The 141,930-nt window shown below is 53.8% G+C and overlaps 1 protein-coding gene, 1 long non-coding RNA gene and 1 pseudogene across 2 annotated transcripts; 2 read left to right on the top strand and 1 right to left on the bottom strand.

The window, feature by feature from the left end:
* Window positions 1-27,027: 27,027 nt before the first annotated feature.
* On the top strand, window positions 27,028-81,160 carry TMEM132E (transmembrane protein 132E). The gene is made up of 9 exons (XM_047708927.1): window positions 27,028-28,760; window positions 68,295-69,225; window positions 70,646-70,792; window positions 71,068-71,260; window positions 72,376-72,519; window positions 74,741-74,946; window positions 76,725-77,013; window positions 77,911-78,102; window positions 79,024-81,160. Exons 1-9 carry the CDS (start codon window positions 28,694-28,696, stop codon window positions 80,074-80,076), a joined length of 3,222 nt encoding a protein of 1,073 aa, XP_047564883.1. The 5' UTR covers window positions 27,028-28,693; the 3' UTR covers window positions 80,077-81,160.
* Window positions 81,161-100,004: 18,844 nt separating this feature from the next.
* On the bottom strand, window positions 100,005-129,867 carry LOC125088015 (uncharacterized). Its single transcript, XR_007123554.1, has 3 exons — window positions 129,779-129,867; window positions 121,660-121,779; window positions 100,005-100,230 (listed from the first exon to the last, which is right to left on the bottom strand). It is a non-coding gene; the product is annotated as an uncharacterized LOC125088015 (long non-coding RNA).
* Window positions 127,418-127,540, top strand: LOC125088242 (uncharacterized; annotated as a pseudogene).
* Window positions 129,868-141,930: the final 12,063 nt, after the last annotated feature.

Here is a 141,930-nt window from a genome sequence, read left to right as displayed (position 1 = left end):
TAGCCTCATTTTGCTGACGAGGAAGTTGAGACTCAGAGAGGTTGTGTGATGCGTCCCAGGGCACACAGCCGGGGCGGAAGTGGTAGCGTTGCAAATATAAACACAAATGTAAGTCTGGGCTCCGAGCACTGTAGACGCGCCCCCCTCGTCCTTGAGCACGCACAGAATCTCGCCTTGGATCCGAAGACTTGAAGGGTGCAAACCCAGGGGCCTGGTTTAGGGCCCACTCTTCAGGTTCGGATATAAAATGTATTGTTTTGAGGCCATTACCTAGCATCTCTCAGTTTATGGGCCTCTTTTATATTTACAAGTCCTACGAATGTGCAATTGAAATAGACCAAAAAATGTGTCTCTAGAATCTTACGTGCTCGGAAATCGAAAGCAGGACACGTGGGTAAAGGGAGAAGTTGTTTCCAAAGCTGAAGTCTAAATTATGGGAATCAAGACGAAATCTCGGTTCTGGGAGAAAAGTTCAAAACACAGAGAACCAGACAAGATAACAAGTATCACTGCCAAGAGAAGGGAATGGAACTTCAGCAGGAGAAAAACAAACCCAATAGAGTTCTCCCTCTGAGAAGTGAAGGACTGAGATTTTCCACGCCGGCCTCTTGAGGACAGCGGCCCCACATAGAGCCACGAAGATTGCAAACAACCCCAGGGGGTGCCCTTTGCATGTCCAGTAGTATGAATGGCGCCCCCTTGAGTTGTGCGGTGTGGCAGCTCTCTCTGCCCGCCCCACCCCCCCGCCCGGGGTTGGGAGGATTTCTAAAGATAAGTACACGTGGTGGGGATTCAAGGAAGACCATGAACAAAGTCATGGGAAATGTCCTGACTTTCTTAGGACTCGGAGACCAGATTTTGGAAGGTGACAGGACTACTATCAGGCTCAGTTTCTCCCCATTTCATCACAGGTAATCCTCAGCATCTCCCATTTTAAAGAGAAGGAAAGAGGCTTAGAGAGGTTCTGTGACCTCCCACAGTCACACGGCTAGGGAGCAGGGCTGGAAGACGGCACCTGGCTGGACGTGGATTCATCTCGGCCAGACCAGGCTGAAAGAGACACTGGGAACAGAGGCGAAAAGGAAATCAAGCCACAGAAAGTCATCTTGAAGGGTTTGGGGATAAACAGGGTGGGGGAAGAGACCCAGTTCTGCTAAGGCTTCAGGACCAGGGTGGGGGGGGGGCGGGGGGAGGATGAGTGTGGAGGGGTGATTGTTTTTTAGCATCAGTGAAACCCAGCAGCAGAGGGGGCTGTCTCATTCTGCTCCCACTTCCCAGAGTCTCTGCCCTTCCAGCTTTCGCTGACAGAGAGCCAAGCTGTCCCCTGGGTTCTTGTACATCATGGACACAGCTCTGCTGGGTCAGGGATGAACGGAAATGCAAAGCTTTGAATGGGGAGCAGAAAGCCTGTCTCGGGCGCTTGGGTCCAGAGGTAGCCTCTGAGCTCTGAGCTCCACACTGCCCGGGGACACAGGGGTCTGAAATCCAGCCCTGCTGTGGTCACCTGGGGCCTGACTTTTGGCATGTACCACCCTTCTCTGAGACTTTCCTTACCTCCTTACAGGACAGGGAGGTTGACTTAGATGGTATTTCTAAGTGGTTTCTATCTCTAATAGCCTTCAGTTCTAGAAGTTACCTCTGCTTCAGTCAGAAGGGCCAGCAGGAAACCTTCTCGAGGGAGGCGGCCTTGTTTCGTAGGCTCTCTTGGTCTGGGTGGCTCAGTGGTGTCCCGCCCTTCTCTGCCAGCCCCGTGCTCCCGGGCTGAGGCCTCATTAGCCGACCAGCGTGGGGAGAAGGATGGGAGGGGAGCCAGAAGCATCTCGCCTCCCTTGGTCCCAACACCTCCCTACCTTTCTGAATTTTTAAAAGTGCCTTTACTCAGAATTCATCAAAGATTCATCAGGCTGGGGATTGGCCCAAGCATTTGCCTGAGGAACCAAGTAGAGGTGGAATGGGGGAGGGAGGCAGGAGACCCGCAGCCTATGCGGGCATGTGGGTATCCCTAGCGACACGGGGCTCCACCCACCCCTGCTCGGTGGAGAGGCTGGAGACAAAGGAGTCAGAAGATTTGATCCCAGCTCTGGGAGACCACCCACTTCAGCCGTCTGGGCCTCACCTTCTCCCAAGTGGGAGTATAGCCTGTCTGCCCTCCCCATTTAATGGGAGGTGGAGAGGGTCAAGGGGGCATGCTGGGAAGCAGACTGAGGGGCATCCCAGCTGACTTTAAAGTAAGGCATTGAGAGCTGGTGGGGTAGACCCACTTTCCAGACTGCGCAGACACAGGGGCCAAAGGAGAAATCGGTGGGCCAGGTTCTTGGCTCTGGGCTTCCAAGCAGCTGCTTCCCACCTCTGCCTTGTATCTTTGGCTATTACAGGAAATACTCCTTGGGGAAAGAAAAAAAAAAAAAAAAAAAAACAAGAAAACAATGAAAAACAACCACTATTAATTTTTTTAAGTTTGCAAATTATTGACCTGTCTACTACCTCTTCATTTTACAGAAGAAGAAACTGAGGGCCTAAGTGGACATATGACTGGCATAAAGCCATTCAGTTGGTTGGTGGCAGAGCTGGAACTAGAACCCAGGGTCGTGGTTCCCAAGCCAGGAGACTTCTCTTTTCTCCACCGGCCTCACCTTGCCAATGCCACTGTCTGGCTGTGTCCCTTGGTCCCCCAAACCAGAGGTGAATTTGCCAAGAGCAGCCAGCTTGCCTGACCTCAGGAGGATGTTCTAGGGTCAACATAACTAGCTTGAGTGGATCTCACCCAACATCCATGATGGAATGTTCTGGAGGCTTGGTAAGTGTTTCCTGCTTGAGCCTTCCTTTGGAGCACAGAGAAGGCTCTCTAGCCCCAGGAGACACTTGAACTTCAGCCCTTGGAGCACTTGGTCATTTGGCCCTGCTCTCCAGTTTGCAGAAGAAGAAACTGAGTCCCAAAGGAGTCATGGGGTGAGCTGGCCCGAGGCCTCCCTGGTACCGGGTTAGGGCTCTCCCTGCCACATCACTGCACCTCCGCAAGGCCTCTGTCCTCCTTTAGAAATGTCCCTCCACCCCCATGGCCACCTCCACCCCAGTGAGGTGTGACAAAGCCAGGAAGGAGGGCAGATCCTTTCTGGGGGTCTTCACCCCTCAGCATCAGGGAGGCCTGACCAGCTCCCAGCACAAGAACACCCACCGAGGACCTAGCAAGACAATAAACCATGATAATCATGTTTTTAATAATCGCCTGGAGTTTGTTTAACATACAATCACGGCTGGCAATAAATCCAAATTAAAAGCCCAACCGGGAGGCCTAAGTTAAGCTGCCTGGTTGGAAACGGAGTAGCGGAGGGAGAGGAGGGGGAGGAAGAAGAGGGTAGGGCCCGGAGAAGGGGAGCAATCCTCCTTCAAGGCGAGGACAGGACGTCCTCAGGAGAGGGAGAGAGGAAGCAGGCAGAGCCAGGCCTGGCCCCAGCCTCCACCCAGTCTGAGCACCTGTCTTGCTTTCTTAACTCAAAAGGATTTCTTCAGCGGTCCAGGCAGAGGAAACATCTAAGTTCCCAGGCCTCTGAGATGTAAGAGAGACAAATTCCCTACCTGCAGACACGAAAGTTCCATGTAAGGCAGGGGCCGTGCTTGTCAGACTCGGTATTGGATCCCCAGCCCCTACATCTAATAGGTAATCAGCAAATATTTGTTTAATGAATGAATGAATATAAACGGACTCTTCCATAACCATTCATTCATTAATTCAGGGCATCCCCCACTTCAAATATCTATTGAGCACACACAGTACCTGGGGGCACAGAGCTGAACGGGATCCCTACCTATGAGTTCACAGGCCAGGGGAGAGATGATTGCAGTCTGTACGATGTGGGCCTCCAAGGGGGCTTGGCCAGGCTGGGGGTGAAGGGTGGGATTGACAGGGGCTTCCAGGAGGAGGTTTCCTGAAGCAGAGTCCTGAAGGGCAATGAAATGTGCAGGGCAGGAGCAGGGGTCGGGTCAAAAGCCATACTGACCCGAGAAGAGTGTTCCACCAAGAGGGTCGGTGTGTGCGAAGGAGGGGAGGAGAGAGAGGGGATGGACGTGGCATGTTCAGAGAGGTAAGAAAAGCTTAGTGGGAGCAGAATTCCGGCTGGAAGGGGAGGAAGGAGGCAGAGAGGGATGGTGGGAGGTGGATGCTGGCAGCGGCCAGGCCACAAAGCGTTCTGTGAGCATGCTAAAGAGTTTGGACTCTGTCCTGAGGGCAAAGGGAAGTTATTGAAGGGTTTTAAGCCGGGGGATGACATGACCAGAATTGCAGTTTGGAAAGATGGCTCTGGCTGCGGTGTGGAGAACGGATTAGAGGTGAGGGGGCCTGGGGCCAGGCGGAGTGGTAAGGAGGCTGCTGGCCTGGCCCAGGCGGGAGTGGGAAGATGGAGCTGCCAGTACCCCCTGGGAAGAGTCGGGGACAGCCAGCAAAAGGCCATGGAGGCAGTGGAATGTGGGAGGGAGGCAGAGGGGCGACTCTGGCCATCTTGGCTGGGTGGGCAGACAGCGGCGTCTCTGAGGACAGAAGCAGGGGCATCCTGGCCTGGCAGAGACACTGGGTCTGGAGCAAAAACCTCTCATGGAGGAAGGGGCCACTTGTCCACATGCCTGCAGCCCCTCGAGGAGGACGTCCGCCTGAAGTCCAGCCTCTGCAGTGACTTGCCCTCATGCATCCTCCCAGAGGCACAGCTGTGATAGTCCAAGCTAGAGTGGGTCTTTGAGAAACATCTAGATCAACCTCTCATTTGACAGTCTTGGAAACGGAGGACCAGGGAGGGTGTTCACTTGCCCAAGGTCACCCAGTGAGTAGGTAGCAGAGCTAGGAAGAGTCCAGGTGTCCTGACTCAGAGCAGAGACATTGCACAGTGATGGTTCGTGTCACTGTGGAACCTCCTGACCCTCTCAGGGCCTCAGTTTCCCCAACTGTAAAAAGAGAACCAGAGGGGGTAGAGGTGTGGATTAAATAAGAACATATGTGCGAAAGGCGTTTTGAACTGGAAAGCACCGCAGATAGATAATGGCTTCATATTTTCATCCTTACTCCTTTACCAGATATCTCGCCCGTGCCTGCTCTGCTCCAGATAAGCCTCTAGGCACCATGGGACATGCAAACGTAACACAGGAGCCGCTGTGGGAACTGCCTCCTCACCACCGGCTCTAGGCATCAGAGGCTGGTGCATTTCAGCAGTTGGGTCCTTCCTGCCCAGGCCCCCCTTGCTGCCTCAGGCCTTACCCACAGTCCCTCCAGGACCCTGAGAGCTCCCCTAGACTACCGTCCCAGGCAGGGGCTGCTGGAAGCCCACTGATTACATTCGACAATCCCATACTATATATGCCAGGCACTGTGCTGAGGGCCTGGCTCTCTGCACTCAGAGAATTTATGGTCTATTAGGCCTAGGGACATGGGGGTCCCATTTGTAAACAGATGATGTTTCTCATCACACAGGATAAAAAGCCCAAACCTTCCCTTGTCTCGGGGCCCTTTTGGCCACACTGATACCATGTGCCAGCACCACCCTTTACTCCTGTCAACTCCAGCCACACGCACCCCACCTTTTTTTCAAACAGACCAGGAATGGTCCCACTGCCAGGTCTTTGCCCTTCCATGCCCTCTGCCTGGAACGCTCCTTCCCAAATCTCCACGTGGGTCCCTCCCTCCCTTCCTTCACATCTCTGCACAAATGTCCCCTCCTCAGAGAGGGCTTCCCTGATCACCCTCGTTAAAGAACAATCCCTGGGGCGCCTGGGTGGCTCAGTCACTTGAGCATCTGCCTTCAGCTCCGGTCATGATCCTGGGGTCCTGGGATCGAGCCCCGCACAGGGCTCCCTGCTCAGTGGGAGCCTTCTTCTCCCTCTCCCTCTACCTCTCCTCCCAGCTTGCTCTCTCCCTCTCTCTCTCTCAAATAAATAAATAAAATCTAAAAAAAAAAAAAAAAGAACAATCCCCGATCCCTCTCCATCCTCCTACCCTGCTTTAGGTTTCTCAAAGCTCTTACTGTTACCTTCCTTTTAAATTATTTACATTAGATTTTTATCTGTTTGTTTATGACTTGTTTTGCCCAATGGAACATAAGCCACATGAAGTTAGAGACTTGGTTTTGTTCACGGCTCCATCTTGGTGCCTAGAACTGAGCTCTGTAAATACTGATTGAATGAAAGAACGGATGGAAGGATGAATGAAAGAAATCAGTCCTTGAAGCCCTTGTACCACAAGAGAAGCATTGACTGCATTTCCCTGTTTCTAAAAGGCACTTCTCAAAAACATTTGCACATTACTGAAATGCAGATACGTACATTTAAAGCAAGGTTTCTTTTCTCCCTAAAGCTATTATTAAATCGATGGTGCATCTCACAATTGATAGCATTGTACAATTGAGGAAATGCAGAGGAACCCAGAGAAGCAGGGATTCATCCTCCCCAAGGAGACTCAGTAGAAACATCCCTAAGCAGATCCTATTTAGCAGAACTTTAAGGAATGAGTGAGCATTTTCCACAATGAGATTGTAGAAAGAGCCCTCCAGGTAGGGGAAACAGCACATGCAAAGGCCCAGAGGCCTGGAACAGTACTCCCTCTGGCATCCTAGGTCCAGTCCTCTGCTCACCCAGGATGGCCTTCTGGCCTCAGACAGTTAGATTTCCATCCTGCTCTGGAAAGGAAGAGCTAGCCTTCCCCAACTGGGAGAAGGCGGGGTCTAGGCTGCCTGCTTCCTAAAGGCACACTGTGCCAGGCACATCATGTCCATACCTTCTTTCCTTGCGAGGAAGTCACATTATGATCTCTATTTCACAGATGAGGAAATGGAGGCTGCTGTTCCAGTGCCTGCTAATGCCTGGCCCATAATGGATACTTAATAAACACTTCATTTCCCCACAAACATTAATTGAGCACCAACTGTATGCAAGGCCCTCTACCAGGTCCTACTCCTAAAGCAGCTCTACACATGTCAGGCTCGTGCTGATCTCCTGACACAGAGTCCTTCACCCCCTGAAAAACACAGATGCTGCACGATGCTACTCAGATGCCCCTTCTGTACCTCCCCAAGTGGGACCTGTCACTCTCTCCTCTGCTTCCCTCTCCCTCTGCAAGACCCTCTGCACAGCGTGAGAGGTTCACCTCTCAGTGTGTCCTTCTTTCAGGGCAGGGACTGGACCTAACACACCATCTGGCACACAGTAGGTCTTCAAAACACTGACTAAATGTGTGAATGGATAAACCACCAAGCGATCCAAAAAAAAAAGGAGGGGGGGGCTTCCTGCCCTAATGGAGAGCAGAATCAAAGGTGGGAAATCTGCAGAGTTGAACCGTAAGTCAGGGAAGGTCAGCTTCCACCTCATTCAGCCAAGACTTGGGGTGCTCGGAGCAAGGATGGAGGCAGCTCCCTCCAACCAGGGCAGAAGGACGAGGAGACTTCACCAAGGAGGTAGCCGAGAAGGGCTTCAAACAGGAGCACGAAACACTTTCATCAGAAAAGAAGGGGGTAGGGACACTTGGTGGGCTTGTCCTGACAGCAGCCACCCCTGGGGAGGCAGGGGGTTGGGGTGCACATTTAACAAATGGAGCCGGCATTCCATAGCCCTTCCCCAGCAGAACAGAAGTAATCTTTGGGTTTGCAGTTAATTTGTTCTTTTAATGGATCCATCTTGTTATCAGCTATTAAAATGGGCTTTCCCCATTAGCTGCTGGAGCCCAGGCAGTCAGCTAGCTTTCCACCCATCTGCCTTAACAAGGAGCAAATGCACTGGCACATATGTGTTCAGGCGCTGGGGGGTGCAGGGGGCCTGTCAACGTGCCAATACACACTAGCTCGGGGGGCACTGGAATCCTGCACACACGCACAGTGACACTTACATGGGATATCTTGGACATAGAATATCGTGAGTCCCACCGATGTCCACACATGTGGATGGAAAGCTCTGTGACTCCTATAGGCATTCAAAGGCAAAGCTGAAGAGGGCCCTAGAGACCACTGAGCTTAGAGCCCTTCTTTTGATAAGTAAAGAGAAAAGCCCAGAGAAGGAAAGCAAATTTCCTGAGGCTGCACAGCACCTGGATGCCAGAACCAGGCCCGGAACCCAGATCTCTAGGTGCCCAGTTTTAGTGGTCTCCTAAACTATGAGCTGCAAAGCCTAGCCCAGATCCCTCAGAGCTGGGGTCCCCAACACTCCCCTAGGACTCCCCTTGTTCATTTTCCACTCTGCCAACCTATTGCCTAAGCATAAACCTAATTAGAGCATCGCAGCTCAGCTCCCAGTAGTGGTAACAGTTACACTCCCTAGTATGTGTACAGCGCTTTACAGTTTACAAACTGCGTACCTCATTAACTCTCCATCTCCGAAGGTAGGCAAAGCTGGTATTATTTTAATCCCCATTTTTCAGATAAGGAAGCCAAGGCTCAGAGACGGTAAGGGATTTGTCCAAGCTTGCAGCTTGGGAAGATAAGGCCAGGACTCAAAGCCAGGCCTTCCAAATCCAAATCCCAGTCCCCCCCCCAACCCCCAGGGCTGCTCTGATTGCTGCGCACGGGAAACAAGGTTTCTCCTCCGAAAGCCACGCTCAGAAACCATGTGGGAACACACATGGGACCATCATCCCAACACATGCACCCAAACAAACGAGCAAGGCTGGAATGTGTTTGCAGACAGACGGCCTCCCCCCTGCTCCCATAGTCCTCCCCATAGCCAAGGCTGGCCCAAATCTGCCGACACTCCCGGGCACTTAATAAGCAAAAACATCAAGTCACTCAATCAATAAGCTCAGCTGTTGACAACAGGCGAGAGCTGAGCGCTCCTAAGAGCTAATAATGCTTTGAGCTATAAACACAGCCATTAGCCGGGCTTCCGCCCTGCCATGCGGGCTCTGCTGCTATGGGCAGGGGCACCCGCACCTACAGCCAGAGGCCGTGGCATTTCGAGGTTGGCTGAGTGCACTCAGCCTCTGCCCACCCTGGGCTGCTGCCGCCACCCCCCTCCCCTGACTTCCTCAGGTGCTCCCAAGGGGCCCCAGCTGGATCCCACCAGAACACATGGACACCCCAGGTCCTCTCCAGGACTCCTAACCTTGAAACCCAAGCTGTCTCACAACCATGCAGGGTCACCCTTGTAGAGCCGCCAGCAGAAGACGTTACACCCCTAACCTCCAAGAAAACCCTATTCACAGAGGATGTTGGACTCCGAGCGGCGCCACTTACCAGCTGTGGGACCTCAGGCAAGTGACTTAACCTCTCTGTGTGTCTCAGCTGCCTCATCGGTCTACTAGGAATAACCACCACCTACCAATGTAATTGGGAGGCTTAAATGTGCTCACTGTGGCTAGCAGAGTGCCCAGCACGGAAAAAATGCCTGACAGTCAAGGCAGGAGGAAAGTGACTCTGGGGGAGTCGCCTGCAACAGTGGGAGAAGCCAGGTTGATTGGAAGTAGGGGAGGGATGTCAAATATGGTCAGGCAGCGAGCAGAGAGCCTGCCTGTTTCGAGCTGTTTCCTCCAGATGATGTCTGACCTTAAAAATCCTAACCAGCCAGGGCAGGTGGGGGAAGTGAGGGATTAGTCTACCTGGGTGGCCGGGGAAGACAGGGCCCTGACAGGACGCCAGCCCTGGATTAAGGAGGGCATTGGGGCCCTATCGTGGATCCTACGTCTGAGTACAAGATCACACCACCTCCCCTTTTAAATGAATCCCAGCCCTGGCGAGGAATTACAACATCTGAGGGATGCCATTAATTAGTTGTTGTTCCAGCAGATAGAATCAGGGGGCATGTACTCCCCCAACTTCCCAGAAGAAAATAATGTGACTTCTTAGTAAGGAGGATGATTTTGAAAGTGGTGTCAAAACAAAAGGCATTTTTCCCCTCTCTGGAAATCTCTCGGCATTTCTGACTTTCCAGTGGCTTCTCTTATCTGTCTGCCTGTGTGTGTGTTCCTCTGTTTCTGTGTCCTTTTCTGTCTCTCTCCCTCTTTGTCTCCCTTTCTCTCTCTGTCTTTTTATCTCTCAGTGTTCGTGCGCATATGCATGAGTATGCAATCTTTTTTCTCCTACTACTGACTCTTTCAGAATCCCGGAACACCTTTACATAAGAGTTCCCACTGCTGTCCCAAGATTGAGGGGTAAAATGCCTTGGACCTATGATGGTTCAGAAGAACCATGGACAGAGTTTTGCCTTGGCCACGCTATGTTCTCCCAGCTCTGATGAAGCAGGTGCCTGCCCATGAGCTCCCCACTCTGGAGAGCAGGGTGGGAGGAGGCTGAGCAGTATGGGGAGAAGCTTCCAGAACCAGAGAGGGTGGAAAAGGTGGAGTCTGAATCTACAGGCAGGGGCAGGGCTGAGAGCAGCGTGAGAGTGATGGGCAGGCACATGAACGGAGGTAGGAGTGGGTGTCAAGGCTGAGGTCATGCGTTCAGGAGTACATGAGCACAACAGTGAGGTCAACAGAGATGGGATGTCCATGAGCGTGTAAGAGTATGCCTGTTCTTTTGAGTGGATGTGGTGGCAGGTATGAGAGACGCACGAACGAGTGGACTAGAGCTGGGCTGCTCTCAGACTTCCAGCTCCCCTTCTCATTGCTCCTAGGAGGCAGCAGGGACCTGGGCTAAGCCCCAGGAGGGCCAAGGGCGGAGTGGCAGGAGAGCTGAGCTCACACTTAGGGCTCTGCTTGCAGGGGGAAGGCAGAGAAGGGAAGCAGGCCATTCTACCAGGCTGGCGGGTAAATATTTAGAGGGCTGTTTCCACATGTATAAAAACTCAGCCCGTCTGCTAGGCAGTGTTTGCAGAGGCTGCGAAGGGAGTGCTGGACCTCGGCCAGCCAGGAAGCCTGTTCAAACCCCTCTAACTCACAGCTTCCCCAGCCCACGTAGCACCGGCCTTCTGGCTCTCAGAGACACACACAGGGCACTCAGCCCACTGGTGCACAAGCTAATACACCCCAGCACCTTGCAGACGGGCCAGAATTGCCCCCCCACACACACACGCGCGCGCACACACACATGCAGAGCCTATTGGTTCCCACATGGATGCACATGTGAACACACACTCATGGCACCCAGAAACACATCGCACACTCACAACCAGAGTGTGTGCCAGCTCTCACACACACGCACACACACAATGCTCTATCACATACGCAACCAGACCACGTAACTCACATATCATCACAAATACATCCCCAGTGGCCCGTACAGCCCACACAGGAACACCTACACACACTCAATTCACAAGGCATCACACCCCCAAGTGTACTGGACCAACACATACACAGAACATACACAGGATCTGTCCCAGGGACACACACACAAGTACATGGGCACACACATGCCTTTAACGCTCACAGGCTCAACACCGCTCACACATCATTACACATACAGTTTACCTATCAGGGGCCCTAGACCCATCCAACGGCATCCCACGCTGACTTGCACAAGCAACCTGCTACCCCCTGGGGGGCTTTGTACTGTAGGTGTAAAGCCTGTAAGGGAGTAGTTAACAGACTCCCTTGGACTCAGGTTGTCTGGGTTAGAACCCTGTTCTACTTACCAGCTGATGTTGGAGGAGGCAAGAGAAGATTAATTGAGGTTGTGAACTTAGAAAGGGTACCCAGCACATGGGGGAACACGCAGTAAACTCTGTAATTATCACAGGGCTTGGGCATACCTCCTGCCCCCATTTCGTAAGTAAGGAAGCTGAGGCCAGAGGGCGGAAATGACTTATCCAAGGTCATAAGAATGACGGTGGTTGGGGGTGGGGTAGGAGATGATGATGACGCAAGAACAGATGCTCATTTTTCACATATGAGAGCCGGCTACTGTTGTGTTGTCATCACGTATTACATATTATCTCATTTAATCCTCATAATAGCCGTAGGAGAGCTCCAGTTCATGGGTGAAGAAAATGAGGCATGGTTGAAGAAAAGGAGTTATGGAGTAAGGGCAAAGCAGGGGGCAGATCCAGAGTTCCTGCCAACTCAGCCTGCTTACCCCCCAGCGTGAATTCCAAGCTCTTGGGGTTTTCCCCTTTGACTCCTACTCTCCCCATTGGCAGGAGATTTTCTTACTGGCTATGAAGACCTTGTCTCTGGTTTGCCTTCTTTCCTAGGAACCTAGGCTTTACTCTTTGTCCACGGTATGGGAAACCCAGGGGGAATGGAACCAAGAATCTGAATTCTAATTCCTGGTCTCTCAACTCAAATGGTCCACATCCTCCCAGAAAGTCACACTAGAAAGATGCTTCTCAGGACTAGACCCGCTTGCCCCAGAGGCTGGATCCACCCCAGGAGTGGTGGCCTGGCTAAGTTTCTTATGCCCTCTGGGTTCCTGTCAGCCCATCTGAGAAACGGGAGTGGTTGTGTCTCCTTCGGAAAAATTGGGCGTATACAGGAACGTGAGCAGTCTTGGTAAGCTCCGAGCTATCTGCGGCCATGGATGGCAGCATCCGAGAGCTGGGAGGCTCCCAGAAATCCTGGCTCTCGGATTCCATACTCAGGGCAGCATCAGGATCCCAATCTAACGTTGGTGGGAACATGCACACATGCCGCGGTCCTTCTGAAGAAGCACTCAGGGAGCAAAGGTCCAAGGCCAGCAGGGGCAGAGCCTTGAAAGCTTACCTGCCTCTTCACAGTAATGAGGAGAAAGTACATCTGGGTCAGAATCGACCCCACCACCCCACAGTAACAAATAACCCCCGAATCTCAGTGTCTGAAAGCCACATTGTTTCTTGCTCACAATGATATCCATCACCCCAGTCAACAGGGGACTCTGATCCCAGACATTGTTGGGCCCCAGACTGATGGAGCAGCTAACATCTCTCCTGTCGGTAGATGTACCATGGAGGGTCTCACTCTGGCAATCGTGCTTGGCCTGGAAGTGACAGGTGTCAATTCTGCGTACAAGGCGGGAGTCAGAACTAACCCAGAGCCCCACTCGAGGTCACCAGGCAGTGCAATCCTCTTGTGTAGGAAAATGGGGGGGGGGGGAGGGCAGCTGGCAGTAACTTCGTAGAAGTACTAATGATGACCCCAAAGAGGAACCAGGACAGCAGGCACACTCGGTCCCAAGGCCCCAACTCCTGGGGTGGATCTAGCCTCTGGGGAAAGCGTGGCTGGTCCTGTGAAACATTCCTTCCCAGTGTGACTTTCCAGAAGGATATGGACTACAAAGTCCCAGAGGCCTGAAATTGAACACAGGGTCTGCACCTTCCTGCTGTGGGACTACGTATGTGACTCCTAGCCTCTCTGAGCCTGTTTCCTCATCTATAAAATGGCAAGCTCCCTGCCAGAAAGGATGTCGGAGAGATGGCCCTTCACTGTGCCCGCCACCATGCCTGGCTCGTAGTGGGTACTACAGATGTGGTGGCCGTTTCTCCCAAGGGCTAAGGCACTGAGGAGACCTGTCCTCTTCCCTGGTCCCAGCCTCCGAGCCTGGCCTTGCCCTCCCCTGTCTGTCCCCCCTCCCCCGCCACCCCCGCCGCTGTCACCAGGGTTTTGCTGTCCCATCATGCCGTGTAAGGGAGGCTGACCCGTCCCTCGCTGGTAGGGCCCGCCCATGGAAGGAGAGAGGGGGATCCTGTCTTCCCAGTAGAGAGTGAGCCAAAGAAAATCTCAGTGGCCTGTCTGCATATGCTCATTAATGAGGAAAATTGTCTTCCACTACAACCTAGGGACTGGAGGGAGGGATATAGCTGCTCAGAGCAGCAGAGAGCTCCTCAACCTGAGCACCTCCCTCCTCCACAATACGTAGCTGGCTGCTTCTGGCCCCAAAAGGACGGATGGGTGGCCCCCAGCTCAGGGAGCTGGAGAAAGGGGGAAGTCTGTCCTCCTCCAACCCATCGTTGCTCAGGGGCCTTAACTCCTCTCTCTATGCTTTGTCCCTGACCATGAGCATGCACCCTATTGCTCCAGCCACCACCCATAAATGTGCAGTTCCCACATCGCTCCCCAGTCCAGACCTGCTCTCCAATTCCAGACCCAAATGCCCCTTTCGTCCTGTCACCTCCACGTCCAAATCCAGAGACAGCCCAAAGTCAGCCTGCCAAACCTCACTCACCTTCTGTCCCCAGCCCACCCCAACCTGTTCTTCCTCCCACACTCCCTCTGTCAGTGCAGGAACTTTTGAAGCCATTCATTTGTCCAACACAACTTCAATGCCGCCTGCATGCCAGGCCCTGTGCCAGCAGCTGGGGATGCTGAGATGAAAGCCATGGTCCCAGCGCTTGGCAAGTTCTCAATCTAATGGGGAAGACAGAGACCGGGCCCTGAGGGGCAACTGCAGGGGCCTATGGGGCAGAGGAGGGAGCGATCAGCCTTGCAGGCGAGGCAGGGGGTGGTCAGGAAAACTTCATCGAGGAGGCAGTCTGAGGGCTGAGCGTCCTGGGCCCAGCTGGGAAGGAGCATTCCAGGCAAAAGACACAGCGTGTCTGAAACAGCTAAACAGCATGATGTGTTCAGAGAACATGGTCCTCTGCAGCTGACACATACGGCGGGAAACCAGAGGAAAGGAGTGAGTGGGGGAACCGAGGGTGCAGAGCAAGCAGGGAGTACATTTCTGTGTTGCTTTGCTGAGACCCTCCCTCTGCCACTGGGGGTGTTCCTGGTGGGACACCTAGGGACTGGAGACTGCTAAAACTCCCCAGCAGAGCCCAGGAACAACCGAGCCTCCTGCCTAGAGTGCTTGCTTCCTCCTAGCTTCGTGCCCCCTCCCTGCTTGTGCTCACTCGTCAAGATGCCTATTCTTCCTGGACTTTTGTGTGCACTCCAGATCCCAGCAGCCTTGGGTTGCCTGTCCTGGAGTGAGCCCCCACCCCCCCAGGTCCAGCCAGCTGAAACCCAGAGGGGGCCCTGCGGCTGTCCTTGCCGTGAGGGCCCTGCAGTAGAGGAGACTGGCCTGAGCAGGGGTGAGGTGGGAGCACCTCCAGGTCTGGCGCTGCAGCAGTTCCCAGGGGCCCTTGATGGAAACACTTGGCTTCTGCTCTGAGCGCCATGAGAAGTCAGAGAAAGGTCCCAAACGGAGGACGTGATAATTCTGGATTTGTGAATTAAACAGATGATGGAAGATGCGAGTGACAGCCCCACCAAGTGCTTGGCCATGTGGGGCCCGCTGGAACGCTCAGCGGGGAGGCAGCGCTGGCCTGTCTTCCCATAAAACAGGGGTCTGGGAGCCTGGAGCACACTGGTGGGAGCTAGTTGCTCAAGAAGAGCCTTGCCCATGCTGGCAGGAGGTGGTGCTCCTCCCTCCCCTCCCCACCTCTCCAAGTCCCTAAGAGCAAGAGTCTTGCTCAAGGGGTGCCTCGGTGGCTCAGTGGGTTAAGCCTCTGCCTTCGGCTCAGGTCATGGTCTCAGGGTCCTGGGAATGAGCCCCGCATCGGGCTGTCTGCTAAGCGCGGAGCCTGCTTCCCCCTCTCTCTCTGCCTGCCTCTCTGCTTGCTTGTGATCTCTGTCAAATAAATAAATAAAATCTTAAAAAAAAAAAAAAGAGTCTTGCTCAAGATCACTGTGTGAGTTAGTGCCCTGAACTTGAGTCCAGTGCTGCGGAGGCTCTGTAGCTGTAAGCTATAATCTGACAAGGGAGCCTTGCAAGAAGGACAAAGCCATCCCCAGCTCTGTGTAAGAGAGTGGGGAACCCCACGGCCCCCACCCCAGCTCCCTTATGGACGTGGCCTACACCCAGAGCCCTACTTCCCATTTTTCAGGACTTCCTGCGACAAGGCCAGAGGTAGTTAATCAGCAACCTCATGGCCATGGGGGCAGGGCTAAGAGGCGGCAGAATGTGAGAGGAGTCCCAGCATCCTTCCTGGGATCCAGACGGAAGAATTCCAAAGCTGCAACTCCACACACAGAGACACATGCAGACGCGGAGCGGCGGGAGTTGTGGACACAGCCACAGCCCTTCCGAAGCATCTGGAACTGCCTTGGCTATCCCTTCTTTAGGCAGCTCTTGCTCGGCAATCGGGCAGGGGCCCAGCAGAGACAGAGCCACACAGAGTGGTAGCTGCTTCATTGGGCTTTTTTTCCTGAGCTCTGAATCTCCTCTGATGGGTTCTCAGTGCCCATCCTGCTTCCCATCTCTGTCCCTATTCCCATGTCTTCCTGGACCTTACTCCACCTTCCAGCTATGACTTCCTAGGTGTCTTGATCTGTGTCTGTCTATCTCTCCGTGTCGCTGTCTTTTTCTATCTTTTCTCTTTCTCTATGACATTTTCTGTGCCATCGCGGACCAACAGGAAGAGAGAGGATTTAGACTTCATCAGACCCCAAATGTACTTGTGGAAATGAGAGAATGGGGGCCCAACAAGGGGAAGGGGCCTGCCCCTGAGTAGACACCAAAGCTTGTACTACTGTGGCAAAAGCCTCTCTTATTTGATCAAAGCCAGAGTCTTCATTGCCAGTTCATGCTGATGCTGATTGGGAGCAGGGTATGCAGGAGAGAGGGGAGCAGTGGTGACACCACAGCAGCAAGGTGGAGTAAGAAGCACATTGGGCCAGTGGACGAGAACTCAGTTCTAGTAACAGCTGGTCCATGAGCATGGACGCTGCTCATGTTGCTTACCATCACAGCCTCAGTCTCCTGTGCTAGGAAATGGAGATGATCAGAGCAACCCCACCTGCTTCACGAGCCTCTGGTTAATTTTTCATTACAGCAAGGATATGGAAGTGCTCAGGAATAAATTGTAAGGCATCAGGCAGTGATGGAAGGCAGGACAAAGATGATGGTTGAGGATCAGTGACAATGATAACCCTGGTGATGGTGATGGTGGCCGTGATGATGGCAGTGGTAATGATGGTGGTAGTGGAGATGATGACGGTGATGGTGGTGGTGGTAGTGATGACAGTGATGGCAGTGATCATGGTGATGGTGATGATGGTGATGGTTATAAATCGTGGAGCTGGTGATGGTGATGATAGTGATGATGGCAGTAATGGTGGAGATAGATGATGGTGGTAGAATGACAGGGACAATGGTGATGGTGGTCACAAGAGCTGTGATAAAGGTGACCGTCATGATCTGTGATGGTGACCATGGTGATCATGTTCACAGTAACACAGGATAATGCCCTGATCCAGCCTTCTGAGCCTGAGATGTAAGAGAGCAGGCATGCTTCGGAGCCAGCAGCCCCCCTCCACCCCACACCCAGGGACCTCGTTCCACCTTCTGTGAGCCCAGACCTCCAATCCCAACTTCCCCTTCAAATTACCCCAAACTGCAGATCCAGGCTCCAGACCTTCAGCTTTCTCATCTCCTCCAGCCCCTCCTTTGCAGATGTCACTCTATCCAGAGCCCAAGTATCCCCTCTCTCACTGTAGCCTCAGCTCCCCTTCCCTGGCCACCTCAGCCACCGGTTCCTTCCCTAGACTCACAGCTGCATGGGCAGGGAGGGTGAGCACACTCACCATGGCTCTTCATACCCAGAACACCTCGAGTTTGCCCAGCCCTGGCCTCCTTCCAACCAGCACTGCTCTGCAATCGGCTTTCTAAGACGGTAGACAGGATGGACAGGGCTGCCCGCTCCCTACCCGAGGGTCTTCCAAGGTTCCTGGGACAGGACCACTGTGGGATGTAAGAAGGCTGCCCCTGGGGTGGCCCCAAGCCCAGCCTTCTGCTTCCATTCCTGGCACACGGGAGGGACGACTCAGTCTCTGGAGACTACGAGAGAGTTTCCTGCCGGTGCAAATGAGGGTCAACGGCTTCCAAACTCCATTGCCACCTGCCAGTCCTCGGCAGGCTGGAGCCAGAGGGGTGAGGGGAGGCGGTAGCATAGGCCAGGTCCTGTCCGCGTCCTGGGACAACCACGCCCTCTTCCAGGGCCTTCGTCTTGGCACAGGGAGGGGTCAGGACCCAAACCAGGAAGGACTGAGAGCAGAAGGGAGACAGAGCTGTCAGCCAGAATTGAAGGCTGAGGTTTGGAGCTCCAGTGTTCTCATCCATTAATGCTTCTCGTTATGCCGCCATCTCGCCTGTGCCTCAGTTTCCCCTTTGCAGGAGGCAGAACCACTGACAAATGCGGAGGCGCACTGGTTGCCCTCACTGCAGAGTGGACAGCGGCTGGCAGCTTCCCACCACCATGGCCTCCCCAGGGTCACTCACACACCGCCTGCCCCTCTCTTTGCCACGGCTGCGCCTCTGACGAGCACCGCCAGGGAATCAATCACCTTGGCAGAGCCAGGCCCCGGCCCCTGACATTCCAATTAAACACTTCACTCTGACCTTGGTTGCATCATCTCGGCTTGGAATAACGTCATCTATCTTCCCCAGACGGACGGAGCCTGCAGGCCAGGCAGGGGGGACCCGCGGCCCCCATGCCCAGAGCCGGCCTCGTCACCACAGGGACACATTTCAATCAAGAGGACTGCAGCACTCTGAGGAAGAAAAGCCGTCAGCCTTCCCAGGGACAAGCATCCATCTCCCTGGGAGGAGAAAAACAGTCGTGGGCCCCGCCAAGGGGAGCCCCGTGTTCGTGCCTCTGCCCTTCTCATTAGTTGGGCTGTCACCGGCCAGCCAGGAACTCTGAGGTTTGGAAAAGGAGAGGGTCTGAAGGGACTTGGTTTGAGGAGTGTGGGGCCCCTGGTAGGGGAGCCCTTGCCTCATGGGGCAGCTTTAGCCCTTTCCTGAGGCAGCCCTCAATCTGAGAGACCCCTGCCCCCAGGCTTCTTCCAGGATGACAAGAGATGGTCTTGTTTGGGGCAAGTGCCAGGCTGAGTGGCGAGTCCTGCCTTGGGGAATCCTCTTCCTGGGAAGGGAGACCTAGCTCTACCTTGTGAGAAGCACTGTCTGAGAGACACAGACCCTGCCAAGGGGACGCCCCAGGCCTAAAAGGGGAACACAGCCCCTTCCTGATGGCGGAAACAAAGCCCCTGCCTTGGGAAACTCCATCTGAATGTCAGACATGGTTTCTGCCACATCTTGGGCACCCCCTGTACCCCACCCTGTGTGGGCCCCGGAGAGGAAGAGCCCCTCAATTCAGGGCTTCCTAAAGAAGCGTTTCTCATCTTTGGCATTTGGCAGACCTGCCTGAGTTCAAATTCTAACTCTGTGCTTTCCTTCCTGTGTGTCCTTGAACCAGTGACTTGGCCTCTCTGAGCCTCTTTCTTTACCTGGAAAATGGGATCTGCTTTGAGGAGGAAGCAGTGAGTCTCTGTGGCACAGGGAGACCCTTAGGGGTGGGCAGCAGCCTCTGGGTCAGACCAGCTCACAGGATGGGACAGAGAAGCCGTCCAGCCAGCTCAGGGATCCTGGCCCTCGAGGGAAGAGGGAGGCCAGGTCCCACAAGGGAGTAACCAAGCCAGCAGTGGGACCAGAAGCAGGACCCCAATGTGCCACAGTCCTCCTTAGGTCACTCAAAGACGGCAGGAGGCCAGAGGCCCAGGGGCCATCCCGAAGATGACCTAGGGGTCTGGACTGTGTGGGGCCAGGGAGATAGGGCCGACTTCCCAAAGCAATTCCAGATTTAAGAATTCGACTTTATTACTCCAGAAGCAACAGAACAGTTCCTTGGATACCCCCCACCTCCAAAGAACTGCTTCTGAGCTGGCATTGCTTCCTTTGGGGTTATTTTTAGCTTGTTTTCCCGGTAATGATTCTTTTGGGTGGATTTCAGGGTTGTAGCTGCATGCTCTCTGGGAGACGGGAGTGGTATCCATACAAGAAAAAAAAAAAAAAAGAGGGTTGTTATTCATAGTAATTTGACTGGATTTGTAAAGTTATTATTAAGCATTTGTCACCACAAAAGTCACTTTGATTTGGCTTTTCCTTGGAGCTCTTCTCCCTGCCCAATTTTGCTTCCTTATCTCACATGGGAGGCCTTGAGAGTTTAGAGGGCTGGTCAAGAACACACAGGGAAACTCGGAAGCCACTCTTCTCAGACAGAGAAGGGAGAAGGCAAGCCCTCTGGGCCTTGCATCCCAGAGGAGAAACATGATGTGGATAGTAATGATAGCAAATTCACACGTGATTTACCATGAACCAATCACTGCTCCAAAGTGCTTCGTAACCCTGTAAGGTAGGTACAATCAACATCCTCATTTAGAGATGGGCAACTGGGCACAGAGAGTTTCAATAAGTTGCCCAAGGTCACACAGCTAGTAGACAGCAGCTCTGGGATTTGAACTCAGGCAGTCCGGCCCCAGGGATTACATTCCAAACCACGCCCTAGACGGCCCCTGGAAGCTGCCGGTGAGGATCTGAATGACCAGTGCTGAGCTGGAAACGAGGATGCCCTCACTTAGCCCGAGGAGAGAGCAGGGGTCAGTCTCCCTAGGCTCTCTTCGAGTGTCCCCTGCTGACAGATTTTGATGTAAGCACGAGCAGTCCTGGGGAGAGGAGCCTCAGAGGACATGCTCCAAACAGGTGAGAAGAATACAAGCGTTGGAGGGAGACAGACTTGGACTCGAACCCCGGCCCCTCCACTTCCTAAGCTGTGTAACCAAGCAGGTTGCTTTGCCTCTCTGGGCCTCGGCTTCCTCATCTTCCAGTGGGGAGGATATGTATGTACCACTCGGAATCACAGTGAAGTTTCAAAGGCGTGATGGAGAGGAAGTACCCTGGGCCACTGCCCCTCTGCCCGTCGTTCATTTATGCACGAAACATTTACTGAACATTTAACGCATAGACGGGACTATGCTCGGTGTCGTGGGAGACTTAAAGAGGAATAAGATATCATCATTGTCCTTAAGGATTTTGTAAGTGAATGGGGGGAACCTAGGAGAACGGGTGAACCCTAACTACAAGGCAGACAGTGATGGATTCCATCTGGAGTGAGGAATAAGGCTTTGCAGAAAAGGCTCCATGAGGATATGGGAAGGAGGAGCAAGTATTCCAAGACAGAGAAGAGAAAGGGCCCAAGGCAGAGAAAGATACAGCTCACGTTAGAGGGAGAGTGGCTAAAAGGTGAGGCACAGGTGTGTGTGTCGAGCATTAGATGCAAATCTGGGAAATTGGAATTAACCCTGCAGGCAGTGGGACATGGGGAGCTGGGCTTCTAACAAGAGGGAGACATAAGGAAGCTGAGAATCAGATTTGGGGGTGGGGTGGGAAACTAAAACAAGGGTTCCCCTCCCAAGGGACCAGGAAGAAGAATCTCAGTGTGGATCCCAACTCTGAATGAGCTCCCCGTGCGAGGTCGGGTGCGTTGCTCACGGCTCCAGGTCTCCTGTCCCCACTTGTTACACGCACGGACCTCCCAGGTGACCCAGAATGGCCAACACAAGCCTAAGGGGTCAGGGCCTCCTCGCCAGTCCTCAGCACACTTGGCTCCCCTCTCAGCTTCCCCAGCAGCGCAGCCTGGCATCCTCCACCCAAAGCAGGAGCCCTGGGCACTGCCAACCCCAGGAGCCTGGCAGAACTAGCTCGATACCTCTGTGGCATCACCGTGGATTGAGAAGGGGCTGTGGAGAAGCTGGACCCCCGGCTCTCCCTCTTCCACCTGCACCTGGCAGCCAAGCTGGCTGACGAAAGAGAAACTGAGTGAGTTGTAGGAAAAGCAAGAGTTTGCTGCCATTTAGCTGCTGGGCCGTGGCAAAGACAGTGTGCTTGCTCCCTCTGTATTTCTCTCTCTCTCTCTCTTTCGCTCTCTCTCTCTCTCTCTTTCGCTCTCTCTCTCTGGTTCTGGCTCTCTGTTTCTCTGCTTCACATTTGATCAGAGCTTTGCCCTGGAATTAAGTGAAGCCGTGTGGGGGCTGGGGAGGAAAAGATGGGAGAGCAGAGCCCAGCCCACATGGCTGGAGTCCAAATCCTCTCTTGGCCAGGTGCCCAGGGGTGGTCCCAGCTTACTGTCAGTGTGTGCCCAGGGGAGGAAGGGAAGGGGGATGGCTAGAGTTAAGGCCAGCAGAGGGTGGGGGTTGGAGGAGTGTGCTGCCTGACCAGGAAGCAAAGGTAGAGTGCTCTAGGGAAATGAAACTAGAAAGATCTTAAACAAATGGTTCAGGGAGCAACTCATTTTGCAGAGAGTTGGGGGGAAGGGCGTGTGTGTGCATGCGTGTGGGGCTTGCACACTCACGCACTGTTAAGATGCTTTATAAGCATCTCAGTGTCTTTGCTCGTGCGTGTGTGTGAAGTTGTGTGTAACTGAATAGAATAACGTGAGAGTGCACGTCATCACAGGCATAGACCTTTTGTGTGTCCGCTTGCCTCTCCAGCCTCCCTCTCCAGCGCCACTCCAGCTCTCCATGCCCCAGCCCTGTTGTTTCCTGATCATACTCTATTTGCCCCACCCCACCCCACCCCCAGCTCCAGGCCCTTAGGAAAGCTGCACCCTCTTCCAGCAGCAGTCTCTTCTCCTGTTTCTTATCCCCGCCACACACTTTCTTGGCATACCCTAGCTTGTCTTTCTTCAGCTCAAAGCTCACCTCCTCCAGAAAGCCCTCCCTTTTCTTGCAATACCCAAGACCTAGGCTGAGCTAGACGTCCTTCATCCCAGCCCCCACAGCCCCTGTGTCTCCCTCTCTGGAAGCATGCCCAGCTAGCCTGCCTCACAATCCCTGTGTCTGCCCACTTACCTTCTCCAACAATGGTGAGCTCTCTGAGGGCAGAGACAATTCTATTCAGCTAGCTTAGCTCCAGACACAGAGTCGGTGGTCAATAATTCCTTTATTCAATAGCCACTAACTGAGCACCCAACAGATGCCTCTCCAGGGGCATACAATGGGGCAAGAGATATGTGATGCCTGCCTTCCTGGGTCTCCCCCTTATAGAGGACAGAAGACACATCGACACAATGCCCTGCATGCTTAGATTCCAGAAACAAGGCCCGCTAGGGGGCATGGAGTAAGGCTGGGTACGGGCAGCGCTGGGGAAGGCTTCAGAGGGGAACAGGAGTCTCAGGGGAGATGGAACGACTGAATGGGTATGTAAACGCAGTTACAAAACGAATCCAAGTTCTGAGCTGAACCGAATCAGGGCTGAACCCCCAAAATAATGATCTGGGGACCTTCATTCCCTCCATCAATGAGAAGATTGGTTCCCAAGGCCACAGCAGGACTGAGACAGGTGGTTAGACTTTGGGGATGACCACACAGTAGGGCTGGAAGCCAGGCCTATCTATATGTGAGCTTCCTATCTGTCAATAACTGGCTGTGTGACCTTGGGCCTGTCACTAGCCCTCTCTGGGCCTTGGATTTCTTATCGACAAAACAGGAAGGGAGTGGATTCTGATCATAATCCTTATTGAGAACATGACCCCCATCCCTGGGGGGGCGGGGAATTAACTGTGTATAATGACTGGGTGCTCAGGACAGAGAGAAACTGAGCACAGGGTAATGAAATCAGGATTTGGACCCTGGTTCATTCTGTGTGTTCCTTTTTCTCATGAAGCCACATAACCCTATCACACTGAATCTGGGGAGACTTCATATTGGAGGACCCTGAGCGGGGACATGTGAAGATGGGCAGGATTTTAGCTGGGGAAGAAGAGTAACGAAGCAGGGGCACAGCGTGAGACAAGATGTGGGGAGAAGAATGAGCCTGCGTGCGGACGGCCGTGCCTGGTGATGGTGCTGGCTGGCCTGGCCTGATTGGGACAGAGCATTCACACTGGGGAATGAGTCAGAGCATGGCGCTGCTCTCGCCATGAGGGTACCCCCCCCCCTCAGAATCCCTGAGCTGGCCTCCGCAGCAGTGAATGGCCTGTTGGTGCACAGTGCCCCCACTGACGGTGATCTTCTCCAGCCAGAGGCTATAGCTTTGTCAAATGGAAGCGTGGGGACTTACAACTCACCAGTTAAAGTGGTTACGCAGGTTACTCGGGTTTCTAGCTGTGTGAGCCTAGGCAAGACACTTAACTTCTCTGAGCCTCACTCAGAGTCTTTCTCTGGAAAATAGCAGTATGAACAGTGTCTACTGAAAGGGGTTGTGGGGAGCACGCAGATAATGCCTGGAAAATGCCCAGCACAATGCCTGGCATGGCAAAAACGCTCAGTAAATAGTAGCTATTAATGTGACCAGCCACTCAATACGGGTCTGTAGAACTAAGCTCTTGAACCTCTCTGTCTGGCTCTTGTCTCTCTCATCCAACCCCTGTGTTCCCAGACCTACTAGCACAGTGCTTCACACAGAATTAGAGCTCAACAAAAAAAAAGTCAAGGTAATTAATAAAATGACAATTAATGAATTAATTTAAGAAAATGAATGAATGGAAGGACCTCTTGTTTTTGCAGCTGGAAAATGAGAGGCTTAGCTTAGGATATCACCAAGCCCCTTGTCAGTAGGGCCAGACTAGGATTCTAGGGGAATCCCAGGAACTCCCCACAAATGGTGAGTTCTTGTTGGTGATGTCCCACATTGGCCTGTCCTATCCTCCCCTGTTGGCAGGCATCCTGAAACATATAGGCCCATGGCGACAGGCCTAGCAGCAGGGGAAGTGGGTGCCAGGTTCAGCCTCAGTCCATCAGAGACACCCATGCAGGGCACAGGGGCCTGACACAGAGCCCAGCTTGCTCTCTGGCTGCCTGGCAGAGAGTGGGGCTGTTACAAGCACCAACCAAGAGCTGGGGATCTAGGAAACGCCCAACCATTGCCAGTCCTCTGGCTGGAAAGATACTTGGCCCCAAACAAAATGGGAACAGCAGAAAGGAGATGTCACCACCTGGATGAAAAAGGTTTGGGGCAGAAGAGTACACAGATGCCAGGCCCTTTCTCCAGCCTGGGGTCCCCCTGGGTTTGCTCCTCTGACCTCCTACCTGGGTTCCAGTTGGGCTCCACGGGGCTCACAGGTGAGGCCACAGCAGTCTGCAGGGATGGTAGAAAAGACCTGAAGGAAGGTATGAGCCTCCTTTCCAGGTAAACGACACATGGGATTGGAATAGTTGGGGACAGCTGGCTGTGTTAACCTCATTGCCGACCACTTTCTCTCTGAGTCCTAGAACTGGCATTGCCAAGAGTAACAGGCCCATAGGGGTACTGGGGTTGGAGTATTTGGGGGCATTTTACTCCCCAGGTGGGCTGTCCACAGCTCTTTGCTTCCCTAGGGCAGGGAGGACGCATTGCCATTTGGAGCAACAGAGGGTAATCAGACCCACTGCCTGCCAGGAGGCTCCCGGACCATGAAGTGTAGATCCACAGAGAGGGTACCAGAAGAACCTGGGTCTGAAATGACATAGCAGGCCGCCCCCACCTTCCTGACCCTGGGCCTCAGTCTCCATCATAAGGGGAGAAAAATGCATGCTGACCTATAACTTATCACAGAGGTGATCAGTCGTAAGCCTAATGTCTGTCTTGTCCTCTAGAATGTAAGTTGCATGAGGCCCGGCTAGGTCTACCTTGCTCTCTGTTGTGAGCAGGGCCCATGGTCCTGTGATGGATCATGAAGTTCACCAAAGTGTGGTGAAAGGAGGGGGGCAGATGGGGGTGGAGAAGGGAGGGTTATCTTCCCTCACCTAATATCTGGGTGGGGGGGGTGGCAGTTAGAGAGAAGAACTAGAACTCTGTGCTCAGTTTCCAGAGAAGGCCAGGAGAATGGGCTAAAACAGCTGACTCATGTCAGCCGCAAACACCTGTTGAGGACAAGCTTGGACCCCATCACTGGGGGCCGTGGGTCCTCAGCTCAGAAAAGCAATCTGTGTCTCTCCCTAAGACTTACTCTTTACAGGCCCGGTGCCCCTTCCAGCTGCTGGAAAGGGATGGAAGATCTCCCTGCTTTCTTCCTCTTTTTCCTGGAGCCCTCCTATCTGAGAAAGTGGCTTCTTTCCCCCTTTCTCCCACACATTGAGCCTGATTGCCGGCTTGCCTCTCAGTGAGATGGTTAATAAGCCCTTGGGTGACATTAATTGCTATCAGGCATTAGGGGCTTAATGAGAATCATCTTCCTTGACGACCAGCACCTTCCATCCCGAGGGCCTCCCAGAGCCCCGCCAGCCCTCCCTAGCTGCACCTCAGAGCTCCAGACAGATGTGGGGGTGGGGGAGGGGCGCGAGCGGTTCTCCACAGGCCCCAGTTCTAAGCTGAGGCAGCAACAGCCAGCAGCCAGGGAGGAGGGAGGCTTCCAGGAACGGTCCAAGCCTATTTTCCAAAAAGAAAATGTCACTTTCCTGGATGAAAAGGAAACTCACAGGGCCAATAAGTCTGGGGCAGAGTCAGGTACAAGGGGGGGGGCAGAGACAGAGCACCCCAGCTGGCCTTGCTCCGACCTACCTCACCCCACACTCTCAGACTGGTTGAGAGAGTGACCCTCAAGATCCATGGCCACCGCCCCCTTCCCCCATAAGAGCGATGTCTATAGGATTGAAGACCCTGTCCGTCCGGAGTTGAGTGGGATTGAGATGCGGCCCCTGGGGTTTGGGGCACGATACCCAAGGATGCTATAAAATCATTGCCATTGATCGAAAGCCTGGCTGACGGTTGACGGTTGACTTGTCGGGTCTGATCTGGGTTGCGCTCTAATGGAACCGGCCTGACGGTGGGAAAGAACGCCACCCCAGCCACCCCTCCCCCTCGTCAGCAGGCGCCTGGGGGAGTGTGCAGGAGGGGCAGTACCCCCCCCCCCGCCATATCCCTTTAAAGGCTTGCAAAACAACCTGTAGGAAGGCGCATCCCTCCCTCTCCGCCCCCCACCCCCAGCAACGGACGGGTTTTTCTCCAGCTGCGCCCCGGATCCATCCCAAAAGAAGCCGAGCCGGCAAGCTCCCGCGCGGCGGAAGGGCTGGGCGCGACAGCTCAGTGGATTCCCAGCCAGTACCCCCAGAGAGCCTCTGGGGGTGGGGGTAGGGTGCCCCCTACCCGCGCCTCTGGCAGAGCGGCTGTAAAGCACCGCCGGCGCCTGGCGAGGAGCATGCTTCCTTTGAAAAGGGACGGTGGCTGCGGTGGCGTCTACCCCGGGGGAAATGCAGCCACCGCAGCCGGCCGGCCCTACTCGGGCCCCAGCGCTAGCCTACAATGGGGAAGAAAAATAAAACATAAAAGAGAGGCGAACAGAATCGCGAGGTCTGCCGCGGCCCGAGTCTCATTAAGGAGCCGCGCGCGCCCCCAGGCTGGGAATGCGGAATGGACACGTGGACCGGGGAGGGGGGAATGGCGTGGGAGGGGGGGGGGGGGGTCTCCGAAGCGCGCGAGTCGTGGGCCGCGCGCTCCGGGCCCACGTGACCACGGGGACTCTGGGAGGGGAGGGGAGGGGAGGGGAAGGGAGCGAGCGCGCCCGGCTCGGCGCCCGCTACTGCCGGGGTGGGCGCTGAATCCCGGACGGGGGAGGAGGGCAGGCGGGCGCGAGTGTGTGTGTCTCTCTCGAGTCATTTACCGCGTAGCAGCCGGCGCGAGCGCCGAGGAGGCAGCGGCGGCGGCTTCGTGCAACTGTGGCTCCCTCCACCTCCTCTCGCTTTTTGCTCCTTGATTCTTCGCCCCCCACACACGTCCATGGGGAGCCGGCCCCCCTGCCGGCACCTCCTCTCGGCTCGGCCCCCTAGGCACCAGCTGCCGCCTCCCTGGCCGCGGGCTGCGCGGGCGCCCGGTGCCCCGGCCCCTGGCGTGGCGCCCGGGTCTCGCCGCCCGCAGCCCGGGCTGGCGCGGCGCTCCGTTCGCCCAAACTGACTCCGAGAGAGAGGAAACCGATGCCCAGCTGCACCAAGACAGCGGGCGAGCGAGCGTCCGGGGGCAGGGCGGGGGCGGCAGGGAGACGGAGACGTCGGAGACTCTGAACCCCGCAAAAGTTCAAGGTTTGTGCAGGTTCCCCCCGGGGGAGGCGAGGAGCGAGGTGGAGCTGCGCGCCCCTCTGCTGAGACAGCGAGACCTGGGAGGAGAGGGGGACGGCCCGGAGCCGCCGCGGGCTGGCCGAGCCCCTTGCCATCCTACTACGGCTGACAGCCGGGAGGCTGGAGTCGGCGCCCCGGGCAGGGAGGGCGCGGGTCCGGCGCATTAGCCGGCTGTCCCGCTCCCCCGCTTCTCCAGGCCGGGTCTCCATGGGGCAGCCGGTTCCGGCCGCACCACCTGCGCCCCAGCCGCGGAGCCGCTGCCCGAGCTGGCGGCTCTGAGCCAGCTTGTGTGGAGCCCGGGCCCTGGTCGAGACTGGAGAGCGCGCTGGAGCCGTGCAGCGAGCTCTGTGAGGGGACGAGCCGCGGGCCGCCCGCCTTGGGCATTTTGTCCCGGCGTCGCCTGGGGTGGCGGCGACCCGCGTCGCCAGTCTCATCACTGCACGGAAACTTTTCCTGCTCCAGATGGATTAAAGTTGCCTGGATTTTCTCTTTTTTTGTGAAAGAAAGCATTCATTTGCTCCTAACCTGGGATTTTTATGCTGGGGCTGCTGCAGGGCGCTTGGAGGAAGGAAGCCGCGCTATCTATGTGGGGTTACTACCGACACCGAAGAAGCTGGGGCTTGCGCCGGAAATCTGCACCCTCGGGCGAGTTCAGATTGGAGCTGGGCCTCGGGACTGGGGGATCCAGCACTTGGCTCTAGGCAGTCTCCGAGACGCCGGTGGCCACTGGGCTCCGGGACCGCACGTGCGGCTCCCCCCTCGCCGCACAGATCCTGCAGGGGGCACCAGCCCGGGGAGGTGGAGGCTCCTCCCGCCCGGAGCTGCGCCCCTACCAGCTCCGAGGGTGTAGCCGGCGGCGCCTGGGACGCCCCCTCCCCTCAAAGTGTCCCCGAATTGCACTCCCTGGTCCCCAGAGCTACAGCAGAGACATTCGGACGCCACGACCACCCTGAGTTGGATGTGACCGAACCCAGCCTGGGGCCAAGTCATCGACGACTATTGCCCCTTCGGCCCCTTCCCGTTCCCGCCTCGGTCATGGCCCCAAGGATGTTGGGCCGAGGCGGCGCCGCCCTGCTCTGCCTCTCGGCGCTGCTCGCCCACGGTAAGTGTCGCGGCGCGGACTCGGAAGTGGAGATGCGGCGGGCGCCTCTGGAGGGGGCACAGGGGAGACTAGAGAAAGGCGGGCCCCTACCCCGGACTCGCAGCCGCTGCTCCCAGCCTGGCATCTCGGGCTGCAGCTCGAGTTACCTCCAGCTTCCCCAGCCCTTTGGCGGGAGCGGAGGCTGCGAGCCCCGCCCTGGGGACCGAGCCCGGCCCCGGAAAAGGGCGGGGGGGGGCACACTCCAGTGTTTTGCCGGTTAGGAAGAAGGGTCCAAACCCAAGAGTCTGGGGGCGTGTCCGCCCACGGAAATCTGCGGGGATCCAAGGGATCCGCTAGATCGCGTCCGGGCCGCCCCTCCTTGCACTCCCACTCCCGCAGCCTGCGGGGCTGGGGGCCGTTTGGGTCCGCGGGGATCTTCTCCACGCCTGGTGCGCAGGCCGGTACGGGGCCGCGCCGCCCGCCGCCTCGCTTCCTGTGGCGGTCCTCGGGAAGGGAAGTGGACTGACTGGGGCCCGGGGAGCCGCGGTGGCTCGCCGCTCGCCGCCCGTCGTCCTGTGAGCTGCATCTAAATGGCCGGCTTAGCCGAGCCCGGAGGGCGGGGGTCTGGGCCACGGGGCGGCGGGTAGCGCGCGGAGGGAGCGGGCTCCGCGCTCTCGCGTTCTGCAATCTGTTGCGTCTGCTCCCTGGGCTCGCCCGGGGCTCCGCGGGAAAGGGGGTGGGAGAGGAGGGCCCGGGGTTGGCGCGCTCTGGCAGTGGGACAGCAAGGAAACGGGTAGGGGGCAGAGGGTCTCTGAACAGCCCCCCACGGTGGAACTCCGATCCGACGGGAGGAGGCTGCCGCGGGCCTTCTGCAAGCTGGAGGCGCTCCAGGAGGCGAGGGTGCTGACCGATTGGGGAGGGCGAGAGCTGGGGCGGAGGAGGAGAATGGAGAAGAGAGGCCCTCTGCCCCCTCCCAACCTGAAGCCGGCAGACCTGGGACACATTTCCCTAACGGTCGTCGGCAAAGGAAGCTTTGTTAACCGCGTGTTGTTGGGGTGAGCCTGGACAGGCTGGAGAGGGACTTAGATGGAGAGAGCAGTAGGCTCTGCGCATTGATGGAGGACCCTGGATAGGTCGCCCTCAGCTTTTGCCCACATCTGCCTAGTCCTGAGGAGCCTGCCCACACCCTCTAACCAGCTGCCCCTCACCCTGACCAAGGCGCTTTCTCAAGGTGGAGGAATAAAGAAAGGAATCGGCTCCCCGAATCTAAGATCCTGGGGCTAGCAGTGGGTGGGGAGCAGGCTGACCTCCCTCTAGGGTGGATTGGTTCTTCCCGGCTGGGGGTGACCCTGGAATGGGAGCGGTTTTGAGTTCAGTTCACCAGACCCAGCCAAGCTCAGTTCTTTATCAGAAGAATGGGCAGGGCAGCAGGAGGGGGTGGGAGCAGGGCGAATGCAGCTAGGAACCAGAAATCTTGGCTCTGTGTGTAAGACTTAGGGCGGGGAGGGAGTGGGGTTGTGGGCTCCGCACTTATGCGCCTTGGAGCTGCAGGGGCTGCGCCTGGGACCGGGCCCTGGTAAGCAGGGCGTCTTGGTGCCTAGCTGGAGGGAACTGAGCTCCCTCGTGGGGCTAGGCATGGTTCTGCCCCCCTCCCAGTCTTGTGCCTTGTTGCCCACTTTCTGTTCTAAACCCCAGCCATGGACCCACTTGGGGGGCAGCTCAGGGGCTCCTATTAGGTTCCCACTGCCCAGCTTCCCCACCCCTCAAGCCTGGCATTAAAGATCCTTTCTCTTCCCTCCTGTGCCAGAATCCTGCCTGCTTCCTAAGATCCAACCCCAGTAGGGCCTGGCTGTCCTTGCGCTTGCTTTTCTGGAGTGTTAGCAGTCTGCTTCGTTTTCTCCTGAGATGTCTATGTCTTCCCTGTGCGGGGTTAGTCCCAGAGTGGTGGAGGCAGACCCGTGGGCTTATTCTCCACTGCCCTCCACGCAAACAGCTCTTAGCACGGTGCTGTTACCCACAGGACCCAGGGCTGGTCTGGCTCCCCTTCGGAGCTCCTTCCCTGAGTCCCCATCCCATGCCTCAATCTCCCCTTCCTCAAGGAAGGGTACCAGCAGATACTCAAAGCTTAGGGGATGCTCCCCCACAGAGATGGATAAGGCCAGAATCACAGAAGTTCTTCCCCTCACCCCCCAATAAAACCCATATTCCCTGGACCTTCCACCTTCAAGGCTGCCTGACACCCACCCACCCAAACCATTCCTCTGTGAAGAAAAGGATTTTGCCACACTTCAAGCTAGCTTTTGGTTGGGATCTCTGGGCTCTTCAAAGAAGCTGGGGTTGAGGAGGGAGGAGTTGCAGGGTTTGGTTCTCCGGCAAAGCTACTGAGCCCACAGGCTTCTGACCACACAGCCAGACTGAGCCAAATAGCCTGGGTTGCTGTCTGATGGACTCTGGGCAGGGTGACCTTGGTCTGTCTCCCTCATGTCCCCCAACTTCCACAAGCCGTGTGGCCCCCCTCCCTCCCCTTTCTCACTTTCTGCTGGGACTACTGGGCAGGTACCATATGTGAACAGAGCCCTGCTACCTTTCAGGGCCCAGCTCAGCCTGTGGGGTGGGAGCCCAGACTCCCCTCTCGGTCTCCAGGCTTCTACCAGAGAACATCTGAGAAGGCCACTTTCCTGCATCTGGTCTTTGGGAAGGCTTTCTGCTCCATTTTTAGTGTGAATGGGAGTGTAGGGGGGCAGGGTGCTGGTGAAGTCTGTGGTTGAGCCGGTAATGTCAGCCTCCTACTCGGTAACCTTCACTGGCTCTCTGCTGCCTATAGAATCAAGGATCCGTCTTTGGCCCGGAGCATCAAAGGCTCTATACAATCTCATCTGGATCTGCCCTCGGGGGCGGGCACTGCCTACCCGGCACCATCCATACATCTTACGAGGTATCCCTCTCCTCACCTTCCTGCTTCTCTGCTTTTGCACCCAGCAACCCCCACCCCACCCCAGAACACCAGCCTCCAGTTCTTACCCAGCCATCAAAACCCAATTCCAACCTCATTCCCCCCAGGGAGTCTGACTCTCTTCCCCCTTGGCTTCCCACCAGCGGCCCCCCACCCTGTAACAGAAGCAAGTGCTCTTTGTGTCTTCTTCCCAGCACCCCCCCCCCGCCCCCGCCGGGGCCACAGTGTGTGCGCACACACGCGTGCAGGGTGTACATGGGGATATTCATGTGTGCACCCCCCTGGTGTCCACATCCTTGCATTGAGAGCAGGCACCATGCGTTCTTCATTCTTGCCCCATTCTGCAGTCTGTGACACATGGTAGGCGCTCCGAAGAAATGAATGGCGGTGGGACGACAGCTCCGTATGGGGAGGCCCTCCCTGTGGCAATTGAAAAGGGAGTTCTGGGACATGGGGCAGAACTTGGGACAGGGAGGAGCTAGGGAGAGACACTGGGAAAGAGCAAAGGAATGGGGCAGAGCCATGCCACACCCTCTTGAGAGAAACATACAGGAGACACACATCTGGAGTGACATGAGTAACATCGCTCCCCAGGCGAATGTAGGGTCCCACGGCATGCTGACTACATGACCTTGGATGCATGTGTCCCTACAGGCAACCTGGCAACCTCGAGTTTCCCTGGTGGCTTGGGTCCATGCTCTCCCCACCCCACTGACGACCCAAACTCTGGGATCCTTTGGAGAGGCAGAAGGGACCACAGCAGTACAGAGTCAGCACTGTCCCTTGGGACGTCCCCTCACTGCTGGGAGTGAGGAGAAACGCCCCCCCCCCCCCGCCGCCGCCCCTGCAAGCACACACACCCATCTTCTCGCTGGCCACACGGAGCCCTACACCACAACACAGCCCGGTTACATTTAAGACCAGTAGGTGGGGATGTGTTATAAACTTGGTGGCAGAAGCTTTATTAGATCCTGAGGATAACTCAGTGCTTGGCTATACGGGGTAAGGCCACATTAGAACACGAGTGGAGGACGTGGCCATCTCCTAGACCCTCACTGGGGGCCAGTCTAGAACTGATGGCCCCCAGACCTGAGATGGGCAGTGAGTACCCATGAGGCTGCAGAAATACAGAACCTTAGAGGCACCAACTCCCACCACCAGGGTCTGCACGCCCACCTGGGGTGGGAACGTGGGGGGCTTACGTGGCAGGGGTAGAGGAAGGGCTGGCTTTGCTGCCCTGCATATGGTGATGTCCATCCACAATCGGAAGCTGAAAGACGCACACAGAGCCCCACCTCAACCTTCATGCAAATGAGGGCGTGGAGCTGGGAGAGGGGAGGGGACTGGCCAAGGTCACCCTGCCAGTGTGTTCTGGAATCAGAACCAGCACCAGAGCCCAGGGGAAGTCCTGGATTAGTGGTCGGCTCCAGGCCACTCCACAGACACCCCTGCCACCTCTGCTATCCCATCTCCCGAGGGCTTTGTGCAAAGATGCACTTCTGGCCTCAAGCCAGCCTCAAGTCCCAACCAGTCAGGATAGGCAACGACCAAGGGTGGTAATAGGCCTTGGTAAGCACTACAGGGGAGTGTGGTGGGGCTCTGGACTTGGTCTTCAGCTCTCTTTCATGAGCTCGGAGGCCAGAAAAAAGCCCAGGTTCTGAAATTCAAGGCAGTTTGAAATTGGAGTCCCTAGGAGACAGAAGACAGGGGCTCAAGTCCTAACCTTGTCATCCACTTGCTGTGCAACTACAGTAAAGCCATCTTCCTCTCTGAGTTCTTTCCTCCTCTGCCAAGGAGGAGACGGTGTGCCCGGCACGCCCCCTTCCACATCTCTTGTGATGGACAAGCCTGCTGTTTCGTGCCTTATGTGTCTCCACCCGACTCGGGGCCTCCCTCCACGGATGCCCACAGCAGGTGCTAACAAGGAAAGCCGTTTCTTTCTCCCCATTCCCTCCCCAGGGTCCTCCTTACTTCTTCCTTGCCAGCACTTAGCACAGAATTTTAATAAGAGATTAATGAGCCAGTTGTGGGGCATTGTGTGTGTGTGTGTGTGTGTGTGTGTGTGTGTGTGTGTGTGTTTAAGACGAATTTATTTTTCTAGATCCCTTTTCTGTCTTTTGACATGAAAAGTGGGCCCCTGACCATCAGTTCAGCCAGCTCTGCCATACTCCATCTGTCCCCAAGGATGGGGCAGTGTGTCAGGGAGCGCCAGCATGGGGCTAGCTACTACACTGGTCTCTGGGAGACAAACAGCCCGCCCTGGGGAAGGAGGCACCGGGCCAAGGAGGCCAGCACAGTAACAGACAGGGGACAAATGCTCTGAGGACACAGGTGGAGAGGCCAGAAGTCATGTTCTCTTTTCTTCAGTCATGTCTGCCCCTTTCAGCCTCACCTCTCCTGGTCCCCCATGCCCACACGTCCACCCCCGTGGGCTGGATGGAGTGGGAGACAGACGTGCCTGCCTGGTACTCAGGGCTTGGTGCAGGAAGGAGTGAATGCGAGAATAAGGAACTCAGGGCAGAAAAAGGTTAAAAAAAAAAAAGTAATTGAAGAAAATCACTTTTTGCCTAAATTATCTAGAGGATTACCTGCTCTTGGAAAGTTCTGCTTTTTATCAGCCCTTGAATCACTCCTGCATTCTCTTCCCACATTCTTACCCACACCTTTTCGGCCTGAGAGGATGGACAACGGGTTGCTCTCTTCTCTTGAGGGACTCCTCCTGTTCTATCCACACCGGACCGGACGCAGGAAGCAGGATGTGGGCGTGCTGGTGGATTCTGCAGCTTGTGTCCATGTCCTAGGCCCGTACCTCAGGGCCGCAGAGCCGGCAGACCGGTGTGCCCAGGCTTACCTGGATAAGCGGGATGACAGTCACGATAGTCGAGGCTTCCGGAGGCATCTCCATCCAAGAATCCAGGTCCGCTGCGTCAGACCTCACACAGCAGGCCCCTGGCAGCCAGGGCCCCCTGAACCCTGAAGCCCTGCCCAGAGGCACAGCCCCAGAGGGGGCCAGCCCTCACACCGAATGAGCCACAGCCACACTGAGTGCCAACCTCCCTGTTTTTCTGAGGGAGAAACAGAGAGAAGGGAAAATGGTTTCTGCCCGCCAGGAGTGCTCAGTATGACAAGGGGGACACAGTCTCATGCCAGAGAGGCCCCAGTCTGATGGGAGAGGCACAGCCCCAGCCCTCAGAGGTGGCCTCTGTCCCCTTGCATGGTGACAGTCTGACAGTGAGAGACGAGAGGGCCCCCTCTGCCCAGAAGCGTAGGGCCCCACCTTGCAGGCCTCATCCTCCACTCCCCACCGCCCCCAGGGCTGTTGGAGAGCATGGCGCTGGGCCAGGAGTGAGTATATTTTTGGTGGCTTGGTAGGGATGATACAGCAGACTTGTCACGGCAGGAGAGCAATGTCGCTGGGAGCTTGCCGCACAGGCACACACTTGCATGCACACCCACACACTCATGGGCACAGCCGGACACACTTGAAAGCTCAAACGGCTCCTTGGAGTTCAGATCCACCTTTTCTCTGGATCTCCACAGCAGGTCCCCATTTTACAGAGAGCAAAACCGAGGCTCCACAGAGTCCTCGCCACACCAACTCTTGAAGTCACATTTTCGGACCCTGATTACGGAAGTCTTGCCGTTTACCTCCCTGTCTCACACGTACAGAGGATAAGCACAGACATGGACAGACAGACACGTGGACCCATACACCCGAGTAGTCCCTCCTCTCGAGCCTCTCTCCCCCTTGCTCTCTAGGTTTCTTTCAGTCCCTTGAATGAATGGTGCCCCTCTGTGCATGGTGTGGCCTCTCACCAGAACACCGTCCCATACCTGTCTCCTAGTCAGCCTTCAGGTCTGAATGTAACCACACCTCCTCTTGGAAGCCCACCCTGATTCTCAGGTGGGCAAAGACCCACTACCTTCTACAACTCATTGCCGATTTGCCCTGTGTGTAACTGTGTTGCATGACCTCCCTGCGGGCCACTAGCCTGAGTGGACCTGGACGGTGTGTGGCCTCCTCCCTGCTGCTGTACTCCCAGGGTCACTGGGACATCCGAAATAAAATAGACATCCAGTGATGTGTCAGATGGGTCAATGAGTGTACCCTTGTGCACCTACTTGCACACGGAGACACCTTCCCTGTCACTCCATGAGTATTCAGTCGGTGGTTACTGTGGATCAGGCACTGTTCCAGGCACTTCCCGTCTTCAGGGAATATAGCACATTCTCTGCATTCAGGAGCCTGTATTCTGGTGGAAGACGTGGCAGAAGGCAGACAGCAAGTAATACATACATTCAATAGGTGAATTATATGTTAGAAGGCAAAGGAGGCTAAGGAAAATATAAACGGTAGGGTAAGGGACATTGGGGATGCCTGTGTGTTGGGAGGGGTTCTGCAGTACAGAATGAATGCTCTCACCTGGTAAGTGTCATTAAGCACACTCGCAGGGGTGGGGAGGACACCAAGTATGCAAATATTGCCGATGGCAGCCTAGGGCAGGAGTGGGCTTGACCATTCTGACACAGCGAGGACCACCGGAGGGACAGAGGCCAGAGGAACTGGGTGGGGGAGAGGGAGGCTCTTGTGAGAACATTGCCTTGTAGGCTCAGTGAAAGGGGGGGCCATAGCAGGGCTTAGAGCAGGGGGGACCTGAGCTGACCCACTGTTGCAAGCTTGCAGAGCTTCAGAAACTGCAGGGTCAGGAACTGCCCCCACCCCCCAACCCAGGGCCACAGGAAAGGGCCTCTGTCTGCTCCCTTTAGCCCACTGACCCTCACCGTCCTGGCAGTGGCCTCCTTTCCTGATGCCCCATGGCCATCCCATGGTAGTGGGAAAGGAGCAGGACATACCAGGGCCCGGCTGCAGCAGAGACCACCCAAGGAGAGGCCAAGCTGATGTCCAGCCCCGCCCAGCCAGCCGTGTGGCTGTCCAGGCCTCTTCCAATGGGCGTGGACCGCTTGTCTATAAAACGGGGCTACAGCCCTGGGTGCTTCCTCGGCCTCTTCTTGCCCAGACCCCCACCATCGCCTCCATGGTGGGAGCCAGACACCAGTGTCTTCTTCTCAGCTGGGGGATTTGGGATGCTAAGCTAGCTTTGGCTTATTTCACAGATTCTGATTTTTTTTTTTTAACTAATTATCTCCTTTTGCAAAAAAATTCTCTTCAGGAGCAAGGGGGGTTATAGGTACTTGTTTGGACAGCGATCTTACACCACTGATTTGGGAAGGATGACAGCCAGGATGTGTGCAGGGAAAGCGAAACCCCATTTCCCTGGATCCCTGAGCGCCCTGCAGTGACTCCAGATTACCTGTTGCTTTGACCTCTCTGCCTGTCCCTGTTTTATGTCTGCAAGTGCTCGGTCGGGGGCCCCCTCCTTCCACCACAAGCCCCCTGCCACTGCAGGATCAGTGCAGCCCACGCCTCTTAGGCAGGGAGGTGACCTGAGCCAGGGGGGCGGGGGGGGGATGTGGAACCACACCCTCCCCAGCCCTGTCCGTCTCTGGGGAGAGCTAGATGGTATGGGGCCTTTGTCCAATGGGAAGGAACTCTTGGATTGAAAATGGGAAAAATTACCATTTTCTCAGCTGCCAACACAGCAGAGAAATGATCTCAATTTTCTGTGGCTGTTCTCGGCAGGAGAAAAACGGCCAGCCACCTGCCCCATGCATGAGAGGTCTGAAACACAGGAGAGGGGAGGCTGGAGCTGGGGGAGGTGGTGGGGTGAGCAGTGGGGGCACTGGCGTCATGCAGGAGACTGGCCTCCCCACTTGGGCCCTGCAGCCCTCCTCCAGCCCAGCCCCCACTGACCACAAGCCTGTGTCAGGGCACCTATGGAATTACCTGATTACCTCACTTCTGTTAACTGAGCACCTGCTATGCACCACCCCCTATGCTGGACATCAGGAATCTTTCCCATGGAGCCAGGAGTAGATTTTGTTCTGTTTTGTTTTAGTCTTGATATTCATAGCTCTCCTCCTCTACCCTCATTCGTCCCTGCTCAGGACTCTATAACCACCTTGTCTGGCTTTGTCCCTTCCTGTGTGACTCTGTGCCTTGGTTTACTAATCTGCAAATGATTATGAAAGTACCCAACTTCCAGAGTTGTAATCATAATTATATAAATGAGTCCGTGTTTCATGTCAGATACTGAGAATAGTGCCTGGCACATACTAAGTACCCCAGAGCGATGACTGTCAATGCTACTGTTATTAATATTCCTAGTATATGCCAGGCACTGCATTAAATGTAAAAATGAAGAAAATATGGTGCCTGTCCCTGGAGGGGCTTTTAAGGGGGCGCCCCAGGCAGATGAGCTGTGTCTGCACAGACTGTGATACAATGCAGTCATAGGTGCATCAGGAGGGATGAAGAGGGTCCTGGAGGGAGAAATCTCATAACTATTCAAGAAATCAGGGCAGGCTTCACAGAGGAGGTATCACTTCAGGAGGCCTTAACAAGGTTTGAGTTCTGCCCCTGAAGACTAATCAGTCAACATCTACTATGTGTCTGTTACCCTGGGAAGGACAGAAATGCAGGGCAAAAATGGCTCTTGGCCTACAAATTCAGTCCAGCGAGGGAGAGCCAAGGCTGCCTGGGAAGGAGTAGCAGGACAGGGGCTAAATGCAGGGTATATGGTTGGTAATTCTTTACCTAGATGCTCTTTTGAGACCCCTCATAACTTTGATCCAATGTCCATGGAGCACTAGGGAGCTACTGGGTGTTCTGGAGTGAGGGAGTGATGTGATCAAAGCAGGGTTCTCTGCAATGACTCGGTTGGGGGCAATTTACAGGTTGGAGCAATGCTGAAGGACACCATCGAGTGAGGACACTGGGGATGGGAAGTAACCACTAGCCATCATAAGAGTACCACTGTATGGCAAAGAGTCCACCCTTAGAACCAGAGAGACAGAGCTAAGGGCTGGTTCTGCCACTCGCCCGTGGCCTGACTTCTTTCTACTCCTTGGTTGCCGCCTCTGTTGAGATCTGACAGCAGATGTGAGGTCCAAAGCCTGCAGCCTAAGCCTCAGTGTTTGGAGCTACCTTGATTGTCCTGGCAGCTAAGGCCCAGGGAGCCAGAGGGACTCACCTAAGACCCACAGCCATTTCTGACCTCCTGGGGGTCCGAGTGTCAGGAGTCCTGAGGAACATGGCCTGGTAGGAAAAGTGAGAGAGACAAGATCTCCCTCAGTATTTTCAACAAACACCCAGCCTCCCTCCTCATTCCCCAGCCCAACTGGCAGCCAGAAGCCAAGGGATCAGATCCCAGGGGTCACTGCCAGCCCTTGGGCTCCGGGAAAACCTCAGAAGAAGCCACATCAGCTCAGAGAACAGTGGTAGGTTTTTCAGGTCCCGCAAATGTAGGTTGGACTCTCAGCCCTGCGGCCGTACAGCTGGGTGACCCAGAAGCTTTTGCTGGCCTATCACCCTGAGCCTCAGCTTCTCCATCTGCAGAATGAACGTAATACTATCACCTTTCCGGGGTGGGGCTACTCCAAGGGTTCAAGCATGGAAGCGCCCAGAACAAAAGCTGTGGGCCTGCCACGGAGACCTCGGTAAATGTGGTAGACTTGGTTTGTGTCCTTCCTTTCTTGCCTGAAGCCAGGCCTCGCTGCTGGGAAGCACGGGTTAAGACGGTGCCAAAGGCTTCCCGGAGCTCTGCTTCCCGGTGGTTGGGTTTGTTTTGTTTTGTTTTGTTTTGTTTTGTTTTGTTTGGGGTCTTATTTTTCTTACCCTGGATGCTGCCTGTTTTGAACACAGCAGTGGCCAGCAGCCAGCCCCTCTCCTGCCCTCCCTCATTTCTCTTCGTGTCCTTAACCAGGAAAGCAGCCACAGACCTTGGGGGGGCCCCCATTCCCACCCCGGGGCACGGGAGGCATCCCTGGGTCCCGCAACTGACCCCACTGCAGTGCCTGGGTCGTACTGGCTTGTGGCTGCATGCATTGCTTGCACGGTAGTTCTGAGCCGTGGCCAAAAATCAGGTCTTGGGTTATAGATGCGGAGCCCGGGGCGTTCCCAAAACACTTACTCTGATGCATCCTGCTGCCCAAAGCATCTGCAGACCCTCGTCCCAGAGCTGCCTCGTCTCCCTCTTGGGTCTCATGATTCTTCTTCTGCAGACTGGAGAGGAAAAAAACAAACCCACGGTGTAGGGGAGTTGAGAGCGGGGTCCCTGAGCTCCTTCATCCTGCCGGCAGAGTTGGGATTTGGTACAGGTCACTGTGACCGTTTCTTCTTCATCATGAGCCCCTAGCGGTCACCTCAAATTACCCAAACCAGCCACGGGGCCCCTGTCTCCCCAGCCTCGTGCCGTGTCCCTCTCCTCTGCCTCTGGGCTCTTTCCGCCAGCCACCCGCCTCGGACAGAGCCTTCCTCCCGCTGGAGTTCAATGCCCAGGTCTCTGAAACCAGGGCTTCTGTACTGGATCAGGGCTGCCCCATGGAAATAGACGCCCAAGACACCTGTGTAAGTTACATTTTCCTAGTTCTCACACGAGAAGAAGTAGAAAGAAACAGGTGACATTGATTTTAATGTATTTTAACCAATATATACAAAAGGTTATCATTCCAATATATTCCAAAATATATTTTAACCAATATATACAAAAGGTTATCATTCCATTTAATCAGCATAAAAATTAGGAGCTATTTTACGTTGTTTCTTTTGACTTCTGTATTAAATCTTCAAAATCCCTTATGGTTGACTCCTGTAGGAGCACATGGCAATCCCAGCACGCCCCATTTCAGTTGCTTGGTAGTGGAGCGGAGAGTGAGCGTGTTTGGCTGGCATCCTGGACAGGCCGGGGCTAGGTGCTCCCCAAGGATGCTACCAAAATCCCCCCTGGGAGCTTCCTCTGGGGGCCCTGGGGCTGGTGGGCTGGGCCACTGGCCTTTCAAATGCAGTCCTAGGAGATTCCCTGCCCACTAGGAGCCCACCCAGCTCCTCCCCAGCCCTGGCTACAGTGTCCTATCCATGCAGGGACTCCCAGTCGCCTCCCAGGGGCCGTTTTCCTTCTTGCTTTGTCCTGAAATCATATAAACCACGTGTCAGATCAAGTCACTCTCCTGCTCAGAGCCCTCCACCTCCCTGAGAGGGAAAGCCAGAGTCCTGACGGTGGGTGACAAGGCTGGCATGATCTGTCCTTTTTCCTGGCCATATCTTCCTTCTCAGTGGCTCGCCCCACCTCCAACCCTGTCCTCCGCTGTCCTCACCAAGCCTCATCGACTCGACCCTTGCTGTCCCTCACCTGGCCTCTTCCCCCCAATACATGTGACTCAATGCCCCCATCCTTTGAGGCCTCCGCTCAAATGCATGTTCCAGAGTGGCCCTCCCTGGCCATCCCCTAGCCACAGTAGCCCTGCCTACACCTCACTCTGCCCCCCAGTGTCTCTCTTCACCTAATATGATGTGTAGTTATGTGTCTGCTGGATCAGGGACCGGCACCCCCCTTGGGATGGGAGCTCCTGAGAGCTGGGTCCCGCCTGTCCTGTTCACTGCTATACTCACTCCCAGCGCCTGGATCGGTGCCTGGCACACAGGAGATGCTCGGTACCTATGTGTGGAATGAAAGAATAAAAAGGTTGCGTCTTTCCCTCCCCTCACCTTTCTCCCCAGGTTGCAGCTGGGATGAGAGATCTGGGAGTTAAATGGATGACATAGACCAAAGAGCAATTTCTCCCTCCCTCCCATGCTCCCTTCCTTCCTATCCTTCCTTTTTTTTTTTTTCTTTTTTTTTTTTTTTTCCTATCCTTCCTTTTTGTCCTTCTTTCCTTCCTGTCCTCCCTTTCTTCCCACACTCATCTGCCGTATCCTAACTTTGCGGTCTCGGGAAAATTACATCACTATTCTGTGGCTCAGTTTCCACATCCATAGAATGGGAGACCAAGAGTACCCATCTCATAGGGTTGTGGCAATGAATAAGTTAATGCACGTAATACACTTGGAGCAGCGCCCAGCTGGTAGTTAAGTGCTCAGGAAACAGTTAACAATACTTTTGTTCAGCCCATGGTTTGTATACCTGCTCCGTGCCCAGCACTGTAACCAGCAGTGGTCATGCAGCAGTGACGACACAGTCACTGGCAGATGTGGGACAAGGATGCAGACACCTTCTGTGCAACAGAACCCGGGCCAGTGTGGCCAAGTGCAGGAGAGCGGGGTGGCAGAGGGGCCTCCCCTGGACTCTGGGGGGTGGCGGCGGCAGCAGCAGCGGCATCCTGTCATTTTGCCACAATCACTGCCCAAATCTCTGTGACCTGGTGCATTGAGCCCCAGTAGCAACAGGGGTGTCTATTCCATCCTGAGCTGCGCCCACCTGGCTCCTGCCGAGTGCTGGACAGAGTCCGGGGAGCGCCGAGGGAACCTCCTTGCCATCAGCACCTACATCTGAGATCACGGGGGTTCGGCGAGCTGGTGCACGTGATGGCCCCAGCTCTGTCTGAGTGCCGGGTAGACAAGAGGTACCAGCTATATTATCACCCTCGCTCCTGAAGTACCGGCAGGCAGCAGAGTCTCCATGCATGGCGCCCTACCCGCGGTGGGTGGGCTCTCCGCCCGTGCCTGCAGAGCGCACTGAAAGCCGGTGGCCTCTGAAACTGCGTCTGCATCCTGGCACACGGGGGCCGCTCAGTGCAGTGAGAGCCTTAACATCGGAGCGCCTCGGGTCAGGGGAGCTAGATGGGAGTGTCAGGCCCCCCTCTCATCCTTGAACCATCTCTGTTTGGAGAGAGAGCAACAACGAGGGTCCAGAAAGGGACAGATCACACAGCGATCGGGCACGGCAAAGCCACACCTAAGACCCAGGTTCCTGATGCCCAGCCCAGTGGGCTTGTCCTTGTGTCTTCAAAGGTCTGGCATGAGGGTATTGGAGGTGGGGTCTCCCCGCCACATCTGGCTTCCCCAGCGGCTGTATCTGGGGGATCTGTCTGTCTCAGCAGGCACGGTGTTTACATGGAGTAACCAGATTCCATCTCCAATAATCACATCACAAACAGCATGAAATGGGAAGTGTGGGGAAGGCTTTGCTACATGTGCGACCCGTTTCCTTATTTTCCCTCCACCCGCCAGGTCCCCCCACCCCCCGCCGCTGCCACATCACATGCCCACACGTGGATGCACACGCACGTGACCTGCACTCCCCAGGCATCCCGGTTTGGGCCTTTAGTCCCAGCCCAGCGTGTCACTTAGGTCCCTGTTCAGCCCTCGAAGAGCAGTTTCTCCTGTTGGGACTGGGGTGGGGGTGGGGGGGACAGGAGGAGGGGCTATTTGTCACCCCTGATGGTCACCACCGTTCCGCACCAAGACCAAGGAGTGTGGTGCCCTGGACAGTTCCAAAACGGCTAGCACACACCCTATCACCTTATCCCAGGTAAGCCCAGCCTGTGAAATGGGCCATCCTGATCCCCATTATACAGATGAGGTGGGGATCAGAGAGGAGAAATGACCGGCCCAGGTCACAGATGGGGAAGTCTGCCTCTTCCTCTAGACACTACCTTCCATTCCCCCTGGGCCCTATCTCCTGAGTCTGTGGCTCCAGGTCCAAGGGCCTCTCTTCTCGCCCCGATATCATAGAGGAAGAGTCACCCCCTTTCAGCGTGGTCCCAGAGCCGTCAACTCATCCATGCACACACCCCAGTTACCAAAGGGGAAACTGAGGCACAGAGTGATGGGCTCATCCCCGGGGGCTGGCTTCCCTCCTCATGGGTCTCAGCCCTCTGCCTGACATATGTTCCCCCACTCATCCCTTTCCTCGGTCCGGGGCTGCTGCCTCGGGACCCCCGCGGGAGATTTGTTGGAGTAGAAACCTTGTAGGCCCTCTCCCCTTCCCCACATCCCTCGGAATCCAGATTCTCCTTGGCAGCCCTGAGAAGCTGATCTGCATAAAACCATCCCCGGGCCCTGCCTTTAAAAGTCTTCATCTTTTCTCTTCTCCCTAAACGGCCCCTAAATGATTTCTGTAAATTGCTCTAAGTAGCTCAAAAAAAAGAAATAATAATAACTCAGCGAGTGGCTGCCTGACCAGAATGCGGATGGCTTTCCCCCTGCCTGGTCCCCGCTCCCAGCTCCTTCCTGCCCGGCACCCAGACAGAGCACCCTCCACTCCTTAACCCAGGAACGAGGAGCACGGCCTCATAGACCCAGCCTTGCCTCCTCCCTCAGGCAGGAGGCCGCCCAAGTCAGGGGCATTCCCCATCAGAGAGAGAGAGAGCCCCAGGACAGGGAGGTTCTTCCTTCCCCTTCCCCTTCCCCTTCCCCAATCTCCACCCCCACCAGGCTGGGGACTCTCCAAGGATGGAGCTGTGCCTCCCTCATCAGTCTTCCTGAGAAGATAGTGCCTCCATCGTCAGATGAGAGGTTTTCCCAGGAGCAGGGGCACTTGCCCCATCAAGCAGGGGCTTCTCTCTGGGCGGGGCTAACTTCCCTTGTTCTGCAACCAGTTCTTTGTAGAACCTCATTTCCTTCAGCCCACCTTAGAAGCTTGGGCCCTGATTCCTAGACTGGGCTCCGTGTCCTTGACTCCAATCAAGCATTCATTCATTCATTCATTCACTCACTCATTCATTGTACAAAGCTTTCCTAAATACCTCCTGTGTGCCAGACACTGACTTTCTGCAGATCTGGCCCCTTTGCGGGGCTCCTCTGACCAGGACCCCCTGGCACAAGCCTGGCTCTCCTGGGGGTAGGGTATCCAGCCAGAGGGCCAGCTGAGCTAGCATCGCCCGGGGGCATGAGCCCAGCCTCAGCCCCTGGTCACCGTCATGACCTCCTGGCCTCTTTGCTGTGTGGACCAGAGAGGGGTCCCTCTTGGGGAACAGAGGTCAGAGGCAGGAGGGAGGTGCTTCCATGGAGACCCTGGCCTGGCCCATCATTCCCTCCATAACCTCTCCCCAACCCTCCTCACCCCAAGACCATCTCCTAGCCACAGGGGGCTGAGATCAAGCCAGGAGTCCTTGATCCTAACAAACCAGGCCCTAAAATGGTGGCATGGACTCGAACAAATCTCTTCCCCTTTCTGGGCCTCAGTTTCCCTTTCTAGGATGTGACAGAATTGGACTCAATCAGCAATTTTTTTTTTCCTGGCAAGGGAAATACATAGTCTATACTCTATATTACATAGCGTATGAGTTTCATGTAACACAGGTGTTACACAGTGCAGAGCTACTGGCTAAATGGAGAGTAGGGGTGTCTCCTTGAGGGCTTATCTGCCTCACCTCCCCCTGTTGCTCTGGGGCAGCCTGGAGACTCCCCAGTGAGCCCAGCTGGCAAGACAGGGGTCTACTTAACCCAGCCCTGAGCCCCCATCCACTCTGGCTGGGTAGTACTGTTCCCTCTACCTCTCTGCCCCCCGATTCCCCGGGTCCACACTCGGCCCCCCAGTTGGGCGTGAAGCCCATGAGGAGACAGGTATCTCTCCTGGGCACCCAGCACCCCCTAGGGCCCTTGAATGAGTCCAGCCTCTGATGAGAAATGCAGGCATGAGAGCCGCTCAGAAGGCGGCAGGTGGGGCCAGCCCCAGGACAGCTCTGCCTGCCCCTGATAGGAGGCAGATTGTTCCAGATGGGATAAAGCCCGTTTGTCACCCTCCCTGCACTCTCTTTGATGCGCAGAAGGAGGAAGGAGGAGAATAAACACAGACACAGCCCTCCGCTTCCTCTCCAATTTAATTGGAACCCAATTAAGTGAGTAATTGTTACAAATGTGAAATCACCTTCCACGGAATTGGGGATGTGATCGGGCACTCAGCATGAGTCTGTGGGACACAGGCTGCAGCCCCGGCCCTGGCCCAGCAGCACAGGGTTTCCGGGGGCTGGGCAAGTGGGGACCCACAGGACCCCTGACACACACACACACACACCCTCAGCTGGGAGAGATGCAGGGTCATCCCAGCCAGCCCCCTCTGCCCGAGCACAGCCTCTGGCCTCCAGCCTCTGGTATCCCATTCAGCCAAACTTGACCTACCCAAGATGTGGAATCCCCATCCCAGATCCCACAGATACTTGCTTATCTGACTCAAGGTGTATGGAAGTAAGTGTCACCATTGAGGCAGGGCCATGGGTCCCCAGAAGATATGGGAGTGAGAAGAGTGGGGGGCAGGTGTGAGTGCTGGTGTCTGTGGGTTCAGGTCTAGGGAAAGGGGAGACAAAGAGAAATAGAACAACTCAGGCAGCAGTTCTGAATCTTGGCCGCACATCCAGGAGTTTAAAAAAAAAGAAAAAGAAAAATTGCTCTTGCCTTGGTCCCAGCCCTAGCAATTCCAAAGCCACAGGTCTGGGGTGAGGCATGGGCTCCCAGGTGATCCTTGAGGCTCATTACTAGAGCAAGAGGGGAGGGCTGGCAGTGGGGCAGGTGTCCCCTTCTAGGACCCACTGAGACCTGCTGACCTGTGTGGCTGGGCAGGAGCCAGGAACCTGCGTCTTATAAAGCTTCTAGAACTGGGATGGGCTCAGGGGGGCTGCTGCCATGCTGGGGTCCTGTACAGAGGGGACTTGGAGGCCTTGAGGTCCAGACGCTGGGGGTGCTGGGAAGGAGGAAGAGAGTAGACCGTGATTTGAAGAGAGACTTGGTTTGGGTTTTTTATCTTCTCATTCTCTCACGTAGTCCTCTGTTTCAGGGCCCAGAACTCAAGGGAACACGGTTAGAACCCCTGTTCAGTTTCATGAGACATATCGTAGGTGCCCAATAAATATTTATGGGACACATTACAGGCGAGATCCGTTTGGTGGGCTAGCCTGGAAACAGATCTGCTGTGGGTAACACCAGCTCTATGGAGGAAGATGTGGAAATGCGGTTCTAGGTTCTCATACCCCATTTCCAGGGAACTTCTGACAGGCAGCCCGCGAATAAGTTGGAGTGTGTGGGGGTGTTTGTGTGTGTGTGTGTGAGAGAGAGAGACTGTTCAGCTCCCTAGCATGGGACCCACCCTCGGGGCCTGCACTGACATGGGCTATGGCTACCCAGATTGACCTCTGTGGTGCATTTATGGAGAAGGCAGAGATGGGTTAGAGGGAGGAGGGCCTGAGTGGTAGTTGAGGAATGAAGCCAGAGAAGGGCTGAGGTGCCCGGGACAGGCAGAGGGGACTGGAGTGGCCAGGGCAGAGCTGGGGCCCAGGATGCCACTGTGAAGGACACAGACGTCAGGGTCCTTTACACACATGGCCTCCATAGAGTGTGCAAGGACAGGTCCGGCAGATAAGAGATTCCAAGCAGAAACAGCCAGAGACAGGGAACTGTGAGAGGGAGGCCATGAGGTCACAGGAGCCCCTGACCTGGAGCTTCAGTCCAGGCCCAGCTCACCGTGGGTCTCTAACTGTGTTTGCTGTGAGAAGAGAGAAGGGACAGTCCCCACCAGGGAGCAGGCCAAAACCAGAAGGGGGCTGAGTGGGGAGGAATGTCTTTACTGCCCTCTCATGACCCAGGATTTGGGCGGTGACAGCTGACCAGAGTCCTGGGAAGAGTGTCACCAGACACCAAGGAGGGGTCTGGCTCACAACCTTCTGGAGGTTTGCAGGAGAGCCCGGCTTGACCATCATCCCAATGTCATTAAGGAACTCTGTGGAAAGCTGACAGAGAAGCAGAGGCTGGGCGAGAGACCTGGTCAGGGCCCTCCCTCCCCTGAGCCTCCAAAGTACAGGAGTGGGGCAGCATCTCCAGGGAGGAATGATGGTCCGGGCCAGACCGCCCCAGGGCATTCATCTATCTCCAAAGGGCAGCCATAGAACTCAGAATGAGGGGCTTGAGAGAGCCCTCCCACCCTGGCTCCTGAGGCTGCCCCAGCCCAGCCCAGGCTGTCTTTCCTGAAGCCGGGCTCAGCTCCACAGGGCGCTCTGACTTTCTGCCGAAGGCTGTCTTTGTCCCCAAAGTCCCAGCCCTACTTCCTGCTGACCGAGGACTCCAGAGAGGCAGCCATTCACAGGGGAGGTGACCCTGTTGGCCTTGGGGGAGGGGTCCTTCCCTGACCACACAGGGTGACAGTGATTAAACGTACCAGCAGCTGGGCCATCAGGGCCCTCCCTGCTGCTAATTTGGGTCAATTAAGCCAATTTGTCTTTGTCGACTTGAAGTCCCTTCTCTGTAATGGCTGCGGTCCCTCTGGGGCTTCCAAGGGAGGAAGCAGGGCGGAGGGAAGGAGGAGGCAGTGCCCTGGCCTCGATGGCCTTTCTCCCACCCCCATCCCAAAGCCCCAGGCTCAGGGACATTCCTGAACCTTGTGACCCCTCCTGCTGCACTTCCTGACAGCCTCCACAGCTGTCACCCCTGCACTTGCCCCAGAAGGTAGGTCAGGGAGGGTTAATCCCTGCTCCACAGATGAGCAATTAGGGGTCTCCAGGGAGGAGACAGCTCTGAGTTAGCAGAATAGAAGGATCTGGGCCTGGCGTGTGGAGCCTGGTCGCGCGCTCCTCTCCCCACAGCACTGGGACTCTACAGCTTCCTGAGGGCGCTCGGTCTGTGCCCTTGCGAGGTTCCCAGGAACACCGTTTGGAAACCACTTCCCCACTCTATCAGGCTCCATTTTCCCTCAGAAGAGGGAGGTGGGGACAAAAACCAGGGTCTCCAGCCAAGGAGAGAACAGCCATCTTCTGGAAGGGACACTAGTGCTGTCTGGAAGCTGGGCCCTGTGAGTGTCCGGGCCTGGCCTCACCCACGAGAGGGGTGGGAGCAGCAGCATTTGAGGCGAGCACAGGGCCAGAGGCCAGGTTCCCAGACCGACATGTAGGTCAAGCTCTGGGAGCTGAGACGGGCCCCTTCACTCCTCTGGGCCTTAGTTTACCCTTAGTTTACCCAACTTCGGACCTGAAAAGGAAGGTGAACTAGGGCCCTACAGCTGTCCTATTTGACAAGTCATCCTAGAAGGGGTGGGAGGTGGAGGGGAAGGGGCCCTTCTCTCTTCCATGCCTGCAAGATGGAGTGCTCCCTCTCGGCCTCCGCTCTGTAGAGGGGAGAGCCGGCGGGACACTTTGCCACACTGGCGGGCTAGCAGGGATTAGGAGAGGAACTTCTTAGTGTCCCCTGAAAGCCACTACAGCTCACACTTCCTCCCCATGGACTCAGTCTGGGCCTAACCCTCAGGCCAGAGAGAGGGCGTCGCCCAGGGCACTGGTTTCCGGGGGAGGTGGGCAGGAGAAGGGACTCTGGAAGCAGGCCGCACACAGGGGCAGCGTCCACCGTGGAATAAGTTGAGCTTCCTTTGGAGACCATACCAGACGGCCTCCTTCACCCGCCTCATGACCAGAACCACTCACACCAAGGGCGGAAGATGGGGAAGCAGGTCCAGGTGGGCTGAAGTAAGTGAACTGTCTGTGGAGAGAAGAGAGTCATCTCTCAGGAGACCTCCCCAGAAGGGCTGGTGCGGAACACCAGAGGCAGCTGCGCAGGGCCACGTGGGGAAATGGCCTCTCAAGGAGGCCTTCCTGTGAGACCTGTCGCCTAGCCTAGGCCCAGCTCTCCTGGGATTGAGGCAGACCAGCTGGCCTGTGTGGGGCCCAACGGTAGTTTCTTGGTGCTAAGCTCATCTGTGAAGTCCTCTTTGGGGCTGCACCTTTGCTGACAGGAAGTGGGTGGGTGAGGGTCAGGGTACAGGATAGTGACAAAGACAGGAGACCTTCACCTCCCAGGCATCCTCTCCTGGGTCACTACCTCCGTGGATAAACTAGTCAGATGTGAGGGACCTCAGATGCCCCAGTCTGTGGGTCTCGGGGGCCCTCAGGGCAGGAGGCCGAGTGACAGACTCGCAGACCACCTGAACCCTTGGGGCAGAAGCTGTCAGGGCTGGAAGGGGCCCGACGAGGGCCCAGCTTAGCCCTTTGCTAGCGTTTCTGGGAGAGAGACCGAGGCCCAGAGAGGTCACAGGGGAGGAGAGGGCTCAGTGGCCAGCATGCCGTGCAGATGTGCTCCGTGGAAGCCACCTGACGACTCCCAGACTTAGCCAAGTGCGGCCTTCCAGGTCATATTAAATAAACCCCCATGCTGGGATCGGTACCGTGGGCGGGGAGGGGGTGGGCCATGCCTGCTCCCATACAGACATCCGTTTGATTGTGGGGGCACCCAGGGCAGGGTCGATGGTCATGTGGAGAGGACTTTGGCCCTGACCTTGGAGGGAGCCCACAAGGGGCTGTTCCTTCTCTAGGTGTGATCTGTGGCCCTGTCCTCCTCTGACCAGCTGTCTCCCCTGAGCCTCCCTCCCCCACTGCTGACCCTGCCTTCTCAGCCTCCTTGGGGCCCCTCTCCTTCCCCTCCACTCTCAGCCATGTGCCCTAGAGTGCAGCCTTCCCCCTAGGCTGTCTCAGCCATGTTCTGAGCCCTGGGTGCCAGACCCAGCCACCCAGCCACACAGCTTCCTCCCTCAGGTCACCCACGGGCCCAGTCACCCTCTGAGCTCCACCTCCTTCAGCGGAGCTGCCCTGCTTCCACCCAGAGGCCAAAGTAGGCAAAGTGCCCGTCATCTAGACCTCTCCCTCTCCCGCCTCCCCCTTCCTCATCCAGCCTGGGGTCTTGTTGGCAGCGCTGTTATAAAGTGACAGCAGAAGTAGTTGTCACCTGCCAGAGCTTACTCATGACCTAGCATTTTTTCCCAAGGGCTTTGCACATATTAACTCATAGACTCCTCCTAACAACCCCAGTGGGTACCAGTGCTGTTCACATTTTGCAGACAAGGAAGCAGGCCCAGAGAGGGTGGTGATTTGCCCAAAGCCACACAGCGGCTGGGGTGTGGAGCCGGGACCAGGCTCAGACAGACGGCCCTTGAGTCCGGGCTTCACAGGGTACCCCCCTTCCTCACTGTCACCATACCACCCGGGCCCCATGTCTCTCCCCTGGACCACCGCAACTACATCCCCTGTCCGAGGGGCTGTCATCAACATGAAAATCTGACCACGTCACCACCACATTCCCGCCTTTACTAGCTTCCCTCTCCCGTGGCCCATGTGCAGGATAGAATCCTCCAAGCTCCTCACGGAGGCCTCGCCCATTCTCCTGTGCTTTCACCTACCTCTCTGCCCTCTCCCCCTGAGAACATGTGCTCTCAGGGTGCTCCCCCACCCGGATGGCCCTCGGTGCCTGAACTCACCACACCCCAAATGTCCCATGTGGCCCAGCCCTGGCTCTTCCTGGCAAAATCATAGACAAGCTGCCAGCTGAGGAGACGGCTGAGCCTCCGGGGGGACCCCATGATTCCCTGCTCTATACGTCCCCAGCAGCCAAGTTAGCTCCCTGTGGTCTGTTCCCCTCAGCGTCCAGTGGTGACCTCTCTCAGCCCCACCTGCACGTGGAAAGCCTTTGAAGGACTGATTAAGGAACAAATGCATTTTCAGGAAGATAAAGTCCTAAGTCTAATGTGCGTTTATGATGAATAGCAACGGCTAGCATTTATTCCTGAGCGAGCTCCCATCTGCCGGGCGCCACGCGCGAACCTGCGCGTACCCTCCTGTCCTCACGGCTGCCCCGGGAAGCATCCAAACCGTTGTCAGCACTTTAACGCACGGGCGACTGAGGCTCAGAGAGGTTGAGCAGCTCGCTCAAGGTCACACAGCTGGAGAGAAGCAGGCCTGGGGTTCAAAGCCGGGTTTGTCTTAGTCCAAACTTGAGCTGCAGACCCCCACTGCCAGCAACCCCGCTGCCCAGAACTGCTTGGAAAAATGGGGCAAGACTGGAAGGGCCAGGCATGCGTGGGCAGCGCTGAGAGGACACGCCTGTCCTCAGCGGCCTGAAGAGCAGCTTGCATTTCCATATGTAATCAGCCATGAAGTCCTAAGTGAGCAGACTCAGGTCCCTTGTCCCTGACTGTCACACGGGCAATTGGGGCCCTCCGAGCATGAACTATATGATGAGTGAGGCTCAGCCCAGCACTAGAACCACATGGCTCTTCACAGCCAGACCCAGCGAAGGTATCTCTTTTTGGGAGTCAGGTGTGCCCAGCACCCCCATCTCCAGGGCCACATGGGACAGGAGGGGCTGCCCCTTTCAGGCAGCCTCCTTGGAGGCCCTTCCCTAGTCATCCAGAGCCAGCCTGGAGGAGGTACCAGCTTCCCCCCTATACACTTTAGCTTCAGGGCAGCCTGACCCTGTCCTGCTGTCCCACCGGGGCTGCAGCCCAACAGGGAACCGCCCTGTGCCTGCTGTAAGCTCTGGGCATGTCCGCCGGCAGGAGAAGGGCTGAGGCAACCTTTCACGGGATTCTCTGCGTCTAGGAATGATTATCAGTCAACTCCTGCCATGATAAAGCCACCTAACAGACGAGCCCCGCCCCTCCGGGTCAAGGTGTGTCTCTTTCTCATGAGTCTGCAGGGTGTCTGGGGTTTGGCTGTTCTGCACTGGGCTCGGCCGGCTGGACACCGAGCTGTGGTTTGGGCCCTGGTCGCTCCACGTTTCTCACATCTTCTTTGGACCAGATGCTGCTTGGGGCATATTTTGGTGCTGAAAAGGCCCAACCATGCAAGCCCGTTTCAAGCCTCTGTGTGTGTCTCATTCTCTAGAATCTCATTAGCTTAAGCAAGCTGTGGCCAAGCTCCAGATCAGGAGGTGGGGAAGGCCACCCCACCTCCACAAGGCCATGGTGGGGTACAGGGCACTGAAGAACCAACACCAACAATTCCATCTGCCACCAGAGAAAAACTGAGGCGGACTCAGAGCTGGAAAGGGCTCCAGAGATCACAGGCATAGAAACTGAGGTCCAGGGACAGGACAGGATGTGCCTAGGGAGGCATGGGACGCCGCCTCATACTCTGCATTTGTGCTTGTGTCCCTAGAGAGAGGGAGGGGCTGGACCACCTGGGGTTGGGGGCAGTGTGCCACCCCAATCCCGTGACCTCCCCCTGGCTTGAGTGTCTCCTGCTGCCATCCCTACAGCCCTTCCTGGCTGCACCCACCCTGCCTGAAGGACAGCTCCCCACTCTGCATCTCCCATTCACCCCTTCCCTCTCGCCTCCTTTCCCTTACTCCTTCCTTTCTTCCTCCAGCTTTATTCACAGTTCCTAAGAACAGTAGCCTCACGGAATCTCATGGTTGGAAGGTCCTCCAGACCAACCCTCTGCCTGTCCAGAAGTCCCTGTGGGAGATCGTCAGCCTCAGGTGGCTGGGATCCTTCCAGGGATGGGGAGCTCACTACCCCCACAAGGCAGTCCTTTCCATTGCCGGACAGCTCGGACCCCAAGAAATTACCACCTCATTTTTAGTTCCAAGTCTGCCTGCCCCAAAATTCCATTCGCTGATCTTAGTCCAATATTTAGGAAAACGTACTTGTCCTCTGGGGCCTGGGGATACAGCAATGAGATGAGAGTCTGTCCTCACGCCCAAGGGACCACAGACCACAGGGGAGGCAGACAAGGGTACAAGGTGACAGGTGTTCGGATTGGGAAGTCATGGTTGTCCTTGGGTGGTGTCCTAACCTTCCTGCTTCCTGGAGCCACAGACAGATCTCTTCCTCTTCCCTCTCATCCTGAGGTGCCTTGGTGCTAGTCAGACCTGGGCTTGAATTCCGGAGTCACCATCTGTTAGCTGTGACCTTGGGTATGGCTAGGCCATAGCGCCCTCCTGTATAACCCTGGGCTATTGCATACATGGCCTTGTGGGAGAACAGAAGGAAGACTGCATAAAGCTCTTGGCACACAGATGGGCTCCACGAATGGCACTGTGGTCCCCATCGCGGTTCGTGGCGCGCCCCAAGAGGGAGGCAGCAGTTCGCATATCCTCCCTGGGCAAGTTCAGACTTTGACCTGCAGGGCGGGACTTCACACTGAAGCCACCTGCCCTTGTGTGGCGTCTTCTGGAATCCGAGGGCTGTAAGGAAGCTCAGAAAGGGCTCGTTGAATACCCTATCTCAGGCTCAGAGTCAGGAGGGTCTGGGCACTAAAGACAGCTGCAGGGGCCACTGTGTCCCCATCCGGCCCCCACAGCAGACACGGTTCAGCATTGACTGCTCAGATTCACGGTCACCCTTGACTCAGGCTCCTCCGCATGAGGAGCAGGAATTCCTCAGCCAGTCTTGCCTTGCAGCAGCCCACGCAGCTTCCTAAAGGAGGCATGTTCCAGGTGTGGGTGGGGAGGGCCCTGGGCTCAGTTCTGCTGCCCTCCCAGCAGGTCCTCGGGAGACAGCGGGAGGGACTGGCTTTGAGTGGACCGGGTACAGGGACCGGGCAAGAGAGGAGGAAGCAGAAGGCTGTTGTTAACAGAGGGGGCCATCAAGTGAGCTAGAGGCCGGGGCAGGTGCCTGCCAGAGGTCTGGCCCCTTGGTCTGAGGATGCCTGGAGCCCAGGCTGACCTGACAGGTTGTTGCAATAACATAAACTCGGGAAATTCTTGGCAATTACGGCGTTTGCTTCTCACGCCATGCATCAGCCCCTCTGAGCCGCAGCGTCATCCAGGTCCCCTGCTTTTGTCCTGCTGTCTTGAGTGTATGCTGGAGGCACGGTGTATGGGAGGGGGGCTGGGAGACCACCTCATGGCGTGACTGTCCTGCTCCAGAACCCTAGTGGCTCCCCATCACCCGAGGCATGATGGGCAAACTTTTAAAAGCTATCATGCATGTGAAAGCCTCTGTGAAAATCCCTGACTGGCTTCTGTAGTCAGGGAAGCTACCAAGGACCCCTGTAACACCCCCTCCTTGTGCCACCCTGGGCCTTGTAGGGCCTCGGACCCATCTGCAGAGCCCCAGGGCTCCAGGGTATACAGCTAGAAAACCCCTGGGATAAAATCCCCAGATTCCTCCATCTGGCACCCAAAACCCTTTGCCCCCCTCCATCACTGCCCCCTGCCATCCTCCCCAACTCTCTGTTTCATGCCATCCAGCCCAGAGCAACCTTACTCCCAGGCCCCATTTGCCACCCTGCTCCCTCCGCCTGAAGCCCCCACCCTGCCAGGTCCCATCACGCTCCTGAGTTGATGTGTTTCTCCCATACGTGGACACCCCTGCTACTTGGCCCCTCCTTCCCCGCCCCCACCCCCGGGGCATCTGGCTCCCCCTGAGCCTTACAGCACTTCCTACCTTTTAGTGTGGTTATTTATGTACCTGTCTGTTCTCCCTGTTTGCCAGCAAATTCCTTATGGACAGAAACTATCTGCTTTATCTCTGTCTCCCTGGCAGCTCCCAGCAGGGTCTGGAGCAGAGAAGGGGCTGAGTAAATATTTATGTGTTGAATATCTTTACTGAGTACTATAGTACTGGGCAGTCAGTCAGGCTGCAAGGTGAAAGGCCCAGTCCCTGCCTTCAGCAAGGCTTCGGTCTAAGGGAAACCAAAACCTGGAAAACGAGTTGCCATACAGAGAAAAATGCAGAATGATGGAAGCAAGCAGCTCAGAAGTGCCTAACCCAGCCTTGGGGGTGGTCAAGGAGGGCATCACAGAGGAGGTGACACTTGGGAGAAATCAAAGGACAAGCGACACCTACCAGGCAAAGTGTGTGGGGAACAGCATTGCAAAGGCGCAGAGGCAGAGAGCAGGGCTGGAGTGACCCAGACCCAAGTGTGTGGTGTGGGGAGTGGGAGATGACTTCAGAACAGGTTGGGACACGCAAGGCAGGGTACTGTGGAAATGAAACGCTCCTGGGATATTGACCCAGAGAGCAGGATAGAAAGCATCCCACGAGGAGGAGGAACGGGCAGCAATGAGGCTGCATGGTACATGGGGGAGGCGGGAGCTGTGAGATCTTGGGCAGGGTTTTTCTCCTCTCTGAACCTCAGTCTTCTCACCTGTAAAGTGGATGGTTCCAGTCAGAGAGTCTTGAAGACCCCTGACCAGCCCTGGATCAGAAATGCCCATGGAGCATCAGCTAGACGACTGTCCGTAGTCAGTCAGTGTGGGGCCAAGAGCAACCAGGTACCAGAGGGCCTGGGCTTGGAGGGGCAGTGAGGGTGGGGCAGAGCAGATCAGGGGGGCTCCTCGGGGGCGATGGGGAGCACCTCTGAGCGGGGGTCCGTGAGAGCACTCAGTATGGATTCCCTTACCTACTCTTGACAACACCCGTATATAGGTGGGTTTTGTTGGCCCCATTTTGTGGGTGAGGGAGTTGAAGGCCAGAGATTAAGTGGTTTGATCTCCCCGCAGCTGACAAGCAGATCCCATCACCCAAGGTCCCACCCTCCACCCGCCCCGCCCCCAGGAAACTGGCCCAGGCCCCACAGTCACCCTGCACACGTGGTCATTCTTCTTTCCGGGCCCTGTCACAACCCCGTGGGGCAGAGAGGGAAGGGATGGTTTAACCTCCTTCTTAAGGTGACTGGGTATGTCATTTTGCCCGGGACTGAGGGACTGTACAAAACCCATGACAGTCTCAAGCAAACCAAGACAGATGGGTCACACTGCTCCCCTGCAGGAGGTGAACTGAGGCCCAAGTCACTCCTTGCAGGGGGCAAAGGCCCTGGTCCCCAAATTGGCCCCACCTCTGGCACACACACATGGTGTTCCAGCCCAGGGGCGGCTTAAGAGGGGGGCCTCCCCCGCCCCCAGCCTCCCAGTTCCCAAAGCCCCAGCTGGGGGCCACAGGAGACTCTGGGAAGGCACGAGACAGCTACAACTGAGTCAGGGAAACCCAGCCAAGGCTCAAAGCCTCAGGACCATCTTGGGCTCCTTCTCCAGGTCCCGATGCCCAGACTGGCTTGGAATGTGCTCTGCCCCTCTGTGGGCGGCTCTCTCCTCCCCAACTGAAAACCCTAAAAGGGGCTTTGTCGCCCAGGGCCCAGTCATGCAGCCCCAGCTGATCCCCCCCAACCCCATCCTGCTGATCCATCCAGGGATCGAGAGTCTGACTTCCCAACCCTGCTCTGTAGCAAAATCTCTGGGACCATGAACAGACACCTTCCTGTCGCTGGGCCTCAGTGAAAATGGGATCGGAGGAAGGCCCACCTCTCAGGACTGTGGTCAGAACGTCAGAGACAGTTCACGTACACGGGCACTGTGGCTGAGCCGCCAAGTCGAGTTCATGGTAGCGCCCACCCCCAAGGCGGCTCTGGAAGGAAACGCAGCTCCATCGGTCAGTACGCCGGGTCCCCAACTTCCAGTTCCCAGTGCTCCCCGGAAGTGAGGCCAGGGCCAGGGCAGTCAGGAGGCCCACTGAGGCCTGACCCCAGCTCTGGGGCCTGGGGCCAGAAGCCTCTTAGCCTCTCTGAGCCGTGGTTCCTTCCCCTGCAGAAATGGGGATGTTATTTCCTGGGTTTATTGTGGGGTCAGAGCAATACACTTAGCCCAGGGTCTGCTCTCCGTAAAGCAGCCCCGAGGTCTAAGCCGGGCCCCCCCAAGGTCCGAGCCAGCCCCCACAGCCAGGAGCTTGCCCTGCCCTTCGAGGCCCTTCTGAGCAGGGCAGCCCTGACCCGCACACACCGGGATGGAGTGGGCTGCTGGGGTGATGGAGATTTCCCCAGCTGTCCCCAAGCCTCCTCCTTCCCGAGGCCCAGGTCCAAACCCGCCCCTAACCACCGCAGGCAGACGCAGGCTGGAGCCACTCACACACACACTCACACACACACACACACACTTTCTTTTTCTGTTGTTTGCAGCTAATTGTTTATTAGGAGATGCAGGCGCTGCGCCAGTGGGAAGGCTCAGCTTGCTTCGCTATAATTAGGATAATGCACATTAGTCATTTAGTGTAACTCAGAGAACAGCCCCTCCCCTGCGGCTCCCGTGGCAGCTCCCAGGCCGGGCCGCCCTGTGTCTCCCACCCGTGCCCTCTGCCCACCTCCCTGCCCTGCCCTCCATCCCCACCCCCAACCCCCCACCCCCAGGCACCTGCCGTGATGAGGTGTTCCTCCCTCCTCCTCCCCCTTCTCCCTCTCCTGGTTTTTTTCTCTGCCTTCCCTCTTCTCTCCTGACTCTAGCTTTCTCTCTCCTTCTCCCAACCACCACCACCCCCAACCCCTTCCTCTTCCTTGCCTCATTTCCGCCGTCACCCCTTCCCAGCCCTCCTGGGAGCCAGAACCAGCTCCCAGGTAAGGCCAGCAGAGGTGGTCAAGCCTGGGTTTCCAGGCTTTTGGGCAGGGGCAGTTCAAGTGTGTGGCGCGACTCGTGGGGGGCCCACCTCCCTCGGGCCTGCTTCCCTGGAGGGTGCGCTGCCCTTCCCTCCTCCCTGCCCGAGGCCCGAGGACCAGACTGGCAGAGCAGGGCTCTGTCCACAGAAGCCCCCTCCCCTGAGCACAGCAGTGGGACCCGTTGCCTTATCCCCCCAGGCACGTGTGATCTTCCTGAAATCCCAGAAACAGGGATGTTTGGAGTGATGTGGGCTTGGGGTTCTGGGGGCCCTCCATCTCACATGGCCCAAGGTGGGTAGGGGGAAACTGGGAACCAGGGGCTATTCCAGCAGTTTCCTTTTGTTCTGAGAACCACAGCCGCTGGGAGACTCCAGACCTGGCCACATAGGAGCCCCCCCACAACCCCTCTTCCTCCATGCTAGAGCCTCCACCCAGCCCTTTCCACCACAAAGGGGACCTCACATCAGGCCCATTACAGCTGGGCAGACTGAGATTGGCCCTCGCTCTAGGAGTTGTGGCAGGGGGCAGAGGTGAGGATGGGGGTCCCCTCCAGATTTTCAGAAATCAATAAAAGAGCTGTTCCCCAGGGGTGAGGGATGCTTGCCTGGAAACACAAGGCCTCCTTGTCCTCAGCAGCCTGTCTGAGCCTCTGGTCCCCATCCTGAGTTCACAGATGCAGACAGACTAACAGACACACGCTCCCAGCTTCTAAGGGCAGGCCCCCAGAGCAGGCACTGGGATGGGGGTGGGGGCAGGATCCCTGGGCATTTTGGAAGGGACCAGGATTCTGTCCCCAAAGCTGATTAACCCCTCCTCTCCAGGACTCACCCAGCCCAGGAACCCTACCTCTGTGCTCAGTTTCCTCCAGCCCTGGGGTCACCATCTGGACTCCCCCGAGAGGTCTGTCTCACCCCATCCCAGGCTATCCCTTCTCACCCTCTCTCTCTTCATGGGCCCTGAGGCTCTGTAACCTCCGGCCTGGCTGGTGCAGTTTATAGCATTCCCCAGACAGCGCGGAGGCTAGAGAGGAAGGGAGTGAGTGGGCCCAGCCAGGCTCTCAGGACCAGGAAACCATTCCTGGAGTCCCTCCCCTCTGGCTCCGAAGCTCCGGGGCTAGCAGGAAGGTGACCCTGGGGCTAGCAGGAAGGTGACCCTGGCTCCAGGGGCCTCTGACCTGCTGTGCAGCTCTTCCCTCCCCAGGCTCAAGGTACCCAGGAGCAGGACCCGATGGTCAAGGCCAGCAAGGAGGGCCTCCCAGCGGCAGCTCCTTGGGGGTCGTGGCTGCCTGAGCCCCTGGGGCCCTGGCCCTTCTTTGGGCCCCTGGGAAGCCCCCGACTTAGCTGAGCTTGATTCTTCCTCTCCTCTGCCAATGGTTCCTCCTCCCCTCCATTCTTCTGCCTGAGTCTCTCTGATTTCCTTCCTTCTTCTAGAAGATGATGGGTCACAGCTGGTGGAGGTAGGGATTTTAGGCTGAGGGAGCCAAAGGAGTGGCCAGGTCAGGATAGCTGTCCCAGAACAAGAGTAGGGCAGGGTGCCTGCAGGGGGATGACTGATACAGACCCTGTGTGTGGGCCTGTGTGTGTGTGTGCCCGTGCATGTGTTTACCTCAGCAGACACGACCTCCCAGGACCCCCAGTCATACATCGGTTCATGGCTCTGTGCTGGGTGCCAGGGATAAAGGAAGCAATCGCGCAGCATGCAGGTGACCCCTGGTCACAGCAGCAGAAGGCTTGGGCACAGGGAGGAAGGGAGCCAGTCACTGGGTTTTGGGGGACCCCCAGGCCCCGCCTCAGGAGGCTGTGTGGTGTCCCTCCAGTGATGAGGACGGTAACTCTCAAACAAAAGCTGACATTTAAAGAGGCTGACGTGCACAGCGTGGCTGAAGGGCTTTATGAGTCCGCTTACAACCCATGCATTTCCTTTTTGGAGCCTCGAGGTGGAGGGAGGGGCTGCTATGACCCCCCCAGGACAGCTGAGGAAACAGGTACACGTGTGCTCAGCTGCTGCTTACCCAAGCTCACACAACTGATGATGGCAGAGCCCATTTGAGGGGAGCCTTCTTGACCCTCTATTTTGGGGTGGGGACCCTGTCTTCCCTACAGCGAAGAGACAGGGAGTTCCCGGGTAGACGCAGGAAGCGCGATGCTCCTGGCAGTGAGAAGGCAGCGGGGAACTGAGGCAGAGTAGGGGTGGGTGCTTCTCTCCCAGCCCCTCCCCCCAGCTTCTTCCAGCCAGGTGTCGCAGAGGGTGTTACCATAGAGGGAAGCTGCCTCCCAAGGATTTGCAGCCTCCAAGGAGGAGAGCAAGAGCCACCTGGGGGCTATGGGCTTCTGGAAGCTTTGATGCCTCCAGCCCACCCTCCACAGCCCACAACAGGAGTGGTTAGCTCTTGTATGCACCCTGGCTGCTCCCAGCCCAGCCAGGGCTCCAGGCACATGGGGCCTCAGCAATGGGGGGCTCTGGAGCCAGGCTGGGAGGGAGACAGCCCCACCCTGGTGGAGCTGCCTTGGGGAGGGGCATAGCGAAATGGGGGAGGGAAGGGAAAGTGGGGCTGGCAGGAAGGGGAAGGCGGACAGCTCAGGCCCACAGGGAGGCACCCATCCCTCCACTGGGCTGCTCCTCAAAGAGATGGTTTAGGGTAGCTCCAGCCTTGGGTGGGGACGTCCTCCAAGGACCAGCCTGTATGACATCCTTGTCGTATAAGAAGGACAGATGCGTCTCTGCATGATGAGGAGAGCCTCGGGCTGGGCGTAATCCCCTGCTGGCTCTCTGGCCGGCATCTTCGTGCAAGACCCAAACTATTTCCCAGGATGTGGAGGCCCTGTCCTAGCGGAGCAGGCAGGGCAGTGTTCGGGACCCACCGGGCCCAGCTGTCATTTCCTCTTTACTCAGCTGACCTCTGCCTGGTCCAGAACCCACCAGACTCCCCCCACACATGGCACCTGCCCGTGCCTAGGTCACCCAGGTGGCACGCAGGGCAGGGACTATCTGCTTTTCCCCGATGAGGCCCAGAGAAGAGAAGACACGGGCTGGAGGTCACACAGCAGGCCACTGGCTGGTCTGCCTGAGCTGGATTCCAGGGCCCCCCAAAACTTGTACTCCTTCCAGCTACGTGCTGCTTTTGAGCTCCCTGGGATGCTCTGCTCCGTGCACCTATCATCTCTCTACTTGTCCTTTTTAACTTAACAGACACTGACGGAAGACTGCTGTGAGCTAAACAATACATCAAGTGCTAGAGAAAAGCAGGTCGGCCCTTCCCTCCTCAGAATGAAATAACCAATAAGTGTTGAACAAATAAATGAATGAACACTGGGCACGGATGCTGTACCAGCAATTTGCTTATTTAGTCACAACAACGTTAGGAAATGGGTTCTAGGATCCTCGTTTTATAGGTGTGGAAATTGAGGCCCAGAGAGGTTAAGTAACTTACTAAGGTCACACAGCGAGGAAGCGTCGAAGCTGGGATCTGAGTGTGAGTTTGTGTGGCTCCCCAACCGCACAGGTTCTTTCTTTCTTTTTTTTTTTTTTTTTCCCCAATTCCCTTTAAAAAAAAATCTTGGAACAGCTTCAAACACGTTCCTTCATTTTTTAATGACATTTATTGTTTTCCTCTCTTATTTTATAAGCAATGCATGCTCGTTGCAGACAACTGGAAAATACAGCAAAGCCTAAAGTAAGAAAATAACAATCACCGAGAATCCCCACCCCTCAGATATAACCACCATTAGCATTCTGATGTCTTTCCTCCCAGGGTCTGTATCTTTTTATGTAAAATTGGTATCACACCGTAGAGCCAGTTTTATACCCTTCTTTGTTTAGTTCAAACTATTTTGTGAGCATTTTCCCTTCTGAGTCAATATTTTCTTTTTTTGAAAACTAGACCTGTAATGGCTGCACACATCCGTTCTTAAGCATCTGCTTTTATTTAACCAAACCCTGCTTTTGGACACTTAGGTGTTTCTGATTTTTTACTGAGAAACATAACATTGCAGTGAATATCTTTTTACCTAAATCTTTGAGCTGATGTCTACACACGGGATTCCCAAAGGGGAGCCGCTGGGTCAAGGAGCATGAACGGTGTCAAGGTCTTTAAAGCACTCTGAAAGTGCTTTCTAGAAAATTATCTCGTGTACCCTCTGACCATAGGGTGTGTGGAATGCCCCCATTCCTTACAGCCCTTGCTAATACTGGTATCAACTAATTTAAAACACAAAAACGAAAAACCTTCCTCAAGACAGGTTTTTTCCAACCAAGGCACCCCTCTCCATGGTACCTGGTATATTGGTTCATGATTCCCCATTTTGCTGATGGGGAAACAGGGCCTCAGAAATGGCAGGCTTGCCCCGGTGAGATCTAATCCATTAGCCAAGGAAGAGCAGAACTGGAAGCCGGGCACCCCTCCTCCTGGCCAGAGCCGTCTTCCAGGCACCCTCAGAGGGGAAATTCCTCCCCTGAAGCTCTCCTGGGCCAGAGAGGTTTCCCCTGAAGTCCCAGCCCTGCTATAGGCCTAGAGGTTTGAGCTTGACTTGCAGGGGGCGGGGAGGGGGGTGGTTTCACTGTGCAAAGCCCATCCCTGGCCCCTTGACAGCAGACACATGGACCCTGGGATCCTGGCCATCTACAGCAACCGTGTCTCTTGCTGCGTCTCGTTCATTCCTTCATCCATTCATAGATTTGCTGCTTGTGTGTGCCAGGCCCTGTTCTAGACTCTGGGTCCTTCATCATCTGCTGTCAGCAGTGCCAAATTACGCCATACAAGCCACAGCCTTCAGCATCTCCCAACCCTTCTAGCCTAGCGCTGTGTTTTCCAGACCCTGTGATAACAAGGCCTGGGATGCTTGCTAAACATACAGATCGTCGGGTCTCTGCCCTGGCGAAGGGGTTGGTGTTAAGCCCGGGTCCAGCCCTAGAGTCGGTTTGCGCTTGTTTTGTTCACTCCTGCGGAGTCTGACGTTCAGGCAAGTTCGGGAGCAAGTGCCGAAGGGTCCCCTGACAGTGACATCTGGTATGGCACACACACGCTCACACACACAGGTGAGTAACCAAGCCCGCTCCCAGCACAGTCCAGTGCCCTCGGGCCCTGCTGACACCCTGCTAACCCTGCTGTGTCCCTCAGCTTCAAACTCACCAAAGCTAATGACAATCTTTTTTTTTTTTTTTATTCTGATTTGCCAGTGATTAGTTTTAATTTTGGGACAATTAGAGGTAGAAGCAGGAGGCATCTGATCTTGATTAGGTAGAAGCAGGGAGATGGCCAGAGGCATCCCCCGTCTCAGGCCTGCCTGGCTCTAGCCTCCAATCGGTTTGGGGGGGAAAGGGCAGGGCTGTGCGCCTGGAGAGAAAGTGAGAAGGTTTCCTGGGGGTGCCCAGAGGCCCCCACTGTGCTCCCAGACATCCAACAGCCAGCTGAGATGAGAAGGGAGGGCCTCTGTCCAGCCACTGGCCCTGCACAGGTGCCCCAGGCCTTATAAGACAGTAGAATCGAGATTCGTTAACCCAGTGTCTGCCCATACCCCAGTCCAGCTGGAAAGACAAAGCATAACTAAGCAGGTGCCTCCTGGTATTGGGTGTGGCCTGAGAAGGGCGCATGGGCCTGCCTTCGGGGAGCATTCCCAGGAGTGACAGATGAAAGAGTTTGGCGATCATTTGCGTGGTCACACACACCAGGGCTGAGCTCCAGGTCGGTCAGAGCCTGAGCTGGACAGAGCCAAGAAGTAAGGAAGCACAATCCAGGTGGCCATGGTGAGAGGCGGTGCCAGGACCCGGCACAGAAGGATGAGGGGACCCCACACCTCATCTCCTGCCCTCTTCTCTTGGGTGCTGGTGGGCCCAGTCCGACGCCCTTGGACACGGGGCCAGTGAAGCCTCTATTCTTGCTGTCATGTCTTTCTGGAACAAGAAAGGAATGATGAAGGCCACTGCCTCTCAGGGGAGCATAACCCAGAAGCAGCCCTGGGTTGCTGTTCCTCAAGGGGCTGGGCAGGGAGGGATGGGAGTACAGGCTGTGGCACCCACAGACACCCCCCTCTGAGATACCCCACTGTGAAGAGCTGGGTGTACCTGCCGGGGTCAGCTCAGCGGGAAAGGGTCACATGCTAGGTGTGGCGTCAGGAAGGGGCTAGGAGTGCCTTGGCTGCCATCCTTATCCCTGTGCACTCTCCCAGCCCATCTTCATCCCTGGTTAGGTGTCTCCACTCCCTACTGGGGAGACTGAGGCTGTGAGGGGCACACATAGCCAATCCCCTGTGTGAGTCTGCTTGGGCGGCCCTCTCGCATGGCACCACAGGCTGGGGGGCTAAAACGACAGACTCTTGCTTCTCAGTGCCGGGGCTGGAAGTCCGAGGCCAAAGGGTCGGTGGGGAGAACTGCTCCTGGGCCTCCCTCCTTGCCCTGCAGCGGGCCGCCTTCTCCCTGCGTCTTCCCGAGGCCTTCCCTCTGGGTATCTGTGTCTTGATCCCATCTGCTGGTAAGGACACCAGTCACACTAGATTGGGGCCCACCCTAATGACCTCATGTTACTCTCATCACCTCTTTGCAGGCCATGTCTCCAAACACAGCCACATTCTGAGCTCCTGGGGGGTCCGGCCTTTCATGAATGAGTTGGGGTGGGGGGTCACAATTTAACTCCTAACACCCCTCATGTGCCCGAGAGGATGTGGAGAAGCCCTTTCTGTGAGAAGGAGAGGATCCCGGGGCCAGGCCCAAATGCCTCAGGAGGCCCGAGGCTGTGTACACAGAGAAGAGCCCGGTTGCCGCTCCAGCAGGGAGGCCGCTCCGAGGGGAGCTGAGGCAGGACAGGAAGACAGGGTCAAGCCTGGTCCTCAGGGCGAGCTGGTCCAGAACACGAGAGCAGGAAGTAGGGGTCTGGAGGGCAAGTGATCTGGGGAGCAAGGGGAGCAGGGAGAGGGGCCAAGCCTGAAGACCAGCTAGGAGCAGGTGTGCGCCAGCCCATGGGAGCAGCTGCCCCCTCTGTTGGGGGTCCAGGCTGTCCACCACTCACACCCCTACAGCACCTCTCGCCGCCCCCACCCCGAGCTCCCCAACCTCAGATCTGTGTAGATCTTCTCCTCCCCCACCCGCGGTCCTTCAGGAAACTGTCCAGCAGCTCTTCCGTCCTCAGGCTGGGCCTGCTCCAGGCTGAGATGCAGGCCAGCGTGCACACTTGCACACACACACACACACAAGCGTGCACACACCTTCCCACAGAGCATCCCTGAAAACCTGATCTGTCTGCCGATGGCTCCACAGGTCTCCCCTTCGGCCCCCGCCACCCCCAGAACACTTCCAGAGCCTTTCCCACAGCCCTGGGGAAACTGAGGCCCAGAGAGATCGAGCAGCTTCCCTCAGGCTGCAGAGTCAGTGAGCCCAGGAGACCGGGGGTTACTCCTGGAGTCTCAGAAGCACTCACCGCCCCCACAGAGGAGACTCAGGGCCCTGGAAGATAGAATGACTCACGGTGGTGACTGGAGGGGCTGTCGTGTGTCACGACGACATAAATACAGACACTGTAGCGCCCTAATACTGTCTTTTCTGGTTCCCCTGTCTGAAAGCAAGCTGGTTTTTTTTTTAACACAGATTGCTTCCCCTTTCAGAAACTCAGCCTCCTTATCCGCTGCTGCCCAGCACTGGGACCCCTCTCCCTCAGTGCCACCTAGTGTCCCCTCGGATGCTGCAGGAGACACTCCTACCCCACATGGCACCCCAGTCCGTGGGCAGCTCCTTCAGAGAACTCCATTCATTCACCAAAAATCCACTGAGGGCAGAGGGGTGCATGCAAACATGGTCTCCAGTCCCCTCCTCCATGCCCCCATCTGCTGCCCATCTGGTGGCTTCTGCCCGCGTCATGCCTCCCAGGGGTCCAGATGGCCCACAGGGAGCTTGGGACAGTGAGAGGGTCAGAGGGGACTAAGTGCCACTTAGCAGCGTCTGGGATCTTCCAGGGACAGTAAGCAAGGCAGGGACAGTGGTTATGATCTCTGCAGCCCCACCCGGCCTGGATAGGGAGCGCTTACAGCTATGGCAGCCGCCCTTCCACAACCCCAGCGGGACAGGCATGGCCACCCCTCCCCATCCCAGCCCTGGCCATCCCGCCACCCAGAGCAGTGCCCTCCTCCGTCCCCTTGGCCTCTTATCTACTCTCAGCATCCCTATGAGGGGGCCGATATCACCATCTCAATTTTAGATGTGGGAACCAAAGCCCAACATGGGAAGTAATTTGCCAACGAGTGTCACAGGGAGAAACTTGAACTTGAGTCTTGAAATCTTTGTTTGCCTGCTTCTCGCTGCTTCCCAAGCAATTGGCTGGCTCCTTGTGCCCTGGCTCAGATTGTTGTCCTGGACCCCAAATGTGTGACTTGGGCCAGCCTCCCAACAATGGCGAGGGTCAGAGACTCCTGGAGTAACTGTGGGGCAAGGATTCCTGCCAGGAAGGCTCTCCCCATCTCTCCAGGCATCTTCCTGTCCTCCTCTTGAACTCAGCTACCCACCTCTAGCCCACCAATGGCAGCCAGCGTTACCCCACAGGGTGCAGAGCATCCAGGGGGAAAGGTGGCCCAGGAACAGAGTTCTCCTGGGAATGGAAGAAGCAGTCTGCTGGTTAAAGCATGGGCCGCACCCCCATGGGCAGTTTCCCCAGCTGGTCCCAAGGGCCACTCAGAGAGAGCCCTGAGCAGGTGCATGAGACCAGGTGCCACTCCTCTTAGAGCACCTGACTCCAAGGGCCTATGCCCTGCCCCAAGCCAAATGCTGTTTTTTCTGAATGAGGAAATTAAACCACAGATTTAAAAAAAAAAAAAAAACAATAGGATGTAAACACCAGAGCCACCAGAGTCTCCAGAGCTGGGAATTTTTAGTCCATTGCCTTTATGAAGAATTGGCTGGGAAGGTTTGTAGAACTGTCAAGGTTTCTTTGATGGTGATTAAATGACAAATGTGCATAAACTTCAAGTAACCACTATAGCGTTGATTGGGAGTCTCCTTGCAACGCGGGTCCCCACCAATCAGCCACACTTTGTGGAAGGCTTGCTCAGTGCACAGCTTCATAGATAACTAACTTCCACACAAGACAAGATGAGAGGTTCCCTCAAAGAAGGAACATCCCAGGAATTGAGGTCATATCTTGGAGGACTTCACGGAGGAGGTGGCATTGGCGCTAGACCGTGGAGGAAGATTCCTATCTGGATGTATACAGTTAGGAAAGGAGTGAATGTGACTTAGAGGGCATGGCAGGACCAAGGAGGGGAGATAAGATGGCATTGGCGAGTGCTAAAGCCAGAAGGTGTCCGGTCACGTTGGCAGTGGGAACTTGGGGGGAACAGTGGAGAAAGGGGAGCCTGAAACCCCGTTGTAGAAGGTCACAGTCCAGCTCAAGGTGAGTTTGGAGTTTGTTTTGTAAGCAAAAGGGAGAGATTATTTCCTAATATTTACAGACAGTGACGTGGCATTGCCTAATTTATAGAGTGCTTTCTTACTTGATTCTCGAAAACAGAACAGTGTCAGCACCACATCCTTCAAGATCAGCATTGTTATTATTACCCTGATTTTAAATATGAGGAAAGTGACTCAGGGGGTCCATGGCAAGATCCAGAACTGCTTCTCAAACCTCAAACCCCTACATGTTGGTCCTTCCTATTCCTTGACAGTCTCCAGCGGGAGTTGGGCCGGCGGTGAGGGGCCCACAACTCCCATCTGTGTCCAGAACGAGCACATCACTCCGCTGCTGTGGAGGGAAGGGATGCCGGAGAGACGATTACGGGGAGAGGGGAGACCCAATCATGCCATGTGTCGTTGTCCTAGCAACAGCATCCATGCCAGAATTGGGGCAGGGTTCCGGGGATGGAGGACGAGGACAGCTTGGGACACACCCCAGAGTCAACAAGTGGAATTGCTAGAATTTGGCCGGGTTCTGCACAGATCTGGGGACCAGAGACGTCAGACCTAAGGCCCACGTTGTGTTTGGGAGACTGGGGTCAAATTCCCTGAGTGTATAGTGCATGGGGTGGGGGGAGGAGTAGGAAATAAGGGATCTCTGGGGGCCCTGCACCCTCTTCGGCAGTTGGGGCAGGAACGTCCTTGGCTTTGAGAGTCAGGTGGCCCGGGGTTCAAATCATACTCCTGGCCCCTGTCGTCAGGTGACTTGGGTAAGTTGCTTAAGCATTCCACACCTTGACCTGTGAGATACAAGAACAGGCTCTCAAAAAAAGAGAAATTATTTATAGAAAACAGATCAAATCCAAGGAGATGGTAGAATACCTGGCTGGGAGGGTCCATCTGAGCATTAAACAGGCCAATGCCTGCGGAGTGCTGAGTAGCTTGTAACCCCCAGAGCCCCCGCCTTCCCAGGGCCACACTCCACTCGCAGCCCTTTGTGCACACTACTGGTAAATCTTCACAACCACATTTCCAGGCAGAAGCCCATTTTATCCTCATTTTACAGATGAGGATGCCAGGCAAGAAAGCCTCTAAAGCTTCACCATGCTTTGCGATGCTATCAGGCCTACCCCCGCCCCCATGCTGGGGCAAAAGAGGCAGTGGTGAAGGGGGAAGCGGGGTTGAAGCTGACGCCCCCCGCGGGGGTGGGAGGCTGGGGTGCCCAGAAGTCCCAGCCCAGCCTCCGCTGACCCCTCCAGGCTCTTGCCTCTGTCTGTCTCCAGCCTCCGGCCGCTCCCACCCAGCCAGCCCCAGCCCCCCTGGGCCACAGGCCAGCCCCGTGCTGCCGGTCAGCTACCGCCTGTCGCGGACTCGGCTGGCCTTCTTCCTGCGGGACTCGCGGCCCCCGCCGCCTGCGTTCGCCAACGGCTCCCTTCAGCGCTCGGAGCCCTTCGTGGTGTTCCAGACCAAGGAGCTGCCCGTCCTCAACGTCTCCCTGGGGCCCTTCAGCACCAGCCAGGTGGTGGCCCGGGAGCTGCTGCAGCCATCCAGCACCCTGGACATCCCTGAGCGCCTGACCGTCAACTGGAAGGTGCGAGCCTTCATCGTCCGCGCCCGCGTGCCCGCCTCGCAGCCGGTGGCCCAGGTGCTGTTCTATGTGGCTGGCCGCGACTGGGACGACTTTGGCGTCACCGAGCGACTGCCCTGTGTCCGCCTGCACGCCTTCCGGGACGCCCGGGAGGTCAAGAGCTCCTGCCGCCTCAGCGGGGGCCTGGCCACCTGCCTGGTGCGGGCCGAGCTGCCCTTGGCCTGGTTCGGACCCCCCGCCCCCGCCGCGCCGCCCACCACCCGGCGCAAGTCTCCGGACGGGCTAGACCCGGAGGCCACGGGGGAGAGTCAGCAGGCCGAACTCTACTACACCCTCCATGCCCCCGACGCGTCGGGCGGCTGCGGGGGCGCACGTCGGGGAGCCGGGCCAGGGACCGGCGCCCGCGGCGAGAGCCCCACCCAGCACCCCCTGCTGCGCATCGGGAGCATCAGCCTATTCCGCCCGCCCCCCAGGAGGGCCCTGCAGGAGCACCGGCTGGACAGCAACCTGATGATCCGCCTGCCCGATCGGCCCCTCAAGCCTGGGGAGGTGCTCAGCATTCTCCTCTACCTGGCCCCCAACTCCTCCTCTCCCTCCAGCCCCAGCGTGGAGCATTTCACACTCAGGTAGGGGGCTGGTGGGTTGGGGGGGGGGGTCTGCCTTCCCTTCAGAGGTCAAGTGCATAGCTCGCTGCCTTGTAAGGGCGAGCCCCTGCCTGCCTGCCTGCCTGGCCAGCATCCTCTTCCATTTATCACTTGAGCAACTTCAAGAAGACACCTTATTTACCTGAGTCCGTGTTTTCACTGGCTTAATGACAGCAAAAATTTCTGCCCGACCTCTGGCCTCTGTAGCTCAGGTAAACGGTCAAGGAGAAATGTCAGTTTTCACAAGCATAGGTATCAAGAATGAGAGAATGGGGTTGGAAGGGCCCATAGATGTTAGCTAGTGCAACTCTCTCATTTTAGGTGAGGAGACCAAGGCCAAAGAGAAGAAATGGAGATGAGAGAGCAGCCCATTGGCTGGGAGCCAAAAGATGAGCAGTAGTCTGTCCATGTGTCAGGACATTTGCCCAATCCTGGAGTTGGGAGAAAAAATTTCCAGGAGTCCCAGCCTTTTCTACACCCTGAACAGGATACAGTTCACAAATTCAGAAATACTTTAAGTCGGTCGTATCAAGGGCCCTACCAAAGTATCTCCCTCACCCCAGGCATTATGCATAGGACCCAAAACATTGCCATTGACCTCCAACTTCTTTGAGTTAAATCTTGCCTTCTTAAAGTTCAGATATTCCTGGGAGGGATAGGCCTGATTTATTGATACATGAATGTGAATATGTTTTAAATCAGTCATCACAGATCTTGGGCTGCATTAACAGGAGTAGAATATGTAGAATTCAGGAGGTGGTCACTGTTCTTCTTTAGTCAGTATTAATCAGAGCACAGCTGAAGTGTTTATTTCGTATAGGCCACAATGCCCATGTGTTTAGTGTCCAGAGGAGGGTGACTAGACCTAGTTGCAAGGGTTGAACCCTAACTGCAAGGGTTAACTTGAAGCTATGGCAAAAAGTAACAAAGAAGACTCAGGGAACACCTGCCCCCCTCCCACTGTCTGAAGAACTGTTACAATTGAAATGAAGGAGAGTTGTTCTCTCTTGCCTGGGCAGAACCCATGACTGTTATACTTCAGCTAAATGTAGGAAAGGGGTTTCTAGTCCTTACGGGCTTTCTAAGAATGGAATGGAATGTGTGCAGTAGTGAGTCTCCTGTCACTGAGGTATGCAAGTAGAGACTTGATAAAAGTTTGGCAGAGAGATATGGTAGAAGCGACTGAAGCCTCCACGGAGGGCTGGAGGTTTCAGCTACATGATATCAGATTCCCCAGGTTCATCTCCAGCATTGAGTCCAGGATAATTTACTGGGGTGAATTACTCACCTGCTCTCCCTACTCCCAGCCCCATCCTGGGGTTGGGGGGCGGGATTGGCCAGGCAGGCAGTCACTGGGCCCTAGGCTGACTGTCTCCCTTTCCTTTTTTCCACGTTGTCCCAGGGTGAAGGCCAAGAAGGGTGTGACCCTTCTGGGCACCAAGTCACGGAGCGGCCAGTGGCACGTGACCTCGGAGCTGCTGACTGGGGCAAAGCACTCAACAGCTACCGTGGATGTGGCCTGGGCCCAGGGCACCCCACTGCCCCCCTGGTAAGCACCTCTGCCCACCTCCTTGCTGGACGGCACCGAGAAGGGGTGGGGGGACCCTTGATGGAGGAAGCCAGGCTGGCAGCAGGGCCGGTGCTCTGGTGCTGGGGACTCTAGGTCCAGGCTGGGGCACCTGGGGTGACCGGAGAAGGCTCGAAGGCCCCAGCTGGCAGGCTGCCAAGGAGGGCTCGGGGGGGGCTGCCCACCAAGGGTTTCAGAGCTTCTGGGCCACTCGCAGCCCTTCCTCCCGGGCTCTGCTTCCTGCCCTGACCCTGCAGGGAAGGCCAGGGGCCGCTGGAGATCCTGCAGCTGGACTTTGAGATGGAGAACTTCACCAGCCAGTCAGTCAAGCGGAGAATCATGTGGCACGTCGACTACCGCGGCCACAGCGCCCTGCCTGACCTGGAGCGGGCGGTCACCGAGCTGACAGTCATCCAGCGGGATGTGCAGGCCATCCTGCCCCTGGCCATGGTGAGCGGGGCAGCGGCCGGGTCCGTGGACGCGTGTGTCTGTCATGGGTGCCTGTGCGTGACCAACGTGTGCCTGGCTGAGCGTGCGTATGGATCAGGGCATGTGTACGTGGGGGCCTGCGCCCAAGTGTGTGACTGTCCTGCACCCAGGCGTGCCTGTGTGTGGAGGGGTGTGTGCGTGTGTGTGTGCACGCGCACGTGCGTGCGCACACTCGCTGGAAGCAGGCGGCACTCTGTGCCTGGTACTGGAGTAGGACTGCAGATGCTCAGGGAGCCAGAGGTGGGAAAAGTCACCCATGGAGAGGCCACTCAGGAGAGGCCTCCTGGAGGAGGGGGTCATGCGGTTGAGCCTTGAAGGACAGGTGGAAGGAAGGGCTCATACAATCAGAGATGGTGAGGAGGGTGATCTAGGCAGGGATCCCGTGGGCAAAGGTGTGGGGATGGGAATGGGAGTAGTCTGTCGTAAGGTGCAGTGCATGTGGGAAGGGTGCCATGAGGTGGTAAGGCTGGAGTGATTGTCTCCAAACAGCCCAGGGCACCTGCAATGGCCAGAGGGACAGTGGGCCAGCCCAGGGGCACCTGGAATGGCCAGGCAGATGTATTGGATGTGACTCTGAGAGGCATATAAGTTTTTTTTTTTTTAAGATTTTATTTATTTGTCAGAGAGAGAGGGAGAGAGAGCGAGCACAGGCAGACAGAATGGCAGGCAGAGGCAGAGGGAGAAGCAGGCTCCTGCTGAGCAAGGGGCCCGATGCGGGACTCGATCCCAGCACGCTGGAATCATGACCTGAGCCGAAGGCAGCTGCTTAACCAACTGAGCCACCCAGGCGTCCCGAGGCATATAAGAGAAGGTGGTTGGGGGACCCGGGAAGGGCTATTTCATGGTAGCGGAGGGAGGTAGACCAGAAGGCTACAGCAGGAGGCCAAGCAAGCAGAGCATCTGAGATGAGTGAAACTGGACAGCTGCATCTCTGCGCATATGTGTGCAGGTGTCCCCAGGGGAAGGCCGTGCAACCGAGGGGTAGGGTAGTCAGGAGCCTGGACTTGGCTGGCGTGTCCTGGGAGAGTGGAGGAACACAAGTGCCCTCACTCAGCTGGGCCCCACCCTCCCTGCAGGACACCGAAATCATCAACACGGCTATCCTGACGGGCAGGACGGTGGCCATCCCGGTCAAGGTCATCGCCATCGAGGTGACTGGTCTCGTCCTAGATGTCTCTGCCTTAGTGGAATGTGAATCTGACAATGAGGACATCATCAAGGTGGGTTTCTTGGAGATGGGGGCCCCCTGGGAAAAGGGCCTCAGACCTTCAGGGGGAGCAGAAACCCAAGCCAGAGGGGAATTCGCATCCCAAGCAGCTCCCCGTGGCAGGCAAGAGGAGGAGAAACTGTGGGGTGGGGGGTGGCAGGAATAGCTTCAGGCATCCGTGACTAGTGGGGGTGAAGAAAAGCCCGGGTACTGCTGGTCCTGGAGGGCTTCCTGCAAGAATATGAAAGAGACCATCTGGCAGGCAGAGCGGAGCAGGCAGATAGCCTGAGCTCAATCCAACACATCAAGTGATGACTGAGCCCCTACCCGGACAGACACCGGGCAAGGCAACAAGGGTGGGAAGGGGGCCTCTCGAGGATGCGCCCTGAACCCAGTGCTGGTGCCCGCATGGAGGAGATTCAGCTCAGAGATGAAGCCCCAGAAGCATGTGAGTTAAGGTTATATAAGGAAGGACCTGCTCAGGGCCCACCCCCACCCCTCAAATCCTCCAACTCCTACAGGCCCCTTCCACAGCTCTCTCCCCAGAGACCCACTCCGGGCCCCAGGTCCTCACAGCCTGACAAACAGGACAGCCGTCTGACTCAAGGGACCCACCTAGTTTGCCACCTCCCCAGGAGGGCTTCCAGATTTACCCCTTCCGACAGCAGTCACAGGCAGTGGGACAGGCAGTGATGCAGGAGAGCGGCAGTCCTGGTGTCAGTGTGGTGGGTGAGCTGTTTATCGGGCCAGCCTCCAGCAGGTACCCAAATCAGATGATCAGGAAAGGGAATCTGTTCTCTGAGCCTGTAAATAGCTCAGGCTGAAGGAGAGCAGGAGGAGTGGGCCGTGGGTGTCCTTCTCCCTCTGGCTAACTGGGGCTGGAGTGTGTATGCTCTGTCTCTCCACACTCTGCCCCAGATCCCCCCAGCTCTGGGGAGCTGGAGCCTCACCTCATCCCTCCCGCATCCAGGAAGAATGACCCCTCACCCTGAATGAGCAGGAGCAGATGGCTTGGTGCCTGGGGAGTAGAAACCTTGCCCAGGCCCATGGGACTTTCTAGGGCTGGCAGGCTGGGACAGGAGAAAAACGGACCTGCTTGCAAAGGCCTTCATCCTGCCTCTGCGCCCCAGGCTCTGCCACTCCGGCTGCAGAGTAGACCAGAACAAAGTCTTGACTGCTTAGATACCAAAGGGAATTCACAAGGATTCGAAATGGAATTTGTTTCCCCTCTCGATGGAATACACTTGGGTTCTTTATGGAGTTTGCCAGCACTCAGGGTGGAATTTGCCAGCCTTCAGATGGAGTTCTCTGCCTTCTGAAGTGGGAAATGAGCATTTCTGGTGGGGCTGCTGTCCCACGTCCTACCACCCCCACCTGAGATGATTAAGGGAGCTAGCAGGAGTTTGCGAACAGCCAGGGGCTCATGAGAGATGAGCCAGAGTCCTGGCACCCTCCCTGGCCCCCAGCAGAGTCTTCAGAATATCATGAGCCCACCAGCCACATGATCAGATCCTCCCCAAATGCGAGGGTGTGCACCCATGGGCGTGTACCAGCAGGAACACCTCAACGCATTGCACATGAGATTTACTCCAGAGTGTGCCAGGTACCTACTGGGCACACTTGACGTATACACCCACCCGTACCTGTCCTGCGGACTGGCACAGGTGTCTCCCGAGATGTGTTCGGCAGGCATGTGCCCACCCAAGGAACCTCTGGGAATGTAAGTCGGGGTCCTGGTGGGCATGCATTTGTACAAGCTGTACCCACTGGTGGCAGCCAGCCACCTGTCTGTCCTGATTTTTCCTCTCTCCATCCCCTACCTCTACCCCTGGCTAGAACAGTCCCTGCCTCAGAAATTAACCAGCTGCTTATTTTCCGGTGGCCGCAGGGCCAGAGGGGGCCAGGGGGGCAAAGGGGGCCAGGGGGGCCGGGGGGAATCATGAGTTCAGGACACATCCCTCTCTACCGTGGAGTATGCCACCAAAAGACACCCACGCCAGGGCACAAGAAGTCATGTTGGGAAGGGGAGCCAGCTTGGGGTCCCTCAGCCTTAATGCTCCTCTGAGGTGTGGTCTGCGCCATCAGAAGCAGCCTCCTGTAAAGGCAGCTGCATGTTCACCCCTTGCCAGGGAGCAAGAACCCCCCAGGGTAGCCACTGAGAGATGATGATCTATGAAGAAATAATGGGAACAGGGACACCCAAAGCTAACACCTCCCTCTTTCCCCCTCCCCAGGTATCCAGCAGCTGCGACTACGTGTTTGTGAGTGGAAAGGAGTCGCGCGGGTCCATGAACGCCAGGGTCACCTTCCGCTATGACATCCTCAATGCCCCTCTGGAAATGACAGTCTGGGTCCCCAAGCTGCCCCTGCACATCGAGCTCTCGGATGCACGCCTCAGCCAAGTGAAGGGCTGGAGGGTGCCTATCCTCCCCGACCGGAGGTACAGCCCTTCCACACACTGGATACTCGGGATACTCACAGGTGGACACGGCCCTGGCATGGGGTCTGATCCACGTATGTGTATGAGGCACCGGGTGTACACAGGCTGCTGGTCAGTTAGGCAGTCAACAAACATTTACTGATCAGGTACTGTGTGCCAGGCACTGATGGGTGCTTGAGACATGGGGTGAGTATGACCAGTGCCTGACCCAGCCATGGTCTGGGTCCAGCAGGGAGGCTGTCCTGTACATGCCACAGGACATGGTGGACACAGGAAGCCCTCTGTGTGGGGAATCAAGGGGCACAGAGGAGAGAACCATCTCTTCCTCTAGGATAAGTCAAGGCAGGCTTCCTGAAAGAGGTGACTCTTGGCTAAGTTTTAAAGAATGAGTGGAAAGGAGTTGGCTGGGAAGACAGGGTGAGAGAGCAGCCAGGCCAAAGACAAAACCTGTATGTGGGTGCCTCAGCCTGTGAACGCCAAGGGCACACTCGTGTGTACCAACCCAGCCATGCAGTGACTCACACCAGGATCCCTCACTGGGAGGCACCTCATGCACCTGAGTGTGCATCTCAAGGGCATGTACTCCATTCACCCCTCACTGCTGCTGGAGGGAAGAGCCAGCAGGGCAGAGGGAGGAAGAGGGGTGGGCAGCGAAGTGGGGAGGGGGGCTGGGCTGGGGGAGAAGTGGTGTTCAAGGAAGAGCTGGGCTCAATTCAATTATGCAGAGATCAGGAAGAGCCAGGCCGTGTGGATCAGAGTCTCTCAAACTTGAACGTGCACGTGGTCGCCCAAGGAGCCAGTTAAAGTGCCGATTCTGACCCAGTGGGTTTGGGAGGGGGTCTGTGATTCTGCCCCGGGACCAGCTCCCGGGCTGGCTTTGAGTTCACAAGGGCGTAGTGCACTGTGAAGTGAGATAGGCTGGGTTTAAATCCTGATTGCCGTTTCCTAGCTGGGTAACCTTGGACTACTTAACACAAACTCTCTGTACGCCCCATTTCTTCGTCTGCAAAATGGGCACGTTAGCATGTACCTCAGCATGGTGGTGAGGATGAGTCAGCCCAGGTGAGAGAGCCCTCTGTGGATGGATATTCTGGTTTCTTTTCCACAGCAGTAGCAAAACGTTAACCATGTCCTTGGCTCGCTCTCTCCAGAGCGTGCTCTCCGGACCTCGAATCTCCTGGTTTTAACATCTTCGGCAACCTGGATAGGCTGAATTTCCCAATTCATCCAGTCCTGCCTCCCTTTTGCTTCCTGGTGCTTGGCTCAGTTTACCTCTCTCCTCTTGGGTTTTCCTAGAAGCAGCAGGAGGAACCAGGCCACACATTCCACACGCTGCTTGGAAATCTCAGCCAAATCTCCAAGTTCATCCCTTCCAGGCTCTGTTCACACCCAGCTGTCAGGGCACCCCCAGCCGAGCAGTCTGGCGCTCTGAGCAAGGAGTGCCTTCGCCCCAGTTGAGAGGGAGAACAGGGCCAGGCGTGTGCTCAGTGCTGAGAAAAAGACCGCACTTGTCAGGGTCCGACGCCGCTGATTTCCAGGCATGGGTGAAGACCCACAGAGGCCGAGGGTGCCAAGGGAGGGGCAGGAAGTTACCTTTCTGGGAGAGAAAAGGCTGGGGACACCTGGCTCCCGGCTGGTCAGAGACAGAAGGAGTGGGGCCGGGGTCAGGGGCCGGGGTCGGGAGCCGGGGCAGAGCCCGCAGCCCGCACGGGTGAGGGAGTGACTTGTGCAGGTCGGAGGCCGGTGAGAAGCCCTGACCCCTGGCCTCCCCACTCCAGGTCGGCCCAGGAGAGTGAAGACGAGGACGAGGAGGAGGAGGAGCGGCGGCCGAGCGCCAGCCGCGGCTGCGCCTTGCAGTATCAGCACGCGACTCTGCAGGTCTTCACGCAGTTCCACACAACATCGTCCGAGGGTGCCGACCAGGTGGTCCCCATGCTGGGCCCGGACTGGCTGGTGGAGGTCACTGACCTGGTCAGCGACTTCATGCGGGTGGGGGACCCCCGAGTGGCACGCATGGTGGACAGCAGTACTCTGGCGGGCCTGGAGCCGGGCACCACCCCCTTCAAGGTAGGCCCAGGGGCACTGTGCGGGCAGAGAACACAGATGTCCCAGGAGGGACAGGGATTCTGTCCCTGGGATCAACCCCGGCAGGACCCCAAAACACACTCGCCCCGCGCCCTGCTCCCCCCACCTCCTGAAACCCCACTGTCAGAGGTTAAGATCCTCTCACTTCTCCTTGGAGGACAATCTCCCTGCAAGACCCGGCGACCTTTACCAACCCCATATGGCTCGGTGTGGTCCCTGAGAGCAGGTTTGAGTGAGGAGACGGGGCTCAGAAAAGGGAATTTGGGGACCTAGGAACTCAAGTCTGACCCTCCTCCTCTACAGCTGGGTGCCTGGGTAGAAATCTGCCCTCTAAGAGATGGTGAATAGCGTGACCCACAGGCTACAAGCCGCCTCCAGTTGCATTTATCTGTAAAGCGGCTGATTCATCACTGAAACATTGGGGGCTCTCTTGTTTTTAAAGATCTAGACTTCCGGTTTTACAGACAATGAATCTGGCAACCCTGGGCCTGCCTTCCCACCTGGCACTAACTGGATGGAGTCAATACTGCATGAGCACAAGTTCTGTTTGCCACAGTCCCCACCACTCCCTTTTGTATCCCCAAGATCAATCACTATTTATCAGTGTGTGGGGCTATTTTTTACCCTAGAATCTGCCCACCTCTCTCATCTGTGTTCCTGCCTCGCTCCTGCAAGCCCCTGAACTTCACTTGGCCTCTGGACCCTGGCTCCCAGCTGTAGCCCTAAAGCAGGGCCCAAGAGTCCAGCCTCCCAGCCTGCCCACTCCCACCCCCACGCTCTGGCCCTCTCTTCCAGCAACACTGGGATTCTTTTATGTCTGGGAATCTTGGGGATGCTGCTTTCCTGGCCTTGGCCCACCCCTGCTCCACTCTGTCTCAGGTGGTGTCCCCACTGACGGAGTCTGTACTTGGGGAGACGCTGCTAACAGTGACGGAGGAGAAGGTCAGCATCACACAGCTGCAGGCCCAGGTGGTGGCCAGCCTCGCCCTCTCCCTGCGGCCTAGCCCAGGGAGCAGTCATACCATCCTGGCCACCACGGCTGCCCAGCAGACCCTCAGCTTCCTCAAGCAGGTAACCGGGTGCCCAGCCTGCTAACCGGGGGGCTTACAGTGTGAAGGCAATTCCAGTTTGTCCTTGTGCCATGAGCCCCCCAGATTCAGGCTTTAATGGAAGATCTGTCCACTATTGGTGCCCAGCACACCTGGCCCACCCCGTTCCACTGCCATCTGCACAGGGAGTCCAGCCAAGATCTCGCTTCTGGCACCTGCCACCCCGAGATGTTCCTGCTGAGGGCTCCCCCTCCCGGATTCTCAGACAGCCCATCACCTCTGCCTCCACCCCTAGGAATTACTCTCACCCATATCTGGAGCCCCAGCTGCAGCCCCCAACAGATGCACCGGGGCGCAGGACAGAGACAGAAAGGTGACAGGCAGGAGCACAGGGAGCAAGAAGGCAGGTGTCGAGCACTGAGCCTGGAGTCCCCCTGCCCCTAACTTGCTCCGTGACCCCAGGCCAATCCCTTCTCTCAGGGCCCTGCTTCCTCATCCGCAGGGAAGGCAATTCTCAGAATGTTTTAACAGAGGAGAAGGCTGGGATGGCATATGTGTTCTCAGTCTCCACATGTCTAATGGGGATGATCCCAAGGTCAGGCATGGAGATATGGGATTACTCCTGCAACAAAGGGGGCTCGAGGTCGACCCAAGGCAGAACATACGTTCAGCTTATCAAGGGGAGAAGGACGACTGGACAAGGAAATTCTTAGGGCAGTAACATGCCCCTTACCTGCCCACAACCTCCAGAGGAGGACTTCTTGCTCCCACAGTTCTTCCTAAGCCCTGCCACCTGCCAGGAACAGTTCCAGGGCTGGGAATACAGCTGGGACCCAAAGTACCACAGTCCCTGTCCTCAGAGACCTCAGCATCTGCCCAGCACCTAGCAGGGAAGCCAGCCAGGACTAGCTCTCTGACTCCCGTCCCCTTCTTTCTCTTCCAGGAAGCCCTTCTAAGCCTCTGGCTTTCCTACAGTGATGGCACCACAGCCCCCCTCTCCCTCTACAGCCCCCGGGACTACGGGCTGCTGGTGAGCAGCCTGGACGAGCGGGTGGCTACAGTGACCCAGGACCGGGCCTTCCCGCTGGTGGTGGCGGAGGCCGAGGGTGCCGGGGATCTGCTGCGCGCAGAGCTCACCATTGCCGAGAGCTGCCAGAAAACCAAACGCAAGAGTGTGCTGGCCATGACCCCCGTGGGCCTGCGGGTGCACTTTAGGCGGGACGAGGAGGACCCCACTTACGACTACCCGGGGCCCAGCCAGCCAGGCCCCGGCGGGGGCGAGGACGAGGCCCGGGGAGCCGGCCCCCCGGGCACAGCGATGCCAGCAGCTGAGGCCCCAGGCCCGGGCACTGCCAGCGCCGTGCCGCCCACGGAAGACTTCCTGCCGCTGCCCACCGGCTTCCTGCAGATGCCGCGCGGGCTGACGGACCTGGAGATCGGCATGTACGCGCTGCTGGGCGTCTTCTGCCTCGCCATCCTCGTCTTCCTCATCAACTGCATCGTCTTCGTGCTGCGCTACCGGCACAAGCGCATCCCGCCCGAGGGCCAGACCAGCATGGACCACTCTCACCACTGGGTGTTCCTAGGCAACGGGCAGCCCCTGCGGGTGCAGGGAGAGCTGTCTCCGCCCGCGGGCAACCCACTGGAGACCGTGCCTGCCTGCTGCCACGGCGACCACCACAGCAGCGGCAGCTCGCAGACCAGTGTGCAGAGCCAGGTGCACGGGCGGGGCGACGGCTCCTCGGGCGGCTCGGCCCGCGACCAGGCCGAGGACCCTGCCAGCTCGCCCACCTCCAAGCGCAAGCGGGTCAAGTTTACCACCTTCACCACCCTGCCCACGGAGGAGCTGGCCTATGACTCGGTGCCCGCCGGCGAGGAGGACGAGGAGGACGAAGAGGACCTGGGTTGGGGCTGCCCGGATGTGGCGGGCACCACGCGGCCCACGGCACCCCCAGACCTGCACAATTACATGCGCAGAATCAAAGAGATCGCGTAGAGGCGCCGTCCCCCGGGGGTGGGGGTGGGCTCTGTGGGGGACATGGCTGGGACCCCCCTCACACTGACGCAGGCCGGCCGACATGGATTTTGTACTCCCTGCCCCTGCAGCTTTGCTCCGTGCTGGGTGGCCGCCTACCCTACAGGGTCCTTCCCGCCACCTCGCCCCATACCCGATTCTGCCACCCAAGGTGGAGGGCTCCTTCCTCAGGAGCTTCGAGGAGGAAAGCAATCCCGGGCCTTGTTCCACTCTTTCCAGACCTCCTCCCATCTTAGACAACCCCCTGCCCCAAAAGTGAGGCATGGAGGCCAAGCTTGGGGTGAGGTGGGCCACACTGTGCCCCTGCCCCCCGTGTCCCCTGTCTTCCCCTGTGTTGGGGGCTTTGGGGGGCCTTGTGTCACAAGCTGCACAAAGACTTTTCTCAAACCACTATTCAGGGATTTCTGTCCTGCAGGGTGGGGAGGCGGCAGCGGCCTGCCCTGCCAAGGATCTTGCTGTGGACAAACTATCGGTGGTGGGGGGTGGGGGAGACACTTGTAGCATCTGCTGGCTTCTGGGTGCCCCTGGTCCCTTCCCAGTACCTGGGAGCTGACCCTACAGAGGGGTCTTGGGCCAAGCCAGGCACCTTCCTGAGATCTCAGGACTCCCTCCTCTGTCCCAACTGGCTGTGGGCAGGGGCCTCAGTGGGGAGGAGCCCTGGGTCTGCCCCTCGAAAACCATACCCCAGCACTGTGGTCTGGGCAGCCCAGGGAAGCCGGGTCCCCCTGCTGAGCCCACAGCGAGGTCAACACCGCGCCTTAGCCCCACCCCTCCTGCTCTGCTGACCATGCCTTCCTCTCCACAGGGGCAGCCAGCCACCCTCCCCCCAGGAAGCAGAATCTGGTGGGGGGGGGGAGAGGGTACCAGGGGACAAGCTGTGGAGGACCTTGGGACAGGCCAAGGCAGCAGGGAGCCAGGCGTCTCCCCACCCCTCCCAGCCCACAGCCACTTCTCTCTTGGGTTCTACCCACCACTGTGTCTGATTTTCTTAAATAAATGGGGGTGACCAGACTGGACCGGAGCAGCAGCTCCTGGAGAAGAGAAAGTGCATAGTGCCTGGCTCTGTGTCTCGCCCCGGTGCGTGCGTGCACACGCACACGCACACGCACACTGTGGACACACTAAATGGCCTGAGATCAAAACACGGCTGAGCCGGGCCACAGGCCTGCGGCCGCTCCGACCTTCACATCCGTTCGGACCCTGGGGCTGAGGACGTGCTGACCCAGAAAGTTCCCCTACAAAGAGGTACCTCCTCTAGGTGTTGCCCTCAATGATCTGGGAAGGTGGGGCAGGCCTCAGGGCCTGCAGAGAAAAGGCTGGGGTGGGGTGAGGAGTTGAAAAAAGATTGGTGTCTGGATTCCTCTCCACCTTCAGTCCCCTCCCCCAGCAGGTCCCTGCCTGTCGCTGTCACACTCAGGGAGGCTTCCCCTCTCCATGGAGGAAAGCCTGCGGGGGTGGGGGTGGGGTCTCTATGGCAGAGAGCCAGGCAGGAGAGAGAAAACGCGGCTGGGTACGCCTCTCCCTCTCAGGAGGACTAGCAAGGGCTAGTCCACAGCCCCTGGGCACATCTGGCCTGTGTGTTTGCACAGGGCCTCCACAGCCCTGGGTTGCCACTCCCCAGAACGGGCAGCAGCCTTGGGGTGGGTGGAGATGGGGGTGGAGACGAGGCCTGGCCAGAGGCAAGAGCCAAGCAGGCTGCCCCGCCAGCCTCCAGGGGCCCAACCAGGTGGCTACAGCCACCAAAATCTGTGCCTCAAGGTACCAGGGACAGGACTAGGGCTGCACTGGTACCGGCCCCAACAGGCTGCGGCCCAGCATGGAAGGAAGCCTGGCTTCCACAGTCATCTGCTCAACGGATCACAGCAGCCCTCGGGTTGCTGTGCGGACTGAAGCTCCCAGCACAGACCCTCCTCCTAGAGGTTCTCAGCAAAGGGAGTTTCTGGGGCCTTCACATTCAAGGTCCGTTGGTCTACTCAACACATCAGGCTCCTACTGTGCACCAGGCCCTGTCGGGGAGCATGGAGGCAAAACCAGAGGCCTGTCCCCTAGGAGCCCCAGCCCTGCTGGGAGAAGGACAAGTCAGCTGCCCACGGTTATCTGGAATGACTGATGCCATGTGTGATGTTTTAACCCTGGTTGGTGGGACACAAAGGAGGTGGGAGGAGACATTCTCATTCTGAGTTTGCTAAGGACGGAACCAAGGGCATTCTGAGAGGGGAAGCCGGTGGGCATAAAGGCCCGAAGGCCGCACACCCCATGCCCCATGCTTTTTTTTTTTTTTTTTGCCATATCTCTGCACATGTTTCCTTTATTTTTCTATGCACATATTTCTGGAATAGGAGTCCCCAGTGGTAAAAGAAGCATGAAATACACATTCAAAGTTGCAGAAGCCAGAGGCAGTGTGCTGAGTTCAGCATGGACGGGGCAGGGGTGGGGGTGTCAGGCTCAGACTTGAGGTTTGGGCTATTTCCCTCTGACCCGGTGACCGGAGGAAAATTCGGCGGGGCGGGGCAGGAGAACCAGTTCGGAGGATGCTGCAGCAGAAGGGACAAGAACCAAGGCAGGAGGAGCAGAGCTGGGTGGGCACCATGGCATTTGGATGTGGAATTGCCAACTCCTTGGTCCTACATTGGGATGAGGGGGAGGGGACACGAGCCGCTGCTCGACAGAGACCTCCTGCCCAAATGAACTACAGAGACCAGGTCACTCCAGGAAACCACGGGGACACCGCCATGATGGTGTCTGTCAGCCTCCACACTTTCACACACGGGGGACCCCAAAGAAGGGGACCGTTGGCCCGAGTCACCTGGAGAACTTCATAACGGAGTCAGAGCCTGGCCTGCCAGCCTGTCCTGTAATCCGTGCCCCTTCCTCTCCATTCCTCACCCCCCACCCCTCGTCCAAATGCGAGAACTCAGAAGCAATTGCTGGAAATGGCAGGTCCTGACCCTCGTGTAGTTCAAGAGGGAGCAGGCTTGGAGGGAATGAGGCAGGACATTAAGTTAACAGCCCCTCTGGAATGGTCCTGGCACTGAACTCCTCTTTAAAAATTTGTCTTCAACCCCGAAAACGAATCGAGGGACCTTGTAAAGAATAGTTATTGACAAAGAGCTGCTCAGGGAGCACTAGGACCCCCGGCCCATGAATCAGCTTGCTAGCAAAATGAGATTTCTCAGACAGCCAGGCCTGGCAAAGGCAGAGCTGGAGGGATGGAAAAACACCTTGAGCCTTTGCCCACCCTGGTGCTCAACTCCCTGCCCACCACCCTCTCCCCTGCCAGGAACCCGTCCACACCTGCCCTGCATGTGCCTCCATGCCTGTCTTCAGCAAGTCTTCACAGGTGCCTACTAAGTGCCAGGCACGCTGCTCCCCTGAAGAGAAGGCTTCTTGAAGCCAAACTGAGATGGCTGAAAATGCAACAAATGGGCCAGAGAAAGGAAACCCTCACTTGAAGGGAGGATACTTCCTAGGACAGGTCAGCAAGGACTCCCGGAGTCTGACAGTACATTTGCTGTGTGACCTTCAGCCAGTCTACCACCAGCTCTGGGCCCTCATTTCCCCATTTGGACAAACATGTAAATCACCCCTGCTAGGCAGTGTCCACTGACCTCCCTCACAAGGCCCCACTGTTTCAACACCTGTATCGCTAACAAGAGTCTAGAGAGGTAGGAATTATTACTGCCACGTTAAAGATGTAGGAACACAGAGAGGGCGAGTAACTCGCCGATGGTCTCCAGCTCGGAAGTGACCCAGAGGGCAGCTACAAAGATACCCTCTTCCTGCTGCATCCTTAAGCACCATCGGTGGTTGGAGGGGGGTGAGGTTAAACAGATTTCGAGGTTGAGAGGGGCATACAGAGGGGTCTCTCGAGATTTCATGTGCTCAGGGATGGGGGCAGCCTGTGGGGCCACCACTGAAGGCACAGATCATGGGTAGTGTGTGGGGACAGACGGAACAGAAGAGCACTGTGCCTCTTTGCCAGTTAGTGGGACCATGCCCCCTCCTACTGAGAGGATTCCACCACTTTTCTCATGACACAGAACAAATAAATAGCAGACAGCATCAGGATTCAAATCCAGAGCACAGGGCTTCAAGTTCCAGATCTTTCCACTGCCACACAGCAGCCCCTACTCAGGGACCTGGAGTTCATTCTTTTTTTTTTTTTTTTTTTAATTTATTTGACAGAGTAGGCACAAGTAGGCACACAAGTAGGCAGAGAGGCAGGCAGAGAGAGAGAGGGAAGAAGGCTCCCTGCTGAGCAAGAGAGCCTGATGTGGGGCTCGATCCCAGGACCCTAAGATCATGACCTGAGCCGAAGGCAAAAGCTTTAACCCACTGAGCCGCCCAGGCGCACCTCGGAGGATCATTCTGATGCAGAGGTAAGAACATGGGGCTGGGAGTCCAGGGGCTGGGTGTGGGTTCTTGCTCGGCCTCTGCCTGAGCCCCAAGTGTGAACAAGCCAGGACCCTCAGCTAGAATCCAGGGGCTTCTCCACGGTCACCTGAGGGACTCGAGTGCCTGCACACTTGATGGTTTGTGTGTCTTTAGATGTGAAGCCCTGGGCACCAGCCCGCCCTGCCAGGTCACACCTCCCCCTAAACCCCGCTACCCTGCCCTTACGGAGATAGAGCTGCTGTGGGGCAGCAGGGAGGGTAACAGACCTCAGTGGTCCTTGGCTGTTCTCAAAGCTTTGCCAGGTCTGCCACCCTCTCCCGGATACCACCGTGGGTTTGGATTTGCCACGTTGGGGTGGGAAGTACCCAGAGGAGCAAAGGGGGGTGGGAATAGTAACTATCCCTGTGCGTGCTGGAGGGGCAGTGAGTCTCGGGGCTAAGACAGAGCTTGAAAGGTCCCCTGCCGAGAGGGAGCTCCGGGTAGGAGGGGAGAGACCAGATTCTGTTCCCTGGGAGCTCCCAGTCTTAGAGAAGAGAAACAGTCCCTGTCCTACAGCAGCTCCCAGTCTGAGGGGGAAAACAAGCCAAGCTACCCTTGACAAACACCTTATCTAATGAGAGAGATGGATCATACCCTGAAGAAAGGACACCATACATCAGAGGGACATACAAACAGGGGCAAGTAAGCCCCAAGTACTTGGTGCAAGCACCTGGCCCACAGAGCAGAGAAAACGAAGCAAATGTGGAAGGCAGGCAGGAATCCAGAAAGGCAGCCTAGGGCCAGGTTGTCCACGGTGCTGAGGGGAGTCGTGAAGAAGGGTCTACCAGATGGCTGGGAAGTCAGACTCCAGCCTTTAGGAGCTCTAGAGGCAGGATGGATTTCTTTTGGCTGGACGGAGAGAGGAGAGAGCTCTGCAGGCACCGGACCAAGAGGAGCAGGTGTGAGGAGGGGAGAAAGTGACAGTCCCTTGGGCGACGCTGGAGAAGCCCTGGGCTGCTGGGGAGAGTGCCGCTGTCCAGGTGTGGGAGAGCCTGGGGAGAGGCCCTAACACTTTCTGCCCCTCAAGGGGGAAAAAGAGCCTGGTGCACAGTGGGGAGGCCTGCATCAGGGCCAAGAGTCTTGGCTTCCAGTCCCCTGGGCCATCCCCTCACAGTGTGACCTGGCATGGGTCTCTAGCCCTCCTCTGTGAGACAAGGGGTGTGGACTAGATGTCATCAGAGGACCCTCCCAGGGCTGTGCCTTTGTGCCGTCCCATCAGAAGCCCAAAGGTGACCCATACACAGAGTCATATACATACATTCAAACACAGGCCTCATGGTGCCTGGCATCCCTGCCCTGGGCACTAAGTGAGGACCTCAGGCAGGAGCACTGGGGCTGCTCCCTCCAGGAGGGGTCCTGCCAGCTAGGAGAACTGACAGCAAGCCCAGGGAGCGAGGGAACGTGAGCAGGGCCCTGGCGTGGATCTCTGGGTCCCGTGTTTAGTGCTCTGCAGCCCAGCGCTTGCCCTGAAAGTGGACTCCCCTTTCAGCCCCGCACCCTGGACCTCTCAGGGAGGAGAGTGGGAGAGAGTTACAGAGAGTGAAGTGTCCCCCTAGCCTCCCCTTCTCTGCCCCCCACCACCTCCACACATAGTCTGCCCTCCCCTAGCGCTAGGACACTGGTCCCAGGCCTCCTCCCTCACACACATTTGCCCACCCCACAGGGTCTTCCTGCCTCTGCCCTCCTCCTTGCTGCTCTGGTCCAGATTCCAGTCCCCTGGTGAGATGGCTTTCTCGGGATCCAGGGAAGCGGTGGGCCCAGGGGCCAGGGGAGCTAGACGGGGGTTAACCCTCTGGGCAGGGAAGGCTTCTCCCAGGGAAGGGAGAGGGGAGGCGGAGGAGCCCAGAGCACTGTCAGCAGCTGGGCTCCTCTGGGAAAACTCCAGATATGCCAGAGCCACGAGCTGACCCTCCACCCCAGCAAATTCTGCTCCATGAACAGACACCACGAAGCCCCAGAAGCATCCGGTGACTCAGCTGCTGCTTCTGTCAAAAGATGAGGAACCGGGCTCCAGTGAGTGGCTGGGCAAGGAGAGCGCACAGACACACGTGTGGGCACACGCGCCCGACGTGCACACAGAGCACAGAAGTGCATGCCCTCTGAGCACCACTGCTCACCCACATGCCCGCCAAGCTTGCTGCCCCGAGCCACATGCATGCACACACAATACACACACACACACGCATACAAGAACACACAGGCCAGCACACACGTGTGCCCTCTACAGCCCCAGCATGGCGATGGGCAGAGGCGGCTAATGCTTGAGCGCATAATGGGACAGAGCCGCCCCAGCCCCACCGCGCCACCAGGCAGGGCGGCCCAGAGTTACAGAAGGAAGGACGGTGGGCCTTGCCAGGAGAGCCCTGCTGAATGAAGACAGGCCGCACTCTGGGCTCTCCTGTACCCAGGGGGTCTCTGCAAAGAGGCGCTACTGCCCATCAGCAGAAATAACCCTGGAAGGGGTAGTTGGCTGCATGGGACCTTGTTGGAGCCAGGGCGGGTCAGGAGCATATTTACCCCATACTTAAAACAATAAATAAATAACTAGTCTCCCAGCACTCAGAAGCGGTCCCATTTACATGCAAGCCATCACTGAGTTAATTACAAAGATTCTTATCTGTTCATTAAAGCAGACTGGAGGGCCCTCTATTTGGAAACAGTGCAGTTTAAGGGACTATGTTATTAACTCTAATGAAATGATTTATTTTGGACAGGTGCCTGGTGAGGTAGAACCTAGGACCAGAAGCCCTCGTGGGGGGTGGCATACACCCTGGCTCTCTAGGCTAACATTCTTTGCACAGAAGTCATGAAGACCCCTGTGGGAAAAGGGGACAGAGATCTGGAGAGGTTAACACCTTTCCTGTGAATGGAGGGAGCCCCGCTGAGACTACCTGCACAGGAAGGGTACCCCAAGTGACTTGGGGGTCACCCCGGCCAACCTGACTTTGCCATGGAAATCTGCGAAAATTGATTTCTTCCTGAGCTCAGTTCCCTGTCTATGAAATGGGGATAAGATAGTGCTCACCTTGCAGTGTTCTTGAGAAGATGAAATGAGTTATTACATGTGAAGAACAGAAAATGTCCAGCCCGCAGCTCACACCTCAGTAAATGCTAGCTATTATTTTATCATTTTCCAGGGAACATGAATTTTCTAAAGTGATATGACACACATGATCTGATTCTCCATATGATACTCCCCCCCCCTTTTTTTTTCCAGCTTGGTGTTTAGATGTGGGACTTCCCTCTTGGATGGAGCCTCCTCTCTAGGGTACTTCAACAATTTGGAGGAGAGGCTTGGTGTCCCTAAAAGAAAGATACTGATGTTTTGCTAATCTGGGGGCAGGAGGGGTTCAATCAACTGGTCTGACAACCCAAAAGAGATCTGAATCCGGGCTGGTGTCATAATTCCTACATTTAAAATCGTCTTCGGGACAGAATCTTCACTGATATTCATTGGCGCTATTCTAAAACTAAGAGGTCTAAACTGAATCTTTTGTGTGTGCTGGGAGGAGAAAGCGGGAGTGCCTTGATCTTGGTCCAGGTGACATCGTAAGGGATAGGAATGCTTGGAGAGAGCGGGCCCCTAGAGTCGAGACCAGGGACACTGGGCTCAGAGAAGCAGGGCCTTGGTTAAGGCGGGCCAGGGAGCAGCCTGCCGGACCACACCGACCCCACTCCCACTACTCAGCCTGGCATTGGGCGCAGAGGACCACCGTGGGCCATAAGCATGCAGGCAGGCAGAGATAGGTATCTGCGGGTTGGAGATAAGGCCTAGCTAGCCTGACAGCAGGGAACTTCTCTCACGCTGGCTTTCTCCGGGCTGTACTCACAGTCTGGCTGGCCTGCCGCCAGGGCTCCCCTCGCCATTCCCCATCCCTCTCCCCTTCCGAGGCCTGAAGCTCTGTCCCCCCATGAGACTGCACAGGGATAGGGTGTGTGATTCTATTTGGGCTACTCTGCCCTCCAGGTCCCTCTGCTGGAAGGGAACAAATGTGCAGCAAGCTCGCTTCTCACCCATGGGACAGGCAGGTGGGGAGACAGCCCCAGCTGGCCCCAGGGACACAGTGGACGGTGCCTACCTCCCCCCACCCTGGGTCCCTAAGCAGGCCTGGCCGGAGCTGCGCTCAAAGACAGCCTAGCCTGGAGGAACCCCTACCCTCGTGTACTCAGGCTCACCCCCTGCCCGTGCCACCTCGCTCTCCTGTAAATACAGGCTCTACCCTTTTGCCTAGAGGGTTTCCCAAGGGGTAGGGAGGGAGGTCAAACAAGTCCAATGGCCACATAGAAAAGGCCTTAGGAAGGTCAAAACTTTCTTCTAGAAACCTTGTAAGGAGAACTCCCTCTGGAAGGAAACCCAGACTCCAGAGAGACAGAGAAATAAGAGCAGGGCCTGGGGACTGGGAGACACACAAGGCTTCTCTCCCAGAGCTCGGCAAGCAAACTGGGGGACAGGCAGGGCCAAACTAGGAGTGTGGGCAATCTCCTGGGGCCAGTGTGCACCAGTGGGGACTGACAGAGTGGCCCCAGAAGGTCAGGTCTTGGAGAGATGGCAGCAGGGGCCTGGGGCTCACTGAGAGAGAGAGCTACTTGAGGCATTACCTGAGTCCCAGAATGGGAATGCTTTCCCCAAGGGCTCTCTCAAGACTCAAATCTCTCCTTTCAGTTATTTATTTCTCCATGAGATTCCCACGTGCCAGGCTCCCAAGAGTCCCTGCAGCCTGGAATGGGCACATCATCTAGTGAGAAGAAAAGACTATGGAAATGACAGGGTTGGGCTGGAGTCTTGGGTCTGCCTTTTCTTTCTCGAACGTCACTTCGATTCGGCATCTCAGTTATCCCATGTGTAAAACGGGGCTGAAGTTGTCCTTGACACAAGGTTCTTGTGAAGATCAGCCCTCTTTTCCATACAGTCTAAAGCACACAGTAAGTGATCAATAAATGCGGGGGGGGATCCATACCATATCTTTCAATCCCCAGTTCGTCATCACTCACTAACACTGGGAGGAACCCATTCCAGTTCTGGAAGAAAACAAGACCCAGAACAGTAGAATGATTTGCCCCAAGTCCTAGAATGTCATGGGAGGAGCCAGGATTCAGGTCTGGGTCTCTGGACCACCGTCCCATCTTCCCAGCAGCCTCATCCCTGAGAAGTCTTGCCTTTGGGGTTTCGGTAAAATGACGGCCTTGTATCACAAGGTTTAAGACTGTGTAAGGCCTTCGGGCCTGAATGCACAACCGTCCATCTCCCCCCCCCACCCCGCCCCCGACCACAGCCTCCTCTTCTCTCTGTCTTGGAGCCGCGTCTGCTTCCAAGCGCCGTCCAGGCCAGACGCCCAGCGCAGGGAGAAAAGGAGCCACAGGGAGGAATGTTTGTCTGGTCTTACCCTCTCCGCTGGGCCCCAGAGCAGGGCTGAGGGATAGGCCGGCGCTCTGCCAGCCGCCCCGTCCGAGATGGATGGGGAACCTGGTAGGACGGTGTCGGCAATACTTGGCGAGATTCATTCTCCCCGCTGCTCGGGGAGAAAAATGGGGCCTCTGCGTCATCCATCTGCTCTGCAGCGAAGTGGTAAACAGGCAAGCTTCTCAGAGAACAGCCTGGAGCAGAGCCCAGCTCGGCGTGCCCCCCGCAGGGGCTGGGAGGCCCACAGAAAGCACTGGGATGCGTTTCCCAGTCGTGGGAGCCCGCGGGGTGGGGCCCTCAGGGGAGTCACACACACCCTCAAGAAGCCAAAGTTAGGAAGTCGGCAGGACCACGAGCCCACGTCATGACCTTTCTCGCCTCTGAGATGGATCCAGGAGGAAAAAACGGCTGGTCTTCCCTTGTTCCTGAAGCCTCGACCTTGCCTGTGTGGACCCCCGCACTGGGCTGTTCCTCTCCCTGGGTCCCTCTCGGGATCCTACCCAGAGCCAGCACGTGAGTCACCTCCTCCAGGGAGCCTGCCCAGATCCTCCCAGCTTTCTTTCTTTATTTCCCACTGCTCTGAGTATGGATCTTATGAGCAATTTGGCTTTAAGCAGTTGAATAACTCTTATCCCGCTTCTGCTTCCTGTAGCCATATTATTTCCGGACTCTGTCCCTCCCGTCTACTCCTGTAGTGAGTTATCTGTATTCCACGGCAGTCGAGGGCTGGGCTAGAACATGTGGAAAATCATGGTTCACCATTTCCCTCCCAGGTCAAAGGCCGTCTCCTGTCAGGCTCTGTCAGATGCTCTTGTCAAGTAGCTGTGCTTTGGGGAAGGCAAGTATACACCTTGAATGGAGTCTGATGCTTCCTTCTCTGGCTCTCCCTGCCCCTTCCTCCCCTCCCCACCCCTATCGCTTCTTCCTACGCAACCTTTCTGGAAGGCTTGTCAACAATCCCACATCCATTCTACGGAGGCATCCAAGTGTTTCATGCCCGCCCTCCTGCCTTCTGGCCTTGTTTGCTAAGAAGCGTTGCTACTGTGATTATTTCCCATTTAACAGACGAGAAAACGGAGACCAACCCATAGACCAGTCTTGCCTAGAGTGACACGAAGCCAAAGCAGGGACTAGGGCTAGATATAGTCTGAACCCTCAGAAGCAATCCGCTTTCCACGTTTTCGAACTTCCTTGCACCAACAGGAAGTCCACCCCTCCCCTGTTTGTCACCACGAGGGACAGAGACCACTTCTTTGCTCTTTCTCTCAGTCCTCCCACCTCCTACTTCTAACCAGGACCACTACGACACCCTCCTGCCTGGCCTTCACTACAGCCTGTGGTTGCCTCACACCTCCATGAGGCTGCCCTTTGTCCCCTCCCCCTTCCACACACGTGTCTTTTGGGAGAGTACAGAGATGGGCTGCCCAAGGTGAGGGGTCTTTACAGGTGCTTTCAGTCTGCCTCCTGGAGCACCAAAGCCCCCTCGACACCCCTAGTAACCTCTGGGGAAACAGGCAGGGAAGCTTGTGCACACACCACACATAACAGGATTTGCCGGAATCTCCCGGTCTCACCCCTGCCTCTCACGGCCCCCAGCCCTTCCGCCACGTGGTGTGCAAGGAGAAAGGCCATGCAGGGAGGACTAGGAGACTGGGGTGCTCTCATTCAGTACCTCCCTTTAGCAGAGATCATGGGGAGATGAAGATGAACACAAGCAGCCCAGCCCCCAGCATCCACACACCTGCCATGGGACATAGGACAGGCCCCTCTCTTTCCCCATCTGCTAAGCAAGAGGGCAGAATCTTAACTTGGGGTGAGAAGTACCAATCCTTTAGAGAAGCCAAGGAAAACCATGAACATACCCCCACCACTTTTCTCAAACAAATTCCCATGCATACAAAATTTCACCAGCTACTCAGTGGGGGTGGTGGACCCCTAAGGACCCTCCCATGGACTCCTCCTTAAAACCCCTGCAGAGGCCCCTTCAGAAGCCCTTGGAAGATGGTTCCTAAGGACCTTCCCAGCTTCAGCTCTCTGAGATGTTGGCTTCTGCATGCCCAGGTCAGGGCCAGGTGGACAGCAGACCCCTCCTGTCCCCTGGTGGCAAGCCCCCAGGAAACATGAGGGGAGGGGGCCTCTCTCCCCTCATCCCTCACCGGGGGGTGTTAGTGGAGCTGGCATGGCCATTACTCACAGAGCCAATCTCTCACTCTGACACTGCCCGACCCCACCCCCTCCTCCAAAGAACAGAATTAAAAGAGATTTGTCCTCGAGCCACTGGGACAGCTCATCTCTCTCTATGCCAGCAGTGACAACTTCCCTGGGCTGGCGGCTCTATGGGGATTGCCCCGTGAGTCTGGGCAGGAGGCCCAAAAGCCCATCCCCTTGGCCTTGGCCCTCCTGCTCCCGGCGGCTAGCCCCTCCCGGTTCAGCCCCTCCCTTCAGGCCTCTCCTCCTGTCCCACTTTCAGCTCAGGAACACTTTAAATGGATTCAATTTTTTAAAACTTCAGAAGCAATCCCTCCCCACATTTTTAAAGTTCACAGACCCAGCATTAGGCCCTCATCTCTCATTTGTTCGTGCATCCATTCAACAAGTGGTCTAATCTGTCACCCTTTGCCCAAGCCTTTCCAAACCCACAAGCTGAATTATGGTGCCCTACTTGGAGCTCTCAGAGGGAGTGCTTCCTTAAGGCTTCTACCCTCAAAGTGAGGACCCAAGTTGCTAGTCTCTCTGTGTCCCCCACTGGACAGTGAGCCTCTTGAGGGCACAGACCGTTTGGAGTCATCATTGTAATCCGTACCTGTGCCTGGCATTGAGCACCTGCCAAGATGGCTGACCACACGTGCGGACCGGGGAGCCGCCATGTGCTGGGTACTATGTAGGCCCAACGGGGCTCACCAAGAATGATGCATCTACTGGGAAGATGGGTGTGAAATCGAACAAAATACTCCAACAGGGGTGCCCAGTACTGCAATAGGGGTGAGCAGCCCCTACCCCAACACTTTGCCTTTTACTCACCCCTCATCTCTGACCACATTGGCCCTGCTCTGGGTCTGAATCAGGCTTCCCCAGGCAGGCAAGGTGCCCAGCTCACCAATATCCCTTGTCCAGGACACTGGGGCCAGAAGACAGAGCTTAGTATCAGCTCTGCTCCTTCAGAGGAGAGTGGAGAATTGTGGGAAATTCCATCGTGGCTCTTCTTGTAAGGGCTGGGGAGTGACTGACAGAAAGAGGGAAGGAAAAAACCATTCTCTTGGTCACCCCCAACCCTGTGCTTGCTTTGGCCTCGCTAAGGAGAGAATATGATCCCAGGTGCCATGAATAGAGCAAATTCACTGCAGAAAACACCTCAGACCCAAAGACTTTAATTTGGAAGGTGTGCTTTGGGGGGACCTCCCTGGTCCCCTAGATCTCTTCCTTTAAGGGGCTTGCAACCATAGCAGAAGTCTGTCCAGAATCTGGACGGCATGGGAGGTCTCAGCTCAAGGAGCCCCAAGGAGAAGAACCACTCAGACCGAGACAAGAACCTGCCCTGGGTCGACAAATTATCTTTTTTTTTTTTTCAAGAGTTTATTTATTTAAAGAGTTTATTTATTTATTTGACAGAGAGAACGATCACAAGTAGGCAGAGAGGCAGGCAGAGAGAGAGGAAGGGAAGCAGGCTCCCTGCTGAGCAGACAGCCCGATGTGGGGCTCGATCCCAGGACTCCAGGATCATGACCTGAGCTGAAGGCAGAGGCATTAACCCACTGAGCCACCCAGGCGCCCGGGTCGACAAATTATCTTAAAGCCCCAGGTAGCAACTATTTCAGGCCTGCAGCCACGCAGTGTGGTCACTCCCATGCAACTCAAAAGCGGCCCCAGACAGTCCCCGAGCAAACGGGAGTGACTGTGCTACCGCTTTATTATAACACCAGGCAGCAGCTGCTGGAACTCACTACATGAGTTCGCCCCATAAAGAACACAAGGGCCCCCACCGCTTGCCGCTCAGGAAAAATACGCTCGGGGCAGGCATCAGACGACCCATGATCCTAAGCGCCCGCCCTCGTGATTGCCCGGTGAGGGCCCCAAGGACATGCATCTCCCCATCCACGTCGTTTGCTGCAGGTTTCCAAAAGAAACGACACCAGTCAGAAACCTGCGAAGCTTTCTGGGACCTGCTGCCCCGCTGCCATCATGCTCCACTTGATGGAATGGGGAGCGTGGAGAAAGCACGGAGCCGCGGAAACCCTTAGGTAACCAAGAAGAAGAATTAATTAGCTCTTCGAACATCCTCACTTTTAGATAGCATGAATGCAACAGATCCTTGAAAAACAAATATCGCTTCCAAGTAATGCCGAGTGTCCTTTTCTAGCTATCTGACTGCTCCAATTAATGCTCCTGGAAGCACTCACAATTACCAAGTTATTACCTGTAGTATTTGCTACAGTTGACACAGCAACTAAGGAACATTCTGTTACGTGGAGCAAGTCAAATTAATCATATGGTCTATAGCAGGTTGAGATTCATACGATACCGATTCATTACATTAACAAAAAAATGGAACAGTTAATGACATTTTCTTATGAAAATTTTTTATAAAAATATTGAATGGGGGCGCCTGGGTGGCTCAGTGGGTTAAAACCTCTGCCTTCGGCCCAGGTCATGGTCTCAGGGTCCTGGGATCGAGCCCTGCATTGGGCTCTCTGCTCAGCAGGGAGCCTGCTTCCCCCTCTCTCTGCCTGCTGTTCTGCCTGCTTATGATCTCTGTCTGTCAAATAAATAAATAAAATCTTCCCAAAAAAATTGAATGATAAATATCTTTTCCAAAAAATTAAAATAAAATTTCCTTGTTATGTAAACAATTTTGATTTAAATTTTTGATATTCATTAATTATAATATATAATCACAATAGGTAATTACATCTTTTGATTTAAATCAATCATTTTTTGTGCTTTTTAAAAAACATGAACAAAATTTAATTTTTGAATTTTTTTCTATCAGTTGGACTTAAGTATTTAAATGAAAGTATATTCAAATTTTGTACACTTGGAATAAGATTGCATGTGATTTTTTTTCATCCTTTAGCTGTCCTAGACAGTAGCCACTCTCTATACAATAATTGAACACTTGAAATGTGACCATTTTTTTTAAGATATTATTTATTTGAGAGAGAGAGAATGAGTGGTGGAGAGAAGCACTAGGGGAAAGAGAACCAGACTCCCTGCTGAGCAGGAAGCCTGATGCATGGCTCATTCCAGGACTGGGAGATCACAATCTGAGCCGAAGGTGGACCACTAACCTGCTGAGCCCCTCAAGGTGCCCATAAAATGTAACCAGTTCGAACTCAGATATACTCTAAGTATAAAATACACACAAAATTCCAAAGAGAGATCTAGTAAGAAAAAAGAGCACAAAATAATGTAATTTTTTTTTAAAGATTTTATTTATTTATTTGATACGTAGGCGGGGAGGCAGGCAGACAGAGAGGAGGAAGCAGACTCCCTGCAGAGCAGAGAGCCTGATTTGGGGTTCATGTCCAGGGTTCTGGGATCATGACCTGAGCTGAAGGCAGAGGCTTTAACCCGCTGAGCCACCCAGGTGCCCCTGTCAGTAATTTTTTATATCAACTACTTGTTGTAATAAACATTCTGGATACCTTGGATTAAATAACATATATTATTAAAATGAATTTCATCAGTTTATTTTCACGTTTTAAAATGTGGCTGCTAGAAAATTACAAATGTGACTCCCATCTTCGGCTCATGTTATTTCTACCAGGCAAGGTTGCCTTAGATCATTCCTATAAATAGAACACGAATTATACAAAAATCCTAATTATAACAACAAAATTGGTGATTTTGATGACATGATGGCAAGAGAAATAAATTTTGTGGAGTAAATATGTGACAGTTTAAGCATTGCGCACAGCTATTTTTGTGTGATTTTTAATCCTGAGTTCTAAATTTCTCGTGATTCTGATGTTATGGGGTTTTCTGTTGCTGTGTTTGAGGTGTAATTGATGTATGGTGTGACGGCCTCATTTAAAGTACCCAGTTGGATGAGTCTGGCTCGTTGTATACCCCCATTCTCCCAACACCCCCCTCTAGATAGAAGACAACCCCAGACAGTTCCGCCATATTCCTTCTCCCTGAAACCCACCTCCCAGAAGCCACAGATGTTCTCATTTCTGTAACCACAGACGCAGCCTGCCTGTTCTTGAGCCTCACGTGAACAGAATCCTGTGTCTCCTACTCGTTGGCGTCCGGCTTCCTCACGTGTTTTTATTTTATTACTCATCCAGACAGCAGCCCACCAACAGGACTCCGGGACGTGCACAGGCATCATCAAATTGTTCGGTAGTTTACCGCCGTAGCCTCATACATTCTCTGCAATTTTGTCATTACGCAGGTATGTTTGCCTGTCAGGTGGCTGTCTCAGTGACATTTAGGGATTTAGACGTGTGGTGTGTGGGCCTCCCTTTGCACCGTTGCCCAGGGCCCCCACAGATGGTAGGCACGGGTGGACCCAGGAGGGAGAGAAGGGAGGCCAAAGCTGCAGGAGAGCCTCCCCGGACCCCAGTCCCATCCCCACCCTCCCCCACCCCCACCCCCACCCCACCAGAGCCCAGGAGCCTGGCTGGGTGGTGTGACTCAGCCCAGAGGGAAGGATCCTCTGGCCCTCTGGCTGTCTCAGAGCCAGCAGAAAAATCCCATACGAAGGACCCAGGGGTGGAAATCTCAGGGTGGGTGGGAGAGCGGTGAAGGGAGGGGCAGAGCAAGGGGTCCTGGGCTCAGGACTCAGACAGGCCCTTCTCATTCAATGGACAAAGATGTACTGAGCATCTATGGTGTGCCAAGTCTGGGAAGGAGAAATAAATAAAGACAAGCCCTTGACCCTCAGCGAGCTTACAAATTGGGAAGAGAGACAGACCTCAATCAAATAGTCACATCCCCAACGGATAAAGCCTACAGGATGCAGCCCAAACTGTCTAGACGGACATTCCAGCCTTACTGCTGCACCCCCAAAGCCTTCTGGCTCTTTCTTCTGCCCGAAGACGTCCTTACCTGTTCAGCCAGGCCCAGCTCCAAAGGCCTCTCCCATGAGAGATGAGCCCACCACCTCTGAGCTATGACTTTGTGCGGGTGCATTGGTGTCTGGCTGCGTCCGTTTCCCTGTCTGTACAATGGGAACAAGGACAGTTACTTCATAGGGTCTTCGGGAGGATTAATGATGTCTACAGGCACACACAGACGTTAGTACATGTTTGTGTTTGCCTGTCCCCCCATCCTCCCACCTTTGTTTGGGAGGCCCAGGATCCCCATGGAAGGGGAGTTGACCCCCCCCCCACCTGCTCTTTGAGCCTTGGCATAGCCTGGCAGAGTGGACAGGCAGCTAGAATGGGGAGTGATGGGGGCAGAGGCAGGCTGGAGGCTCAGGGCCCCTGAGTTCCCTGCCCCCCAACCATGGGATTGGGGGAATGGGTGCCCCTCTAGGATGTAGTGAAGGGTAGGGAAGAGGCGGCTTTTCTAGACAGCATCCAGGCTTGGAATGGACCCTATATGGCGGGAGGACAGGGCCCAGAGCAGCTGGGATCCAAGTGGACACTGCCAGGAGCAGCGGCAGGATGCTGGAGCACCGCCCAATGCCGCTTCCCAAACCCCATCTTCTCACCATTCCCAGGGTGGGGCCGCCATACCGCCAACAGACCCAGCAGCCCCTGGCCCCTCCATTTCCAGGGCAGCCTGGGCGCCTGGGACTCTGCCAAGCCAGTTGCCAGTGGGGTGAGGTGCCCCTGCCTGAGCCCTGACAGGACGGCCTCTCACCGTCCCATCACCGAGCTCTGGGGTCCAAAACTTGATTATAAGTGGAACAAAGCCCTGCCAAGGCCCAGGGACAGCCTCCTGTTCCAGACAGGAAACCGGGGTCCCGAGCTCGAGCTCACTGCTCCGCTGCTCACTCATTCTTGGTCCCAGGCTTGTGCCTGCCTCTTCCAAGAGCTCATTTTCTCATCTGTCCAATGGAAAGAACCTGCTCTGTCCTCCCTACCTCCCACAATTCTGTGGTTGTAAAATGCGATCATGAAGTGGAATGGATCAACTTGCTGCGTGACCTTAAGCAGGTAACTGCCTGTCTCTGGGCTTCAGTTCCTATGAGGCAGCATGAGGAAAGCAGCCAGTAAGTGCTTTGCTCCTTCCTGCCCTGGTCCCCATCTCAGGGGGAATGGTGAGATCATCTCCTAGCTGGAGTCCCCCGGGATGGCCACCAAGTTTTCTTTTCTTTCCCTGCAAGAAAGCCAAGGATTGGTTCTTACCCACACCCTCATCTCCATCCATCCTTGGGCATGTCCAGGGGGCTGTTCCAGTGTCCTGGAGAAAATCCAGAGGGCTCCTGCCCTGGGAGATAAGTCCCCAGCCAGATGCCAGCTCTCCTACCGGCAGCCAGCCTTAGCTGGGCCCGTACCCCTCCCTCCCAAGCTAATTATCTCTGTCCCTGGCAGCTCCTCTTGGCAGCTCAGACCTCCACACCTTGCCCAGCTGGGCCTCTCCTCCTCTCAGTCCTTCCCTGTTGCTCCACTTCTGCCGTTTATTTCCAAAATCACCGTACCCAACTGGGATTCACTGCGAGCCTGCTAAGGTCCAAGCACTGGACCCAGCATGGGGGCACACAAGTAGATAAGACACAGCCCAGCATGGTGGGGCATATGGTCATGACCAACCACAGTGACCTGAGGGCCGTGCTCCGTCTTACAGGTGTATCTTAGCAGCTCGATGGCTCTAGCCAGGGACAGGGCTGGGGGATTTCCAAGCATGATCCCCCAAAATATCACCACACTGAGAGGTGGGTGCCATTACTGGAATGAAATGGTCCCATTTTCAGACACAGGATCACTGAAGCTCAGAGAGGCTAGCCTTGTTTGAGGTAGCACAATCTAAGTGGCAGAGCCAGAGTTGAGCCCCAGTGTGTCTGATCTCAAGTCCCTTGTTCTTTACCTACACCCTAATAACGCGGCATGGCCGAGGGACGAGGAGTTGATGACGCCTGGGAGAGTCTGGAACGCTAAAGAAAGGTGACTTTCTGACAAGGACGGGCCCTGCCAGGGAATAGGACTCAGGCAGGTGGACAAGAGAGAGCAGCCTTCCAAGCAAAGGAAACAGCATGGACAAAGGCACAGAGGCGTGGAAGGGGGCAGCAGGTCTGGGTAACAGCACGCTCCTAAGTATCACCAGACCCACAGAGAAGTCAGAATTACCGTGGCCCTGCTGATCTTACCATCTTACGTCACCCCTTCAACCAGAGAAAGGCTCCACCCACCAACACCAGGGCCATGGGCGGGACCTCAGCCCCAGGTTTCCAGGCTGACGCTTCTGTTTCCTCATCAAACCACCTCTCAGCTTTTCTCCCTCTCTCCCTGCAAACTTTCCCTCCCCAGCCTTCTGTCCCCACCAGAGCTCCTCCTCCTCTCTCCACCTCCTCCCACAGCTGGCCCTCCCTCAGCTGGCCCCATCGCCTCAAATGTGCTCTGTCCATAATGCAGAGGGCACCTCCAGGGGCGGGGTCACCGGCACTGTTCGGCTCTTCCTGGTGGCGTGCTCCGGCCCCAAACTGCTCACCAGCAGGTAAAATGCAGGTCTCAGAGGAGCCCCTAAGCTCCGCCTGCTTCCAGGTTGTGCCCAGGTGCGCCCCCCACAGCGCCTGCAGATGATGCCCACCCACGGGGAGTGGGCCGGCCAAGTGCAGGGAGGCTGCCCATTGCAAACTCAGAAACCATGAGGCCCTTCTGATCTTCCCTGGCCCCCTGCCCTGCTGTCATTCACATCCCAAGTGATCATCAGGTAAATAATTCTTGCCCATAGAAATGCAAATTGCTTTCCGAGACATGCAACTGATTGTTGTTCTGTGGATACTGACTAGACTTGCCAGTTTTAGCAGCTATGTGTAAATTCATTCCAGCATACCTTATTTGACTATATATGAGAGGTACTTCGAATTCTCCTTTGAACAGGTTGTAACATCTCACGGGGACCCTCACTAATTAATGAGTTAAATACAATCTTGACACGTGTTCACTTTATTTCTGTATGAGAGTCATGATGGTACTTTTTCAAAATAAATTATCCTTGAATACTCCCAAGACGGCTGGCAGTTTCTCATCTGGAAACTGGGAAGGCGGGGGGCTCAGGAGCACAGTGCGCCCCCACTTGTCTGACCGGTCCCGGTGCTGCTCATGGGGCATGGCCAAGGCGGTGGGGGACTTCCAGTGATCTCTCCCAACAGCTGTTGCACGACGTTGTTGCTAACAGAAACATGGAAAGACATAAGGTTCCATCCTGAGGAGAGGCCCCAGCCCCACATTCTGAGCAGAAAGGGACCTCCCTCTTCTCAGTGATGCCCAGAACGTGGGCTTCAAAGAAAAGGGTTCTGGAAAACAGGGCATGAGCTCAGGATCTTTTTTTTTTTTTTTTTTTAAAGATTTTATTTATTTATTTGACAGAGAGAGATCACAAGCAGGCAGAGAGGCAGGTAGAGAGAGAGGAGGAAGCAGGCTCCCTGCTGAGCAGAGAGCCCAATGCGGGGCTCGATCCCAGGACCCTGAGATCATGACCTGAGCCGAAGGCAGCGGCTTAACCCACTGAGCCACCCAGGTGCCCCGAGCTCAGGATCTTTATGCTGGGCCCCTCTATGTGCTAAGTGCTCTGAGGGCAGAGCCAAACAGGAGCGCTCCCCTTTTGGGTCTCTCTCAACTTCCCTAGACCTTGGCCCTGCTGTCACTCATGTTCCAGTGGCCCCGGCATCAGGTAGGGACTTAAGGAACCAGAGAGACCTTATGTTCCCACCACACCCCGCCCAAGCAAGCCTGGCCAAAGATCCTCCTGTGGGAGGCAAAGCTCTCCAAACTCCAGGGCAGCTGGCCTGCCTCGATGCCACAGCGTCCCCTGGGAAGATGTCCTTACAGTGCGGTCTCCTTCCCCAGATTAGAAATTGGCACCCTTCCCCACCAAAGTTCCTGGGTCTTTAGAGTCCCCCGTGTGGTTCAGTGGTAGGTGTACCAGAAGCACATCAGACAAAGCAAGGCTGGAGCCCCAGCTCCTCCACAGGGTGCTTGCTATGTGACCTTGGGCCAAGGGCTTCACCTGTCTGCTTTGCCATATGGAGGACGGGGACCATAATAGCCCCTGCCCCATAAGGTCGCAAGCACTAAATAGGACCATGCCAGAAAGCCCTAGCACAGTGCCCAGCACACACTGAACTCAGAATAAACGCTGGCAGGCATCAGTGTGGTTATTAATTATTAATCTACCCTCCCATAAAAGGCTAAGTGGGGTCAGAGTTGTTAATTCCATCCTATAAACCGGCTAATTGAGGTCCAGATGATAAGGAGATACAAAGTGTCTCTAAATGTAAGTTCAAGTACAAAGTCAGAAAACCAGAATTGCGAGCCCCCGTAACCCGGATTTGAATTCCCCTCCTCAGTTTCACAGGGAGGAAGACGGGCAGGACCATCTAATGAGCAGATCAGGCAGAACAATAAGGATGACCACAGAGGCCCAGCCACCAAAATCCCAGGAGCCCTGAGCCCAGTTTGCTGTGTCCACCACGGTGTAGCGAAGGGCCATGCAGGTAGCACACTGCTCCCAACGCTGGCTTTGGAACGCCAGGTACCCCTGCTGGGGAGCAAGGGGGACAAGAGGTCCTGCACCAAGGGGCTTCCGCTCAGGATGCTCTACCCTATTCCCACCCCACCTCCTCGGGACTGCACCAGCCCTCTGGGAGCAGCACATGGGCCTCCTGGGAAGCAGGTGATCTGAAAGCCCCCAGAGGGGCTCATTAAAGAGCTTTTTGGAGGCTCCAGCTGCAAGTTCACAGATGGATGGATGGATGAATAGGAATGTGGACAGAGATCGTCCCAGGAGACCACAGCCCCCCTGCTTCCCCTCTTTCCAGTCATAGCAGACAGGACAGAGATAAAGGGGGAAATCCCAGAGGAAGGGTGTTGGAAGACGAAGAAAGCCGGGACCATGGGGGGAGGGGCAGGGATGGGACCACCTCCTCCTGCGGGCCAGGCATTGTGCTAGTTACAACAGGAGAGCCTCTGGTTGATGCCTACTCCGTCCCTGGCAGTGGTCCAGTGGCTTTCCACCTGCTATTTCATTTATCCCCCTCACCACCATGGAAGGTGAGTGCTGTTATTATCCCCAATGCACACATTAGGAAGCTGAGGCCCAAAGAGGTTAAATAACTTGTCCAAGCCAAGACTGTGCATACAAGATCTTATTGAACTGTGCTCACGATGACTCTATGGTGAAAGAGAATATTTTTATCACCATTTTATAGAGAAAGAAACTGTGGCTCAGAGAGGTTAAGTAACTTGTCTAATATCACACAGCTAAGAGGAAGGGGAAAATATGACTTAGGACCTGGGTTTTTTGGTGATTTCCCACCCCAAGTTGGGGCTTTAATCACCAAGTCATATTGCCATCAACCCTGAGATGTAGTATCCCCAGATCATCTTCTAGAGGAAGAAACCAGGCTTTCAAGGGCCAAGTGACCAGTCCAGGGCACACAGCTAGTGACACATTAATCAGCACTGGAGCCCAGCCTGTCCCCATTCTCCAAAGACCACTGTTTTCTGGGATACCACAAGGCTGCTGCATGCATGGAGGCTACATCTCCCCGCTGGGACCAGGCCCTCCCAAAGCGGGAGGCTTGACCCCTCTCTATCTCCAGATGCAAGGTCCCCAGCTGGGTGTGGTTCAGGGAAGAGATGATGCTTTCTCAGGCACAGCTGCCTGAAGGCAGACTAGCAGACTCACAGTAGGGTTTCCCAACCCTGAGGCACCCCATCAGACTACAGGGAAGGACTGGGGTGCACTTGGTAGGCTTAGCAGGTAGACAGGAGCCTATCTGGGGTAGGCCTCGGGGGACCAGATCTCAGAGAAATTTCACAAAGTTCTGCCCAGGTCCCAAGAGCTCCCCTGGAATCCTTGACCCCTGAGAGCCTCCCATGCCCCCTTAGACTTTACCTGTCCCCCTCCCCACCACCGTCCCAGTGAGTCTGAGCCTAAGGACAAGTGAGGGCTTGGGAAGTGATCTGGCTCTCAGTCTTGCCTCTCTCTAGTCTCCTCCTCATCTGCTGGGTGACCCTAGGGGGCAAGCTTTTCTACTGTGGGCCTTATTTCTGCAGGGGGGAGCAGAGGGCCCCCACTCAAGGCCTCAGACACATGCAGCCAGGATGTACTTACCCCAGCAAAGGCAGGCAGGCCCAACTCATTCCAGAGCCTCCTCCCCCTGCCCCAGCCACTCACAGGGTTTCACAACGGCCTAGGAGACCCTCTTAGAGAGGGACTCACCCCCCCACTGCCTGCAGTCCAGTGTGGTGGGCCAGACAAAGCGCCCGGGGTACAGCGGGAGAGAGAGGGATAGAGGGAAAAGGAAAGAGGGGCCGAGACCAAGACATGGGGGAGAGAGAAATGACAGAGAGACAGCACCAAATGAACAGAGAGATCGAGGGGAAACAGAGAGATAGAGGAGCAATAGAAACAGAGATGGAGGAGAGATAGAGACAGAGACATTGGAGATAGAGAGAGAGACAGAGGTGGTGGAGAGACAGAGATAGAGGAGATAGAGACAGAGATGGAGGAGAGACAAAGAGATGGAGGAGAGAGAGAGAGAGACAAAGATGGAGGCAGAGAGACAGAGAGATAGAGACAGAGCTGCAGTCTTACAAAGATAGAAGCAGAGAAAGGTTAGCCAGAGATGCAGGGAAGCCGAGAACACAGAGAGGGGCAGAGACACCTGGACAAAAGCAAACAGAGAGCTGAGGAAGCCAGCCAAGGGAAGCTGGGGCTAGTGGATTGGGGAAGAGTGGGAAAGGTGGGCCAGGAGAGCAGAGGCGTGGAAAGCTACAGGGAACTCCGAAAGGAAACAGACAAGATGAGGAGGACACGGAAAGGACCGGGGCCAGGGGACAGTCCAGCAGTACAGGGGAGGCGCGGGGCCAGCCTGGCCAACGGGGAGCCAAGCAGAGGCGCCCCGGCCCCGCCTGCCTGGGCATATGGCTCTTGATTTCCTAAAGGCACAGGAACGATAACCATTCATCTCTATAAATAATTTTATCCGCTGAGCCTCCTAAATGGGTTCTCTGTGTCTACGAAAGCTTTTAAAAACCATTTGCTTAGTAAACATGCAGGCGGCAAACAAAGGCCTCTTCCTTTCAGAGGGAGGGGAGGCTGGGAGACCAATTAGGCCGAGGGGGTAATTAAAAGGGAGAGTGCGCTCCTCTAGGCCCCTGCCTGCCTCCTTCCCTCCCAGGGCCTCGGAGCCAGCTGAGGCTGCCAGTCTGTCTCCGACAGAGCACTCCCCGGGCTCCTCACCCCACTCCCCACTATGTTCCTCTCTTCCTGGCTCAGGCGCTCACGCCATGCCCTGGGGATGCCCTCAGGCCAAGAGGGACACCCCGAGGGCACCAGGGCCATTGCCCTGCCCTGAGCCAGCCTATCCACCCACAGAGGGCATCTTCGTCCCCACAGATGCCTGAGCCTGGTATTCCTAATAGTTCACAATGTGCTTTGTCTCTGGCCCTGTCCCTCCTGCTTTCCCATGCCCTACAGCCTTTAGCCTGAGGCATTCTTGGTCACTGCTATCTAAAACCAGACAGGGGCCAGTGCCTCCCAGGAAGTTTTTCATCCCTAACTCTAAACCCCGATGTGTAGTGCCAGGTCCAGACCCCCCCCCCCCCAGAGCTACCCCTGGATGTGGACATCCTGCTTTGTCAATATCCTTCCTGAATCTTCCACTAGGAACTTGGCCCCAGAAGAACGCTCTTGCCCCTTATCTTGGCTCTTGCATCAGCAGAGCCTAGGAGAACATCTCCTGCCTGGATAGCTATACCTTCCCCCAAAAGACTCATTGCTGCCTGCTGTCCGCTGTCTATCTGTTAAAGCCCCCAGGTCACCATCCTTCCTGCTGCTGGGCCCTGCCTTGGCTCTTGGTACACCCACAGCGGGATGTCCCCTTTGTCCCTGCTAAGCCTCACCTTGTTCAGTTCTGGTGTTTGCTCCAATCAACTGAGATCCTCGTGGACTCTGATTGGAGCATCCAGTTTATTCCCTAGTCCTTTCTGCCTCTATTCCACCTCTGGCTGCTGGGCTCCTGAGCTCTGCTGGGGACACTCTGAGTGTTGTTGGGTACAAGACAACCCCATCTTTCCCGACTCTTCAGGGGTGATCCACGTGTGGGCTCCTTGGGCTCCTTGAACTGCCCACTGCCAGCAGGACTTCCATTCCTACCGCACGTTGTTGCCATCACGCCAGAGGGCCTCACTGGGGACCCTGGCTTCAAAAGACATGCCCCCGCATGGCCCCAGGTGGTCCAGTGGTGCCAAGGCACCTCCAGCCAGCCCTTTCTGACCCCCAAGCACCCCACAGTTCCCTGACTCTATGAACTTAGAAGTCACACAGACTTCAGATAGCACAGAGGGCTTGAACGCCAACCCCAACCCACTCCCAGCTACAGCTGTGATGAAGCAAGAGCCTGCCACTGCCAATGGCCGGGGCAGGGCGGGGAGGAGGGTCATGGTTGACCGAGCATTCAAGAGTTCTCTGCACACAGGTCATCCAGGAATGTGGAAGTTAGGGGTTCCCAATCTCTATCTGGTCAGAAAGGAAGAACCGAGAACTCCAGCTAGCCTTTCTCTGAGTCCCGGGTCCAGCAGGACCAAAGTGGGGGGTGGGTGCACAGGACCCATGGGATAGAATTTACCCTGGATTGACTCTCAGAAGAACGAGTCCCCTGATGGTGGACATTCTAATTCAGTGACTTATAGAGTGACTAAGCCCAGGAATTTTGTGTTTGAGTGCCGCTCTGCTTCTTAGCAGCTAGATGCCCCCGAGAAAGTTACTTAACCTGTCTGAGCCTCTGTTTTCTGACGTGTCGAATGAGAACACTACTGCCTCCTTACAGAGGTCATCTGAGCATCTGTCAAGTGCCCACAGCATCCCAGGAGCCCGAAGAAGACTGCTTCCTTTCAACCCCATAGCGTGGAAGTGATGGGTCCAAATGGTTTTCAAAAACCCTGGGAACCAGATGTTTTAAAAGTAATTCGGTGCATAAAATGCTTATTTGATAAAGCCTCCGGGGGTGCATCCCATCATCAGATACATTAACGTGTCTGCAGTGAGACTCGTGATGCTTCACATCAAGCAAAATAAGTAAACTCGGTGTTCATAGTCTCATGTCAATTCAAATCAAGCCTGTCACCAAATGGGTTTCGAGAAACAGCTCAGAATTCAGGGACTGTAGGCTCCCTGAATTCCAGGTAAGGAATTTGGACCTCTGTCACTATCCCCTCACTCAGGCCGGGGCAGAGGTCCACTGCATTTGGTACCCACCGGGATATGTGTGGGCTTAATTGTGAGCCAAAGGCAAGCATGGAGAGGGAGGGATCAGGACAGAGTACCTGCAGTGACCGAGGGACTGGGGTCCGGGGCATGGCTTCACAGTGCTCTGGAAAAATCTCTCCACCCCAGCCCCCACCGCAGCCACCAAGCCAAGGGCACAGGCTTGAGACCTCCTCCTGCCTGCTCCCCCCAGCTCTCCCCTCCAGCCCAGCCCACAGGCCAGCCCCTTGCCCCAGACGCCACTCTGCGTGCTGAGCTGTCCCCAGGCCCAGCCACCCCCTCTGCTCAAGCTCCCGCTCTGAGACCAGGCAGCTTCCAGACATGATGTGTATTAGTTTCCTGTGACTGCCGTAACGAATGACCACATACTTGGTGACTTAACCAATACAGATTTAATATTCTACAGTGCTGGAGGTCAGAGGTCTGAAACGGGTCTCACTGGGTTGAAACCAACATGTCACAGGTCTGGGTTCCTTCTTGGAGGCAGTAGAGGCCCCCCGGAGATCCCTGGCTTACGCGTGGAGGGCCAGCGGAACCCTCCCACTGTGTCATTTCACTCCTGCCTTTGCCATCACACCCCCCCCCCCCGCCTCTTCTGCCCTCCCCTTCCATGTCGAAAGGCCTTTGTGATTACTCTGGGCCCACGTGCATAACGGGGCACCGTGCTGACTTGTCGTAAGCTTAGCCAGTAAACGAACGATTCCATCTGCAGCCTTACTTGCCCTTTGCTGTTCATCTAACATGGTCATCGTTCCAGGGGTTAGGATGCGAGCATCTTGGGGAGGCTGCTGTCTGCCTACATCCTGCCAGGAGCCCCAGAAGCCTGGAACGCTGCATAATGAGGGCAAAAGGGTCTAGGCTAGCAGGTGAGGTCTGCCACTTAATGCTGGGCTGGAGCTAGGCAAGTAACTCCACCTCCCTGTGCCTCACAGGTCTCATTCCTGCAACACCTATGCGAAGAATACCCTTTCTAGGCTGGTCTAAACTGGAGATAAAGCAAGGGCTCTCCTCCCTCCGACCTTCTGTACTAGTAGGAAGGAGAGGGGAAAGAACCAAATCAACATACAAAAGGTCAGGTGGTTGGGATAACTGTTATGCAGGAAAGTTAGCAAGGAAAGGGATTGAGGACTGAAGGGTGGGGTAGGGTGCTATTTTAGGAAAAACGGTAAAGAAAAGCCTCTAGGGTGAGGTGACACTTGAGCAAAATGAAGTGAGTGGATCAAGGCCTGTGAGTGTCCAGGGGAAGCAGGTTCCAGGCAGGCAGAAACAGTAAGTGCAAAGGCCCTGAGGCACGAGTGTGCCTGCAGTGCTTAAAGAGCGTGAGAGAGACCAGGATGGTAGAAGAAAGCAAACTGTAGGTGAGGACTTTGGAGAGACAATGGGGACCTCAGTGAGTAGGATGTGCCAGCCACAGGAGGGAGCACTTTGGGTTTTATGCCAAACGAGATGGTCAAGTTGAGCGTCATAACTTTGGGGAATTAAGGTTGTGTAAAAATACCTTGCACCGGGTCTGACATATAACAGCCACTTATAAACTCGAATCCTTAACCTCCAGGACAGAGACCACGTCTCCTCAGCGAGTTGGGCAGTCCCCTTGGGCTGTGCTGTTCCCAAGGGGATCCCCCGCAGCAGGGCACCTTCAGACTGCACACCCACCCCAGCCACAGCCCAGAGCCCAGCCGTCTCCAGACAAGCTCCAGCGTCCGGGTCTGTGTTTGTGCAACATTTCCCCGCAGCCCCCATGGCTCTGTTAGTTTTCATTGCTCCTTTATTAATTGGCTTTTCTGTTCTTGGGATTATTTGATTTCCACTTAATTGCATGATGACAGCAAGGTTTGTTTTTGTTCTTTTCTTTCCCAGCAGAGGGGCAGATGCTGCAGAGCGGGCCAGGCTGGCTGCTCAGGGCTATCTGGCCTCCTCAGGGACAGCCTTTCTGCTTCCCAGGGAACAGAGGTGGGAGGCCAGGGCCGTGGGGCCAAGGGGTAGGGCCACCTTCTGGGTTTACAGCCAGAGCCTGGTGCCGCAGATCCAGCTAAAACCCTAGGTTGGTTTACCGGTGGTATATCCTTGCGCCAGCTGGGCCGGGCCTGGAGCACAGGCTGACACTCAACCTCAGGGGCCGGAAAGCAAAGTGGGAGCCGTGGGGATCCCAGCTGAGACAAAAGAAGCTTCCAGGGAACTTGCCTGGGGCCAAGGAGCCAGCCTGAGGCAGGACTAAAGCCAGATCCAGAAGATGCTACAGGCAGACCTCCCTGCCTCCCTCTCCTCCCTGGGCAAACCCTGCCTTGGGAGCTCTCAGACTAGCAGTGACAGGCAGATAAATGGACAGTGAATGCTGAAGGAAGAAGACAGCCCTGCCCCACGGCTGAGAGAAAGATGCAAGTTAAAAAAAAAAAAAAAAAAAAAAAAACAACCTACAGGGTGTTCCCACTTTAGTTAAAGAAACCACACACACACACACACACACACACACACACACGCAGCGCGTGGAAGGACTCATTCCTTTAACAAATAGTCACGGACCATTGTGTGCTCTTTCTCATCTAGCTACGAGGGAATACAGGGTAGCAAAAAAAAAAAAAAGAAAAATTAAGGCCCCACCCTCGTGGAACTTACATCATTCCAGAGGGAGAGATGGACCCACAGAGGAGTAAATCAGCAGTTTGTAATTTTAAACAATAATACACGTTGTGGAAAAAAAATAAATAAGGAGTGTCGCTAGAGAAGACTTCTCCAAGAAGGTAGCATTTTGTGGAAGCTTAAGTATGAGGAGCTGGTTATGTGACCATAAGGCCAAGATTGTTCCTGGCAGACAGAACAGCCTGTGCAAAGGCCCTGTGGTGGGAAGGAGTTTATTTAGTGTTTAGAAACCAGGTAGAAGCCTGGTATGTGCATGATGGAGGGAGAGGAGGAGGAGAGCAGAGGGTGAGGTCAGAGAGGAAAGCAGAGGCCGGCTCAGAAAAGGTTTTGTCATCTACAGTATGGAGTTTGGATTTTATGTTAAGAGAAGGATTTTAAGCTATGTAAAGAAAAAGGTCTGGAGGAACACCTGTCATGCTCTGAACAGTGGTTATCATTGAGGAGAGAGGGTTGAGGGGCGGAAGAGGAAAGGACAGGGTATCAGAGACAGCAAGACTAATGTCAGGTTATAGGGTGGGATTCCAATTTGGGGCCACTCACAGCCTCAGAGGGACCCAGCTTCAGGGAGGCAGGAGACCTCAGCCAAGTCTGGGGTGGGGACAGGGCAGGGAGCAGGGGGGACAGGGTACCCAGACACCGGTGGGAGAGGCCACTGGACAGAGAGATAAGAAGTAGCTGGCAGCTGGGTCTAGCCCCCGGGGACTGCCAGCTTATCACAGACTGCAGACTGGTCTCCCCAGACCGAGCAGAGAACAAACTCTATACACTGGACGCTCACGGTGGACAGAAGGAAGAGTTAGGTGAAGAGGTAGTAGCCTCCGGATTCCAGGTACGGACGGCATCTCTAGGAATCATTTCTTCAGAACAACTCTAGGTGGCAGAATTATCGATCGCGATTTACAGATGAGGTCCCTGCAGCTCAAAGAGGATAAGGGATTTGCTCAAAGTTACACAGGTCTTAAGTATGAGCCAGAATAGGAACCCAGATCTGTCAGAATCCAAACGCCGGGCTCTTTTAATACCACTGTGCTGGGAGCTGGAGGGCCCCTGTTTTTGTGGGCTGGGCCGGGCAGGCATGAATCTGTGGATGGCTGGGGTTCCTGGGTGTGTGGGTTCCGGGATAGGTTCCTCAAGACTGCCGGTCCTGGGGACAGGGAGTATGCTAGGGAATCTGACAGAAGGTGCCTCCTACATCCACTGGGGACCTGGGCCCGGGCCCTTGCAAGGAGCATCCAGCAACCCTCTGAGCTGCCTCCTGCCTTTGAGGCCCTCTGTCTGGGAACCCTCAGAACCTTCACTTCAGGCTCCATCTGCCCCCTTCCCTTCCCTTCCACTACATCTGGGCTTCCGAGGCACTCAAAAACTTCAGCGACCCTCCGTCTGCATACAACCCACAGAGTTACATGGGATTTGGAAACCCACCATTCCAAACCCTGCCCAACCTGGCCCCCACGCCTCGGACTCCTCTCTAACACCTGCCCCCTCCCCGGCACACATGCGCCATCCTGTAGCAAGCCAGAGGGCCCAGCCCAGGGCTTGCTGGTGCCAGGAACATAAACCCGCTGGTACTAACTAACTCAAGGGAGTTTCATGGAAGCAGAACAGAACACCTTGGATAGGGTCTCCAGGGTCATATCAGCCTCCGTCCTCTCTCTACTATCCTCTCCTGCTCTTCATTACACACCGGCTTTTTCTGCTTACTCAGGGCCCCATAGCCCTGGGCTGGCAGGCGGCTTTACCTGGTCTGCCCCCAATCTCTGCCACCATGATGGGCTTCCTGCCCGCTCACCTCCCCACCATCCATCTGACTAGTTCTGAGTCCAAATTCCCAATTCCCAGGAGCAGGGCTCTCTGGTTGGCTCAGCATACCATAATCCAATCAGCTGTGCCAATAAGAGCCAGAGATCCCTAGACATAAGACTGGACTGTCAGAGGGTCCTGGGTCTCTAGAATGAGCAATGGGTCTAGAAACTATAGCTGACATCGGGCCACCTCCTGTTCCTCCAACAGACCTACACTTGTCCGCCTCCAAGCCTTGAGTCATGCCATCCCTTGACCTGGAACACCCTGCCGACAAAACTTTGTCCTTCGTGGTCCACACCCAGTGACCTGATTCCTCCAGTCCTCCAGCTGGTTAACAACCCTTGTCCCCCAATCACTTGAGATGGCCCCATACAACCCCACCTCTGACACCATGGCCACGGCCAAAGATTCACTCCTGGCCTGCCCCGGCTCTCCCCGACACAGCCTGGTCCGGTCCTGCCTGGCCCCAAATTGCACCGGGCACAACATCCTTTGTGCCAGTCCTCACTTTGACCCCAGTGGCTGGCACTGATGTTCAAGCAAATTCTATAGGGGGAAGCAGATGCAAATTCTGAGCAGAGGCTGCCTCACTGGCAAAAACCATTTGCCAGGCTTTTCCTCAGCAAACCTTACTCCTTCTCTAGACTGAGAAAATTTCTCACCAGTCCAGCCTCTGAGCCACCCCCCACCCTCAGACCAGCCATATTTGGCCCGATTCCTCCAGCTGTCCCCGACCTGCATCTTCCCCTGTTTCCCACTCTGAGGCCTACCTGCTTCCCGTCTAACCCCTAATCTGGAACTCTCCCACCCCCTCCCCATACCTGCAACACTTTTTAAATCAGAGATAACAGATTCCAAAAGCTCAGATGCTAAAGATAATAACCCTCCCCCCCCAACCCCCTTTGCCCACAGAGCAGGTTGCACTCAGACTTTCCATTCTAAACCCCATTAATTTTTTTTCCCTCTCTCTTCTTTTTTAAACACAGGGTAATTTAAACCCTCTTTTCACAGATGAGAGGCTTTCAACTTTGGCACTAGAACCTGGGTTTGATTCATTTTTTGATCCTCAGAATAGATTTTTTTTTTTTTTCCCCAGCCAGAGGGACCCCCTGATCCTCTGGGCCAAGCTGGAGCTTTCACAGAAATGATTGCTCAGGACCCAGGGAGGAGAGGTGACCCGTCCAAGGCCACACAGCACAGGTAGGGTGAGAACCCACATTTCCTGAGGTCCCTTGTGTGGCTTTCTCTTTCCTCCCTCTCCTGCAGAGGGTCATTTTTTATAACATGCACAAACCATGCACTTAAAGAGAAAAGCAGGAGGTAATAGGACCAGCAAGTGGCACCTGAGAGAAGGCAGAAACTGCACAGAGAGCGACACGAATATGAGGACAGTCCTGGGGTGACCCACAGTGCGAGAACCACAGCCACCTCCAGAGCCCTCTGGCACACCAAGTAGGACCTTGGGCACTGAGCAATAGTGGCTCTGGTGCCTCTATCCCCCCAACCCCCCCACCAAGTGAGGCCAGGATCCCAGGATCTACCTTTGTTTTGGCTGCTGCCACAACAGAAGCCAAGATTCAGTGAGGACTTGCTCTGTGCCAGGCACGATTGTCATATCCAGGCCTCCCACAGAGGCACCATTCCACTCTGCCAACTCTACAGATGAAGAAACTGAGGCACAGAGAAACTGAGCCACTTGTTCAAGATCACACAGCAGGCATGTGGGAGACCTAGAACTGCAAGCTGTCCGGCCTCAGAGCCCACGCTCTCCCCAATACTAGTTTTGAAAACCCCACAAGCTGGGAAGCCAGGTGGAGAGGGTCAGAGTAGGGCTGGGGGTGGGGGTCATCTCATCCACGGAAAAACAACACTGTCGGTCACAAGTGCTAGGTCCGAGCAAGCCAGCAGACAGCTGACCTTGCTTCCGGCCAAGGTGGACCCCAGCCCACAGCACCCGCAGATCAGACGCTTGCCTGGGATCTGGCCTTTCTTCTCTCCCCGCAGAGCCTCACCCTGCCTGTGTGCATGGCCCAGCCGTGCCAAGGCCAAGGCACCTGGACGCCCCCAGAACAGGCATGGAGACTAGATGGAAATGCAAGTACTGCACCAGGAGCACGGAAGGACCCGCCCCCATTCCAGAAAGTTCTGGATGGGTGGAGGAAGAAGGGGCAGAGGATGAGGCTCTTGCCAGAGAACATGGAAGCTCCTCTCCTGCAGGGCTTGGGTCTGAGGAGGATTCCCCCAGGGATCAGAGCTCAGCCAGAGGAAAAGCCCACAGTCCTGTGCGGGCTGCCAGGGACCTGTATGACCCAGGCCCTATGACCTCAATGACCTCACTTCCCACTTTAGTCCCGGCTCCTCGCCCCTCCCCCAGTCTCATGGGCCACCTCCCCATTCTTCACACACTGCAGGCTCAGTTCTGCCTCTGGGCCTTTGCAACTGCGGTTCCCTCAGCCTGCACTTCCTCTAGACATCACATGGCTGGTTCACTTTCTTCCCGTCTTGACTCACATATCATCCTCTCAGAGAGCCCCCTCCCCCAGCAACACCAGTTAGAATTGCAAGTCAGCCCCACTACGGCCTAACCCCCTTCCTCGTCTTTTCTCCTTAATACCTCTGGCCATCTAGTACAATATATTTTGTCCTAATGCACGGATGCGTTTGTCCATCCCACACATGCTCTGGGAGAGCATGGATTTCGTCCAGCTTGCTTTATCCCCAGAGCATCTCGTCCTGCCTGGCACACATGTGCACCCTCCCCGGGTCTTTCGCCTTCTGAAGGTGGGAGCCAGCACCACCTGGGCCACAGTCTGGGTGCATGTTCAGAAGCAACGGGAGGATATCACAACCATGCACCTGTAAACCCACCCAGCTGCGAGCAAGTGTGGGAGTGAGGGCGGCGGGAGCCAGGCCAACCCAGGCAGGACATTTTCGCTGCGTGGTCCCAAGGATCATGACCATTAGGACCGCCCATTTGTCCCCACTGCAGCACAAGCAGCTGTTCCATCAGGAGGGTCGCTAGAAGCCACGGAGGGTGTGAGTGGGAGGGAGGGAAAGGAGAGGGGAAAATTTAGAAAAAGATATGCAGAGTCAACAGGCAGCCAGAGACTGATGGGAAGGCAGAGGGGGTGAGCGGGAGAGCACAAGTTGCCGAGAATATCTCGCAGTTGCTGGAACACGGCGGCACCTCATGCTGCTGGAGTTCTTGCTGCATGGATCACACGCGTGGACTTGGAAGCACCCGTCCCCCTCCTGCTGCAGCGCGGGCTCTTTGGAGGGGGGCCAGCACTGCTCTGACCTTGCCCTCCCGCGTGCCTCACTGGTGTCTGGCGGGCAGACCAGCCGGCCACCTCTGAGGACCTGGCTAGCTTTGAATGGGACTGAAGTGGCCAGGCAGGGGTGGGAGGAGCAGGGGGCCCCTCCTGCTCCGCCCCTTACCCTCCACCCTCTGGAGACCTCATCCAAGGGCTGCACCACATGGTCTCTCTGGGTGTCTCCAGCTCTAACGTTCTCTGGATTTAGGAGGGTTCTGTTCCAAATCCCACGACCTACCTCCTGAGGGAGGCCGCTGTGCCCCCTACCCGGAGGGAAACTGAGTAACCACCACAAAAGTCGTGGTGTGTCCCACCCTGCTGCTCACACTCTACTTCTCCTGGCCGGAGTGTGCCAGCTCTCGGGAACCCGCTCTTCGCTTTACGTGGGGTCACTATCCACTCCGTTCCACAGCCCCTCGCTCAGGGCCGGGGCACCCCACCCCCAAGGCAGTCTCGCCCCCTTCTCTCCTGCCGCCCAAATCACCATGCGGCTCTGATTCCCTCCCTGCTGCACAGCCTTCGATGGCTCTCGCGGCCTATGGGATCAGGCACAGTCATTCACAGAGCAGTCTAGGGCCTCCACAATTCAGCACCACCTTCCCTTTCCAGCTGAGCTCCCTCTCTCATCCTCTGTTCTCCAGACCCTGTGCTTTCCTGTCTCTGCACCTTGGCTCACGTTAGTGCCCTCCCGCCAAGTGTCCTCCCACACCGATCATAACGACTCATCCTCCAGGGACCCAGCAGAGCCCATCCTCCCTCTCTCCATAAGACCTTCCCTGACTCTCCAAATGGTTGGAACATTCGACCCAGGCCTGCCCTCTGCCCCTCGCCTGCAGTCGTTATGGACATCACACAGGAGCATGATGGAGACTATTTCTGACTGAATTTTACACCCTCGTGTACCAGCCAGGGGCCTGCGCCCTCTGGATGCTCCACACACTTGGTAGAATAGGGTGGCAAGGACCCAGCCCAGGGCAGAAGTCCCCACCAATGCCGGACTGTGTGTCCTGTTCCAGTCACTGCTCCGGCTCATTCACACACTGACTGACTTCACCCCACAACGATCCTGTGAGGCAGGCACTATTACTACCCCTGTCTTCCAGATGAGAACACTGAGTCTCGGGGGACCTCCTGAGGCCACAGAGCTGGTAGCCGAGCTGGGATGAGAGCCCAGAGGGTCTGGCAGCCTAGCCCATGTTCTTAGCAGCTGTACCTACTGCAGCTCCCCAACTCCCACTCAAGCCCCTGGCCTGACCACGCCCAGCTCCTGTACCCTCCTGGCCCTGCCTCTCCTCCATCAGGAGCACAGGGAACCCAGCCTCCTCCAGGGTTGGGCAGGGCAGGGCTGGTTTCTTGGAGTCACTCCTGTAATAGGTTGGGGAGGAGAGAGCAGTTTGGATTACTGACTCTGAGCCCAGAAGAGAACAAGAGCAGAAAGGCTGCACAAAGCAAGAAAATGAAAGGATGCCTCACGAGAGAATGAGAGAGGGCGAAGGTGAGTGAAGGCTGGGTCCAAGTGCTGGAGGGGTGATGGAGGGCAGATGGGGCGTGTCCCTCTATCTCCCCCTCCAACAACCCCAGCCGCACCAGCCACACAGCCAACCCCAGTACAAGAAGAAACCGCCTCAAAGCACCTGAAAAAGAATGTGCCAGCAAGAGCAACTGGCTTCTCCCTCCTATTAAATCCCTCACAGGGCTGTGGGGCCCCACATCAACAAGAGGGGTTCGAGGAAAGAGCAATTAAGGGCCCCCAAGGCTGTATTTACCTGACATCCAGCATCTGGATGAAAAGTGAAAAATCATCATCGTCAAGGAGGGGTGTTTTTTGTTTTTTGTTTTCAGTGCAAAGCTCTGGGTATTTAGAAATATCTGAGTGATGGGCTGGCTGGTTGTGCTTTTCGTCCAGATGTTCAGCATTCCCTAGGTTCAGCCTGATAGCGGTTACTGTCGAGACAGGCTCAAGAGGAGGTGCCTAGGGGATGGTGAGAGAGAAGCGGTGGTAGCCCTGCCCTGTGGAACCTTCTGCCCCCTGGCTCACTCTGTCTTCACCACCTGCCCCCTCGGCTGGGAAAATGTGCTCTCCCCAACCCCCGCACACAGCCTCCAGGTTGCACGGAGCTGAGAGACATTGACGTTCATACAACATCTTCCGCTGGGAATCAGCAGGCCCCGCACAGAATTAGCTGGCATCTTACGCTCCTGGATTATGCAGGCAGCGACTTTGATTGAATCTGGCAACCAGATTTATGAATCAGTCGATATTTATTGTGGGGAGCAATCCATCTTCATGTCTGGTCTGTACACACAGAGCCCCACTCAGGGCGCACCCGAGGCCCTAGTGCTAAATGGTGGAGCGGTCTCAGTGAACACATCTGAGGGAGGAGGCCACAGAGAGGGGTCTGACACCAATCAGAAGGGAGACAGGATATAATGTGGGTAGGTGTTACTGGGTAGGGGTGGCGGTGGCAGCTACCATATCCATCCCATGTTTGTCCCTGTCTGCCCTTCCCAACCTTCTCCCAATGCCCCACACCATCTAACAGAAGTCAACTAATGGTTGCATTATTTGAAGTCAAACAGGATGTAAAATAGTAATATAATGCATTCCAAAGTAAACTGAAAGAGAGAGTGTGTTTGTTCTAATTATCTACTCTCGTGTTCCCTCCCCTGTCCAGTGGTCCGGTTATTCAAGAAAATAACAGCCTGAACTCCCAAGCTCAGTCTTGTGATGGACCAATCATAGAGCTGAGGGTGTAAGTCTGGCCAATGAATGGCCAGGGAAATGGCTACTCGGGAGTCTCTCATTTGCATGCCTGTACTGATTGGCTAAACCACTGCCCCCCTGTGGTGGAAAGCAAGCTCCCAGTTAAGACGGAGGGAATCCAGTTATCAATCCACGTGAAGGCCTTCGGCTTATTTTGAGGTCCAGGAAGGACGCTTTGTTACCCTTCTGAGCTTCTTAGCCTAATTGGAAGATGGGAAGGAGGGGCAGAATTTAAGATGTGTGGGAAGAGAGGACAGAGGCGAGACTCCCAAAATCACCTTCTGCTGCCCCTTTCTCAGCTCTAACTCTGCCTTCTGCCCCAAACACTCATTCCTTTGTCCCCATCTGCCAAGGTGACCCCCTTATGGAACTGTGACCGAAAGCCCACCCGCTCAAACCCTTCCCCACGTGGAGCTTCTTGCGATAAATACAAGACACTAGGGACACTGAGAAGGGAAACAGAAATGTTGGGAGGAGATTATAGTTCCCTCCAAATCACACAACAGAGCATCTACAGCAGGAAGGTGAGAGATCCCTGGCCCTTTGGCATGTCCTCAGCCTCCACACCTGGGATCAGGGAGGCTGCTGGCAGCTGGGGCCAGGGGCTTCTGGCGGGAGGGGCTGGGCTGGGGACTTGGGATCTGACACCATCTCCACCCATTCACAAGACCTGGCCCTGAGGTTGGGCTGGGGAGGGGGAGGGGCCTGCTTTCTTGCCTTACAGAGACAGTAGGTCCCTGAAAAGCCAGGGCAGGCAGGAGAGGAGCGGAGGCAGCTCAGAAACTAACTCCACAGATAGTACCTAGGAGAAAAGGGCTGGGCCAGCCCACCTGGTGGGAGGAAAATGGGAAGCACCCAGAGGAGATAAAAGACAACTGCCCCCACTCAAGGACCCACCCAAGGGCCAGGGTACTCTTACCTAGCTCTCGCTCAACCTCCGGTCAATTACTTCACTCACCCCCGAGACCCCTAGAAGATGAAGAATCCTACTCAGACATCCCCCACTCCCCGCCCCCCACCCACCCCTGCCCAGAGCTAGTCAAACAAGACAACACCTGCGAAGGGCTGGAATCTTCCAGACTCCAAGGACAGAATCACAACCCATGGGTAAACTGACAGGCACTCAGGCTTTCACTCAGGATGTAGAAGCTTTCTCTATTCAAAGCGTCCAGTAATGGAAGCAGTTAAGGTAGTGATTGAACACAGATCAAGCATTCAAGCCCAGTTTGGACCATCTGTTGTAGAGTATAATTTCTGGACACTTGCATGCACTGGATGAGAATTTTGGTGTAATCTGTTGGCTGCCTCCAACTCTTTGATTCTGTGATTCATTCATTTAGCAAATGTTTATTGGTTACCCGCTAGCCCCAGTTTTGTCCGTAACTACTCATTTCCTCTCTCAAGCCAGTTTCTGTACATAAAGTGAGGGTGTTGGGCCAGTGGCCCTCTAAGGGCTCTTCCAGCTCTGACAGGCTGCCTTGTTCTAAATGCAATCACAAGGAACTACAAAAGCCCGCCACCTTCCCTGAGGCTCCTTTCTCCCTCTTCTTCCTGCACAACCGATAACTTAGCAGAGTTGGGACAGAATGAACTTCTCCTGGCCTGGGATGCTGCGTGAAACAGATGGCCCTGTTGCCATGGAGACCAGAGGGCTATGTGTCCTGGGGGGCTGGGACTGGGTGGGGGCTAAGTCAGGCCCAGGTGATTTACTCCTGCAATAGTCCAGCCTGGAGTCTACAGGACTGTTAAACAGGAGTGGCTCTAGGCAATCGCTCAGCCAGACAGATCAGAAACCCCTTAAGATGAAAGACCCAGAACATCTCTGCCCATGGATGCCTGCTACATCCTCGTTCCCCACCCCCACTGCACAACTTTAGGCCAGTCAGGCCCTCTCTGGCCCAGGAGATTTGACTCCGTCTTCCCACGGGCAAAGCTGGAGAAGCAGCACACAGTCTGTCCTGAAGGACAGGGGATAGAGGCCGCTCGGGAAGGGACTCTCTGGGGACCGAGGGAGACTGACTTCTTGGGCTTGTTGGAAAAAAAGAGTTCTCTGCCAATCAGCCCTGTGCAACCACAGGTGGGCTGCCCCAGGAGGGAGCAAGCTCCCCACCCCTGGAAGCATTCAAATTGGGCTGAGAAGATCCTCTGTCAGAGACTCTCAGAACAACTTCCACATCAAGTAGGAGATTCTAAAGATGGCTCTTCTAATTAAGAGATCTTGTGACAGCAGAGGCAGCAGGATGGGACCGTCTTGAGCACACACTTTGGAGTCAGACAGACTTGGGTTCAGGTCCCAACTCGGCATCTTACTTACTGTGTGACCTTGAGCGAGTTAACTTTCCCTGAACATCTATTTCCTCGCCTGCGAAATGTGAGTCATAATACCGGCTTCATGGGATTTTGGTGGGGGGGAGGATTAAAGCGAAACAAGGCATCTAAAGTGCTTAGAATAATATATTGCACATTTTAAGTACCCAGTAAGTGGCGGTTATCATTATTAGTCTGTAATGAGTAAACCTACGCAGAAACGGGAGCTCCGCAGCTGTCTGGATTGGACTCAGCCAAGATGCCTGGCTCCTGATCTGCCATTCACCGTGTGATCGTGGGCAGATTTCTTTCTTTTCTTTTGTTTCTTTTTTTCCTTTTTTTTTTTTTTTTTTTTAGTATAGTCGACACACAATGTTACATTAGTGTCAAGTGTATGACATAGTGATTCAACATCTCTATACATTACGTTCAGCTCACCACACACGTAGCTACCATCTGACCAATTTCTTAAAAGAAAAAAAAATTCTCTGTGCCTCAGTTTCCTCATCTGTTAAAATGAGGCTAATAAGTGCTTACCTCAAGGGATTATTCTGACGATTGAATTTGCAATCCATGCAAAGGGTTTAGAATAGAACCTAGCACAGAACAAGTGTCCCAGAACCTGTGTGCTCATGTCATTGTCCCTAGCATCCGGTCACCAGTCTCAGCTCTAGGTCACCTTCCCAAAGACTGGTTCTTGACTGGGCTTATTCAAAGATCAAAGTGGGGTTTTTTGGTTTGGGGTTTTGTTTTTTTTGTTGGGAGGGTGAGAACATTTAAATTCTCCTGTTAGTAAATTTCAGTTATATACCAGAATGTTATCAACTACAGTCACGGTGTCACACATTAGATCCTCAGGCCTTAGTGATCTTATACCTGAAAGTCTGACCCTTTTACCAACCTCTTCCTATTTCCCCCACTCCTCAGTCCCTGCCAACAACCTTACTTTTTATTTCTATGGGCTCAATTTTTTTTTTTTTTTTTTTTTTTTTTTTTTAAGATTTCACAGAGGAGTGATAGCAAGGAGTATCTGTCTTTCTCTGTTTGGCTTATTTCACTTAGCATAATGCCCTATCTGAGGTGAGGGAACGTGTGTTGCTTAACTTGATGGAGGGAATCGGGCCACAATGTACATGCATATCATCATCATACCACTTTAAATATCTTATAATTTTGTCAATTATACATCAATAAAGCTGGGGCAGTGGGGAAAGACAGACATAAAAAACACTGGCGAGGATGCCGAGAAAATGGAACCTCTGTACAGTACTCTTGGTGGGAATGTCAATTGGTGTAGCCACTAAGAAAACAGGAGGAAGGCCCTCACAAAATTAAGACTACTCTATGATCTAGCCATCCCGCTTCTGGGTACAAAGCCAAAGGAAATGAAATCAGAATTTTGAAGAGATATTTGTACTCCCGTGGCCACTGCAGCATTATTGACAATAAGCCAAGACACAGAAACAACTTAAGTGTCTACTGCGGGAGAGTGGATAAGGAAGATGTGGTACACATGCACCACGGAATATTCATTGGCCTTAAAAAAGAACGAGATCTTGACCTTCACGGCAACAGGATGGCACGTAAGGACATTATCCTAAGTTAGGTAAGTCAGACAGAGAAAGACAAGTACTGAATCCTCTCACTTACATGTGGAATTTTGAAAAGAACCAATCCTGTAGAAACAAGGTAGAAACACCTTGGAGCATGAGGGTTGCCAGGGGCTGGGAGGTGGGGAAATGGGGAGATGTCGGCCAACGGGCACAGACTTCCAGTTACAAAGAAAATAAGCTCTGGGGACGGAATGTACAGCATGGGTACGACTGTATTAGCTGCAGAAAGAGTAGATCGTAAATGTTCTCACCATAAAAAGGAAATGGTAATTATGTGAGGGCATGGAGGTGTTTGCTAACCCTCCAGTAGTGATCGCTTCACCATATATACACGTATCAGACCATCACGTTATACGCCTTAAACCTGCACAATATTATATGTCAGTAAAGCTGGTGAGGAGGAAACAAGATCAAGTGAGCGAATGAGCCAGTTGTGAGATGAACAGGAAACCCTCCATGACAAGAAGCATCTGTGAGCGCCTGCCCTGTGCTGGCCGACAGGATGAACGGCAGCCGCTCTTGGAGGGCTTATGCAGAGTTCAGGCAACCAACACCGTCAGGAAGGAACAATCAAAGAAAGGGTCGTGATATCCCCGACGGTATAACCAGTCAGGCTTCCTGGAAGAGGTGAGAGTTGCATGAGGCATGAAGGAGGGGTGGAAATTTGGCAAGTGTCCACAAATAGGGGTGGGGGGGCAGGGGAGGGAGCATTCTGGAAAGGGGATCAGTGAGAGCCAAGACCCAAGGTAGCAGCACATGGCCCTTCTGGAAGACCGAGAAGGACACACAAGGATAGGCCCCAGGGTTCTCTACAGGGCATTTTGGTGTGAGGTCTCAACCTATCAGCGGTAATGCTATGGGCTAGAAATGCCTGGGGGAACTGACCTGGGCCTGGGTGAGCATCCTGCAGACGTCTCCCCTTTCCAAACCAACGTCATGACTAGATCAGCCCTTGTGGTTCTCATTACGATTGCAAGATATGCTTCAGCAACAACCACCAGAAAACTTTTTTTAAAAGGGGGAAAAAAAAGGATTATTACTTATAAGACTTGGAAACTACACAGCACACCTGGGGCCACATGGTAAAGTCACAGGTGGAGAGAGGCCACCTGAACCGGGCTTCTGTTTTCACTAGGGTCAAGGTTAGAGGCTGAGCGTCTCTCAGGCTCACTCTTTATTGGTGAATTTAAAATATACAGGCAGGAATTTAAAGCACAGAGAAGAGAAAAGACAAGTGGCCCCAATTGTCACTTATCAAAATCGGCCACAATCTCTAAAACAGAGAAGCCTCGGTTGGAGGAGGTGACCTGGGGCTCTTTATCCAGCCTGTGGCCAGCTAAAGATTTATTCCAGGTGGCGAGATCGCGGTCTTTGAAGTGGATGCTTTAGTAATCACAGCATAAGCCAGACCTCGAATTACAAAAAAGAAAGAAGAAAAAATTGTGAGGGCTTCCACTACTGGCAACTTTGCCTGAAGATGGGGAGAGCAGAGAATTAGGAATCAAGGTTCAAGCTTGCCAGGGAAGGCAGGGATCTGGGTCCATTTCCTCCTAGTACTTGAATGACCTTGAGTAAGTTATGGTTCTAAGCCTCAGTTTTCTTATCCTTACCAGGACACTAATACATGCCCCTAAAATGTAACACTAAGCTAACATGTATGCAGCACATGGAAGGCAATGGTACTACTCAGTGGGAACTATGGTTTGGCCTGTGAATGATGAACAGTGAGGGAAGCTTTCTCCTGTTATATATTTTTTAATTCCAGTATAGTTAACAGTGTTGTATCAGTTTCAGATATAGAATATAGTGATTCATCGCTTCCATACCTTACTTATTACGCTCATCACAATAAATGTACTCTTATTCCCCTTCACCTGTTTTACTCATTTCCCCCACTCACCTCCCCTCCCCATCAGTTTATCTGTAGTTGAGAGTCTGTTTCTCGGTTTGCTTCCTTTGTCCTTTGTTCATTTTGTTTCTTAAATTCCACATAAGAGTGAAATCATATGGTATTTGTCTTTCTCTCACTTATTTTACTTAGCATTATATCCTCTAGAGCCATTTATGTTGTTGCAAATCGCAAGATTTCATTCCTTTTTTACAGCTGAGTCATATTCGTGTGTGTGTGTGCGCATGCGTGCGCGCGAGCGTGTTCTTATCCATTCATCTGTCAGTGGACTTTTGGGCTGCTTCCATAATTTGGCTATTGTAAATAATGCTTCAATAAATACAGGGACACAGGACACCTGGGTGGCTCAGATGATTAAGCATCTGCCTAGAGTTCAGGTCATGATCCCAGGGTCCTGGGGTCAAGTCCCACATCAGGCTCCCTGCTCAGCTGGGAGCCTACTCCTCCCTCTGCCTCTGCCTCTCTCCCTGTGTCTCTCATGAAGAAACAAAATTTTTTTTAAAATCTTTTAAAAAAATAAATAAAATAAACATAGGGGTGCATATATCTTTTCAAATTAATATTTTCATATTCCTTGGGTAAATACCCAGTAGTGGAATTACTGGATCATATAGTAATACTATTTTTAATTTTTTGAGGAACCTCCATGCTGTTTTCCACAGTGGCAGCACCGGTTTGCATTCCCAGCAAACGGATGAGTGTTCCTTTTTCTCCACATCCTCACCAACACTTGTTGTTTCTTGTGTATTTTGTTTTAGCCACTCTGGCAGGTGTGAGATGATATCTCATTGTGGTTTTGATTTGCGTTTCCCTGCTGATGAGTGATGCGGAGCATCTTTCCATGTGTCTGTTGGCCATCTGTCTGTCTGTCTTCTTTGGAGAAGTGTCTGTTGATGTCTTCTTCCCACTTTTAATTGGATTATTTGTTTTTTTCGTGCTGAGTTGTATTGATATATTTGGATACTAACACGTTATCAGATATGTCATTTGCAAATATCTTCTCCCATTCAGTAGGTTGTTTTCTTTTTGTTGACCTTTTCCTTGGCTGAGCAGAAGCCTTTTATGTTGATGTAGTCCCATTTTCCCCAATATGTTTTAAGGAAATGAGTCATTGTGTGGTAGGAAGGATAGATTGGAGTGGGGCAAGGGGAAAGTCTAAGAGCTAGATTTTGAGATAGTGGTTCATGAGTAATGTAATGCTGCTTCAAAATTTAGTGGAGAAAATACAGACGGATAGGAGGAAAAAGAAAAGGACCCAACAGAGCAGAAATTGGCAAATAAAGAAGAGTAAGGACTCACCAGTGACATCACACTCTTAAGAAAGGGAGGGGGATTAAGAGAACAGGAGAAGAAAGGACTGGTGGGGAAAAGGGTGAATAGTTCCACATTGGAAACCCTGATCTTCACAAAATGCAAATGTTCTATATTCAGTCAACAAACATATGTTGAGCCTACAGTGTGCACTAAGAATATAAATATAAACAGACATGGTTCCTGCCCCAGGGACTTTATGGTATCAGTGGGAGAAGCAAAGACATCAACAAATGCACACAATGAAGTAGAACAGATGCTTTTATCCACAGTAGCAGTCCAAGTAGACAGCAGAACAAAAAGGTGATTGATTTCATCAGACTTCAAGGAGGAAGTTACTCAAGGACTGTGTAAATGTTCTCCAGGAAGACTTTGGGGGAAAAACATACTCCATATGGAGGCAAAGCCTGAGGAAAATACCAGTGAGTGAAACATGACATGTTCTAGACTTAGAAGTCACTCTGATACTTGGGACTGTCAGATCCAGAGCTGAAGCTGCAGATGCCTACAGACTCCGTGGCACGGAGAGCAGCATGGGCCATAAAAGGGAAAGAGGGAAGCATAGAGAAGAATGTTGTGTTGGGGGTATTGAAACCCTAATGGGAGTTCAGGATATGGGTTTCCTGTCAGAGGAGCATTCAAACAGGAAGAATTAAGGACAATTCTTCCTTTAAGGTCAGAAGGAAGGAAGAAAGAGAAGATAAAATCATGTTGAAGTAAAGAGTGGTGAACTGACTTGCCTAGGAGGTCCACCCTTGACTTTCCCAGAAAATCAGAGCCAAGAGCATTCATTTATTTTTTTTAAAGATTTTATTTATTTATCTGACAGACAGAGATCACAAGTAGGCAGAGAGGCAGGAAGAGAGAGGAAGGGAAGCATGCCCCCTGCTGAGCAGAGAACCTGATGTGGGGCTCGATCCCAGGACCCCAGGATCACGACCTGAGCTGAAGGCAGAGGCTTTAACCGACTGAGCCATCCAGGCACCCCAAGAGCATTAGTTTAAACAAAAAAGTAGGGAATGGGGGAGAGTCCGTAGGTTGAAGAAGGGTAAAAAAGAGCACAATTACTAATATCAGAGACTTAAGGGGGACTATTGAAAGAGGGACTATTACTACATTTTCCACAGACATTAGAAAGGCAATAAGAACATTATGAACAACTTTAGACAAACTGGACACATTCCTTGAAAAATACAGGTTACTAAAACTGACACAAGATAAAATAGAAAAATTTAAATAGCCTTTTATCTACTAAATAAAGTTAATTTGTTATCAAAAAACTTCCCACAAGCAAAACTCCATAACTGGAGGTTTTCACTATGAATTTGATCAAACATTTAAGAAAGAAATAATATTAATCCTATACAAACTCAGAAAAATAGAGGAACATGAACATTCCCAACTTGATTCATGGTGCTAGAATAACCCTGATACTAAAACCAGACAAAAACATTACAAAAGAAAAAAAAAAAAAAAGAAAGAAAGAAAGACAAATCAATATCTCTCATGAACATAGATCCTTAACAGATTATTAGCAAATAAAACCAGGAATACACAGAAAGATACATCACAAGCAAGTAGGTTTATCCTAGGAATGCAAGATTGAACACTCAAACTCATTAATGGGATTCACTACATTAACAGCATAAAGAAGAAAAACCATGACTGTTTTTATAAAATCTAATACCTGTTCATCTTTTTTTTTAAATCAGAGAAAATTAGGAGAAGAAATTTCTTCAACCTGATAAAGTGCATCTATGAAAAACTATAGCTAACACTATATTTAGTATAGTTAATATACATTCTCCCTAAGATTAAGAACAAAGCAAAGATGTCAGGGCACCTGGGTGGCTCAGTGGGTTAAAGCCTCTGCCTTCGGCTCAGGTCATGATCCCAGGATCCTGGGATCGAGCCCCGCATCGGGCTCTCTGCTCCTCGGGGAGCCTGCTTCCTCCTCTCTCTCTCTGCCTGCCTCTCTGACTACTTGTGATTCTGTCTGTCTAATAAATAAATAAAATCTTTAAAAAAAAAAAAAAGAACAAAGCAAAGATGTGCACTCTCACTACATTCATTTAATGTTTCATTGGAGGTTTTGGCCAAGGCAATAAAGCAAGATAAAGAAATAAAAGGCACAGAGATGAGAAAGGAAGAACTAAAATTTTATGCACAAGTGATATGATTTTTTTTTTCTGTAGAAAATCCCAAGTAACCAACAAAATAGCAACTAGGTAGAATAAATGAATTTAGCAAAGTCACAAGGTAAGGACACCTGGGTGGCTCAGTAGATTAAGCGGCTGCCTTCAGCTCTGGTCATGATCCCGGGGTCCTGGGATCAAGCCCCCTTCAGGCTCCCTGTTCAGCAGGGAGTCTGCCTCTGCTTCTTCCCCTGCTTGTATCCTCTCTCTAGCTCGCTCTCTCTCTCTCTCAAATAAATAAATAAAATCTTAAAAAAGAAACACATGATAAAAGAGCAATACTCACAAATCAATTATATTCCCACATACTAGCCACAAACCACTGGACGAAGACATTTTTTTAAAATTTCATTAACAATACAGCAAAAAAAATTTTTTTTAATACTTAAAAATAGATTTAACAAAAGATGTACCAGAACTATATACTGAAAATTGCTTAAGAAATACTGAAATACATTTAGGAAGCCTTAAATAAATGTTTCTGTCTTCTGGGAAGACTCAATACTGTTCAAACATCAATTCTCTCCAATTGGATCTACATGTGCAAACACAATCCTAATCCCATTTTCCAGCAGGCTTTATTTGTAATAGTTGATAGACTTATTCTAAAATTTATATGGAAATGCAAAGGACCTAGACTCTCCAAGGCAATCTTGATAAAGAAAAACAAAGTCAGAGGACTGAACACTGCCTAACTCCAAGCCTTGTTATAAAGCTGGTAAACTGTCTTGGAGACAGGATGGTAGTGTAAAGAAATATGTATAATTCAATAGAACACAATAGACAGTCCAGAAATAGATTGACATGTATATGACCATTTGATTTTCAATGAGGAACCAAAATGATTCTATGGATAAGGCAGTCTTTTCAACAGGTGTGGTTGGCACAATTGGCTAATAATACGGAGAAACATGAACTCTGATCACCTACCTCACAAAATACGCAAAATTTAATTTGAGGTGAATGACAGATTTAAAGGTAAAGGGTAAAACTATAAAGCTTCCAGAATAAAGCACAGGAGAGTATTTTCATGACCTACAGATGGGCAAAGGTTTTTTAGGCAGGAAGCAAAAAATAATAATTATTATATAAATTATTTTATATAATTTTTAATATATATTTATATTTTTAATATATTTATATATAATTATTTTATATAACATTATATAAATTATTATATAAATTATATAAATAATCACCATTTATATTTTATAAAAATTAAAAACTTCTGCTTATCAAAAACCTCATTAAGAAAATGATAGTGTGCAGCGGCTACACACAGCAGCCTCCTCAGTGGTGTACGCAGCCTGTTGCTGCGTAGGGGTTGTCCTAAGGGACCTTGGAGACCACACTTTCCAGTGAACATGTCTGATCTCACACTGTCTCCCAGTCTAGGCTCCAGTCAGGTATTTGGGGTGTCTTTGGAAAACCCCAGGGCACAGTGACCATGGTCCACACTCGCCAAGTCATCATGTCCTTCCACACCAAGCTGCTGAACAAGAAACATGTGGCTGAAGCCCTTCACAGAGCCAAGTTCAAGTTCCCCGGTGGCCAGGTGACCCCACATCTCCAAAGAGTGGGGATTTACCAAGTTTGATATGGATGAATTTGGAGATACGGCAGCTGAAAAGCAATTTATCCTGGTTGGCTGTGAGGTTAAATACATTCCTAATTGTGGCTCCCCTTGGACAAATGGACAAATGGTGAGTTGTGCACTCCTGACAGCTTCTGCATCGTGCCCTCCTTAACTCACGCCCCACCAAGAAAGCCTACTTCCTATCCAAGAAAGAAAATGGATAATAAGTCACAGACTAGGGGGAAATATTTGCAAAACATGTCCATTAAAGAAATTATATCAAGGGGCACCTGGGTGGCTCAGTGGTTTAAGCCGCTGCCTTCGGCTCAGGTCATGATCTCAGGGTCCTGGGATCGAGTCCCGAATCGGGCTCTCTGCTCAGCAGGGAGCCTGTTTCTCTCTCTCTCTCTCTCTCTGCCTGCCTCTCTGTCTACTTGTGATCTCTCTCTGTCAAATCAACAAATAAAATCTTTAAAAAAAAAAAAAGAAATTATATCAAGTATATATAAAGAACAAAAACACAATAAAAACACAAACAACCCGATAAAGAGAAGGGCAAAATATTTGAACAGACATTTCAAAATAAGGTGGCTGTACTAAAGGTATCCTGCCCTATGGCCCAGCATTTCCACTCTGAGGCATTTACCCAAAAGAAAAGAAAATATACATCTACAAAAATACTTTTACAAGAATATTCACAGTAGCCCCTAACTGGAAACAACCCCACACAATGGGGGAAAATGGAAAAACAAATTGGTACCACTACTCAGTGATACAAAAGGAACAAAGTGGCAACATATGCAGGAAAATGGGTGAATTCCCAAAACATGAAGAGTACATACTATTTGGTTCCATTTACATGAAATCCTAGAAAGGTTTTTTTAAAAATGAAAACTGATTGGTGCTGCAAGATAAGATCCATGATTGACTGGAAAGGGACATGAGGAGACTTTCTATGTGATAGAAATGTTCCATATCTTGGTAGGGATTTGGGTTACACATGTGTAAGCAGTTATCAAATCTTCTGGAAGAAAATACTTATAATCTGCGTTTTTTAACCATTTCACTGATACAAACTTAACACCCCCTGACACACAAACACACACACACACAGAACCACTAGCAAACACTGAATTCTGCTTCTTGATATACATGATATACATATACATGTTTGGAGTAACGTATACTGATGGTCTGTGTCTTACTTTATAGTACGCCAAAAATAAGATGATTGAGGGGTAGACATATGGATAGGAGATAGAGCAAAATGTTCACATTTGTAGACTCTACATGATGAGTACTCAATGGCGAGTACTCAGAGTTCTTTTCACGTTTAAAATTTCATAATAAACATTTGGGGGAAAGGGGAGTCCAAAGAGGGGATGCAAAGCTGGTCATGAATGGAAAAAACTCAGAATAGCCTTGGGCTGAGAGCAGGAAGGAGTGGTCAGGGTTTTGTGGGTGAAATAAGGGTTCAGCTAGACTTCTACAGCCCTTGTGCATCAGAAAGTCAGTCAGCATGAATCCCAGCAGTTCTGTCAACAGTCATACCCAGCCGGCCTGATCACACCTATCAAATAGGACATCTGAGGGACAGCATGGTGCCATCCACATTTTTCATCTCCCAGTGAGTGTCCTCCCTCTAGGACTGGAGGTTCCCCAGGGCAGGGACTAGGTCTCCCCCATCAGACTGAGTGCTTAGTTTAAATAGGACCTTGGTCTTCCCTCATCACACCAGGAGCTTCCTTAGGCTAGAAGTTGTCTTTTCCATCAGCTTAGGAATGCTCTTAGCATGGGGACTAACTCCACCACTGGAAGACCTCTCTGGATGTACCTGCCATTTGATAGGGGATTTTCAGAGGCCTGCCCGTGGTTTCTTGTGTTTCCCCTCATGATTCCCACTTGCGCTGTGCAGGCTGAGTGCACACAGCAGAGCGTGAGGAAGGAGTGATTGACAGTATCCAAGCAGGAACGCTCTAACTTCAATCATCCCAGAAGCCGACACTCACTTACATTTAGCCAGGGAACAGCAACATTAATTCAGGGTAGTGATTGAGACTCTACACGCCCTGAAGTGAAGAAATTCTAACTTGGGGTTCCCCCAGCAACTGTAGCTGGGCAACGTCACCCCCAGGCATTGGCAACCGGTCACAGAGCTCAACAGCTTATTGGGCAGTTGGAAGCACGTCCACCCTCACACACCTGGGCTCACAGGAGTTGGTGGGGGGGGTGCCCAGATATCCAGAGAAAGGAGGATGGTGCAGAGGTCCCAGGAAGAAGAACAGACAGGAAAAGAAAGAGGGGGAAGAGCCAAAGTGTTTTCTCTGCTTCTCTTCTTTAGAGGACTCCATGAGACAACTAGTATATCTCCCCCTTAACTCATTCTCTCTCCCTCTCTTCCTGCACACCCCACCCCCGACACTGTCTCATGAATATACAGATGCACAGTTTAAAAATATGACTCATGCTCTCAAGGGTAAGTTCCCTAGCAACTAATGACACATTTCCAAGGGGTTCCATGATTGGACAACAGACACCTAGCTGAGAAATGGAACAAACTTGGTTATTGTGTGGGATACAGGATCTATTCATCTCCCATCCTTCAAGCCTGTTTCTCCCAGAGCCTTCCCCAACCTTAGACCCCTATAAGTTTGATTAACTTCCAGATTTTCTTTGGGACTCAGTTTCTAATGTGATAATACAGCTTGTTTTTATTATTCTGGGTGAGATGGAGAGAGGGCCATTAAGCTAGGCCATGAGAACTAATCTCCCATTTTCTATGTCAGAGTTTTTCAGTGTCATCCTGTGTTGCTTCCAGCCAGAGGAGACTAAATAACCTAAGAGGTCTTTTCTACAAAATGACTAGCTCCTGCAAAACAGACTTAAGTGCATTTCTAGGGTCAACATAAGTAAGAGAAATATGTAATAGTCCCATCCATCCCCCCAAAATTACTGAAACTAGGGCAAGGAGTAATAAGAAGCAAAGTAACTCAAAAGACAGGCGTTAGAACAAGACAAGGATACTTACTTTCACCACTGCTATTTAAACTACTAGAGCAATTAGACAAGAAAAATAAATAAAAAGCATCCATGTTGGAAAGCATGAAGTAAAACTAATGTTTATAGATGACACGATCCCATATGTATAAAATCCCAAATAACACACAAGGAAGTTGTTAGAGCTAGCAATTTAGCAAAGCTGTACAGTGTAAGATCATTTGTGTTTCTATATACCGGCAATATAGACAAGGAAGTTAAGAGGACCAAAAAATTTATAATTATTTCTAAGAAAATAAAATATTTAGGAATAGACTTAACCAAGGAAATAAAAGACTCCTACATTGAAAAGCACAAAACTGGTCAAAAGAAATTAAAGGAGACCTAACTAAATGGAAACTTAAGGGAGCAAAATTTGCCATCCCAAAAGGTATCTCTTTGGCATGTGGATTATTTTAGGTTGATTATTTTTAAGAAATAGGAGACTCAAGAAGTTTTTCTTTATTGCCTCCCCTCTAGCTGCCTAAAAGAAATTTAGACAGAGAACCTGTTCCAGGAAGGAAGCTATCACCATAGACAATTACAGCATAATGTGAACTAGGTGTGGTAGACAGGAAGGAACCCAACAAAGTCATGTTAAAATTCCTCTGTGTCCCACTGTTTCTGCACAATCCAGCAAATATTTGTTTACCAAATATTTACTCCTTTTCATGCTCCTGTGAATTGTCTTCCTTCTCTTCCAGACCCAAACCCCCTTCTCCTTAACTCTAGATGGTATACAAGCCCCAATTGCCCGACTGCCTGGAGGCCTCATATTCTTATGGAGCTCCTATAAGTGCATGATTAAACCTGATTTTCTCCTGTAGTCTATTCATATCAATTTAATTCTTAGACCAGCCAAAAGAACCTCAAAAGTAGAGGAAAATTTTCCCTCCCCAACAAAACACATCACATATTCATAGGTAAGAAGACCATATTGTTAAGATGCCTATACTAACTGAAGTGATCCACAGTTTCAATGCAATCTTTATCAAAATTCCAATAGCCTTTTTTTTTCCCCTGAAATATAGAAGCCAATCTTTAAATTCATGTGGAGATGTAAGGGGACCCTGAACAGCCAAAACAATCTTGATAAATAATAACAAAGTCAGAGGACTCACAATTCCTCAATATCAAAACTCACTACAAAGCCATAATAAGCAAGAATATGGTAACTGGCATCGAAAGGCATTATCAAAAAATTGAAAAGACAACCCAAAGAATGAGAGAAATCACTTGCAAATCATTTGACCTCAGATATTGGAATTATCCCACTAGAGTGTAAGCTGCATGAAAGCAGGTATTTTTATATATTTTCCTTACTGCTGAATCCCCAACTTCTCCAACAGAAACTGGCACAGAGTAGGCACTAAATAAATACTTGATGGACAGTCAGACAGAAAAATAAAATGAATATGAATAAATGTTTAAAGGAAAGTTACATATTAAGGCCTTTTAAGACAATTACCAAAGGTCACACAACTAAAAAGTGGCAGAATCCAGGACTCAGTCCAGGAGTGTCTGACACCAACACTGGGTCCTTGACCTCTATGTTATTATTCTGCTTCCCCAGCAACCCAAGGTAAACCAAGGTTTGTTTTTTTAAAGGGAGACAGAAGAGTGGAAGTTTTCAGACCATGTCCAACTTGAGTTGTTTCTTAGTTAGGATTCCATCTGGACTCCCTCTCAACACCTACTTGCCTTTCGAAGAAAACATTTCCCAGGAAATAGGCACCCCATGTCTTTCCATATATGTGAATAGAGTGGGAGGAAGGGAGAGTTGTTGAGGGTTTTTTCTTTATTTCTTTCTTTTCTCCTTTTTTTTGTTTTTTGTTTTTTGTTTTTGGAAACTGTCCGGGGGATGTGGTGCTGCTACTGGTGGTGGTAACTGCCACAATCAGAGCTGTTTCGAAGCAAAGAACTAATTTACTGCATGAATGACTTTAGCTCAAAAGAAGAAATAAGGATGATCAGGCATCCTAAGGGAGCAGAATAATAGGGTAATTTACACGGGGAGATGAGGGAGATGGGAGAAACATGCAGGGTAATTCTTCTGTATAATCTTCATTTTATATTTTTGCCCTTTTTCCCTTTGCCTCTCTGGGGACAAAGCCTCAGCTCGGAGATGCTTCCTGGTCATCCCCAGGGTTGATATCTGAAAAAAAATGAAAGGGCAAGGGAGAGGAGGCTTCTCAGACTGAGGAAGAGAAGGTCGAGAGGTGGTTTCACGGCTGTTCTCTAAAGCCAGCTTCTACTGGAAGGATGGTATGTGGGAGGCTCCCATTAAGCCTTGTAGTTGGTGAGGGATTACAAAGGACAGCTTCAGATGTCTGCACGCTGTGTACAAAGGACCTGCTATCCGTACCACCAGCTTGGGCTGGCGGCAAGCTAAGAGCTCACTATTACCCCTGTTATAGCCTGAATGTCTGTGTCCACCCTAAATTCATATGTTGAAATCCTAGCCTTGAGTGTGATGGTATTAGGAAGTGGGGGGCTTTGGGATGTAATTAAGTCATGAAGGTAGAACACTCATGAATGAGATTAGTTCTCCTACAAAGGAGTTGGTAGAGATCTCTCTCACACTCTCTCTACTATGTGAGGACATAAGAAGTGGGTAGTCTACAACCCACAAGGGGGCTTTTACCAGAACCCAACCATACTGGCAATTTGATGTCAGACATCCAGACTCCAAAACGGCGAGAAATAAGTTTTTGTTGTTTATGTCATCCTGATCTATGTTAATCTATTGTAGCACCCAAATTGACCGAGACCACCTCAGATTCTTTTTTTCCCAACACAGAGAAGACAAGAGCTGGAAGGACCCTTGGACAGCATTTAGTCCAAGACACACATAATCCACATCAAAAAAACCACCAAGGCTTGGGTTCCAGGACTTAGGTCAGTGCATACTAGTTAGCCTTGGGCTTTCTCGTGGGGAAAGTCAAGACTGTCATCTTCGCTGGCATCTGTGAGGATCAAATGAGATGGTGCCTGACAAAGCACTTTGTAAACTACACAGTGCCACATGAACGTGAGGTATTGTTGTTATCTGTCAATGAATGAAGCTCAGTCCCAGAGGGGTTAAGCAACTCATCCAAAGTCACACTGCACGTAAATGCAGAACAAGGGCTTGAACACATGTGGCCTCCAGAGACAATGTGGTATAGCGGTTAACGGTATAGACTTTGGAGCAGGCTGCCCGGTCTGCCATTTGCCACTTAGAGTAAGTTGATTAACGTCCCTGTATTTCAATTTTCCCATTTGTCAAGTGGGGATAATAATAGGACTGACCTGATAGAGTCAGGTGACTGTATGAGTTAATACATGTGAAGAACTTAGAACAACGCCCACAAATGGCATCTAGTAAGTGCCAGCTATCACGACCATTCAGGGGATATGGGCTAAACCCAGGAGATTTTAAATTATGTGGGCATTCCCCTTGTGGAAGCTTTCCAAGTCCAAGACTGAAGAAGTGAGAGTCATGTTCAGCAATAGGTATTCAGGTTAGGCTGAGGTAGAGCTTCTGGTCTAGTAGAACAACAAGGTCCTTCCTTGGCATCAGGGGACCTGAGTTCTGGTCCCAGCTTTCCACCTGAGGCAATCTTTCTGAGGCTCTAGCATCTTGTCTATAAAATGAAACTGACGGTTCTTTCCCAACTTATCCATACTACAGGGCTCTGCTTATACCCAAGTGGAAAGATTCATCAACTACAAAGTTCTGCAGCCATATTAAGATTATTCTGGCAGTATAGATCACTGAAATAACCGTTGCAGGAGAGAGGAGGGAAGGGTATGACTTTTCCCACCTCTGAAAAAATGCAAACAAGAGCCAGCTTATAGAATATTGGCTTGCCATCTGACAGGGGAAGGATGCTCAGGGTCCTCTGTGGCATAAGCCTGGTCAGGGTCCTCCCCAGAATACACACAAGGGAGGCGGAAGAGGGTAAGTCAGCTACCTGTCCCACACCAGCCTCCACATCCTACAACATTCACAGATGTGAAACCAAGCTAATTATATATCTCTACGTCTTTCAAAGTCCCATATCTCACACCACCCCTCCTTCAGAAAGACTGCCTAGAGTCCCCCAGCAAGTGATCCTCACCCCTTTCCACAGGATAGTTCTGTTGCTTATATAAATGGCTAAATCTCAATTAACTGGGCATGGAAGGAAGCCACAGATAGAGCTGAGTTACAAATAAAACCGTAGTCAATCCTCCATCACATGTTATCTGTGGGTAAGGGAACACTGGACCCAGAGGTACTCACTTCTCAGAAGGGGCTTGGAAGTTGGGGCAGGGGTAATGAATGCAATGGCAGAAAGGAGTTAACCTTGGGATCAGAAAGCTTGGAGTAGGGATGGAGAAGATGAGGTGGGCTCTTCCAGTTGGGACATAGGTAGGGGCTTGGATATGACCCTCCAACAAGGAATCACAGACATTCTCCCTTCACAAAAGAGGTCTTAATATGCACTACTCACCTCTTCTAGGTCCCTTTGTGGGAGCTAAGCACATCCCAGTTCTTAAAATATTTTAGCCACAGGTAATGTATTAGTTAGCCCCCAGATAATGACATGGCAATAGTCTTACTGTTATACATCCCCTATTACATAGTCTTATTGTTATACATAGTCTTACTGTTATACATCCCCTATTACATTATCACTTACTTGTTACTTTTACAACTCCCCCACCCATCAGATTGGGAATGCTTTGAGGGAAGGGATTGTGTCTAATTCACTTTACACCCCTGTGTCCAAAGCCTGGCATACCATAGGTGCTCATCAAATTTTGTTGAAAGCATGTTTGTTGAATTTAGAGATTAGAATGTATCACTCATTGTAAGAGACATTTCTGGATAATGGTCAACTGTACCTCTAAGCCTTTTCTAGAACTCAGGGAGGGAAGAAAAAAAAAAACCCTACTCTAAAAAACCACCTTTGTCTTGTGACCCTGACAGATCAGGGGAGGTCACAGAAACCCTTATCAGATGGGAAGAGAGGAGCCTAAGCTCAAAAACCAGCCCCAGAGCTGAGTTCTCAGTGTTGACAGTGGCCATGACTCGCTGAATAAAAATTGGTTTGGTGGGGGGAGAAAAACCAAAGGAATACTTCAAAACATTCTATTTCCATGTGGCAAACTGGAACCTGGGCAACTGGAAGAGCTTAGGCTGGCATTGTCCTTGGAGTTAGCAGAGAGAGAGGTACTCTACTGATGAGGCTGGAGCCAGGAAAAACAGAAGGACTAGGAGGGAAAATAACCTGCCACCAAAAAGCTCCGGTCTTATGGACCAGTATCACATTTGATGATAGCTCACAAAGCACAACAGGACTTTCATTATTCATGGTGTTTCAAGACAAAAGCTCTTTCTGCTTCTGCTCTATGCTGAACCATTTTTAAATTACCTAGAGTTGGAAACCAGTTTGAGAGCTCCAGGTTGGCAACCTGCACCCACCCTTAAGGAGGGCCAAGACCCCAAGGCTGATCCAAATCCATCATAAAGTCTTAGCAAGTGAAGCCAGTATTACTGAAGATTTCATTGGAAGATGAAAGATAGGGTTACACTGCATACCACAGAGCAAAACTTAATGAAAATGTTGATCAGAAAAACAACAATAAGCAAACAACATCCTGCTTCCTACATCCCAGTGTCAGCATTACCCATCTGACCTGAACACTGGCCCCATGCTTCTTGGAGGCTGGCTACAGTTTTATATACACTGACCTACCCCATCCCAGACTTCCATCCATTCAACCATAAGCAGCCACGAGAACTCCATAAAGGGGCAGTTATTGCCACAAACAGAAACACGAGAGTTGCTCTCTGTTACCTGTACATAAGTGTTTCTACTTAATGTGTAAAATCACCTATTCAATGATCGAATGAGCTCCATATTTATGGTTGTGGCTGTTACATTGCTATAGCCTGTGGTTTTATGGCCCTAATTTTATAATAAACTGTAGTTTTAATTTTTCGCCTTCTTCCCTGCAGCCAGAGTCTCCTGGATGTGGGGGAAGGGAGAGGGTTCCTGTCCAATCGCTCTAGGCCACCTGTCACAGCAAAAAATCCTCACTAGAGCCAAACCGACCCACCTGCTCCTTCATCAAAGAAGAAGGTCACCTACCCTGCGGGGAGGAGGCCTGAGCAGCCCAGATGCCCTCCGTGTCGGAGGCCTGAGCTTTGAAAAGTAGCAAGTTCATCCTGCAAGTGTGCCAGGACAGTGCCAGCTGTTCACAGCCCCCAGGAGATGCCGAAGCTAGGGCAAAGGGAAGGCAGGGGTCAGAAAAAGGAGGCCTGCCAGTTGGAGGACCTGACCCTAACCATAGGCACAGCATCGTTAAAAAGAGAGAAAGGGGGAGGGCAGATAACAAGGGTCTGTCTCTGTCCGTGGTGCTGACTCATGCTAATAAACTTTATCCTGATTGTTTTCTAAACCCAAGATTCTGGTGACTCTCATCCTGCTTCCTTTGCTTTTACTTCCTTTCTTGATGACATTTTAGCAATTTTTACACTGATGCAGAATAAACAGAATCCTAATTTGTGTTTCACAACTGATGCAATTGGTTTCTAGTAATGTTGACAAATCCATCACATTTCCAACATTTACAGGAAAGTGTTTTCCTTTGGGCATTCGAGGGGGCTCTTCTCCCTTAACGCAGTTACTACTCACAAATTCCCTGTACACAATGTAGAGGTGAGAAGTAGAGAAAGAGCGGCATCAGCAGGAGCTATTGGGTGAGTAGAGTGTCCCAGCAGGATGTCTCCCCACCTGCAGATTTAGTATTCTAGGGAGCCACCAAATGACCCTTGTGGAGCAGAGTGGGCTGTTTGAATATTTCCAATCTTGCAAAGCCACTTAGTGTGACAAAAACTCTCCCAAGAGGCATATTTGAGATCTGGAGGGCAAGGATAAAGAGAGAGAAGCCCCGCCCAGCTTCACTCTTCAGAGAAGGGAGAAGGATGGACTGACTCTCAGAAGAAATCTGGTATTTTGCCTGCCACAACCAAGACAGGGGTGCAGGTAGAAAGAGATGGGAAATCTGAAAGGACTCACTAAGAGATTCTTGTAGACCCATTCTGTTCTTACACCTAGTCAGCCATTCATTTTGCAGTGGAAGAAGTATGGGTTTTGTACTGGAAACTAAGATCTACCACTTGCTAACTGGTCAGTTTGGACCAAATATTTAATTTGTCTGGACTTCTGCTTTCACATCAGTAAAACTAGTCTGATAATAACAATCCCTCCTCACAGGATTCTCCTGAGGACTGAGTGAATGACAGGTTCTCTTCTGTCCTCTCTTCTTTGCTTCACTCGTCTCAGATATACAACAAGCCTTTGAACACCGCCGCAGAAATCCAAGAAGGCAAAGGCCACTTGAACTTCAGATTACTTCAATTATGACTGTAATTGGGCTAGATGGGTGATTCTCATTGGCCCCATAGTCTTCAGAACCACAGACAGATCCTACCCGCTTCAGGAAGCCGGTTGAGAAGGCTCACAAGGGGAAAAACAAAACAAAAATAAAAACAAGAATGTCGGGGACTAGAAAAGATCTGAGAGACTTTCTAAATTCAGTCAACCCAACTAAGGCCCAGAATGGGGAAAGAAGCCTTCTAAAGTCACACAGTGACCAAGTGTGCCCTTAAGACTTCCAGACCTTTTTCTCATAACTCAGCAAGGAGTACAAAGTCTAACAACTTCAACTTGGTAGAGGGAAGCATGATATTTATACATGTTTCCAATTTGAGCTTTTCTGCCCCAGATGATGAGGAACAAGACAAGAGAATCCTTTTCTTGAGGTTTCCTTGTTACAGTCTCTGTCAAACAAAGGAGTTCCTGTCCTGGGTATGTGATTGCGTGTGTGCGCATGCATACACACACACACACACACACACACACACACACACTTCGACTTTACTCCTGGGCTCCCTGAGGGTGACTTAACTCTCTCCCTCTTCCCTCCAGCATCAAGTTGAATGCTCTTCTTCGGTTATATCATCTTTTTGCATTTGAACTTTATATTTTCTGCCTTCAGTCCCTTTAACTCCTTCAGTCCAGCCCCCCGCTACCCCCACTAGACAAGGATTCTATCTTCCCCACCGGCCCAAGAATGGCCCAAGGGAGGCAGCCATGATAGCTTGTTGGGTTGGACGCTCCTCCCCATTGGGAGCTATGTCACCCTCACTGGATTCACATTACCACAGGACAACGGCTGGTCTCCCCCAGGAGGCAGAACCCTGCCTCTTTCTCTCACTCTTCAATACTTACGATGATAGTGTGAGCTCAGAGGAAGGGGGTTAATTACAAGAAAATTATACTTGGGCCAAGAGTCCCTTCAGGAGCCAAACACTTTCCTAAAAGTGTGAAGGAAGTGTAACACCCAGGAGTCTGAAATCTCTCATTCTACATTTTTACAGGTTCACATCCTACCTCCCATCCTTCTCTTCCCAGCCCCAGAAACATCTCCATTATTCAGTGTATCCAAAGACAGGAAAGCATCTTGGGAACTTTGGTGCTAAGCTGTTAATTGGGGTCTGTGGATTGGAGACAAGCATTTTTGTGTCACAGAGAAAGTATTGGCGTGTTTCCTCGCCTGCTGGATCCCTGAGATGGGGCCGTCTCTTTACTCCCTTCCTAGGGGTAGGTATATGTCTGCAGAGCTAGAATGAGTAGACAATGTACTCTGTGTCTGAAGGTGGTAATGATGAAGTCCTGAGAGTCAAAAAGACCTCATTCTAATTCACTCATCACAGTCCTGATGCCCTAATGTCCCTCCAAGCCATTCATGGTTCTCGACTCTGGGTTTGGGGAGCCCCAAAACTCTCCCCTCTTAAACACAGAAAGACAGCACTAAAAGAGACATTAGAAATCATTTAGTGTAATCTCATTTTACATAATTGGTAAATATAGGCTCAGAGAGATTTGCATAGTAATGGAACGTTCTTTCCTTGTCTGAAACTCAGAACTCCCACCTCCTGAGCAGGGCAGAGGCATCATGGGAGAGTGGAGAAGGCTCTGGAGTCAGACAGGGCTGGTGTTCCAATCCTTATCCTACCACCTGAGATGCTCTGTGTTCTTAGGCAAATCACTTAACCTCTCTGAGTCTGTTTCAGTATTTTAAATGGGCCAATGATGGGTATTGTGAGAATTTAATGAAATAGCACATGCAGAAGAGCTTCATACACAGCAGATGATCAAAAAAGCAAATTCTCTCTTCCTAGTCTGGACTTTCTCTGCACCTACAGTCTACCCCCAGCTCCTTCTCAAACCCATCAGCAAATTTGCTCTCCCTAGAGGGCCTCTACCCTTACTTTTCCTGCTACTATCTAAGTGCCCCTGACTCCCTCCCCACCAGAGTGAGCTGGGGAAGGAGGGATTGATGAGCAGGACTCTAAGGTCTCTGCCCCACTTCTGAGCTCTCTGCCCTACTGTTTGTTTTGGGGGGGGTGTCTTTCCACCCATCTCTGAGAGGAAGCAGAAGTCCTTATACAACCAAGCGGAGGTAGGGAACAGAATAAAGGTGGGAGGAAACTGACAGGGTCGGTGAGCTGGCCTCTTTGTTCCTGGAAAATGAGTGCAATTTCCCTCCTTTCTGCAGGAAGCTGGGTCCAGGGAGCCAGCAGCAGCGAGGTGTTGCCTTGGTGAGTAATGGTCCAGCAATGGCTCTGCCCTTCGCTTGTACCTCATGCCCCAAAGATGAACTTAGGGCCAATGAGCCTCAACTCAGCTCCACCACCCCTACATCAGCCCCTCAGCCCTGCATTATTGCTCTTCTCCAAGGAGTTCTCCAGACCTGGTCTCAGGAGATGCTGCCCGAGCTCATTTGATTCTCAGCACCAGGGGGAGTTGGAGGCCCAGAGAGGGACAGAGCCTCATCTGAAGGCACACAGCTGCTCAGAACCCTACCACCTGCCAGCTACAGAGGCTGTGGGACATTCTGACCCTCCCAGGGCCCTGCCACTAGCCTCCATGCTTATCTACAAAGGAAAGAACTAAAAGCAGAGGGACCTAGGAAAATTACCCAGCCTCAGTGTTTCCCTCTATGAAAGGTGGTAATGACGGTCTCTCTGGGCTGGTTAAAGGATTAAAAGGGTCAGCCCGGCACATGGTAGGTGCTTAATATCCACAGAGCCTGTGCACTTTTCCACTCTCCATTTTCTCCCCAAACATGGCCAGGGGGAGCAAGAATATCCAAGAATATCCAGAGTGATGCTCACAGCCAGTGTCCTCCTGCCCCATGCTAAATGGCTTCCAGAGGGAACGGAGGCCCAGAAACGGACAATCCCGTTGCCAGAGGAGTCTAGGGGGTCCCTTGGGCCTCAGTTCCCACAACAAGATAAGAGAAGCTCCTGCTGAATCATGTTCCAGCCCCGAGCCTGAGCATGTTAGATCTGGACAGAGAAGTGTAGGATGTGCTAAATTTCTGCATACGTGGCTGTGTCTGGCCACCACCACACCATAGAGGGGCCACCGGGTTCTATGCCCGCACCGTGGCTGGTGTGGGCCTGGGTGAAATGATGCCCATTTTCAGAGCCAGAGATGGACTTGATCAGGAAGAGCACAGAGGATTCCCTGAGGGATGAAGAGCGAAACTTTTAAAGAGCCTGTCCCTGAGGACATGCACAGACAGACACTCCTGCACACCTGCTTGGAGGCAGGCCGGGCATCCTGTCCTGCGTGCTGATCAGGGCTCCCTCCAGGGCCAGTGTGAGCAGACACGCCTCTTGATCCACGACGCTGCTTCCCAGCATTTGTCACATGTCTCATCTCACATGTCATACCCACAGAGGGATGGTCAGAGTCCCAGGTCTCATCTTCGAGCCTCTTGGCGGATGGCAAACCTAAAAAGGACCAGAGAAGGAAGGTGACCTACCGACATCACCCAGACTAGAAGTAGCAGATGTCCTACTCAAAGTCAGGTCCTTGAGTCCAAATTCAGTGCTGTCTCCTTTGAAATGTTACACACACACACAAACGTACACACACGGGTGCCCTCACCCCTTCTCCCCAGCACCTGGGTGTGGCCAACATCAAGAGTTACCCCCATCAGGACCTGTTCAAAGGGTTTATTAAGTCAAGTTGAACAATTTCAACCCCACTTTTCAGGTAAAGAAACTGAGGCACAGAGAA

This window comes from Lutra lutra, chromosome 16 (assembly GCF_902655055.1).
Source record: "Lutra lutra chromosome 16, mLutLut1.2, whole genome shotgun sequence".
NCBI classification, from domain to species: domain Eukaryota; kingdom Metazoa; phylum Chordata; class Mammalia; order Carnivora; family Mustelidae; genus Lutra; species Lutra lutra.
The sequence above is the reverse complement of the archived record's forward strand: the minus strand, read 5'-3'. Positions and strand labels throughout refer to the sequence as shown.

Coding starts and splice junctions, on each gene's coding strand:
- TMEM132E (XM_047708927.1), top strand. CDS start 28,694: ATGGCCCCAAGGATGTTGGGCCGAGGCGGCGCCGCCCTGCTCTGCCTC. Junction 72,520..74,740: donor ACAATGAGGACATCATCAAG/GTGGGTTTCTTG, acceptor CCCCCTCCCCAG/GTATCCAGCAGCTGCGACTA. Junction 77,014..77,910: donor CGGGCACCACCCCCTTCAAG/GTAGGCCCAGGG, acceptor ACTCTGTCTCAG/GTGGTGTCCCCACTGACGGA.